Source organism: Molossus molossus, unplaced genomic scaffold, assembly GCF_014108415.1.
Source record: "Molossus molossus isolate mMolMol1 unplaced genomic scaffold, mMolMol1.p scaffold_m16_p_1, whole genome shotgun sequence".
NCBI classification, from domain to species: domain Eukaryota; kingdom Metazoa; phylum Chordata; class Mammalia; order Chiroptera; family Molossidae; genus Molossus; species Molossus molossus.
The window spans coordinates 214,946,410-215,072,657 of NW_023425344.1; the positions used below are offsets into that span (position 1 = coordinate 214,946,410).

The 126,248-nt window shown below is 40.2% G+C and overlaps 1 protein-coding gene and 1 pseudogene across 7 annotated transcripts; one reads left to right on the forward strand and one right to left on the reverse strand.

The window, feature by feature from the left end:
- Window positions 1-31,480: 31,480 nt before the first annotated feature.
- On the forward strand, window positions 31,481-71,624 carry PPM1A (protein phosphatase, Mg2+/Mn2+ dependent 1A). 7 transcript variants are annotated; one of them, XM_036247741.1, is made up of 8 exons: window positions 56,169-57,022; window positions 60,529-60,646; window positions 64,841-64,949; window positions 66,881-66,938; window positions 67,016-67,111; window positions 67,926-68,076; window positions 69,416-69,529; window positions 71,364-71,624. In XM_036247741.1, exons 1-5 carry the CDS (start codon window positions 56,189-56,191, stop codon window positions 67,052-67,054), a joined length of 1,158 nt encoding a protein of 385 aa, XP_036103634.1. In that variant the 5' UTR covers window positions 56,169-56,188; the 3' UTR covers window positions 67,055-67,111; window positions 67,926-68,076; window positions 69,416-69,529; window positions 71,364-71,624. The 7 variants fall into 7 exon arrangements, with proteins under 7 accessions (XP_036103659.1, XP_036103646.1, XP_036103651.1 ...); XM_036247744.1 differs by having other exon boundaries at window positions 69,457-69,529; window positions 71,364-71,618; XM_036247753.1 differs by lacking the exons at window positions 69,416-69,529; window positions 71,364-71,624 and adding an exon at window positions 31,739-31,788 and having other exon boundaries at window positions 67,926-69,393.
- An 11,717-nt stretch (window positions 71,625-83,341) lies between these two features.
- LOC118623475 lies at window positions 83,342-89,546 on the reverse strand (annotated as a pseudogene).
- Between the last annotated feature and the right edge of the window lie 36,702 nt (window positions 89,547-126,248).

Consider the following 126,248-nt stretch of genomic DNA (forward strand, 5'->3'; position numbering starts at 1 on the left):
GGGAATCAGGGGGCACCATTCCCTCCTGACACTATAGAACCTGCCTCCCACAGCCCCTGCATGTTCACTCTGTCCCCAACTGCAATCCCCATGTGGCACTGGATGCCATTCAGTGTCCTCTTTCCCCAGGCTGTAAGTATATATGATTAATAAACTGCTGTTGATCTCATCTGTCCAGTATCAGGTGTCGAGTGTTTGGCCGTCCCATAATCCTAAGGCAGGAACCCCTCTCTTACTGATGGGAAGGAGGCAATTTAAGCATCTATGCCCACACCATCCCTGAAGTGAATCCTGTGCCTCTACGGAATTCTGCTGGATTCCTCTCATAATCTAGAATGTAGATCTCCCTTCTACAACTTAGGTCACATGAAGATTTAGAAATCAGTTTTACTTGGATTAGCCAGAAAATGTAGGTGAATGTTTATCTAACTCCTGATCAGGGAAAGTCAAAGATTATAAGTGAAGTAAGGAACCATAATGTAAAAAGATGAAAGATTTAATTCTATAAAATTGGCAAATTTCTACAAGCTAAAATTAAAAATCCCTAAATGAAGTTAAAGGTCAAATTGGAGAAAAGGTGAGATATATATAGCTTACAAAGTGTTCATACTCTTACTGTTAAAAGAGCACTTAAAAGGGGCATATAAATGCCCTAATAGAAAGCTAACTATTTGAATAGAAATGTCGTCAAATGATATGATTAGACAGTTAACAAAAGAAAAAAATACACAAACTGGCAATAGGTCTATCTAAAAGGTCTATAATCTCTAGCAAATAAAGAAGTGAAAATTAAAATAATACTAAGGTAGCATTTTTTGCCTGTCAAACTGACAGAGAGTAGATTCTTCCACCTTGCAAGTCTTGGCAGAAGGCAGGCCTCGTCCCTCTCTCTGTGGGAGATACACACACCAGGTATTCTCATTGCCGGCCCCTAGGCTTGGGCACTCAGATGTGATGACCCGAGATTGTGTGTCTGCTGCCTGTCGTGCTGACAAGCTGGGAGAGAGCAGGACTCTTTCTGGCTGCAGTAGCATCATCAGTTTCGAGGAGCTGTGGAGCAGTGGTGCCAGCGTTGACGCCCAGTGTCCGATGTCCAGGCCCAGCACCAGCAGGCGTGGCAAAGGAAGTGCAGCTCTCATTCAGCCTCAGTGGCAATGGCAGAGGAATCCTCACTGCACTGGATCTGTGACATCGCCGTGGCTGCGTCTCTGGGGGCACAGCCGTCCTCCATTCCTATTTTTTAAGCCTGAGGCTCTAGCTTTCCTGAAAAATTTGTGGGATGCCCAACACCTTGCAGTAAACTCCTGCAATGGTTTCTGTTGCTTGACTGATATAGTAACATATAAAGAAAGCTCTCCAACCTAGTATTTTCACTTCTGAGGACATATCCATAGGTATAATTAGAAATGTGTGCATCTAAGTAAAAGGGTATCCTCAGAGTAGCAAAAACATGGAAACAATCTAAATTTTGTCCCATAGGGAACTGTTTAAATGGACTGTAATATATCTATAGCCTAGACTACTACATAGTAATTAAAAATCAAGTTCTTAAAGAATATTAAAAGACATGAAAATATCCCTGGCCGGTTTGATTTTGCAGTTAGAGCAACAGCCCACGGACCAAAGAATTGCAGGTTTGAACCCGGTCAAGGGCATGTACCTCGGTTTCAGTTTCTGTATGCCATAGACTGAATGCTTGTATGGCCCCCTCAAAAATCCTATGTTTAAATCCTAAGCTCCAAAATGATGGTATTTGGAAGTGGGGTTTTGGGGGGTGATTAGGTAATGAGAGTAAAGATCTTAGGTATGGGATTAGTTCCCTTATAAATAAGACCCCAGAGAGCCCTGGCCAGTTTGGCTCTGTGGTTAGAACGTTGGTCCACAGCCCAGAGGGTCATGGGTTCTATTTCAGTCAAGAGCATGTACCTGGGTTGCAGGTGTGATCCCCAGCCCCAGTCAGGGTCATGCAGGAGGCAACCAATCAATGTGTCTATCTCACATCAATGTTTCTCTCGCTCTCGCTCTTATTATCTCTCTCCTCCCTTTTCTCCTTTCCAATCTATCTAAAAAAAATTTTTTTAATCAGTGGAAAAATATCATTGGGTGAGGATTAACAAATACAAAAAAAAAGACCTCAGAGAGCTCTCTGACTCCTTCTGCCATGTGAGACACAATGAGAAGATGGACGTCTATAAACCAGGAGGCAGGTCCTCACCAGACATGCAATCTACAGTGCCTTGATCTTGGACTTCCCAGCCTCCACAAATCTGAGAAATAAATTGGAGTTGTTTATAAGCCACCTAGTGTGTGGTACTTTATTATAACAGCCTGAACTAGAACACTATTCTTTTTTTTCACAACTACCCAAAAAACTATTGCAATAAAAGAATGGTTTTAACTTAGAAAACTTGTTTAAAAAATAAAAAAGTAGACTAAAAATTATTTGTCCACTCATGGCAGATAGTTAACAAAACAAAATTCAGGTCTAAATTGGGGAAAAGATCAGAAGATAGGTGTATGGGTTGACAGAGAGACTCGCATAAGGAGGGTGGAGGGTCATCAAAGCAACACAGACTGGACTTCCAGTCAAGATGGCAGCATAAGTATCGCATCCTCCCACAACCACATCAAAGTTACAACTAAACTACGGAACAACCATCATTTAAAGCCACCTGAAATCAAGCTGAATGGAAGTCCTACAACTACGGAATTAAAGAAGCAGCCACATCAAGACTGGTAAGTGGGGCAGAGGCACGATGGGCTGGTGCCACACCCACGTGTGGTGGATAAAAATTAGGAGGACACCTTGGCTGGGAAGGTCCTCCCTGAGGACTGAGGGGTCCCTGTCCCACACCAGGCGCCCCGCTCAGCGTTCCAATCTCAGGAAGAGAAGTCCCCATAACTTCTGGCTGGAAAAACCAGCGGGAACTGAGGCTCAGGAAGGCTGTGGCTGCTGGAGCCCCAGGCAGCTCCTCTTAACGGGCCCGCACACAGACTTACTCAAACTTACTCCCTTTAAGCTCAGAGGGAAAGCAGCTTGAGGGGTGCCAGAGACATACAGGGAAGAACTGAGCTGTTTGGCATTGGAGAGGGGGCTTTCTCTGGGACAAACGTGCTATCAGAGGCCTTTGTTCCTTTGGTGGGCCCTTCCCTGGGACAGCAGACAGCTGCCATATCTGGGACTCCAGCAACTTGGCTCACACTGGTAGCCCCGCCCTGGTGATTCCATGAGGCCCCACCCCGCCCAACTTTCAAGCCCACCCAAGCTGTTGTCAGTTGCTTAACCATAGGATTGGCCTGTCTTGGATCCTGCTTCAGGTTTTCCTAAATTCTCTCAAACAAGCAGCATCTGGTCTCAGCTAGCCCCATACATCTCATTAAGTAATACATAGAAACAAGCACAGGGAGGCAGCCAAAATGAGAAGACAAAGAAACAGGTCCCAAATGAAAGAAGAGAACAAAACTCCAGAAGAAGAATAAGCAAAATGAACATAAGCAACCTAACAGATGCTGAGTTCAAAACACTGCTTATAAGGATGCTCAATGAACTTAGTGAGGGCCTCAAGAGCATAAAAAAGGACCAGTCAGAAATGAAGGAGGCATTAACTGAAATAAAGAATAATTTACACAGACTCAATAGTAGAGTAGGTAAAGCCAAGAAGCAAACCATCGATTTGAAATATAAGGAAGAAAAAAACACCCAATCAGAACAGCAGAAAGAAAAAAGAATCCAAAAAAAAATGAGGATAGTGTAAGGAGCCTCTGGGACAGCTTCAAGCGTGCCAACATTCGCATCTTGGGGGTGCCAGAAGGAGAAGAGAGAGAACAAGAAATTGAAAACCTGTTTGAAATAATAATGGCAGAAAACTTCTCTAACTTGGTGAAGGAAACAGACATACAAGTCCAGGAAGCACAGAGAGGCCCAAACAAGATGAATCCCAAGAGGCCCACACCAAGACACATCATCATCAAAATGCAAAAGGTTCAAGACAAAGAGACAATCTTAAAAGCAGCCAGAGAAAAGCAGTTAGTTACCTACAAGAGAGTTCCCATAAGGCTGTCAGCTGATTTCTCAAAAGAAACTTTGCAGGCCAGAAGGGAGTGACAAGAAATATTCAGAGTGATGAAAAGCAAGAACCTACAACCAAGATTACTCTATCCTGCAAAGCTGTCATTTAGAATCGATGGCCATATAAAGAGTTTCCAGACAAGGAAAAGCTAAAGGAGTTCATCACCACCAAACCATTATTATATAAAATGTTGAAGGGTCTTCTTGAAGAAAAAGATAAAAAATATGAACAAACAAAATGGCAATGAATACATATCTATCGACAATTGAATCTACAAACAAAATGAACAGGCAGAACAGAAACATTCTCATACAGAGAACATTTTGTTGGTTGCCAGATGGGAGAGGGGTTGGGGGAATGGGTGAAAAAGGTGAGGGGATTAAGAAGTACAAATTGGTTGTTAGATTGACAAACCTCAAAGGGAAGGGGGGTTGGGGGTGGGAAGAAATAAACCGAATAACTTATATGCATAACCAATGGACACAGACAACAGTGTGGGGAAAGGCAGGAGGGGGGTGGGAGTGGGGGTCAGTAGGGGAAAAATGAGGAACATCTGTAACACATTCAACAATAAAGATAAGTTTAAAAATAAAAGGCAACACAGAGTCTAAAAACCTAGGGAATAAGACAAATACCACTTTATCTCACTTACTTGTAGAATATAATGAACAAAATAAGCTGATGAACAAAATAGATCCAGAGACATGGAAGTAGGGAAAAGACTGACAAACCTCAGAGGGAAGGAGTTGGGGGAGGGGGCAGGAAGAGATAAACCAAAGAACTTATATGCATTTGTGCATAACCAATGGACACAGACAACAGCACTGTGAAGGGCAGAAGATCAGGGGTGGGAGCAGGGAGGAGGATGTCAAAGGGGAGGGGGGGAGGAGGGAAATCTGTAATAAAAAAGTTTAATAAATTAAGTATTAAAAAAAAAAACAAAACCTAGGGAACACAAATATATCATCATTCTCCACTGAGAGAACATGTTAATTGTCTTTGCCTTATGCTGATGCCACTCTTAACAACACTTATTACCGTGGCAGGATGCTTTACAGTTTATGAAGTATTTGTACTTCACCACATATTATTATTAGGCTCATTTTGCTGAAGAGAAAATTAAGCCCTAGAGAAGTTAAATGATTTATTGAATGTCTCATGCTTCTTGTGTGGCAGAACTGGGCCTACAAACCAGGTCATCAGCTCTTTTCATGATTCCTGGAGGTGGCAGAGAGAGTGGTTAAAAGTTTGGAATTTTGAGCCAGTCAAATCTGAGAATGCACCCAGCTCTGGCCCTGCATAACTGTGTTAATGCAGAGAAATTGCTCACCCCCTTTCAGCCTCAGTTTCCTCATTTTTGAGGTGGAGGTAAAAACACCTAACTGGAGCATTCCTGTGAGAATATTATCCCACCCATCTTCTTGACAAGCCTGTTTTTAATCTCCTGGGACCTACCCTGGAGATTGAAAATCCTGTTATGTGTGGAATTGTGTCAATGCAAAATTCCCCAGTACCTCAGAATGTGACTTTATTTGAACATAGGGTCTTTGCAGATGTAATGAGTTACGATGAGGTCACATTGAAGTAGGGTAGGCCCCTAATCCAATATGACTGATGTTCTAATAAAGAGGGGCAATTTGAAGACAGACCTATATAGGGAAAATGCCATGTGAAGGTTTTAGTTATGTTGTCACAAATCAAAGAACTATCAGGAGCTCAAAGAGAGGCCTGGAACAGATCTTTCCCCACTGCCTTCTGAGAGAACGTGGCCCCCCTGCTGGTACCTTGATTTTGGCCTTCTGGTGCCAAACTGTAAAACAATAAATTTTTGTTGTTTAAGCCAGCCAGTTTGTGGTGCTTTGTTATGGTAACCCTAGGAAAGGTATCCGAAAATATTAAATGGAAATTTTCAGAAATAAACAAGTCACAAGTTTTAAATTGCATGCCATTCTGAGTAGTGTGATGAAATCGTATGCAATCCCATTTGATTCCACCTTCAGCATGAATCATCGCTTTGTCCAGTGTATCCACGCTATGTATACTACTGGCCCATTAGTCACTTAATAGCCATCTGGGTTATCAGATCAGTTGTCCATCTCACAGTTTTTATGTTTAAGTAACCCTTATTTCACTTCATAATGGCTCCAAAGCACAAGAGTAGTGATTCTAGCGATTCAGATATGCCAAAGGAAGCCTTAAAGTGCTTCCTTTAAGTAAAAAGATATGTATGTGCATATAGCAAATAATACAGTACAGTCAGCCCTTGTTTATCACGGTTAATCAGTTTCAGACTCTACCATGATAAATGAATTTCCGCGAAATAGGATTCTTTATTTATAAATCGAATATTTTCGCAGTTAGAGCATAGAAAACCTGTTTATGACCTTCTAAATACTTTTTAAAACATTATTAGAGCCCTCTAGACACGAAATAACACCCCTTAGTCACCATTACACTCATATTACCCAATATATTAGAGAAAATAAGACATATTATTACAAATATTATATTATTATTGTAAACACAATAATAGTTACACACACACAGTTCTTACACACAACCACTAACCTATGAAAATAGTGTAACTTGTTCGATGATGAAGCGCTGAAGATGAAGAGATGAACTGCACAGCAAAGAAGAGCAAGGTTCCTGCTCCTCTGAAGGCATGACCTCAGTAGGAGAGTCTTCAGGTGGTGCAGTATCTTCAGCAGGTGTGTCGTCATCTTCTGCTGAAGGAGCACTAGGCAGTGGGCGTCTTGGTGCGCGGCTGAAGAACATCATGATAGGCAGTTGCTGGCACTGTCTTTTCATATGATGAGGAGGCTTTTGTAGGGTTCTATTGCTCCATCAAGTGCATTCCATAGCCGCAATGTACACATCATTTGTGGGTCCCATTCACCAGTCGTGTCCTGTACTACCTTAATAATTCTCACGACCTGCGAGAAACGCTCAAGTGTAAGGCCAACTTCCTCCTCCTGACCCCCAGGAACCTCTGGCTGCTCTTCCTCCTCCTCACTCACAGACTTAATCATCTCCACTAGATCCTTGTCAGTTAAGGGATCCGAATGTGCATCCAGCAGCTCATCCAAGTCATCGCGGTCATATCCATGAAAACTTCTCCCAGCATCCGGGCTAGCCTGCCTTATCCACTGCCAAGTTGCTTATATCCTCTGGGGTGTTGTTCACGGAGTCCTCTGCTGCAGCTGGTCAGCAGAGGCAGCTTCTCCGTGGAGAATGACACTCTTCAGATGATACCTCTTCTGGAACTTCTCAAACCAACCCTTGCTCGCCACAAAATCCGTGAACGTTGCAGAAGAGGGTCCTGGTTGAGGTTTGTCTGCTGTAAAGTGCTGATAGAGCTGCCTCGCTTTCTCCCGGATGACCCACGAATCCAAAGGAATGTTTGTCTTGTGGCTGCCGCTGATCCAAACAGCTAGAGCAGACTCCATTTTCACTGTGAACTTATTATGACTTGTCACGACACACTTTGCTTCCTTGTTGAAAGAGACAGTAGCCATTGCACGGACGTTCTTTTCATCTTTAGGGATGGAGTGAACGGTAGACTCATTCAAGTCGTAATGGTGGGCAACCTCCACGATTTTCTTACCATCTTTGATCATATCCAAGAGTTTCACCTTCTCCTGGATGGTAAGCATCTTCCTCCGGAGCTTAGTTTTATTATCAGAAGGCTTAGAAGAAGTAGCATGTTTAGGAGCTATCGTGGGGCTCAGATAAAAGTTCTCTGAAATCGCAACACTTACAAGAGCAAAGATGCTTCCGATGCATAGACATGGAGAAGCAGGTACAAGAGAAACAAAGTTGCATGAGGCTGAGCCAATCAATGGCCAGGATAGGAAGAGGCCAGGATAGCCAATCAGTGAACAGCATGCTCTGATTGGCTTGGTGTCACCACACCTGATTTTTGGGAAAAAGTTATTGCTCACAACAAGGAGTGGTAGAGTGGTTGCACCTGGTGTTGAAGGATTCCTGGGGTGCTGGAATATGTAGGCCTGCAGTCCATACATACAGCAATTTTAATTGTAATACAGGGTTGTATAATTGACTCAGACAACTGAGCACATGCTATATCATTTTCACTGTCTCAATCAACTTTTTAATGAATATATTTGAAAAAACCACGATAGAGTGAAGCCGAGAAAATCAAAGCGCAAAGTGGCGAGGAATGACTGTATACATAGGGTTTAGTAATATCCACAGTTACAGGCATCCACTGGGGATCTCGGAATGTATCCCCTGCATATAAGGGGTGACTACTGTATATACATTAGTTTCCTATTACTGCTATAAAAAAGTTACCATAAACTTAGTGGTTTAAAATACACAAATTGCCCTGGCCGGTTTGGCTCAGCGGTTAGAGCGTCGGCCTGCTGTCCGGAGAGACCCGGGTTCGGTTCCCGCTAAGGGCATGTACCTCGGTTGCAGTTTGTCCCCAGCCCTGGTTGGTCGTGTGGGTGGCAGCCACTCGATGTGTCCCTTTCACTTCGATGTTTCTCTCTCTCTCTCCCTCCTGCTCTATCTGAACAAAGAATGAAAAAGTGTCCTCGAGTGAGGATAAAAATAAATAAATAAAAAAAAATAAAATAAAATACACAAATTTATTGTCTTACAGTTCTGGAGGTCGTAAATAATAAAATGTGTCTGTAGCGCCATATTCCTTCTGGAGGCTCTATGGAATAATCAGTTTCCTTTGCCTTTTTCAACTTCCAGAGGCCACCTGCACGCCTTAGCTTGTGACCCCTTCCTCATACCACTCTGACCTCTGCTTCCATCATCACATTGCCTTCTCTGTCTCTGCCCTTCCTACCTCCCTCTTATAAGGACACTGTGATTACATTGGGCTTACTGTCCCAGCACATCATTATGTGATAATATGCAGAGTATTGCCAACTGTGAAAACTCACCCAAACTTCAGTATCCAGAGTTTCATTAGGGTTTCATTACACAGGCATGATTGATTAAATCATTGACCATGTGACACAATCTCCAACTCCCTGGTCCTCCCTGTAAGTTGATCTAATATCACTCAATTCAAAAGACAAACTCTCTAATCACATAATTGGTCTTTCTGGAGTGGTCAGCTTTTGTCCTGAGTCATCTTCTTAGTTTAAACTGTCTAAGGTCCCACTGTTAGTCACCTATCAGTGAACATAACAAATAACAAAGACACTCCTGTCATTTGGGAAATGCCAAGGTTTTAGAGGTTAGTTCCCAGGAACTAGAACAAAGATCAATTTTTTTTATTACACAGGCTGTCAACTAGAACACCTTCACATGGCCATTTCATGTTACCTGTGCTTCCTACTAACACAGTAGTGTGTTTCCAAGGGTAAATGACCTGAAAGAGAGAGAACAGGGTAGAAACTATAATGATTTTTATTTACCTAGCCTTGGAAATAATGTGGTGTCACTTTAATAACATTCTATTTGTTGAGGAAGTTCCAAAGATTTTCCCAAAATCAATGAGAGAAGATCCAAGAATGGCAAAGTTTGGAAGAGAAGAGGTGGAAAAGAAAATATCATAAAGGCATTTTTCAAAAAATAAATCTGACATAGTCACCAAGTTTAAAGCCCTCCTAGAGGCTTTCAAAATCTTTGACAGGTCTCACACTATGCACTTCTCTTTTCTGATATCTAAGTGCCTCTTTGCACCTTGCTTCCAATCCAGTTAAGGGAGTCCTTCCCATCTCAGGGATTCTGTGCATAGCTTTTCCCCACTGAAAAGTCATCTTCTAACACAAATCCAGCACCCCTCTTTTTTTCCCAACGATATCCCTGTTATGACATCTATGAACCAATAGTCAGAAATACTTAGATAAACTGGCTTTACAGAACAGAGAATATATTGCCTCAAGAAACTGAACACTCCAGAGGAGGATTTGACTACAGGCATGGATTTGACTCATTATCCTTGCTGCTAGCAATCATAGAGGAACAGGGTGTTTTTATTCTAATGAATATCAAACGATTCCTGGAATTTACTCTCATTGGTCCACTTAGGTCATGTGTCCAACCTTGCACCAGATTCTAAAGTCAGAAGAAGAAATTATACTGAGAGAGAGGAAGGGATAGTCCCCTCCAAAGACATGCATTACTGTTACCAGAATATAGGGGAAATAGGGTCCAATTTCCAGAGTCAGGGATTTTTCCTTGATAGAGTGGTGGAATGTTGAAGCCAGAAGGGACTGTAAAAATTATTTGGTTCAACACATTCATTTTACATATGTGGAAATTTGAAATTCAAAAAGATAGAATGATTTGCCAAAATTGCACACAGTGGTGTAGCATCAGAACCAAGACTAAAACCCTGTATTTTGACTCCCTTTGTATAGCCTAATGTTTTAATAGATATCAAGATTATATTTTAAACTTCAGTTTTGTTATTGCAAAAATTAGAATTACAAGGGCTTCAAATTCTATCCACTCACTTGCCCTATTAATTTGACAAGTGACTAATCCTCTCTCAGTCTCCATATCACATCTGCAAAACAGTAATAACAGCTACTTTGAAGGGATATTGTCAGGATTATATTAGATACTGTAGAAATAAAAATACTAGCAAACAAGAAGTGCTCAATAAATTGTAGCTATTATTTGCATCCCTTGCCATGTTTAATAGGCTTTGACACATATTTCATACTTGCGAGTTGACTAACAATTCTTTTCATAGGCGGGGGTTAAGATTTATATCATCTGGCGGTGGTTTTCAACCTTCCTAAAGCCACGACCCTTTAATACAGTTCCTCATGTTGTGGTGACCTGCAACCATAAAATTATTTTTGTTGCTACTTCATAACTGTTATTTTGCTACTGTTATGTCTTAGGCAACCCCTGTGAAAGGGTCATTCGACCCCCAAAGAGGTCTCAACCCATAGGTTGAGAACCGCAGGGAGTATTTTATTGATAAGTCCATGAAAGTTGTGGCCCTTAATAGACTTCAAACAAATATTTAAAAACCTAGAAGGATCTAGCTAATTCAAATTAGATGGAATTACAAGGAGAATTACATGGGATTTTGAACACCCTTTTTTAACATAGCCTTTGGGAATCCAAGCGTAGGATAGCAGAAATGTTATGTGTTGTCAGTTCCATGTGTTTCTGTATTTTAGTTTTTGCTTTCAAATTCAAGCAGGACTGACATGTACTGATGAGTTTAGTGATGACAGTCTAAATAGTCTGACTCTGCCTTTAAGCCAGTGTTTATGGGTACATAACCCAGATGTCATACACATCATTCACCAGGCCATACAAATCATTGGTATTTTATATCAAGTCAAATTTTTCTGTTAGCATCGCATGTTTCAAGTACTCACAGTGTTCCTTTTAATCTATGCTTTCGTTGTGATGGACAACACTAAAGAGTTTTGTAAGTCTTGCCTACTTTGACAAAGGTCATTACTTTTACTCACCCCCAAGGGATGTACATATGGTTCTTTAAAAGTACAGATGCACATATTTTATTAAATATTTCTTTCAAGAACTTATAGTTGCTATAAAATTTAATTTGAACATCAAATTATTCCTAACAGATATTTTGAATAGAAGTGATAGCACATATAGAAGCATCTGGTAAACAGGAGATTTGTAAAATATTACAGCAGCTATTTTGCATCCCTCTCTATGTTTAATGGTGTTTGACGCACAGTAGGTTCTTAATGAGTACTTGGTTCTGAATGATGAATTGTTCTTTCCAGTAGTAGGTGCTTATGATTTACACAATCTAGATAGGCTGAATTTGGCACCATAGGCAGAAATTTTTGTTTGGCTCATCAATGTAGAAACTATAGATTCTAGAGTTATAATACAATAGACATATAATTTTTATTATAAAATATTTCTTGGGTTATCTATAATGTACTAGTTAAAAGATTAAACATAAAATAGGTCACGATCCTTTGCCAAAGGCCTATTCTAGGTTTACTTTGAAAACCACCAATATATGACCATTAAATTGAAGAAAATCCAGTAGCAAATAAAAAGACTGAATATATATGAAGTGTATGTTTCTTTCAAATATTCATGAGCAAGACTGAACCTAAGCATGGTTGTGGGAGAAGTAGAATTCATCTTTGATGTTATTGAGGTCTTTACTAAATCCTTTCTTAAATTTCTTTGACCCTATCTAATCAATGCATGTCAAGGCAACTTGCTTACCGAATACTAAAACTTGACTCTAAAAGATCTAAAGACTTTCACATTAAGATGTAAATATCTGCCTTAGGTAAGAACATCTAAGCTATCACCCTTGACTTCCGGTCAAGATGGCGGGTAGGTAAACACGGTATCGCGTCCTCCCACAACCACATCAAAGTTACAACTAAACTATAGAACCACCGTCATTCAAAACCACCTGAAATCAAGCTGAATGGAAGTCCTACAACTACAGAATTAAAGCAGCAGCCACATCCAGACTAGTAGGAGGGGCGGCGGCAAGACGGGCTGGTCCCACACCCACGTGTGGCAGATAAAAATCAGGAGGACACCTCGACTGGGAAGGTCCTCCCTGAGGACTGAGGGGTCCCTGTCCCACACCAGGTGCCCCACTCAGGGCTCCAGTGCCAGGAAGAGAATCCCCATAACTTCTGGATGGAAAAACCAGCAGGAACTGAGGCTCAGGGGGGCTGAGGCGGCTGGAGCCCTGGGCAGCTCCTTAAAGGGCCGGCACACGGACTTATCGGACTCACTCCTTCTAAGCTTGGAGGGGAGGCAGCTCGTGGGGCACCAGAGACATACAGGGAAGAACTGAGCTGTTTGGCACTGGAGTGAGGGCTGGAGACGGGGCTTTCTCCAGGACAAACGTGCTGTCGGAGGCCTTTGTCCCTTTGGTGAGCCCAGCCCTGGGACAGCAGACAGTCACCATATCTGGAACTCCAGCAACCTGGCTCACACTGGTAGCCCCGCCCTGGTGATTCCATGAGGCCCCACCCCGCCCAACTTTCAAGCCCACCCAAGCTGTTGTCAGTTGCTTAACCATAGGATTGGCCTGTCTTGGATCCTGCTTCAGGTTTTCCTAAATTCTCTCAAACAAGCAGCATCTGGTCTCAGCGAGCCTCATACTTCTCGTTAAGTAATACATAGAAACAAACACAGGGAGGCAGCCAAAATGAGGAGACAAAGAAACAGGTCCCAAATGAAAGAACAGAACAAAACCCTAGGAAAAGAACTAAGTGCAATGGAGATAAGAAACCTAACAGATGCTGAGTTCTAAATACTGTTTATAAGGATGCTCAATGAACTTAGTGAGGGCCTCAAGAGCATAAAAAAGGACCAGTCAGAAATGATGGATGCACAGTCAGAAATGAAGGAGGCATTAACTGAAATAAAGAATAATTTACACAGATTCAATAGTAGGGTACGTAAATCCAAGAAGCAGACCATTGATTTAAAATATAAGAAAGCCCAATCAGAACAGCAAAAAGAAAAAAGAATCCAAAAAAATGAGGATAGTGTGAGGAGCCTCTGGGACAATGTCAAGCGTGCCAACATTCGCATCTTGGGGGTGCCAGAAGGAGAAGAGAGAGAACAAGAAATTGAAAACCTCTTTGAAACAATAATGGCAGAAAACTTTCCTAACTTGGTGAAGGAAACAGACATACAAGTCCAGGAAGCACAGAGAGTCCCAAACAACATGAACCCCAAGAGGCCCACACCAAGACACATCATTATCAAAATGCAAAAGGTTCAAGACAAAGAGAGAATCTTAAAAGCAGCCAGAGAAAGGCAGCTAGTTACCTACAAAGGAGTTCCCATAAGGCTGTCAGCTGATTTCTCAAAAGAAACTTTGCAGGCCAGAGGGTGGCAAGAAATATTCAGAGTGATGAAAAGCAAGAACCTACAACCAAGATTACTCTATCCTGCAAAGCTGTCATTTAGAATCGATGGCCTTATAAAGACTTTCCCAGACATGAAAAAGTTAAAGGAGTTCATCACCACCAAACCATTATTATATGAAATGATGAAGGGTCTTTTTGAAGAAAAAGATAAAAAATATGAACAAAGAAAATGGCAGTGAATACATATCTATCGACAATTGAATCTACAAACAAAATGAACAGGCAGAACAGAAACATTCTCATAGATACAGAGAACATTTTGTTGGTTGCCAGATGGGAGAGGGGTTGGGGGAATGGGTGAAAAAGGTGAGGGGATTAAGAAGTACAAATTCATTGCTAGACTGACAAACCTCAAAGGGAAAGAGGTTGGGGGGGTGGGAAGAAATAAACCAAAGAACTTATATGCATAACCAATGGACACAGACAATGGTGTGGGAAAGGGTGGGAGGGGGGTGGGAGTGAGGAGGAGGGGGTTAATGGAGGGAAAATGAGGAACATCTGTAATATATTCAATAATAAAGATTAAAAACAAGAAAAAGAAAAAAAAGAAACTATCATCCTCACTAGATACACAAGATTTTAATTTTCAGCCTTCAGGTGTGTGTTGGGAGAGTAGTGACCAGTAAAGGAGAGAGTAATGAGGATCTTAGAGCACATTTTTATGGCACTAAGTATTCACCTACAGTGAACCACTTAAATGACTACTAATAACTGGCCTTTCCCATAAAGTACTCCTTGCTAGGTTTTACTAAACTTACCAAGGAAGGTTACTTGATGAGTCATTGGCAAAATTATCTAAGTATAGTTCCCAGATAATGAAAACACAAGCCCCAGTAACAAGAGATCTCTGAAAGATCACATTCCTACTATGAAAATGTAATCACTCTGTCATTTAAAGCTGAAAACCAATTTTGCTTCCCATGTAAAGATTTATGAAACTGACATGAAAGGATTTTTCTACTTCCACTTTTGCTTTCCTATAATCTCTTCTCCATACTGCAGCAAGAGTAAAACATAAATCAGATCATGTCACTCCCCTGCATAAGAACCTCCAGAGGTTTTTCATAACACTTAAAATCAAAATCCTTACTGCAGCCAACAGGCACCCTGCCTACATAACACTCTCCTTCCTTCATTATTCCCCAGACATCCCAAAGTTCTGTCTGTTCCTTGATATGCCATTCTTACTTCCACCCCAGGGTCTTTGTTCTTACCTTCCATTCTTCCCCTACACCCAGCCTCATCTCACACTTATAGTGACTTGCCTGCTCTCTACCATAGGCTATTGTGTTTTTAGTCTGATGATAACCTGAGTTTTTCCCACTACCTGATGCTTTTCTAAAAAGAGGCCTTTGCTATATTTGTACCCATGGCAGGATAATAGGCTCTACAATGACTGTGGGATGGGGGTCAATGGGTATTAGATTTTGTCTTGCTAAGTGGGATTTTTAAGGAGTGTGTCAAAAGGAAAGGAGAGTGTGCTAAAAGGGATGAGAGAAGTTTTGCTTGAGTGGAGAGAGCAGGAGAATGAAGGAGGTGACAACTGGAAGCAAAACTCTAGGAAAAGTGATGATTTAACATGAAACTTGAGAAATACTTTTTCTGTGTAATGTGCAGTATAACTCCTCTGCCATCTCACCAACACATCTTCAGTTAAAGATACCATTGTTGGATTTTTGAAATATATCCTTTGAAGATGGCGGTGGGCAGGGCCAGAGGGGGGTGAGTGTGTGAGAGAGTGAGCTAGTGTGTGTGAGAATGTGAGTGGATGTGAAGGTGGATGACCAAACTTGTGCAGTGCAAAGAGGCGGAGCAGAAGGTTCCTGAGCTGTGGACTGAGCAGCCGGCTACCGCGGTAAGTGGCTCCTCAGGGCGCATCTCCCTGCACCATGGGGAAGTTTCACCATTTTGGAAGATCCCAGGTCTTCCCTGGGAGGAGGCTGTGGGAGCGGTTAGGGCCCAGCAACCTGAGCCCACCAGTGCACCTGGCACCATCGGACCAGTGGACACTCTGTGTCAACACAGACCAGTGCGCATTAATGGAGCTCCCAAGGTGTCGGTCCCCAAAGCCACAGACAGCCTGGAGCCCAGCATCATCCCCCATAGTAGCAGCCCAATCAGAGTCAAAATATCCCCCTAGCAACAGAGGCTGGGGAGCAGACATCCATCCCCAGGCAACAGAAGCACAGACCAGCAGCTGAGACCCATCCCCAAAAACTACAGCAAAAGCTGAGCAGGAGTTGAGTCCCACAGGGCAGCAGCACTCCCCAGCCGCCAGCGGCAGGACCTGGGGCTCCACAGAGGCCTGTGCAGTCCAGTAGCTCACAGGAACGGTGGGAAGCCCGAGCCCCAGAGAGACTGGTGTGATCCAGCTGCCCGCCGGTGGAAACTGCAGGGTGCGGGGGGCATCAGAGAGGCCTGTGCAACCCAGTAGGGACTGTGCAATCCAGTTACCCGAGGGACCTGCAAGGTGCTAAAGAACCAGAGAGGCCTGCACGACCCAGCAGGGACTATGCCATCCAATTACCCACGGGACCTGTGGAGTGCTGAAGCACCAGAGGGACCTGTGGAGTGCTGAAGCACCAGAGAGGCCTGTGAAACCCAGCAGGGACTGTGCAATCTAGTTACCCATGGGATCTACAGGGTGCGGGGGTACCAGAGAGGCCTGTGTGGCCCAGCTGCACACAAGATAGGCATAGAGGATGTGAAAATGGAGGTGAAGTGAAAAGAAACTACACAGACGATCTCCCAGAACAAAATGGGAATTATAACTAAAATAAAGACAAATCCTCAGAAAAAAGCAACAGAAAAGCAGCAGGACAGGATCATATAACCAGGGACAATGGTAGGATCTGGGGAGGTGCAAAGGGGTGGCAGGCTGGGAGCCCAGGGACAGCAGCAGTCTTAGCTGTGAGCAATGCCCTTGAGGAATAAAGACCAAGACCACTCCACAGTGCAGAGAGCCTGGACAGAGCTCTAAAATAGCCACAGCCACTCACCTGGGGTCTATGGCAGAGGGAGGGCAGACTGGGCTGGAACTCTGTGGGGACACCCAGGATTAGGAGGGCACTCAGAGTTTTTGCTGAGTTGCTGCCACAAAGAAAGGTAGCCAGTGTGCTCCTTCCTAGAGCTGTGGGTAAATGCAGCAGTCCCCTCCCCCCATCAGAGATTCAACCTTTCTCAGATGAGGCAAAGAAATGCAAATTGAGGTTCATTAACAACCAGCATCTATCCCAACCTCTGGAAATCCTCTTATGCAGAACACCAAAGCTACATTCCAAGGCACTGAGTAACTGAGACTACTAGCCACCAGGAAAAAGTTAGAGGATAACTGAACCTTTCCTGGGCTTGCAAATCTACCCAGGAAATTAAGACTTGACAGTGGTGTTTAACATGGGCCCACCCAGGCTCATCCAAATCCAGTAGAGGAAGCCACAAACAGCAGAATGCCAACACCCACAGGAAAAATTTGGCAGGCCCCAAACCCCACTGAGATAGCCAAAATGGTGAAACAATGAAACAAATCTCAAATAAAAAACAAGAGAACTCTATCGAAAATGAGATCAATGAAATGTAGTTAAGCAATATTACCAGAGGTAGAGTTCAGAGCCATGATCTTGAGGAAGCTCAACAGCATGAATAAGGACATCAGCACCATGAGTAAAGATATAAAAACACTGAACATCAACCAAGTAGAAATGAAGAATGACACAGCAGAAATTAAGAACACATTGGAAGGACTAACCAGCAGATTAGAGGAAGCTGAGGACCAGATCAGTGAATTAGAAAACAGGGTAGAAAAAAATCAGCCAATCAGAAAACCAAAAGGAAAAAACAAAACACAGGAAGACAGCTTAAGAGAACTGTGGGACAACTGGAAACGTAATATCATTCGCATCATAGGAGTCCCAGAAGAGGAAGAAAATGGGCAAGGGTTAGAGAATACATTTGAAGAAATAGTGACAGAAAACTTTCCTAACTTGGTGAAGGAAGACGGCATTCAAGTTCAAGAAGCACAGAGAGCCCCAAGTAAGAAGAACCCAAACAGGCCCACACCAAGACATATAGTAATCAAAATGCCAAAAGTTAAAGACAAAGAGAGAACCCTAAAGTCAGCAAGAGATAAGCAACAGGTTACCTAAAAAGGAAACTCCATACGGCTCTCAGCTGATTTCTCAACAGGAACACTACAGGCCAGAAGGGAGTGGCATGAAGTAATTAAGGTAATGAAAAACAAGGATCTGAATCCAAGATTGCTCTATCAAGCAAGGCTATCATTCAAAATAGAAGGTCAAATAAAGAGCTGTCCAGTCAAAAAAAAAGGCTAAGGGAATATATTAACACCAAACCAGCACTGCAAGATATGCTAAAAGGACAGCTGTAATTAGTAGAAGAAATGGGAAGAAAAATAGAACCACACTAAACAAAAATGGCAATAAATAAGTGCATATCAATTATCACCTTAAATGTGAATGGTTTGAATGCTCTGATAAAAAGACACAGAGTAGCTGACTGGATAAGAAAGCATGACACACATATATGTTGTTTACAAGAGACCCACCTCACAACAAAAGACTCACATAGGTTGAAAGTGAATGAATGGATAAAAATCTTTCAAGCAAACACAAAGAAAAAAAAAAAAAAACTGGGGTAGCAATACTCATGACTGATAAAGTAGATTTCAAAATGAAGGCCATAACTAGAGACAAAGAAGGCCAGTATATAATATTGAAAGGATCTATCCAACAGAAAGATATAACCATGGTACACATATCTGCACCCAATATAGGAGTACCAACATATATTAAAAATCTTCTGGAGGACTTCAAAGTAGAAATCAAGAGCAATACAATCATAGCAGGGGACTTCAACACCCTGCTGACATCACTGGATAGATCATCTAGACAAAAAATTAACAAGGAAACACAGACTCTAAATGAAGCGCTAGATCAAATGGATTTAATATCTATAGAGAATTACACCCCAAAACTGCAGAATTCACATTCTTCTCAAGTGCACATGGGACATTCTCAAAGATAGACCACATGTTAGGGCACAAACTAAGTCTCTACAAGTTCAAGAAGATTGAAATCATATTAAGCATCTTCTCAGATCACAATGACATGAAACTAGAAATCAATTGCAACAAGAAAATGCAAAGACATTTGAAAACATGGAGGATAAATAGCATTTTATTGAACAATGAATGGTTTACCATGGAGATCAAGGAAGAAATTAAAAACTTCCTGAGAACCAATGAAAATGAACATACAACAACACAAAATCTATGGGATGCAGCAAAAGCAGTTCTGAGAGGGAAGCTCATAGCACTACAGGCCTACCTCAAGAAGCAAGAAAAATTTCTAATAGACTATCTAACCTCACACAACTTAAAGAACTAGAAAGCAAACAAAAAGAAAACCCCAGAGCAAGTAGAAGGAGGAAATAGTAAAGATCAGAGCAGAAAAAAATTGACATGGAGACCAAAAAAAAAAAAAAAAATTCAAAGGATCAATGAAACAAAGAGCTGGTTCTTTGAAAAGATAAACAAGATTGACGGACCCTTAGCTAGACTCACCAAGAAACAAAGAGACAAAACCCAAATACACAAAATTAGAAATGAAAGAAGAGAAATAATAACTGACACCACAGAAATACAAAGGATTGTTAACAAATATTATGAACAATTATACGGCAACAATTTGACAATCTAAGTGAAATGGACACATTTCTAGAAACACATAGTCTCTCAAAACTGAACTAGGAAGAGATAGAAAACTTGAACAGACCAATAACAACAAAAGAAATTGAAGATGTATTCAAGACTCTCCCAGGAAACAAAAGCCCAGGCCCAGATGGCTTCACGGGAGAATTTTACCAAACATTCAAAGAACTAATACCTATTCTCCTCAAACTATTTCAAAAAATTCAAGAAGAAGGAAGACTTCCAAACTTGTTTTATGAGGCCAGCATAATTCTAATTCCAAAACCAGAAAAAGACACTACAAAGAAAGAAAACTACAGGGCAATATCCCTGATGAACATAGATGCCAAAATCCGGAACAAAATACTAGCAAATCAGATCCAGCAATACATCAAAAAAATTAGTTACCATGACCAAGTGGGATTCATCCCAGGGATGCAAGGCTGGTACAATATTTGCAAATCAATTAATGTGATACACCACATGAACAAAATGAAAGATAAAAATTATATGATCATATCAACAGATGCTGAAAAACCATTTGACAAAATCCAGCACCCATTTCTGATAAAAATGCTCAGCAATCTGGGAATAGAGGGATCATATCTTGACATAATAAAGGCCATATATGAAAGACCTAAAGCCAACATCATATTCAATGGGCAAAACTAAAAGCATTTCCATTAAGAACAGGAACAAGACAACGATGCCCATGTTCGCCACTCTTATTTAACATAGTACTGGAAGTCTTAGCCACAGCAATCAGACATGAAAAAAAAATAAAAGGGATCCAAATTGGAAAGGAGGAAGTGAAACTGTCATTATTCGCAGATGACATGATATATGTAGAAAACCCAAAGACTACATCAAAAATTTACTAGACTTAATAAATGAATTTGGCAAAGTAGCAGGATACAAAATTAACATCAAGTAATTGACAGCATTCTTATACACCAATGATGAAGTCACAGAAAGAGAAACTAAAAAAACAATCCCATTTACCATCGCAGCAAAAAAAATTAAGATACCTAGAAATAAACTTAACCAAAGAAATAAAGGACCTATTCGCAGAAAAGTACAGGTCATTGAAAAAAGAAATAGAGGAAGATATAAAAAAGTGGAAGCACACACCTTGTTCATGGATTGGAAGAATTCACATTATTAAAATGCCCATACTACTCAAAGCAATCTATAGATTCAATGCAATCCCCATAAAAATACCAACGACATACTTCACAGAACTAGAACAAATACGTCAAAAGTTCATATGGGTCCTGACCAATTTGGCTGAGCAGTTAGAGCATCAGCCTGTGGTCCAGAAAGACCCGGGTTTGGTTCCTGCTAAGGGCATGTACTTCGGTTGCAGTTTGTCCCCTGCCCTTGTTGGGTCATTCGGGTGGCAGCCACTCGATGTGTTCCTTTCACGTCGATGTTTCTCTCTCTTCCTCTCTCTCCCTCTTGCTCAGTCTGAATAAAAAATGGAAAAATGTCCTCGGGTGAGGATTAAAAAAAAAAAAAAAGTTCATATGGAACGAAAAAAGACCCCAAATAGCCACAGCAATCTTGAAAAAGAAGAACAAAGTTGGAGGGATCACATTACCAGATTTCAGATTATACTACAAAGCCACTATAATCAAAACAGCCTGGTACTGGCACAAAAACAGGCAGATAGATCAATGAAACCGAATAGAGAACCCAGAAATGGACTCAAGACAATATGCTCAATTAATATTTGACAAAGGTGGCAAGAGCATACAGTGGAGTAAAGACAGCCTCTTTAATAATTGGTGTTGGGCCCTGGCCAGTTTGGTTCAGCAGTGAGAGCGCTGGCCTGTGTTCGAGAGAGACCCGGGTTTGGCTCCCACTAAGGGCACGTACCTCAGTTGCAGTTTGTCCCCGGCCCTGGTTGGGTTGTGTGGGTGGCAGCCACTCAATGTGTCCCTTTCCTGTAGATGTTTCTCTCTCTCTCTCTCTCTCTCTCTCTCTCTCTCTCTTCCTCTGTCTCCCTCCCACTCTATCTGAATAAAAAATGGAAAAATGTCCTCAGGTGAGGATTAAAAATAATAATAATAATAATAAAATAAAGGGTGTTGGAAAAGTTGAACAACTACAGGCATAAAAATGAAACTAGACCATCAACTTATACCATACACAAGAATAAACTGAAAATGAATAAAAGACTTAAATGTGACTCATGCATCTATATAAATCCTAGAAGAAAATTTAGGCAACAAAATTTCAGACATCATACACAGCAGAATTTTCAGTGACACATCACCTAAGGCAACAGAAACAAAGGAGAAAATGAACACATGGAACTACATCAAACTCAAAAGCTTCTGCACAGCAAAAGAAACAACCACCAAAATGGAAAGGCAACCCACTGTATGGGAGAGCATAATTGCCAATGATACATCAGATAAGGGGTTAATTTCCAGTATATATAGAGTGCTCATACAACTCAACAAAAGGAAGACAAAGAACCCAATTAAAAAATGGGCAGAGGAACTAAATAGATACGTCTCCAAACAGGACATACAAATGGCTAAGAGACATATGAAGAAATGCTCAACATCACTAATCATCAGAGAGATGCAAAATAAAGCGCCTATGAGGTATCACATCATACCTATCAGAATGGCTGCCATCAACAAATCATCAAACAACAAGTGTTGGTGAGGGTGTGGAGAAAAGGGGACTCTAGTATACTGCTGGTGGGAATGCAGACTGGTGCAGCCACTGTGGAAAACACTATGGTGTTACCTCAAAAATTAAAAATTGAACTTCCATTTGACCCAGTGATTCCACTTCTAGGAATATACCCCAAAAAGCCTGAAACACCAATCAGAAAGAATATATGTACCCCCATGTTCATTGCAGCACTATTTACAATAGCTAAGATCTGGAAACAGCCCAAGTGTCCATCAGTAGACAAATGGCTAACAAAGTAGTGGTACATATACACAATGGAGTACTACGCAGCTGTAAGAAAGAAAGATCTCTTATTTTTTGAGACTACATGGAGGGACCTGGAAAGTATTATCCTAAGCGAAACAAGCCAAGCAAAGAAAGAAATATCACATGATCTCACTTATTTGTGGAATACAATGAACATAACAGTCTGAGGAATGGGGTAGTCCCAGACACATGGAAGTGGGGTACAGACTGACAATCCCCAGAAGAGGGGTTGGGGGGAGGGAAGAGGTAAACCACAGAACTTATATGCATGTATGCATAACCAATAGACATGAACGACAAAGCTGGTGACAGGGGGGTATCAGTGGGGGGAAAAGGAGAAACATCTGTAACAAATATAAATTAATTAATTAAAAATTTAAAAAATAAAAAAGATACAATTGTTGGAACTGTTCTTTTTCTTGGTTAGGAAAGTGTACTGAAAGGGGCCTCAAGTAGAGAGGAAGTTATCAAGAAGGCCAGTCAGCTTCCGTAACAGAAAAAGCAAGGACTTTGAAATCAGATGGCACTAGGTCTTTTTCTCGGCCTTAGTTTTCTCTTATGTAAAATGGAAAAATAGTATCTTCTTTGCAAAGTTATTGTGAGAATTAAAAAATACCTATAAGGCGCCTGGTATGGAGCTTGGCACATTCTAGGTCAAGGTCATTTCCATCTTCTTATATTAAACTAAAATGATCTTCTCTGTAATTCTCACAAATTGGTTCTACTTGTACTCTTCAGAACACAAAGGGATTTTTATCCTTTTCTGTAATGGAGCTCTAGTTTGTCTAGATCCTGCAAAAAAAGGAAATGCATATTAATATCTCATGTTTCATTGTTCTCATGCTTAAAATGGCTTTATTTTTCAGTTATCGCTTTTACTGTTCTTTCCTAAAAGTAACGATGAAGACAAAGATTAAAAGTGAATCTAAGGCCCTGGCCAGTGTGACTCCGTGGTTAGAGCATCAGCCTGTGCACCAAACAGCCTTGGGTTCAATTCCTGGTCAAGGGCGCATACCAGTCAGGGTTTGTACAGGAGAAAACCAGTCGATGCGTCTCTCTCACATCTATGTCCTCTCTCTCTCTCTCTCTCTCTCTCTCTCTCTCTCTCTCTCTGTCACTCTCTAAAAATCAGTGGAAAACTATATCCTTGGGTGACGATTAAAACAACAAAAAGTGAATCTAAGTGCTGAAAAAAATCCCTTAAATTTTACTTTTCTTTTTTTTTTTAATCCTCACCCGAGGACATTTTTCCATTTTCTGCCCAGGTAGAGTGGGAGGGAGAGAGAGGAACAGAGAGAGAGAGAGAAACATCGATGTGAAAGGGACACATCGAGTGGCTGCCACCCGCACAACCGACCAGGGCCGGGGACAAACTGCAACCGAGGTACGCGCCCTTAGTGGGAACCGAACCCGGGTCTCTCAGGACCGCAGGCCGACGCTCTAACCGCTGAGCCAAACCGGCCAGGGCTCCCTTAAATTTTAAAGGATAAGATCAGTACACATCCAACCTTGGCAACTTTTCTAAAAGCAAAGAATTGTCCTGGCCAGTGTGGCTCAGTTGGTTGGGCATCATTCTGTGCACTGAAGGATTGATGGTTCAATTTTGGTCAGGGCACATGCCTGGGTTTGGGGCTCGATCCCCTGTGTAAGAGGGAGTGGGGGAGCGTGTAAGGTTGAAGGCATGCAGGATGTGGCCTATCAATATTTATTTCTCTCCCTTCATTTCTCTCTGAAAATCACTTTTTTTTTTAGATCATGTGATATTTCTTTTTTTTATTATTATTATAAATTATTTATTTATTTTTTTGTTACAGATATTTTACCTTTTTTACCCCATTGGCACCCCCCACCCCACCCCACCTCCAGCCCATCCCTGGCTTAGTTGTCCATGTCCATTGGTCATCTCTAAAAATCACTTTAAAAATAAATAAAAATAAAGACAGAGGATGTGTTTTGATGACTAACCTTTCTGAACACTCACTGGGTATCAGGGATATACCAGCTCTTCTACTGTGTTTGAGTGCTTTTAGCTCTAAATAACCAAATGCAAAGATAAAAGTGACTTAAACAAGAACCCTCCCTAAAAATAAGTTCCCAAAGTAGACAATTCCAGGGATGGGTTCAATGTCTCAACAATGTGAAAGACCCAGGCTCTTACATCATTCCCCTTCTCCACATTACATTGGTTCTTTGCAAGATGACCCAGGGACTCCAGGCTCACATATAGATATAACAACATAAGGCTGAAGAACACATTTTCTGTCTTGTGACTCTTTTTATTAGGGAGGAAAATCTTTCCCACATCCATCTCCCTAGGACTTTCCCTCAGGTTCCATTGTCAGAATTGCATGACATTACCCAGGCCTTAAAGCTAGTGCTTCCCAACTTTTTTAACATCTTGATACAAATAGAAAGATAATGTTTTTATGACACAAAGAGGAACCTGGATGAGGTTGCTTGTGACCAGATAGGATCATCTCAGGGCTTCAAAAGCTGAATCCCTTGAATGTTCCAAGGGTTTAAGGGACCAATACCTCATCATGTCTATAACTCATTTAAGACATACCAGTGTGTGTTGGCACATAGATATAGAACATTCTGCTCTAGGCTACAAGGGAAACAGAGAGAACATGTATCCATATACAAACTGTAGTGAGAGGAGGGGTCTACCAGTGAGGAGAAAGAAGGATATATGTGGTGGTCAAGGGTACCTCATCTAATTCTCATATTACATCAAGAGAGGAAGTATTTTGTGGAGAATAAAACGGGTTTATAGTTTAAGTGACTTGCTTAAAGTCATGGAGCCAGTAAGTGGCCCAGCTGGCACAGTGGATGTAGACCCAGTGCTGTAGGGGTAAATTTTTAACAGCCAGCTCTTCAAATGTAGTTTGTCATGCCTGTTGGCTAATTATTTTCATTTAAAAGTGAATCAACAAAAATGTACTATGTGGGAACATATTTGTCTGTGATAAGAGTGACTTCTTTGCTGAACCAGGTGCTTTTGTGCTATTCACCAAGTAAGAACTATATACACAACATGCTTTTAAAGGTTAATCTGCATTATTAATATTTTCTCTGTCACTTTCTTAGGCCTAGACAATCAACAAAGCAATAAGTTAGGCCCTGATTTGTGGCATCTTCGGGCCTCCACAGCCAATTTCAAGCTACCAAAGTGAAGTGACTGAATGTGATGTTGGGAAGAGATGTGAAATAACACATTACAGAGAATTTTTATCATACACATACAATACATGTAAGTAATCTCAAGTATAGATAATAGTAAGATATGTTAAAATAATCTGAGAATGATGAATTTTAAGTATGTATTACCTTTGTTTAAAATTTACTTAATTGGAAGTTTACAGCTGGAAAAATTCCTAAAAATTTAACAGCCTCCTCTTCTGAGTTAGTACAAGCCAGCTCCACACACCATGACAGGATCTTTTCACTCTTTGACTCTCCTTGTTGCTTTCGTTACTGGCATATAAAAGCTAGGCTTGATCTACAGGCTACCGGGGAAAAGCTGGGTACCCATCATTACTTTTGGTGACTCTGGGTAGTTGCTACCCCTCCCACACTCAGTTTTCTCTTCTGTTAAGGAGAACAACAGTCCTTGCCCAGCCTGCCCACAAGAGTTGTTGTGAGGATTAAATTGGTTGGTCTGTGTAGCAGTGCAGATATAGAAAAAAGCCTTTATGATGGTGGTCATTTCATCACTGGTTTTCAACCAGGCCACCATTGTTAAGGATGCAAATGTTTTGCCACTTTCAAACGTATGGTTTATTTTGAGATCTTCTGTGATTCCCATATTAGACAGTAAACACCCAGAAAAAAAAATGCTCTTAAGAAGTCCAAATTTTTGCTAGTCTTTACTCACTAAAGAACAGCTATCTATACTGGGAGAAAAACAATTTTTTCAAAGTTTATAGTTTAGTCATTTCTAGCTGCTGTTGAATTATCTGAATTCTCCCTGGGTTTGTGGAATGCTTCTTAATTTCAAGTTACATAAAGGTCCTTTGATTTTTCAAGCTGCTTTGCTTTTTTGGCCCAAACCAATTCACTAAGTTATTTTGTATGGATTGTGGCCCTCTACAGTTTCTTAATTGTAAACTGGATTAAATATCCCAAATGTCCTAAGTTGAAATTCTAAAGTTGAGTGACTTTATAAAATATTTGCCTTGAGTTTGCCAAAATTCTCTTGGGTCTCTAGACAACTCTCCTTCTGCCAAAGCCCTTTCCCACGTTAAGCCTTTTGCCCATGCTGATCCCTCTGCCTGGAAAGCTCTCCCATGATTCTTTGCAAAGTTGACTCTCTCATCCTTCAGCTAGATACTACCATCTTAGAATAGTCTCCTTGTTTCAAGTCATCTCCCTAATATAGTTCCTTATTTATTTCCTTTATAGCACTTAATAGTCTGTAATTGTCTTGTTTATTTACTTCGTCTATATCCCTCATTACAATATCAGCTTCTTGGGAGCTGGGCATTTGCCAATTGTTGTCATTATTTACCCCTAGCACCCAGCACAGTGCCTGGCACACAATAATTATTTGTTGAACAGATGAATTTGTCTGACAAGAGCCACATCAACGTTGTAAGGCTGTGGCCATATACGGTTCTCTTGAGGCAAGTCTATTTTAAAGACTATCCAAGGCTTGTCCTGTGGTGCTCACAGTGCCCACATTTATCTCAGCGATCAGGAGGAGCCTAAGTGGCAGCAGAATACTGCTGACTTTCTGGTGCCCCACCTTATGGGGCTGCCTCAGTGATGTCACACAGGTCAGAATGCTCTAATCCTTTTAAATCTGTGACAGTCCTTGAAACAGCCACATTTTTCATGACCTGATATGTTTGGGAGGAGGAGAATAGAGAAAGGAGGACTGGGGTGGGGAGTGTACCACCCCCCAACAAAATTAGTTCAGGGGCACTATTTGCTCATATGTATTGCTTCAGTAGAAGGTGGTTAGCAGAAGCTGTAATTTGGGCTAATCTAAGGAAAAGAAAGAAAAGAAGAATGGGGAAAAGGGTAAAGGAGATTAAAAGAAAACAGAAAGGGAAGACTAATGAAAAGAGAGAAGAGGAGGACAAATGAAGAGGATGTTTGTGAGAAAAAAACATGAAACAGGTAGTAAAGGAGGAGGAGGAAGGAAGTGCTGAACCTATGTCCTGCTTGGCTTTGTAACTTTTGGGTGGTGACTGGTTTCAGTGTAAAAGGATGAATGGCTCAGGTAAGAGGGGATTCTCAGGGCCCCTGAGGAGTCATTTAAATTGCTGCAATTTATTTTGAGAGGCCCAAACAAGGCTATCTCAGGGGTGACTCTCCTGGGTAGATTTGCAATAGTAATTTCAGAACCAAGAATGTTAACCTTTTTTTAAAAATTACGATTGTGGCCCTGGCCGGTTTGGCTCAGCGGTTAGAGCGTCAGCCTGCGGTCCCGAGAGACCAGGGTTCGGTTCCCGCTAAGGGCGCGAACCTCGGTTGCAGTTTGTCCCCGGCCCTGGTCGGTTGTGTGGGTGGCAGCCACTCGATGTGTTCCTTTCACATCGATGTTTCTCTCTCTCTCTCTGTTCCTCTCTCTCCCTCCCACTCTACCTGAACAAAAAATGGAAAAATGTCCTCGGGTGAGGACAAAAAAAAAATTACGATTGTGGAAGAAAAGAGAGAGCATTACTGATCAGTCTAAGTTTTGGACTCCTCACTGCAGTCTGTCCTCACCCAAAGCCTCCCAATTACTAGACTAATAGCATACACTTAAATTCAGGACTTGAAAGCCAATCTTTCAGAAAATCTTCCTTTTCGGTAATTGAAATATAAACAGAATTCCAAAGCAGAGTAGGATAGTTTTAAAATATACCTATAAAAATTACTAAACTAGCCCTGGCCAGTTTTCTCAGTGGTTAGAGCGTCGGCCTGCGGTCCAGAGAGACCTGGGTTCGGTTCCCGCTAAGGAAACGCACCTCAGTTGCAGTTTGTCCCCGGCCCTGGTTGGGTTGTGTGGGTGGCAACCACTCAATGTGTCCCTTTCACGTCGATGTTTCTCTCTCCCTCCTACTCTATCTGAACAAAATATTGAAAAATGTCCTCGGGTGAGGATAAAAAAAAAAATTACTAAACTACAGTTATGGCAGTATATTCCCACTGTTTCATAGAAACTATTAACATCCCTAACATGTGTAGTAGGCCCAAGCAAACCCTTGTAATTCAAAAGAAAAGAAAACTTTTAACATTCTTTTTTAATGACTTTCCCTTTCTAAATAGTATAATATTTTAAAAATATTTAGTATAATTTTTATGGAAAATAATATTTAGCATAAGGGAGGGGATATTATAATGTCAGACATATTTACTCAGACAATATTAAGATAACTTTGTTCCAAATTTTAAAATGTTAACCTTATAACCCATGAGTTTCCCGAGTTCATACCAAAATGTCCCTGCAAGCTGTATGGAGAAATAAGAAATAGAGAAAAATGCTGTTTTATTGACAGTTTTTGGTACTCTATGCAGACTCCTTAAAATCTCTTTATGTTCATATTTTCTTTTTCCTCTTCTGCTGCAATTGACCCAGATTCTCCTACAAGTACAGAGCCTAGAGAAGAAAAATGTGGATGCCTAAAGGAAGAAAGTTGAAAGGCAGGCAAGACCTTCAAGTTCAGTGCCACTACTGCCATTGGCAACCCTGATTCTGCCTTATGAATAAGAAAATTTTTCTTCTAAGACACTCCAAAAAGTGGTTGCCACATGAGCTTTTCTATTTCAGAATGGTAATGAGTCCACTAGCATGCTAATCATGCTGTTACTTGTCTGAAGTATTAGGGATTCCAATAAGGCAGTTTCAAAGATCTTTGATCTAATTTTTTCTTTTCTTTTTTTTTTTTTGGCAAGTGTGTGAAGAATTAATTAGGAAATGTGTCCTCACATGATACTGGGATTAAATGCAGAAGTGAATTTTACTTTTACTTTGTATACCTGGAAATGATCCATCTTCATCTTACTCTAAGAAATTCTAACCTCAAACATATTGGTAGAGTGATTTGGGGGTTTCTTGAAGATTCGGCCAGCCAGTGACTATTTGGTGATACTGTTTGATCCTGTCCTTAGGTCCCAGGCCTAAAAGTGAAAGGAACAGAAGCTTGCCCAAAAAGTCATTGAAGAAATAGGAGATGGCTTTTACAGCTTTAAAAGCAGCTAGGTGGCCCTGGCCAGTTTGGCTCAGCGGTTGAAGTATCCGCCTGCGGACCAGAGAGTCCAGGGTTCGATTTCCGCTAGGGGCACGTACCAAAAAAATAAATAAAAGCAGCTAAATGGTTGCCGATGACAGAAAGAATAAGAGTTAGGGCAACAAAGTGGTTTTAGGAGATATGACTTCCTTTCTATAGTAAGCTCCTGAAAAAATGAAGAGGCCTCATCACAAATTTACCATTTTACTGGCCAGAACCCAATTTGGCTAATGTTCCTCAGTGTTCCTTTTAAAGTACCTGTTTCCTACAGTGAAGTATGTAAGTATGTTTGTTTTTTTTTTCCTTTATATATTTCAGAGCTTTTTCTTTTTAAACACGGATATTTCTTTTAAACTTCTGTTCCTGCAAATGTGGTGTAGGTCAAATCCACGAACAGGTTAAGCTTCTGACAAGAGAAGGAAAGGCACCCTAGCCAATGGGAATCCATGCTGGTTATATACTGCTCCTAAGTTCTGATTCATTGGAGGGCTAGGGTTTGTCATTCTATCCCGGCGTCTGCAAACAGCGTGGGTCGGGTTTTCCGTAGTCTAGCTAGCTAAACTGGATTTTGGCCTCCTGCACGTGGAGTTTCAATTTGGTTTAGCTGATCTCTAACTCCACAGAAGCAGCTGTTAGTTTCTGATTATACTCTACATTTTGAAAATCCTCCTTTCCTTTAACCTCGCTGGAGGTCGGAGGTCCTTGGTGATAGAATCCTGTGACTGTCTCATGTGCAGATATAACGTGGGATCCCATGAGCTAGACAGAAAACCTGCCAGAAACTCAAGGGCATATGCCCTGTGCGTGCATGTGGGGGGGGGGGGGGGAGGGTGGCAGGGTGTGTGTTGTTGCCCTCCGGGACGCGAGGTGTGTGGCTGGGGCACTTGCGTGGGTCTCCCGGGGTCTCTGGGGCAGCAGGGCTCCAGACGGGGAGGCCTGTGGGAGGCGGTCTGGCGGCAGCCTGGAACCCAGCGCGCACTCGAGCTAACACTGCCGCCAGGCGGCGAACAGGCCGCGACCACGCCCGAGAGGTGGGAAGGGCAGGGTCGGCCCGGCCCTCGGGGCTCGGGACGGCGTGTCGGCGGGGAGTGGGTGTTTATTTGCAGACAGGTGGAAGCGCCGGGGCTGGAGGCGCGGACGCCCTAGAGATAGCTTCCGAGTTCCGGCGCAGCCGACTGCCTGGGTTGGAGAGGCTCTCGATTCCCCACTGCTCCTAACAGTCGCACACACTGTCCAGCTCCGGTGCACAGTTCCGATCCGGGATTCGGATACTCCCTTCGACTTCGGCCTCGGGGCCCAGCCTCCGCAGCGAGAAAAGCTGGGTAGGGCAGTTGGCGTCATTTACGGCCGCCCCTCCCCCGCCGGCCTGCCTACCGGCCAGCCCTCGCCGCAGTTCCTGCCCAACGACATCCGGGTCTCTCCAGCTACTCCGCCGCGCCGCAGCGGCAGCAGCCGCTGAGCCGGCGGGGCGGGGCGGGGCAGGGCGGGGTGGGGCGGGGCGGCGGAGGAGTGGGGGAGGGGCGGCACGGCTCCTTCGTGAGCGCGCCTGCGCGGGTACGCGCTCGAGGCGGCGGCAGCGGCTCTAGGGGCGGGAGCGCGCGCGGGAGCGAGGGAGCAGTGGTCTCGGGCCGGCCCGGCCCGCAGCTTCTGGTGCTCCAGCGGCTGCAGCTCAGGAACAGGAGGTTGGGGAGGGGGGTGGGGGGCCCCAGGCAGGTGGGGCGCGAAAGCGATGAATCTTCGGCTCTTCCTCCTCCTCCTCAGGGACCCGCTCTCCGCCTCCCGCTCCAACGCCCGGATGATCTGAGCCGCGAGGGCGCCGAGAGCCGGGGGCCCGGACGCAGCCCGGCTCCTCCCCTCCTCTGCCCCCTCCCCTGCCTGACCTGGTCCGCAGCCGCCGTGGTGACCCCCATCCTGCCCCCTCCCCGGCCGCCGTCGCCGCCGCCGCCTCGGCCGACCAGGGACCTGCCTGCCCGCGGCTGCTCCGGGTAAGCGCGAAGCTCGGGCCGAGGGCGGGCGGGCGGACGGGCGGCGCGGGCCTGCGCGGCGGCGGCGGCGGCCAGGCCTGGGGCCTGTAAACAAGCCGGGCGTCTGCCGGGGTGCTCCCGGGAGGGGACGCGACAACTCCTCCCCCTGGCCCGGCCTCCTTCTCGGAGCCGGGCGGCGGGCGGCGAGGGGTTAACGCTCCGCGAGGGCGTCGGCAGGGGGCGGGGGCGGGGTGCTGGTGGCGGCCGCGCGGGGAGGGGGCGCGACCCTCGGCGGGCTTGGGTGTTGGTGGCGGCGACGCGGGTGAGGGCCCCGGGCCGGCCCGGCAGCGGCCAGCGGAACTTTTCCCGAGCGGCGAGGGGGCTCCTGCGCCCCCACCCGCCCGGCCGTCCTGGGCTCCGACCGCTGAGAGGGAGGCCCGCAGAGAGAAGTAGGGAGCTTCCTTTGGACCGGACTTGGCCTCGATACACCAAATGCTGTAGAATTTGCTTCGGACTTTATAGGGTGCAGAGCTGAGAGTGAGGCTCCTTCAGAACTCAAGTCAGCGATGCCTCCGGTTCATTCATTATTCAGGCATCGAACAGATCCGTTGAAGTAAATCTCACTGATTTCTTCTCGTCTTTTTAATCGTGTAAATCGTGTGGGTAAAAGTTCTTGATGTTAGCGTTTGGTTGAGGCATGGTTCTGTTTTGCTTGTAGATTTGTAATATTTTTGGGCCGTGGAGAGCCTTCTACCAACCGCAGTTTTAGATACGTTTTGAAAATTTCATCACCTGAGGTATTTTTCCTTTTCCTCAAGCACCACGTGGTCCTTAAAAATCTAGAGGTCACACTTCAGTTGTCCAAGCCAAGAAGTCTATGCGCCCCACCCCCCCGACTTAAGTTTTCTACTAATTGGAATAATGAGCCCAATACATTCCAAGAAGTGATTGGAAGAGTATGGGAGGTGTAAAAATCTATTGGAGATAGTTATTATTTTCCCACAGTAGATGAATTTAACGTTGAAAGAAATTAGAAATTTAAAATATTATTTTAAGGAATGAGGCTTAATCTTTTCAAATTTGCACGTTGGGATTTTAAACACAACCACTTTTAGATGCCAAGAGCTCTGGAGAGTCAGAGGATTTATTTATTTAAACAGTACTCTGCTGAGCCTTAGGGGTTCCAGAGTCTCAGAGGTCCAGCAGGGCTTGCTTTCCAGCTCCTTAACTGGAACAACCTCATTTTTATACTTTTATCTTTTTACATGTTGGGCTTTTGCCAGAGATTGTATTTCTGTAACTCTAGATTAGAAAACTGACTAGGAAGATAGTGACCCACTGCCCTGCCCATTGTCTAATCATACATCTTACCTTTATTAATTTAATAATTCCTTTGCCAATAATTTGAAGCACAGACATTCCTTGCCTAATGTTACAGTCCTGATACGTAACTCTCATTATTTCTGATTAAACTTTCAGTTATGTAGGAATGATTGCTTTTAACTTAATGAACTACACATGGAAGTTGCTTAAGACACTTTTGATACCTAAACATTTTTTCACATCAGTGAAGTCATTAGGGGGGAGGTATATTAAGACTGGTAAAGTTTAGCTAGGTACCTCATTATATATTTGAGAAATCACGTGGTTGAATGCTGTAGTCATCAAAATTTTTTTTGCATGGCATGTGTGTGTGTGTGTGTGTGTTTTTAAACAGGATTGTATCTGTTTATATTTTAGTTTGAAGGGCTGAGTGATGACCGTAATTACAGTATAAACTGTTGAAGGGAACACTACACTAGAAGACGAGAATTGTTTAGTCATGGCTGTGCTCCAAAATATGTGTCCGTGGACAAGTCCTTTAACCTTTTGAGTCTCAGTTTACAAATCAGTAAAGCCAAAGAGGTAGATTATATTATCAGATGTACTGTCTAGTTGTTAAATTTTTTTATTATCTTGTTCAAAATGCCTTGACCAAATGCCTGATATGTACTTTGATGTTTCAACATTCTAAAGCTGATTTTCTGTCTGGGGTTTTGTCTAATTTAAAAGAATTTTAAATTGATTGTTCTTTAGGGAACATAATCCAATAGGTAGCCTTCACTGACTTTTCTATTAGGATTGGGAAGTCTAGAAAAACTTGAGAGGAAGAGGGATTGAGATTCCACAGGAGACAGAGTGGTTGAGACTACAGATTTAAACAGTCACACAGCCCTTAATAGTTTGATGTGAAGGGTATTATAAGAACACATTACTAAGTTTTTGCTGTCATTTTCTGTTGGGTCTTGCTATCTCGTTAATAAAACTTTGTTTGAAAATTTGTTCCCTAATACCTGTTTCTTCTTTCAAAGAAATCTATAGCAACATCATGTTGTCACATAGTAAATACTGCTAAGCAGTTAACTAAAAAACTACAGTGATTGAATTTGTTCAAATTACACCTAGACTATTTATTTGTTATAATGGCTAATGGTGTAGCTGATTCTGGTTTAACTGAATGTTTATTTATTTAATTTAAAACTAAAGACTGACCAATGCATACAGGGAGATTGTTATCTCTGAAATCTTACCCATGAGAGCTGGATTTTCTTAAGATATTACTGTGATCATGTAGAAATAATTAATTATAAGGTTATATTTTGATGATCACACCAAATGTTAACTGTTGCATGGACACCTGACCCTAGATGTTACGTACATGCACACCCAGTATCACAATGTTTATTGATAGATACAAGTATAAAAAATCAGGGCATGAACATGACTTAATAATGAATGTTACTCTTGACTACTTTCTACCCTTAATCCAATCAGAGGAAGGAGGCAGCCATGTAAGAAAATCAGCTTAAGTGTAGTCTTGTAAGGGTTAAGCAAGAAGCTAAAACAAGGAAGGTGTGGCCCTGTAAAATATATGGACTTTGGAGGAGTGGGTGTAGGTGTTAGGCAGCTAGGTAAAAGTTTGTGTCTTCCTATTCCTTGGGTACTATGTTTATGTCAGAATATGTAGTTTTCCATCTCAAATAACGGTGGTGACAAAATTTTTAAAGTTCAGTTGCTTCACTGATTTTACTGTTAGCCTTGATATATAAATCCTCTGAATTTCTACCTCAGATTATTTTCACCTAGGTCCTTATATGAAAGATGCTTGGGTTAAATTATGTAAAAAGATTGATTATATTTTTTTCCTCTTTCTAGTATCTAATATGCTTTATATTGCTCAAGTAACAATTTTATATTTTATCATGAATCTCCAGGATGTATTCCTTGATGATTTTGACCTTTGCATGTCCTAGTTATCTCTGTACTACCTAGATAATCTCTTTACCTAGCTTTTGTTTTGCTGAGGCAGGTAGGAGGAGCTAGAGAAAACAACAGCTAAAGAGAGTGGTGAGCTTCAGTATACCTTTATCTAAAATGTAATAGACTTGAGAGTTTTTGTGAGGAACTGAGGGAAAGGTACTGGATATTAATGTATATTAATAAAGTAGACTTGATACTGTGTTTATAAAATTAAAAATGTTTTAAACATTCCTTGAGTAAAATGTGCAATAAATGAGGGAGCTTGCATTTTTTTTTTTTAATTATATTTTTTATTTTTTGTTTTCTCCCCTCTCAACCCTCCCACCTCCTTCTCCCTCCCACCCCGGGCCATGATGCCCGGCCTTTTTCAGCTCACATTTTTATAATTATTAATATGTTTATTTAGAATCCAGTTTGAAAGTCATTAGAGTTTTTGTGGCTGATAGGATTTGAATGAAAATTCTGAGACCAAACTACTTTTTAGATCAGAAGAAAGTGAATAATAAAAGCCATAATTTATTACCATTTATTTGTGTCAGGTTGTAATTTCTGCCACAGCCCTCTAAAATAGACAATGTTATCTCTGTTTTACAAATGAAATGTAGACTCAGAGAATTGAAGTTACATGCCAGGATCAGATCTGTGTAAATATAAAATTATTTTCAAGATATTTCTGAGTGGATTTTTCCCAATTAAGTGAACCTTCTTGTTCATAGGAATTGAAATTGGAAAAGCTGAATGTTAATACTTCTTATCCAGATTCCTAGAATTAAGAGTTTTTATAAATTTAGTTAAGTCTTTCAATGAAAGGATCCCTTCTAAAACATTCAGAAAAGATTTAAGAAGTTAAGTTCATTTCCTCATTCCCAAAGTTTCAGAAGTCAACAGAGCTAATTTTATGTCTTCAACTATCATTGCTCAAATTAAGGAATGGAATCAATGTTCTCAAATGGTTGATACTAAGGGAAATATTTTTGAGTATACACAGTCCGTAGAGCCACATTGAACGTTACAAAGAGAAGGTAAAACTTCCTAGTGGGGTGATCTTGGACAAGCTACTTGAATTCTCTAAGCCTCAGATTTCTTTATCTGTCCAATGGAAAAGCCTTTCTCCTTAGGTAATCTTGAAGATTAAATGAAATAATTATGTAAAGCAGTTGACATATTTTCTACCTTGAAGAAAGTACCAAAGAAATATGGTAGCTATTATTGAGTGTATGAAATCTTGAGATACCTAGGGGAATAGAGACTTAGTGGATATGAGAGGGTTGTCTTTGAGTATCATTTTAGCTGTGAGTCTGGAAGTTATAAGAACTATAAGAGTGAGAAGAGATTTTAAAAGATGTTGTAAAGGTTGTAGGTTATAGAACATATGAATAGACTAAAAGTTAAGAAGTAATAGAAGAGAAAGTTGAGTAGATTTATTTGACTTTATGAAGCTGGAGAAAAGCCGTGAGGTTTGGAGTTAATGATTAGGTGGGAGTCGATGGTTAAATAGGGGATAGAAAGTAAGAGTAATAAATAATAAAGCAAAGGTGAATATTTAGACTAGAATGTTCAGTGAGAGAGAAATAGAAAAGTTGGTATTTTGTAAAGGAGTTAACAGTTCACGATTAGAAGTGGGCAAGAATATATTGCTACAGAAAAAGATGAAAGAGTAAGAAAACTAAATTATTCTAATTAGTTTTTCCTGTAAGAAAGAAATGGGCAGTTTTCATAAAAGGCATTAAAGCTTTATATGAGGATCCTGGTTTATTTAAAGTTGAAGAATTGCATTGGAACAATTCCAGTCTTACCTCATACCCAAACCATGGTTTTATTTTATTTATTTTTAAATATGTTTTTTATCGATTTGGGGGGAGAGAGAAACATCCATTGGCTGCATGGTGTCCGGACGCACGCGTGTGCGCGCATACACCACCACCACCACCCAGGATTTCCTTGACGAATCGAACTGGGACCTCTCAGTCCATGGGTCAATACTCAATCCACTGAGCTACTTTGGCCAGGCCCAAACCATGGTTTTAGAACTCGAAGTGGTCTTTACCACTAGCATCTGGTGCTGCGTCTCTCTTCCCCCATTCTATAAACATCACAAAATTCTTTTTAAAATACTACTTTCATCATATTTATGTGTTGCATATATTTAGTTACTTTTTTGCCTCTAGAATAAAGTTTAGAATTCTTGCTGTAGCTTTTGACACTTTCTGTGATTGGACCTCAGGACTGATCTATTTTCAACCAAACTGCTGCTACACTTGCGGTCTGTGGAACACACCCCATGCTTTCTTTCCATGGATCCTTGTTTATGCTAATTGGTAGCTTAGAATTTTCAGCTTTTGTTTTCTCCTTTATTAATGCTCATTTCTAATATTTCCTCTTCCATAAAACCTTCCCTGATCACCAGATTATTTCTTCTCTCCTTTTTCCTGGACTACTGTAGCAGTATCTATTGTATTATGTGTATGGCTTTAATCATATAATTTATTGTTGGGTATTTGTGTTTTAATTATAATTGTGTGTTCAATTTAATTATAAAATTCTGAATGATAAAATACAGTAACTTTTATTATGCCCAAAGCCTAGCACAGTGCTTTGTGGATAGCAGACATTTAGATATTTTGTCAGTACTAGGCAAAATCTACCTGAGCTCTGGACCGTGTTGTTATGTGGTTAGAGCGTCAGCCCACGCACCAGGTTCAATTTCTAGTCAAGGGCATGTACCTGAGTTACAGGTTTGATGCCTGGCCCCAGTCAGGGCTCAAGTAGCCAATCGATGTATCTCTCTTACATCGATGTTTCTTTCTCTCCTTCCCCCACTTCCTCTCCATGTCCCTCCCTCCCTCCCTCCCTCCCTCCTTTCTTTCCCTCTCCTCCTTCCTCCTTCCCTCCCTTCTGTCTCTCTAAACATCAATGGAAAAAATAGTCTCCGGTGAGGATTAACAAAAATCTGAGAGTGGGATTGATTACTGTAAAAGGTGGTAGAATAGCCCTGACCAGTTTGGCTCAGCGGTTACAGCGTTGGCCTGCAGGTCCGGAGAGACGCGGGTTCGGTTCTCGCTAAGGGCATGTACCTCAGTTGCAGTTTGTCCCTGGCCCTGGTTGGGTCATGCAGGTGGCAGCCACTCAGTGTATCCCTTCACGTCGATGTTTCTCTCTCTCTCCCTCCCTCCCACTCTATCTGAACAAAAAATGGAAAAATGCCCTTGGGTGAGGATTAAAAAAAAAAAAAGGTGGTAGAATAAGTTAAAAGCTTTCTGGGAGCAGCTATGTATTATATTATTTCTATATTATTTGCCTGAACCTAGATATTTAAGAGTGAAGATTATACAAATCTGAAATGAGAGTGTTTATCTAAATATAGAAATTAAGTTGACTGATTCTGAACCTAAAGGTTTCATTTTAATTTTGTGTTTGTGCTTTGAAGCTTAACAAGACATTCATAATCATGCATCTCTGTTTCCAGAGTTACATTTGCCAATGTTATGAACTGTACATCCTTTAAAAAAGAGAGAAATTGTGGGATCACAGTATTTAAACATTGTATTAGCAGCTATCAACTAATTTAATGTGAACCAACCCAGTGTCTAATATATGAATTGTCTGCTCATTAAAACCTCTAAGCTAAACTTTAAACCTTATCAAACTGTTAAAATATTAATGGTATTTATAAAATAGATATAAAATTTCCTTTACTGAATATTTAAACAGATAATTTTATATAGGCAGTCTGTGGCTGCTTAGATTCATTTATTGGAGTTTGATACTAAGGAGAACCAGAATCATGAATTTGATTCTTTGTGTGCCTTTTCATTTTCTCTAGCTTTGACATTATCTAGTAACAAGGATAGGGCATAATTGAGTGCTTATATGCTAAGCATTATTATAAAAATTTTCAAGTACTATCTCATTAAATATTCATATCTATATGGGATACATGCTGTTATTACCTGTATGTTAATAGATGAGGCTATTGAGACAAAGGTTAAGTTACTTGTCCAAAGTTTGACAGCTAGTAAACAGAAGCCAAACAAACGTCATTGGATTTTTCAAAGTAATTGTATACGTGGCTCACTGCAGTTTTGTTGCTACTACTCTAAGAAAATCTGTTGGCAATTGTGATGGGTTAGAAAATGTTTGTATAGGAAGAATATGACTGTAGCTTCATTATACCCAAAAGGTGAATCTAGTGATTGAGTTAGGCTCTGAGGTGGAAGTGTACGCTAAATGTGAGGCTACAGTATCGTGTGTCATGTCATGTACTTTTTAGAACTTTTCACCAAGAACTATTACATTTTAATACTAAAAAAGCATGTAAGATACAGCTATAATACATATAATACTACAGACCATAACATAATTTTGTTTTATGGCTTATCATGTTCACTACTTTGCAACCCACTGACCTAAATGGTCTTGTTAGTCCTTTATTCAAATGAAATGTTTAGTGAGTTTAAGAAGATAGGTTCAAATACAAGCTACCTAATTGGGTTTATGATAGAGATTATACTGTAAATGGAATATTTTAATATTAAGATTTATGAAAAATAAATTCCTTGAAAGCAGGGACCAAGTTTCACTAATTTTAAATAGGTGCTCAATACATGCTTGTTTAATCTTATAATCAATCTCCCTGCTCATTTTCTGATGACCATGTGACAAAATTGGATGTGAGCCAGAAATATAGCAGACTAGGAGAGAGCATAGGTCATGTATAATCCAGTTTAAATTTAGGCTGGTCTTTGTATTCATCAGTGATATAACTGTCTGAGGCAGGGATGTAGATAAACGCGCGCGTGTGTGTTGTTTGTTTGTTTGTGTTATGTTGTGTGTGGCTTAATATTTATTTAAAGAATATGTTCAGGAACTGTTGTACTGTTTCAAAGAATAAGAACCATAAAGTTTGAATGAATGTTTGGCGTCTTAGCATTGTTTCTTTTCTTTACCATGAGTGGTAAAAAACATTCCATCAAATTTGGTACTTCATCTATAGGAGATGCAGTTTGCTTACTTACCTTTGTTACCAAAAGTCACAAATGAAAATATTAATGATAAGGATAAACAAAGAAAGTCTGTTTATTATTTTTTGGTTTTGTTTTGCAAACTGAATCATGAAACTTAACCAGGCTTTAGAAAAACATCTTTGAAGTATCCCAATGTGCTTCAAAATGTAAATAGGCAGTAAATAAAATTTTACTTTTTATAAAGCGGTAGAATATTATCCTTGCTGAGAGTCTGTAAGGCTGTTTCAGATGTCAAGAAGCTGATTTTAGAATTGGCAGCTTTTGTTTTGTGGTCAGCCCACAGCTTAATCCTTTGTTACTCCATATCTGTTGTCTTCGTTTTCTGCATCTGAATACATGCTTCCTGATATTCAACAACTGCTGAGCCATCTAGTGTGATCTATAATCTATAGAATAATAAAGTGCAAATGGCAGCATGCAGTTTGTTTGCAGGTCAATTTCTATGGGAATACTTGGGTAGAAAAGAATTCCTAACTCTATTGACAAGGGAGAAGTCACAGTAATGGCTGTCATTCATCTTATGTATTAATCAAGTGTCACAATGTGGTAAGTACTATGAATAAAAAGACATGATCCCTTTCCTCATGGATCTTAAAGTCTATAATGAGAGATCATTTATTCAGAGGGTCTTATTTGCCGTGATAAGGGAAATACAGGATTCTGTGAACTCATGACTAATGGTAGATTTATTTCCTGAGACACAGAACTGAGTAGAAGTGGTAGGGAGTTAAATGTTATTTTAGGCCATGTCATTTGAGGTGTGGCTAATAAGTATAGGGGGTGCTAGTGTGTGTGTTTAGAAAGATGAAATTTTTATTTAAGAAGAACCTTTTTCTGTTTTTTTTTTTTCCCAGCATCCGTTTCCATACGCACAAAGCATCTCATGGATGGATTCAGTGAATGATTCTGTTTTAAGAATGTTAGCTTGTAAGGACAGAAGTTTGTCTCTTGGAGACAAAAATTTTTTGGTCCTTTTTCCAGTGGGGACATTTCATATGTGTCAAATATTTAGACCCTCCACATATTTTGTGAGTGAATGATGAATGACCTTTTACCATTTTAAATATTTAATGTTTTATTTTTTATTCTTTCAGCTTAATTATACAAGGTTATCAGCAAACACTTCTAAATGCTCTGGCCTGGCTGGTGTGGCTCTGGCTAAGTATTGACCCATGTACCAAGAGGTCGCTGGTTCGATTCTCAGTCAGGGTACATGCCCAGGTTATGGGCCAAACCCCTAGTGGGGGGCATGCAGGAAGCGTCCAGTCGATGTTCTTTCTCATCAATGTTTCTGTCTCTCCCTCTCCCTCTCTCTCTAAAAATAAAAAAAAAAATTTTTTTAATAAATGCTCTGTGTGGGGGGGGAGGGGTATTTGTTTTTAAGCAAAAGAGGAAAGGATGGATTGGCTAAGAAAGTCAGTTGTTTTCTGGGTCAGTTTTAATGGGAAGCCTCACATTTGCAATTAAAAATCAGCAAACTGAGAATTGAATCCACTTCTTAGTTTGTACACGTTATCCAAAACTGAGAAATTTGAAATAATTAACAGATGAGGCAAATTGGGATTGTGAATACCAAAACATTCTTAGAAAACTTTAAAAACGAAATAGCTCTATGCCCTCTAAGTATTTTCAGTGATTTGCTTGTACTATAACTGTTAGTGAAAATAGGTCAGTATCTAATTTTTATAGTCACTAGAACCCTCTAAGTAAATTTAGCTTAGATATTTCTCAGGCAGTTGTGTACTTCTGAAGTTTACTTTTTAAAATTGTGCAGTAACAGCCCAGCCGGTGGTTGAGCATGGACCCATGCATCAAGAGGTCACTGGCATCAAGAGGTCACTGGTTCAATTCCCGGTCAGGGCACATACCAGGTTGTGAGCCCAATCCCCAATGAGGGACATGTAAGAGGAGGCCAGTCGATATTCTCTCCCATCAATATTTCTATCTCTCCCTCTTTCGCCCTCTCTCTCTCTAAAATCAATAAAGAAAAAAATTTTTAAATGAAATAAAATTGTACAGTAACATACTTTTGTAGAAATTTAAGACGGCCTCTTAGAGCATATAATTCAGATCACAGCACAAGTCTAGAAAATGGTGACAATAAAAATCATGAAACATGAAGGAAACATCAAAAGTGGCAGCTCTGGCCCTGGTTGGTTCGGCTCAGCTGTTAGAGCATCGGCCCACAGACCAAAGAGTTGCAAGTTTGATTTCAAGTCAAGGGCATGTACCTGGGTTGCAGGTTCAATCCCCTGAGGCCCGGTGGGGGTCTTGTGGGAGGCAGCCAATCAATGTGTTGCTCTCACATTGATCTTTATCTCCCTCCATCCTTCCTTCCCTCCCTCTCTCTTTCCTTCTCCATCTCTTCCCCCTCCCTCCCTTCCACTCTAAAAAAATCAATGGGAAAATATCCTTGGGTGAGGTGAGGATGTAAAAAAAAAAAGTGGCAGCTCTGTCTCACATTTTGTGTAATTGAAACTGCTGCTAATATCTGCAAACTGACTGTGGTTTGGGTACTTGTAAATTTTTACCTAATTCAGCAAAGACTAATTTTTGAGAAATATTTGGTAGAAAAAAAAATGATCTGTCTTGTGCTTTATTGAAATAACTGTTTGGCATAGAAGAGCTTTATATGCCTTAGGTTGGTTTGGTTGGTCAATTTGGGTTTGCCTTTTTTTTTAAATCCTCACCAGAGGACAGGGAGGGAGGGAAGGAGGGAGAGAGAGAAACATCTATCAGTTGCCTTCTGTATGTGCTCCAACTGGGGATTCAATCCATAACCCAAGTATGTACTCTGACTGGGAATTGAATTGTAACCTTTTGGTTCACAGAACTAAGCACAACCAACTAAGCTTCTCTGACTGGGTTGGTTTGCTTTCTGAAGTTTTTTTTTTTAAGTTTTAATTTAGGGCATTTAACTTAGGGTATTATTTAACTCAGTAACAGTTTTACATTAGATTTCATTTGAATGAAATTTGGTTTGTTGGAGGAGGTTAAGTAAATATTTAAATGAAAGAGTGAAGTAAATATTTAATTAAAACTATAAACTGAAAAATATTGGGCAGCTAAGGAATTTTCAGGAAACCCTTTTAATCTTTTAAAAACATTTTAATATAGTATTTTTTCATATTACTACATATAATCTATAGCCATCTTTTTTAACCTTATGTAAAAAAAAATACAGATATAGAAAACCGTATAAAGCCATAGTAATCTTTTTAAATAGCATCATTGAGATATGGCTCACATAGCATAAAATTTACCCATTTAAAATTTATAGCTCAGTGGTTTTCATTGTATTCACAGAATTGTGCAACCATTACCACAATTTACTTTTAGAACATTTTCATCACCCCCAAAAGAAAACTTGTACTCATTAGCAGTCATTCCCTATTCTGTCCCCCAGTCCTTATCAACCACTCATATACTTCTATCTCTCTCTATATATAGTATATAGGTGGAATCCAGATAACTTTTTTTTGTTATCCTCACCCAAGGACATTTTTGCATTTATCTTCAGATAGAGTGAGAGAGAGGAAGAGAGAGAGATTCATCGACGTGAGAAAGACACATCGAGTGGTTGCCACCTACATGACCCCAACTGGGGCCGGCGACAAATGGCAACCAAGGTACATGCCCTTAGCGGGAACCGGACCCGGGACTCTGGTCCATGGGCCGACACTCTAACTGCTGAGCCAAACTGGCCAGGGCCAGATATCCTTTTTAAATATGTTTTTATTGATATTTTGAGAGAGAGAGAGAGAAAAAAAACATTAATGTGAGAGAGAAACATCCATCGGCTGCCTCCTGCATGCCCCCTACTGAGGATCGAGCCTGAAACCTGGGCATGTGCCCTGAATGGGAATCGAACTGGGACCTCTCAGTCCATGGGGTGATGCTCAATCCACTGAGCTACACTTGTCAGACCAGATAACTTTTTGATCAGCAATTTTTCTATCCTTTATCAACATCTTGTATATCTCATGAGACAGCTTGCTATGGATAATTTTTTAATAAAATTTTTTTTCTTTATTGATTTTAGAGAGAGAGGAAGGAAGAGGGAGAGAGAGATAGAAACATCGATGAGATAGAACATGGATTGGCCACCTCCTGCATGCCTCCCACTGGGGTTTTGGCCCATAACCTGGGCATGTGCCCTGACTGGGAATCAAACCGGCGACTTCTTGGTGCATGGGTCGATACTCAACCACTGAGCCACACTGCTGAGCTGCTATGAATAATTTAGCCTCCTTTTATAACTTAAATAATGGTTGTTTTCCTTTTCTCTGACCAGGAAAAATTATTTAGTAATTAGAAGACTGTATCCAAATTTAAACCAAATTCAGGCTTTCCACTAGTATAACTTCATCAAATATGTACCATTCATCCTCGCCTCTAGTAGTGCTTTTCACTGTGGGTTTCGCAGCCCCCCAGCTTTCCCTAAAATGTTGGCTGTAGTAGCCATTTCTCTTCTACCTCTCAGACTCAGAATTCCATGAGTTAATTGAAATGTTTCCCTTTACAGCTGGCTTACCTAAACTCTACTTTCTCATTAATCTAAACCCAAGAATGAGGAAGAATTAAAAGCAAGAAAGGGAAAAATAGAAGAGATTACTCAGGTTGGGGAGGGACAAGGTGGTAAGAGCAGGAATAGAAATGGTATAAAATTTGCAAGGAAACTGAATTTGTGGGAAGAAGAATAAAACTTAGTTGATGCTTAAGAGAGAATAAGACCTAGAAGGAAAGACATAAAAGGCAGATGTTATATAATATAATAGAAGATAAGAAGATGGGTGAAATTTTTTTAATTTCCTGTTCTGAATTTTGAATCTTAGTGATATGTAAGTGAAGCACAAATAATTTCATTTTCTGATGAGGATTAGTACCTTTGACATTTTTTCTTTCCAGAACTTTGTGTCGACATTTTGAAGCTGAACCGTAGTCATGTGTTGTCTTTCCGGTTGTTCGAAGATCTTCAGGTTTGAACCAGTGCAGATGGGAAACCCATTTCACCTGGGGATTATTCTTCAAAGAAGTCCCACAAAGAATTTAAGGCACTGTCCCCTTGGAATGTTCTAATTAGAAGGGCAGAATCCTCTTCTAGGTGCCCCCATCTTCAGGGGCTGCTTCAAAGGTCTAGAATTAGCCAGAGTATGGCTGCTAATTGAGAGGTTGCTGCTGCCAAAGAAAACCTTATTTGATTTAATAAATCAGGGATCTTCTGGTTGGATTAGAATTAGTGAGATTTTAAGGACAGTCAATAAAAGTGCTTCAAAAGAGCCAGAATCCTACATATAATTTTACATTTGAGTCAAGTCCTATAATAAGCAAACTGGAAATTTGGAAAGAGGGAAGTACAGGCTAATAGGAACTGTTAGTGCCTATGTGTGACCACTTGGATGAAATGTTTTGATCCCTGTATTCCTGTATTCAGTTCCTTGATCAGAAGTATTGCCTACAATATTTTATATATAACTTTTTTAAGGAGCTGGTGATGTAGATAGGTTATCTTTTTTCTTTTTTTTTTTTTAGAACAACAAATTTGTTGTTTAACAGATAAAATGTATTATCTGATTTAAATGAATGTTTTTAGTATTGGAAACCAAGTTAACCAAATATCTGTATATATAATTTGTTTTAATAGCAAGTACTCCTTTCTTAAAGAACTCTATATACAGGGTTGGGCAAAAGTAGGCTTACAGTTATGAGTATGCAAACAGAATTTATTCTTATATTATTTATGAATTACTGTGTTTTCCGTACAAACAACTGTAAACCTATTTTTGCCCTACCTATACATTTGACTCTTTAACAACATGGGTTTGAACTGCATGGGTCCATTTATACACAGATTTTTTTTTTATTTTTATTTTTTTTCAGAAAATACTATAAATGTATTTTTTCTGATGATTTTCTTTTCTCTAGCTTACTTTATTTCACGATTGCAGTATATATGCCCTGGCTGGGTAGTTAAGTTGGTTGGAGTGTCATGCTGTATACCAAAAGGTTGCGGGTTTGATTTTTAGTCAAGGTATATACCTAAGGTTTTTGGGTGCAATCCCCAGTCAGGGCGTGTACGAGAGGTGACTGGCGTATTTCTCTAGAGATGTTCCCCACTCCCCCCACCTCTAAAATCGATAAAAACATATCCCTCGGTGAGGATTTAAAAAAAAAAAAATGCAGTATATAATATGGCATACAAGATAAGTGTTCATCGACTTTTTATATTATCGATGAGGCTCCTGGTCAACAGTAGGCTATTGTAATTAAGTTTGGGGGGAGTTAAAAGTTATACTCAGATTTTCAACCACTTGAGGGGACAGTGCCCTCCCTAACTCCTGTGTAGTTCAAGGGTCAACTGTAAATCTTCACAACTGTTTCATAAATTAGTTACATTGTAGAAGAAATTTAAGAATAATTATTGATTTAACTGACTATAGGATTGAGATTTATTAAAAGAATATTTAACCAGAAAAACCTGTGAAAATTTAGTTCTGAGGGAGATTGGAGAAACAGAGAGAACATGATCCTGTGAACTGCAAACTAATGGATCTAATAAGAAATTTCTACCTTTAAAGTAAGATGTGAGAATTTAAAGAATGATATGATTTAAGTATATTTAGAAAAAAAATGAAATATCGGGGAGCATTTGTTCAATGAGATTAAGCTTTACTATGTAGAATTAAGTTTCCATTATTTTGTTAGTGTTTTCTGATTCTCTTAGTGGAGTAAGTGTTGATATTAAGACTCTACAGAACTCTGCCATGGCCAGTTTGTTAAGTGTTTAGAGCGTAGGCCCATAGACCAATGAGTTGCAGGGTTGATTCCGGTCAAGGGCATGTATCTCAGCTGCGGTTCATCCTCGACCCTGGTCGAGGTAGTGTGGGAGGCAACCAGTCAATGTGGCTCTCTCATACTGATGTTTTTCTCTCTCTCTTCCTCCCTCCCTCCCATTCTATCTGAAGATAAATGGAAAAAATATCCTTGGGTGAAGATTTAAAAAAAAAGTCTACAGAACTCTACTATTATAATGCACGGTCAATTCCAGGAAGTTAACATGAACATAGCTATTAGTTAATAGTTGCTGGACTTCCAGGGGTGTCAGTATCTAAGTCTTAAATTTCTTAGCTTCTGCATCTGTAGATTATTTATGCTGTTGACCATCATTGGAGAATTTATTTTTCTTCTTCCCCCTTCTGTCATTCTTGGATGAAGTTTTTTTGAAGCGAACATAATTTTATTATTTTCAACTCAATGAGCTAATTTACTACATTTGTTTCTAACCCATTGTTTAAGTCATTCTCTGAGTTTTTAATATCTTGGGGGTTTTTTTTGTTTGTTTTTTGTTTTTAATTTCCAAAGTGGTATTTAATTCTTAAATTCAGTTTGCCTGGTAATTTTTTAAATAATTTATTCTTTCTCAATTTTTTTCAAATCTTGTTAAACATTTCATAATAGTTACTTTGTATCTTATATTCGCCAATTCCAATTATCTGAAATTTTAAAGGGATATATATGTGTGTGTGTAAAATATGTTAACTCCTACTCTTGGCAGCTTGTTTCCTTGTATACTTGATGATTTTTTTATGATCTCATACCTTCTTAATACTCACTGAAGGATATTCTTCCATTGGTTTTCAGATAGAGTGGAAGAGAAGGAGGGCAGGGGAGAGAGAGAAAAACAGCAATGTGAGAGAGACACACATTAATTGGTTGCCTCTAGCATGACCCCAACAGGGGGCCGGGGATCCAACCTGCAACACAGATACATGCCCTTGACCAGAATTAAACCCTAGACCCCCTTGGTCTGAGGGCCAAAGCTCTAACCACTGAGCAAAACCAGCCAGGGCCAAGCTCATACTTAATTAAATACTAATAAACTTTTCTCCATCATCATATAATTACCTACATTTTTATTTCCTCTTTTTTAGCATAAACGTTTTTTTTTAAAAAATAGTTAATACCTAATTTAATCAGCTAGTATATTTTACCAGTTTCTGTAGTACTTACTGTTACTTGTATCTCCCTCTTAGGTTCACTTTTCTTCTTGTTAAAGTGTATCCTTTAGTAATCTTCTTAGTAAGAGAGTATGGCTAGTTTTTGTCTGAAAGTACATTTTACACAATTTCTTTTTTAAAGGAAATAAAGAATTCTTGGTTAATTGGTTTTCCCCCCTTCCTATTAGTAGTCTCAAGATATTATTTCATTGTACATGTTACAAAATTTGGCAGAGTTGGATCTCTGAGAAGTCTGGTCTCTATATAATGGTTATGCTTTTGTATATAGTTTTTCTCTCTGGTCGTTTTTTTTTTGTTTTTTGTTTTTTTTTTAATTCCTATTTTGTATCCTGTCACTACTACATACTGTGAAACCTTGGGCAAGTCTAAACAGAGATACATAATGAAATAGTATCTGTATCATAGGGGTTGTAGTGATGGTTACATTAATATATGTGAAGTACTTAGGACAGAGCCCTACATATTTTAAGTGTGATATAAATGTTAGTATTTGTTTGTTTTACCTTTCTTGATGTTCTGAACACATTCCCATGATATGCCTAGGTGTGTGTATGTTGTATAATCTGTGGGTGCTCTTTGAAATACATTGTTGATGTGAAGACTCATATCTCATATCTTTCTTCAGTTCTAGAAAATTCCTTAGTGTTCATATCTTTGAATTTTTAGAGAAAGTGGAAGGGAGGGCGGAAGGGGGTGGGGGGAGAGAGAGAGATGAGAGAGACACACTGGTTGCCTTGCAGACACAAACCTCCACTAGGGCGGAGGATTGAACCCAAGACCCTTCGGTGCACAGGCCAATGTTCTAACCAATGAGCAATGCCGGCCAGGATTCCAGTATTTCTTCTTAATCACTGTGTTATATTTGAAGCAATTCCTAAGCCTCAGTTGTTTTTTTTCTTTCTTAGTGACTATTTTTCTCCTGTTCATGTTCTCTCTAACAGCTACCTATTCTGGTTTGATTTCTGACTTTTTAAAAAATTTCCCTTCATGTCTGCTGTTCTTTTTAACTTTGGGAGGATCCTAACCATACACACTTTAAGTTATAAATTATTATTATTATTATTATTTTAATCCTCACCCTAGGATATATTTATTGATTTGGGAAGGGGGGGGGGGAACATCTCAGAGAGAGAAACATCTCTGTGAGAGAAAAACATCAATCAGCTTCCTCCCACACACATTCCAACTGGAGACCAAACTCACAGCCTAGGTATGTGCCCTGACCTGGAATGGAACCTGCAACCTTTTGGTGTATGGAACAATGCTTCGATCAACCTAGCTACCCAGCCAGGGCTATTTTTTTGCTTCCAGATTGAATTCCTACAGTTGTTGATTTTGTTGCCTGTCCATCTTAGTTTAGTTTTCCTCGTATATGTTGGAGTTTGGTTTTGAAGTTTCATATTAAACAAAGTATTAGTTTTTTTTTCTTTTTACCCTTCTTATCTAATGCCTTGGGGTTTTTTTGTTTGTTTTTCAAATCCTCACCCGAGGATTTTTTTCCATTTATCTTCAGATAGAGTGGAAAGGAAAGAAAGAGAGAGAGAGAGAGAGAGACAGCGAAGTGAGAGAGACACATCAACTGGTTGCCTCCCACACGACCCCAACCAGGGCCAGGGACCAAGTTGCAACTGAGGTACGTGCCCTTGACCAGAATTGAACCCGCGACACTTTGGTCCACTGGCTGATGCTCTAATTGCTAAGCCAAACCGGCCTAATGTTTTTCATGCACCACCTACATCTTGGCCCTGCAGTGCTGTCTGAAACCATGTCTTATGTTGAAGGCTTGGTTTCTCTGATTTTTTTTTTTTTTTCTATCCTCACCCAAAGACATTTTTGCATTTATCTTCTGATAGAGTGGGAGGAAGGGAGGAGGAGTTGGGGGAGAGAGATGCCAATGTGAGAGAGACACATCGACTGGCTTGTCACCCACACAACCCCAACTGGGGCTGGGGACAAACTGCAACCAAGGTATGTATCCTTAGTGGAAATCGAACCCAGGACTCTCTGGTCCATGGGCTGACACTAACCGCTGAGCCAAACTGGCCAGGGCTCCCCTGAATCTTGATAACATCAAGATAGGCTTATCTCCGACAGAGAAAGACAAATACCATATGATCTCACTAAATATGTGGAATCTAATAAGAAAAATAAACTGATAAACAAAATAGAAATAGAGGCATGAATACATGGAACAGACTGACAGCTATCAGTGAGGAAGAGAGAAAGAAGGTGAAGGGATTAGCCAAAAAACATATATGCATAACACATAGATAACAGACAACTGTGTGGTGATAGCCAGAGGGAAAGGCAGGTAGGGAGCAGGTGGAGATGGGCAAAAGAGGAGGATGGGGATGAAAAGAGACTTTGCTTGGGTTAATGAGTACATGATGCAGTGTGCAAATGATGTTTTGTTGGGTTGTATGAAACCTGTATGATTTGGCCAACCAGTGTCACCCTAATAAATTAATTTTTTAAAAATGATTAGGCTTATCTCTCCAAGATACAGGCTAAAAGAGGATACATACTTCTGTTCACTGGGCACAAAATTTGAGTGACCCTCAGGTGTATCCCAGCTTTGCACAAGGACATTGTTAGTCCCTGTTATTGTTCCCTGCAGAATGTGGACTTCTCTCCATCAGTGTTACTTGAGCCTAGGAGTTTAACAGATTTAGCTTCACAGAGACTTTGTATTTTAAAAGTTTATCTTTAGTGGGTGGCTTGGTCTTTTAATGTTCTGTTTTATAGTTAATCTATTTTATTTATTTATTTATTTTTATCCTCACCTGAGGACATTTTTCCATTTTTGGTTCAGATGAGTGGGAGGGAGAGAGAGGAAGAGAAAGAGAGAAACATCGACGTGAAAGGGACACATCGAGTGGCTGCCACCCACACAACTCAACCAGGGCCGGGGACAAACCGCAACTGAGGTACATGCCCTTAGCAGGAACCGAACCCGGGTCTCTCCGGACCGCAGGCCAACGCTCTAACCGCTGAGCCAAGCTGGCCAGGGCAGTTAATCTATTTTTAAAATACATCTGAAACAGATGAGTACTTCATAGTGTGAATATATAATTAAATGGAATTCAACATTTAAAATTAATGCAGATCATATATATCCTTCAGAAAAGTACCAGTTTACCTACTCTCCTAGCTAAGAAAAGGACATATTTTTACTTATTTGCCAATAGTAGGCATTATAAATTTTAAATCTTTGATAACGTAATATGTAAAAACAAACTTGTGTTTAATGGCTAGTGAGATTGGTAGTCATTGCTCAGTGTTTATTGGCCACTTGTATTTTATTAATTGAATTGCCTGTTCATGTTCTTTGTCCATTTCTTTTCTTTTATTTATTTATTTATTTTTTTTTTTTTTTTATCCTCACCTGAGGACATTTTTCCATTTTTTGTTCAGGTAGAGTGGGAGGGAGAGAGAGGAACAGAGAGAGAGAGAGAAACATCCAGGGCTGGGGACAAACTGCAACCGAGGTACGCGCCCTTAGCGGGAACCGAACCCGGGTCTCTCAGGACCGCAGGCCGACGCTCTAACCACTGAACCAAACCGGCCAGGGCAATTTCTTTTCTTTTAAATTGTTTATTTTGTGGTCTTCTGGGAGCCTTTTGCCTGTTTTAGGAATATTAACTTTATTATATGTATTGCAAATACTTATTTAAAAATATTTGCTATTCAAGTTTATGAGCTGTATTTAATAGTGTAGAGGTTTTTTTCTCTAGAGTCAATTTTTATTCTTTGCAATCAGTCTTTTCCTTTTTGCCATCAATATCATACTTAAAGTCTTTTTCTACCATAAGATTATAGAAATATTTGCCTAGATGTGCTTGTATGGTTTTATTAGTAGTATTTCAAACTTAAATCTTTAATCACCTGGTATTTATTTTAAGATGTGCAGTGGAGATTCAACAGGAATATAATTCACCTGTTCTAACACCATTTATTGAATTTTTGTTCTCACAGCTCTTCTGACTCTCAATTCTATTCCATTGAACAATTCCCTCTTAAATTGTTTTAATATTAGGTATGGCAACTTCTCATGTTTTTTAGACTCTTTTGGCTATTCTCAAACATTTATTCTTTCATATAAATTTTGGAATCAAGGTCTGGGAACAAAAAGATCCTGTTGTAATTATATTGAACTTACTGATTAATAAAGGGAAGATAAACATCTTTACAATAATGACTCTTTCTATCCAAGAAAAAGTAGTGTCTTTTATCCTGAGGCTCTCTTCTTAAAGGTTCTGAAGATTTGTTATTAATTTTTAAATTAGATATACTTGTATTTTTCTAAGTGGTGGTGGTGGTGGTGATTATTTCTATAGTCAGGTAACTTTATTGAACTTTCTTTATTCCTAATAATGTTTTAGATTTTGAGTTTGCCATCATATAGTCATTATATGCAAATAATAGGTTGATCTCATTCCAATTTTATGCCTCTTTTTAGAAAAATCTTAACCTGCATTTATCACTATTTTTAAACATTGCTAAATAATAGGGTTAAGAGCAGAGTTATTGTTTTCTGAGAATTGTTCTAATAACTATGTTTCCTGTTTGGCTTGAAATATGTATTATATTATGGAATGAATTTTATCAGATCCCTTTTAGCATACGAAGAGATGATCATATGGTTTTTCTCCTTTGAACTTTTTAAAAGATGACGTATATTAAAGGTTGCTGAATGTTGGCTCATAGTTAAATTCCTAAAATGATTCCTAGTTGGTGACCTGTAATAAATGCTTATGTTTTACATAGGGTTTTTTGCATCTGTATTGATGAGTGTGTTTAGATTATAGGTTTATTAGTGCTATCTTTGTCCATTTTTATATCAGGATTATGGTAGATTTGTGAAAACATGTGGGAAGTTTTTTCTCTGTTGGGTAATTTAAATAATTTGGGAATTATGTTCTTTTATGGCTTGAAAGATAGTGGTTATGAAATTGTCTCGTCCAGTGCACTTTTATTTTTAATGACTTTTGAAAACAATTCAAAAACAGAGTGTAATAAACTCTTTATTTATCTAAATGACCAACTATTGCTAGCATTTTGCTGCATTTGTCTTATTAACTTTCTTTTTCCCCCCTCTATATGTGCACATGCATATTCGCTTTACTCACACAAATGTACAGGTGTCCCAAAAAGATATATACACACTTTAACAGCTGATAACTTGCTTAATTCTCACTCCTTTTCAGGTTTAACTGATTTGAAATAATGGGTGAAGCCAGACTAAGCTTTGAACGAAGAAAATTTATCCACTAGACTTTTTATGGGGGTACATAAAAGATCAAGTTTGCAATACAAAACCGGCAACAGTCAAAGAATTGAGGGCAGCTACTGAAAGAGAATGCACACAAATACTGAATGAAATGATTCTTAATATTTGCTATTCCGTTGCTTCATATTATCAGCAGTGCATGGACCAGAACGGATATGAGTTTGAAAACAGGTGTTGACAAAACAATTAAACAATGTCTGTAGATTCTATTACATTTTTAAAATGAAATATATTTTAATAAACACTGGCTTTATAATTATTCAAACTATTATATACATTTGGGGGGGATACCCTATATATATAAGCAGTGCACAATCACACATTACACTTTGTTGTAATATCATTTTGGTTTTCTTTAACCTGGGATAGTTCTTCAATCTTTTGTTTTTTTGGTTTTCATTAGCCCTGGAGTTTTTTTTGAGGGATAGTTCTTTGACAACTTCTTTTGTTCCAGAATTACAGGCCTTTATATGCTTCCAGTTCTAGAAAAAAATTTGGTAATTTGTTTTCCAAGAACATTGTCAGTTTTCTTAATAGTTTCAAATTTATTAGCAAAGAATTGTACCATGTGTTTTATAAAATGTAAAACAAGAAATAAAACACCTTTCTATCTGTGAGGTAAGTCTAGCCTGTTTAGTTTCTGGTTTAGTTTTTCTCAATTAGGCTAACTAGTGGTTTACCTATTTTACTCATTATTCTCTAATATAACATCATATTTACCTTAATTTTTCATAATACACTCCTTTAACTTTCCTAGGGTTAGGGTTAGAGTCCTGATTCCTCTGAATTGATCATTTGAGTGACTTTGGCCAAGTTCTTTAGTCTCACTAAGGTTCTTCATCTGTAAATTGGAGATAATATTATTACATATTTTTAGGGTTGTTAAGGAGAATGAGTGAGATAATGCTTGTAAAACACTGAGAGTGTTTAGAATTCTTAAACAGTGCCATTAAGGTCCATCATATTAATCTTTGTTCAGTCAAAACACTCACCCTTGCCATAATGTGTGTCAACCTGGTGTCAGAACAGTAATCTGATGAATATCGACATAAGGAATGGATGATGACTAGTTTTTTTTTTTTATTTACCTTCTATTAGTGGAATTATAATAGGGGACAGAGGAGTAGTTAGGAGATTACTTTATTGCACCAACCAGACAGACTTCTCTGCCTGTGTATTAGTTTGACCCTAGTAGGAAAAGGAACAGGGAGAGGTTGCTGGCAAACTATTTCTTTTTTCTTCTTCCCCTTTCTCTCCTAGCTGCTTCTCAGAGCTTAGCATCGCCAACATCATCAATCCCCTAGTCTCATAACTATATCCTGATTTACCTAGGTATTTTTTCCTATTCCTGCCCCCTACTACCCATCTCCACTTCACCTCCATTAAATCTCATTCTATCTTTTTTTCAGATTGTTTTGTTTAGTTGTGACTCATTTGATGACTTAGACCCCACATCTCTACATTCCTAGGCTATTATGCAAGTAAAGGACAACCTAAATCCTGACCAACTGTCTCCCTGCCTTATGTGGGCCCATTTCACATCAGGGGTTTTAGTTTTTGATTATTGTTAAAGGATTAGATTAACTAAACTTTCAGGCTTGTCCATAGGGCTGTCCATAGACCCTTTCATCTCCTTTACAATTTATACCTAATAGTCATAGAATACAATAATAATGATACATGTTATTAACACTAGATCAGTAGATTATAGTAGGTTCATTTGATGTATTTAAGCTTTGTTATATGTATGTTTAATTGCTTTGCAACTTGAAATTTAGAGCTGAACCACTTACGGTAATTTAATAACTTACTGGCTGTATCAAAGACTGAAAAATCTATGGAAAGGGTCAAATTTAAGTAGGCCTTAAAGAATGGGTATGCTTTTTTTTATAAGTAGGGAGGCGAGGCAAAGGCTCAAAGGGAAGAGCATGCAGATTTGGACCTTTGTGAATAGATCATTTTACTTTTTCAAAGGATTGATGGAGTAGGAATAAAACAAGTAATTTCAAACTTCGAAAAGTTTCAGTGTTCCACTAAGATTTTTGAATCGGTAGGCTTTTTGTATGTCCTGTGGATTTACTTGGCTTTTCTTTTTTCTTTTTTTTTATTCTAACAGAGGACATTTTTGCATTTATCTTCAGATAGAGCAGGAAGGAGAGAGGGAGGAAAAGAGACAGAGAAACATCAGTGTGAGAGAGACACATCAAGTGGTTGCCACCCACACGACCCCAACCGGGCCAGGGACAAACTGCAACTGAGGTACGCGCCCTTAGCAGGAACCGAACCCGGGACTCTCTGGTCTGTGGGCCGATGCTCTAACCACTGAAAAAACTGGCCAGGGCTCACTTGGCTTTTCTTGATGTATAGACATAAAATTTAGTTCTGAGATTCCCTAAAAGAGTCATATGTTTAGTGCATCCTTAAACGCATGGCCTAGTTTATTTAAGTTGGTGGCTGCTGCCAAGTCTTCTTTCTGTCTCAAGTGGTTATGCCTTGAAAAGTGTGTCGGATCTGCCATTTTTATCCTGATGCTTTAGTTCTCTCTGCCTGTTGTCCATTCTTAGCTGTTCCTGATCAGTCTTTCCCCCAATTCTTCCTTGTTAATCTCCAGGTTCCAAGTCAGCAATACAATGAATGTCTGCTTATCACAAGAGTTGTCCATTCCTATTGAAAGCTTTCTTTGTATCTCCTTCACTCTTAAAAAGGTTGTTGGCTATGTATTTTGTTTACAAAGTAGTTATTAACTTTCTTGTTTCTCTTCCTTTGCAGACCTAAAGGATCAAGACATAATGGGAGCATTTTTAGACAAGCCAAAGATGGAAAAACATAATGCCCAGGGGCAGGGTAATGGGTTGCGATATGGGCTAAGCAGCATGCAAGGCTGGCGAGTTGAAATGGAGGATGCACATACAGCTGTGATTGGTTTGCCAAGCGGACTTGAAACATGGTCATTCTTTGCTGTGTATGATGGGCATGCTGGTTCTCAGGTTGCCAAATACTGCTGTGAGCATTTATTAGATCACATCACCAATAACCAAGATTTTAAAGGGTCTGCAGGAGCACCTTCTGTGGAAAATGTAAAGAATGGAATCAGAACAGGTTTTCTGGAGATTGATGAACACATGAGAGTTATGTCAGAGAAGAAACATGGTGCAGATAGAAGTGGGTCAACAGCTGTGGGTGTCTTAATTTCTCCTCAACATACTTATTTCATTAACTGTGGAGACTCAAGAGGTTTACTTTGTAGGAACAGGAAAGTTCACTTCTTCACACAAGATCACAAACCAAGTAATCCTCTGGAAAAAGAACGAATTCAGAATGCCGGTGGTTCTGTAATGATTCAGCGTGTGAATGGCTCTCTGGCTGTATCGAGGGCCCTTGGAGACTTTGATTACAAATGTGTCCATGGAAAAGGTCCTACAGAGCAGCTTGTCTCACCAGAGCCTGAAGTCCATGATATTGAAAGATCTGAAGAAGATGATCAGTTCATTATCCTTGCATGTGATGGTATTTGGGATGTTATGGGAAATGAAGAGCTGTGTGATTTTGTAAGATCCAGACTTGAAGTCACTGATGACCTTGAGAAAGTTTGCAATGAGGTAGTCGACACCTGTTTGTATAAGGTACCTAAACTTTTTTTTTTTTTTGAAGATAAAATGGTTTTATGCCATCTTAATTACTATAGTATTTAGTCATCTTAGAACCTGGTAGTTATCAGAAATAAGATTTTGGCATAATTGGGATACTCTTCACCAGTTATGAAACTATAGGAGCACTTTTTAAAAACTGTTTTTTTCGCCCTGGCCAGTTTGGCTCAGCGGTTAGAGCGTCAGCCTGCGGTCCAGAGAGACCCAGGTTTGGTTCCCGGTAAGGGCATGTACTTCAGTTGCAGTTTTTCCCCAGCCCTGATTGGGTCGTGCAGGTGGCAGCCACTCGATATGTAACTTTCACATTGATGTTTCTCTCTCTCTTCCTCCCACTCTATCTGAACAAAAAAATGAAAAAAATGTCTTTGGGTAAGGATAAAAAATAAAATAAAATAAATAAAAATATTTTTTTCTTTATTGATTTCAGAGAGAGAGGAAGGGAGAGGGAAATAGATAGAAACATTGATGAAGAGAACATCGATTGGCCGCCTCCTACATGTCCCCCACTGGGCCCTGGGCCCTGGGCCCATAACCTGGGCATGTGCCCTGGCTGGGAACCAAACTGGTGACCTCTTGGTGCATGGGTCGATGCTCAACCTCTGAGCCACACCAGCTGGGCTATAGGAGCACTTTTTATAAGTAAATTATCCCCTTACCAAATATGCAAGTTATAATTAGAATGTTTAGTCTTTTAGTAACCATGACTACTTGAGTTTTTTTTAATATTGTGTAACATTGTCAACAGTAAAAAGATTATGTAAAAAAAGTGCATGCTTTTAAAAAGAATAGCAAGAAGTTAGGCCTGAGTATCTGTAAATGAAAAGTATTTTAGAGTTTTAATATTTTTTATCATGTGATATCTCAGTACATTTAGTGCTTTGAGACTATAGTGTAATGAATCTGTAGCACCAACAAAGAGAATTTAGTCCTCAGTTGGTGTGATATAATAGAAATAGTCTTGGATGTAGAGTCAGAAGAATTTGTGTGCATCTGTATGACTTCAGCTTAGCTATTTAAACTATCTGGAAAATCAGTTTCCTTAATTGTAAAAAAGTTAAGAAATATTGATACACCATCTCATGAGGTGGTTGGAATAATCAAATGGGATCGTGGATATAGATGAGCCAGCTCAGCACCTTTATTTTACAGAGGAAGATGAAGTAAGAGAAGCCTCTGTGACTTAAGAGTCATACAAACCTGGAATTAGGCTTATTACCGCTATTACTTGTGTACTCTAAAGTTTAAACAAATTGTTCAACTTCAGCTATTGAATGGAGATAATAGTATATAACTCAGGATTGTTAAGGAACTAAATTAATGAGCTAATGTACGCTTATGAAGTGCCTGGTTTATAGCAGATAGTTTATACTGGATACATGCTGTTCCCCATCCTAGAGAAGTTAAAAATGACTTCTGCAGGGTTACACAATTTACTTCTCTCAAGTTTAGTGTTCTTTCTACCACACTGTTCTCTTGTCAGTAATGCTCCTTAACTAATTCTTTTGATTGTTTTAAGCAAATGTTGATTATGTACAACTCTTCTGAGGCTATAGTATATTTGATTTTCCTTTAACATACAGAAATAGAACATCAACAAAATATTCTTTGTACTTTTTTAAGCTCATTGCCAGCTCTACTTAAAATCTTAATTAAAATCTGATCAGACCTGGCTGGTTAGGCTCAGCTGTTAGAGTGTCAGCTCACGGACCAAAGAGTCACAGGTTCGATTCCAGCCAAGGGCATGTACCTTGGTTGCGGTTCATCCCCAGTTGTGAGGGAAGCATCCAATTGATGTGTCTCTCTCTCTGTCTCTCCCCCACCCCCCTCCCTTCCACTCTGTCTGGAGATAATTGGGGAAAAAAATATCCTCGGGTGAGGATTTAAAAAAAAAAAAAAAGATAAAATCTGATTATTCTTAGAAACCAGTTTTATGTAACATCTAACACAAATCTAGTTTATGTAACATTCAACACTTAAGTTAAAAAAATCAATAGAGCCCTGGCCGGTTTTGTTCAGCGGTTAGAGCGTCAACCTGCGGTACAGAGAGACCTGGGTTCGGTTCCCGCTAAGGGCACGTACCATGGTTGCAGTTTGTCCCCGATCCCAGTTGGGGTAGTGTGGGTGGCAACCAGTCGATGTGTCTTTCTCACATTGATGTTTATCTCTCTCTTCCTCTCTCTCTCTTGCTCTATCTGAAGATAAATGCAAAAATGTCCTTGGGTGAGGATTAAAAATAATAATAATAAATGGAGCCACAACTTAATAGTGTACACTGTTAATTTTTTAATTTGGGGAGAATCAAACAGTGATGCGTATGTTCTTTGTCCCTGTTAGTATGCATAAAAATAGCATCTATTTGTGGGTTTATTCTGTAGCACTTGAGAATTAAATACTTCTTAGCTTAATTCAAAGCTGTTTTCTTAAGAGAATTGTCGGATTCAGATATTAGTAAATTATGGCTCAGATTCTATTTTTTCTCTTCAGCATTCTACCCTGTTTTAAAAAATTATTCAGCCCAGGCTCAGTTGGTTGGGCATTGTCTCATGCACCAAAACGTTGCTGATTCAAATCCTAGTCAGGGCACACTCCCCAGTTGTGGGCTTAATCCGCCTGTAAGGGGGTGTGTAGGAGGTAGTCGATGGATGTTATGCTCTCTCTCTTCTCCTTCTTTCTAAAATATTATTCAGTACCTTATCATTTGCCACATTTTATGCAATTATCCCAAGATTTTTTATTATTAAATTTGTATTGTTTGCTTAAACTAATGATAGATGGTCGATTTTCCCATATACTGAGATTAAATGTTTAAAATAAAAAAGTTAACTCTAATTACTAATAGGAAGTGGAAGTATGGGGAGTCCAACAGCAATTCAAGTATTTTAATTATAGCATTTTGAATTACCTAGGTGTCTTTAAAAATTAATGTGCTTTCTAAAAGTTGTCAATTGTTTTGGATTATGAAAGTTAAAAACTGGTTTATAAACTTTATATACATAGTTTTACTTCTAATTCCATGTCTACTTAAGCAAATTAATAAGCCCTACAATTTATTATAATTTATTTTTAATGTAAATTTGTCAAGTAAACATAAGTACAGGTCAAATTCTATTTAAGGAATACCCCTGGAATTTTCTATTTTGTTGAATTAAATGTCTGTGTATATGTGTATTTGTCTTTAGATATCACTTCAAATTAAGTAGGCCATGTAAATGTTCAGAAATATTTAATTTTATAGATTTTTAAAAAATGATTGTTGCAGTGGAATTTAACCTTAGTGTTTCAGTCCTGTCTTACTGTGTACTATATATACTATATGTGTTGGGGGGGTATTCCTTCTACAGATGCATATATTTTTTCATCTTTAGAAACTATATATTTTAGTGAAACAAGTATATTTGTAATTGGCATGGTTATAAAAGTTCACAAGGCTTTCAAGAGCAAAAAGAAAACCAAAATATTTTCTCAAATTTTTTTCTTCCCAGGGAAGTCGAGACAACATGAGTGTGATATTGATCTGTTTCCCAAATGCACCCAAAGTTTCACCGGAAGCAGTGAAGAAGGAGGCAGAGTTGGACAAGTACCTGGAAAGCAGAGTAGAAGGTGGATCATTTAACAAAAAATAAGTAGCTTTATTAAAGAAAAACCTCAGCACAATCAAACTTTAACATTAGCTTTTATATCTTGACATGCCTTTGACACCTAGTGTTTAGTGTACAAAAGTGGGAAAGGGCATTTCTGTAGCAGCTGTTTAGATGTTTGTGATTGTTTTTATCACAGTTATACTAGAAATAATAACCAGTATGGCCCTGTACATTCTGTTCAGGATACTTTTGTTTAAAAAGGCTCAAGTGTTTGTATGCTTTAAAGTTCTTGATGAATTCACTGGCATGAGTAATTTTATGCCAGGAAAGCCTGATTTGTGGTTTATTTCATTATAGATATATTATTTATGATGGTGATCATTTAATTACCATCTTTCTATGTAAAGCTGTGTATATGAATTTAAGATCTTTAGGGTTTTTTGTGCTTTTTTAAAAATAACTTGAAGATCACAGCCTGGTTATTAAAAACTTTCATGTGCCACCGCTTTTAAAATTTTATTTTAAACTGTTTTAAGGCTTTCTTGCCAAAGTCATACACTGCCACACCTGGACAAAATAACCTGACTAGAAGACATTCAAGGTCTGTACCTGGCAGAAATGAAAAGGCTGAATAAAATCAAGAAATAAGTTTGGAATATATTTGTCAGAATTCTGCAAATTACTTTGAGACAATTAGAAAGATGTTTGTAACTCTCAAATGTAATACCTTTAAATATTTGAAAAAAATTGAATTATCTTTAATGAAGTTACTATTTGATATAAATATTAAATCTTCAGAGAATTCCAGTTTACTGCATATAAGCCATAAGCATGTAAATTATGCAGTTTCTTTAAGCAGAAAAAATTGGCATGCCTATAATAGCATTAAAATGCATTTTGGGCTCCTAACATCATTAATTTGCACGTTAAAGACCTCTAATAGCATGTAAGCATTGACACACTATCCTGCTGTGCCTGCATTATTAAAATCAATATGCACTTTAATTTTGTTTTCCCCCTTTTTACTCTTTGATACCAGTTATCAATCTGATACTAGAATCATGATTGATTTTGATTTGCAGTACTATCTAGAGCTGCTATTATGTTTTTATAGTTCTCCACTTGATAGTGATATATTTAGTACTTCATGTATGTTCTTGTTTAGTGTTTCATTCATTGGATATACTATTCAATGAGTTTGTTTCTTCACCAAGGGTCTCAGAATTTTTATATTTTAAATGAATCATTTCAATGTAAGTTATTTATATAAAATACAGTAAAATAAAATATTTAGAATGGTACCAAGTCATATCACATTGATTTAAGCTGCTGGTTAGTGGAAAAATATGAAGCCGTAAGAATATGTATTGGGATAAGTTGATATTTAATATATTGGCACTTTAGAGTAACTTGGGCATATATGTTTTCTTACTGATTTAAAAAAACAGGAATAAGTACTTTAGTTTTACTTATTATGAAATGGGATCAAATTTTAGAAATAAGTTGCTGCTTTTCTTTTTAGTGTGCACTATTAAATTTTTTATGCAATTCTAAATAATTGCTTTAGATATACAATTTTATGATACACTATTAAATTTTATATTGCTTATTATTGAGCAAGAATTGTCACTTGAACAGTTTACACTATTACTCAATGTTTTTTATATGTTGTAGTGTTATTACACTTGTACCATTCAGTTGGAGATTATTATGTCAAATACATAAGATATTCTTTACTGAGGTAGATTTTATGAAACTGGGACTAGAGAATAAATATTACATTAATTAAAACCACTACTATATTTAAAATATAGAAAGAATGTAACTATTTGCATTATAAAAGTTGTCTTGTGTTAAAAAGTGGAAGATACTGAATTTAGCTTCTAAAACAGACACCGAATACCTTTTTCTTTCTTTTTTTCATTAAATACATGTCTTCAGTAAATTACTGTGGCTTATTAAACTTCATTCGATTTGTTTTGAATACTTTTGGCTACTCTGTCTACATCACAGAAAAGAACACAGGTTTTTCAGCTTTCCTGCTATTATCTGTGCCCTTCTAAAAGTTGACTCTCTCGGGTTGTGAAAAGATTCAGATCATAATTTAAACCATACTGCCTAAGGTTGTAGTCCTTCTAAGCCAATTTAAGATTATATTTGTACGTACATAAATCTCTGCTACTGACTGCCCAATCTTTAAAGTTGCTAATTTAGAGATAACTGCTAGCATCCCTCAGACTTGGTGGAGGGAAGTGGGGAAAAGCAGAATGTGTTTATATGTGAGTATGTGAAACATAGAGCTTCTATACATATATGTTCTTCCATAAAAGGCATTCCGTCTTTTTACAGTTCTAATTAAAATGTATAGCCCAAGAACAATTAAAGGACTACTTAATAAAATTCTTTTTATTTTTTAAAAGCAGAAAGAAGCAAGGCTAGTGTAGTATTAATGGTCAGATCATTTAAATGTACATTATTATCCCCCGTGGAATAGGAGATATTAACAGTTTTTAAAGTCTTACATTTTTTTAAGAATTTGTCTTCCTGTAATTTTCTTCACAATTAAAATATCCTAATTTATATTTTAACAAAGGAGATGTAAGATACATCAAACATAGATGATTCAAGGTAATGTTTTTCAGATCTAAAACCATCATTGATTGAATTTATCATCAGTGTTCATTTCTATTATGTCTAGTTATCCAATAATTGTATTGGCTTAGCAGAGACTGTATGTTAAGTGTAATACAGTTTTAGATTGTGAAATTGTGCAGTTTAGGTAAGCATCAAATTCCTTTATTTTTGTACAGCAGATTTCCAGCATTAGAACTATGTAGAATAAATATACTAGATGTTAAAGATTACACAATAAAGGAACTTGGCAAACCAAATCTGAGATCCTTGCTTTTTGTTCAGATTTAAGACTGTGCTTTTTTAAAGGCAAAATATAATAGATGGCAAAATTTGGCCTTAATTCTAAAAAAATAGTTTGAGCCATTTAAAGAAATATGGGTAGTATTGTCTGTCTTTTAGTATGTGGCTTTAAGGATGGATTAATATTTTGAGATTTGATCAAAGGATGAAAGATCTTTATATGTATTGTTATTTTCAAAGGTATTTACAAATTGAGAACTAGAATGATAATTTTCTTGCCCCAAAGGTGACAAAAACAATATCTTAGTATAAACATTACAAAACAAAAAATTGAACAAAACTTGAACATAAAACTTACACAAATACCTTTGGCATGATTTTGCAGTTAGAATAAATATGCTAAAACTTGCTAAGTAAAGACTTCTTGTATTTAAAGTGAATAGTTTGAGAGTTCTTTAAATTGCTTGTACATAATTGTTGGTATTCTGTATGAGTAACAATATGCATCTGCATGGCAACACTGTAGATCATATCACTACTCATTTAATAACTGAATGTTTTGAAATTAATGATATTAAATGCAGTTGTATGATTTATCTTTTTTTTTTTCTTTTTAAAAATTTTGTTATGAAATTTAGACTTTTTTCCATTCTGTAGACTTTGTTCAAATAATCAACTAAGGAAAAGTTATATGTCTCTTTATTGCTTAAAGATACTTTAGACAAAAATTAAACTGGGAATGGTGTTTGAGTAACCTAATCTGCATATGCTACTTACGTATCATTTTGCAAATATGAAATTATATGTAAAAATAATTTGCATTAGTATATAATCAGTAAATTCCCCTATACTTAAAGGTTACTTTTTTTCCCAAGTCTTGAAATTGGTATTTTTGTTGTTGTTGTTCTTGTTGTTGTTGTTCTTGTTTTAATCTGTGTAGTGTATTTTCAGGGTAAAGTTCAGGAAACATGTTTCCAGTGTAAAGAGAGGAGTTGATCTCAGAAGTAACTAGTTGGCATCTTAAGAAGAATATTCTCATTTGTACACACGTATTTCTGATTATGGAATATATTGATTTTAACGTAAAATTTTGTTTTTACATTTTTGTCTTGTTTATTTTCATTCTTTACAATTACTTATGGAAAATATCTTCTATGTCATTTTGTTCATCCCTTAGTCATAAATTTTCAAAGGTCAACTTCATTTTTTTTTCTTATACCAGTTTAGAAAATCTCTGATGTGGTAGATGCCATCTTTAAAAACCTAAGTTATCTTTGTTTCATTTTTTTTTTAATTAAATTTGGATAACACTTACAAAAAAAGTACTTCTGATTCCCAGAAATCATAAAGAAGCAGGGGGAAGGCGTCCCAGACTTAGTCCATGTGATGCGCACATTAGCAAGTGAGAACATCCCCAGCCTCCCACCAGGAGGTGAATTGGCAAGCAAGTAAGTTATATTCTGCATACTCTTATGATTTATCTCAGTACATGAAAATGTTAGGTGTTTGTTGATTAAATGTATATTTACCTAATTTCTAAAGTGATGCAATTATCTTTAGAATGTTTAATTTGTGGTTCAGTGTTTTTCAGTATTAATGATATATGGTGTTTGTTTAGAATAGGTATCAGAATGTTACTGTTTTTAACTAATTACACTGAAGGCTGTCCCTAGTGGAGGTTTGGATTATTATATTGATTTCCTCATATAGCATAAATGAGATAATATAGCGAAAGAATTTTTTTTAATTAAATACTATAGCACTACAAAATTCTAAGTGTCATCATTATTCCTACTATTATAATTTGATTTTATCAAGCCCTGGATAATTTACCTCAGAGATTAGCATCTTTCTCCTCCTCCATGGGGGCCATTTTTTTACATCTGAGTTTTCCCAGTGTTTTTAATTGTCGATGGCTGGCAAGTTAGGTTTTGGTGTAAGGTTGTATTTCTTGCTTTTTTCTCTGTGCACTTTATTTCATAGAGCCAGACTTATCTGTGTTAAATATTAAGTTTACATCTTTATAAACTAAAGTGGAAACTTTTATCCCTTTTATAATTTAAGGCTTAAAACATTTTTACCTTAGATATCTATATAATTTACCTACAATGATATATTGTCTAATTTCTTTGATTCTACTGTGTTCTCTAAATGCAGCTGTTTTCTTTATAATCCTTTCACTAAATAGCCATTATAAAACTTCCTGTTTGAAGCTTTTATTAATTTTTTTTTTGCAAACCCTTTCTTCCAATATAACCTTTGAAGTGATCGTTTATAAAATTATTTCAAATCGCCCTGGCTGGTTTGGTTCAGCAGTTGGAGCATTGGCCTGCAGACCAGAGAGTCCTGGGTTCGGTTCCCACTAGCGGCACGTACCAAAAAAAAGGTTAAAATTACTTCAAATCAATTTTGGAAGTAGGGAAGCTATAACTTAAATACCACTACATATGTTTTTTAAACAAAATATTATTCACAAAAATAATTCCTAAACTTATTAGGGAAATGTCATATTTCACATTTCACTTTGTTGTTGCTTTTTAATCCTCATCCAAAGATGCGTTTTTATTAATTTTTTTTTTTAATAGAGAGGAAGGGGGGGAAAACAAACATCGATGTGAGAGAGAAACATTGATCAATTGCTTTCTGTATGTACGTACCCCTCCCCTGCACCCCACACCCTCCCAAAATGGGGATCAAACCCACAAGCTAGGTATGTGCCCCGACCAGGAATCAAACCCGAGACCTTTTGGTATACCAGATGACGCTCCAACCATCTGAGCCACCCAGCCAGGGCTACATTTCCCTTTTAATAAAGCTGTTTTAAAGGGGCATTACAATAGGCACAGACTTAAATGTAAAATATATATGAATTTTATTGCAACAGAAGTTAAAGTGACTTCTTCAAAACTAACATTCAGTTTTTAACCAGAATATTATATCTTAAGAACTGCATCATTGCTAACTCATAGCTATGTACACCAGTTCAAATAGAAACAGACCATATAGGCTGATTTTTTTTTTTTTTTGTACGTGCCCCTAGCGGGAAGCGAACCTGGGACTCTCCGGTCCGCAGGCCGACGCTCCAACCACTGAGCAAAACTGGCCAGGGCTGATTTTTTTTTTAATCATGACTTTTAGTCTTCTATAAAAGTTGGGTTGGTGGAATGTTACATTTTAGAGTAAATTTACTTCTATTCTAACTTTAAGCCCCAATTATTTTAAAGTGAGGCTCACTTATTGATAGCAAGAAATAAAACTAAAATAATTTTCAAGTGTAAGATTATCTTTGACATTTTAAGGAACACCTGGCTGTGAATTATTAAACAATTTTATGCTCTGAAGAAGAATTAACTTTCTGCATTTTTTTTTTTTTATTTAGGCGGAATATCATTGAAGCCGTTTACAATAGACTGAATCCTTACAAAAATGATGACACTGTAAGTAGCATTTTAGTTCCCTCTCCCTTCCCTTCCCCTCCTCTCTAAATGCATATCCTTCCTACCTGTTTTTGCAGAGCTGTTCACTGCACCCATTCTTTTACACACACCCTTGATTGATTGCTCTGAACTCAGCCTGCACCACAGTTCTAGTGATTGAGGACATAATCATGGTGAGTGGCCACCTCTCTCAAAAAAGAAGAAAGTCCCTTTGAGTTATTGTGGGTTTTTTAAGCCTTTACAAGCAATCAACTTTAAAAGGTTTGCCTCCACTAGACATTTTTTTGAAATTGGGAGTGTAATATCTCTACTTAGAATCTCAAATTATTCTGAGTTTGTAAGCAGCTACAAAAGAACTTCAAAATGCCCATCTCCACTAAATAGTTTTTATGGTTGGATATAACCTTTGCCAGAATCTGAAGTATATAATACTTCACTTAAATATTAAAGTAGAGAATTCTGTTTATGTAAAAAGACATTAGAATGCCATTCTTCAATTAAGTTTCCTGTTACCGTTGTGTTGTAGTTTGATTTACAGAAAGTGCTAACTTCAAATCATTTGGGCAATCTTTGAAATATTTTATATATTGCATTAGGAAGCCTCCTCAAATCTCGTATTATTTGAGGTCTTAATCTCTTACTCAATAAAAGTTTATGAAAGTAGTGTTCTAATAAAATAAATTGGGTTTTATTGAGGAAAAAATAAAATTCTTGGTAATTTTATTGGTTTAGAAACACATTTGATCAACCTCATGGTAAAGTCATATTTCAAGTAGTATTTTAGTCCAAAACAAGACAAAGGGTTAACAATTTTTTTAAAGATTAAATATTGATATTTCATATACACATTACACACATACTTTAAAAAACATATTCTGAAAGTCAACTTTATAAAACCTATTTTCCAGAATTATCCAGAGAGTAATTTATTTTGGCACCTCTAAGCTTTAATTTAGTTCTTGTTTTGCTCTGTTTCCTTTTATAAAGGACTCTACATCAGCTGATGATATGTGGTAAAACTGCTCATCTAGCCATGGAGTTTACCTTTACCTTCACCTCCAAAGGAGGAGAGTACAGCTCAACTTCATTGAACCTTTTAACATCCATCCTCAACTTAAAAGAAGGGCATATGACATGGGTGAGAGTGATTACACCAGAGAACTTCAGCAGTACAACAGCTAGCCCAGAACTGATTTTTTTTGTAAATTTGAGACTTATGTAAACGTGTTTTCAAACCATAATTCATGTTGTAAATCAGACTCCAGCAATTTTTGTTGTATGATTTTGTTTTTTGTAAAGTGTAATTGTCCTTGTACAAAATGCTCATATTTAATTATGAACTGCTTTAAATCACTATCAGAGAAACCAGAAATATTTGGCTTGTTGTGTGATGCAACAGATATATAGACCTTTCGAGTCATCTTGTGTTTGGACTTGAGTTGGGACAGGGAGAGCAGCAGCCATGTCAGCTAGACGCTCCGATGTGCACACGATTATGGAGAAAAATCCAAAATCTTAAAAAGCTGAGCATCCAGGGAGTTAATTGGAAATTATCTTAATGTTCTTGGCAGTGGGATTGGCATTGTTGATAAAGCTGGTCCCTTCATTTAACTGTCTTTTAGGTTCTCTACTTGTTGCCATGAGTATTGCCGGTTATACAGTATATTCATAAGAATATCAATCTTGGGGCTAAAATGCCTTCATTCTTTGCACCTCTTTTACAAGTCCTTACATTTAATTATCGATAAGCAGCAGCTTCCTACATAATAGTAGGAGACTGCCACATTTTGCTATCATGATTGGCTGGGCCTGCTGCTGTTCCTAGTAAGATATTCTGAATTCCATTTTATCAATAAAGCTTGATTTAACAAACAAGAAATTTAATCATGTATGTGTAATTCCTCCTTTACCCTGCCCTTTTAAAACACCATGCCACTGTAAATGAGAAGTTTCTTATGGGGAAAGATGTTAGTCTCTTTTAATTGGAACATCCTGTTACTCAAGGCATAGATGGAACTGTTTCTTTTCCATTAGCAAAACTAAAAGATTTAAGTCTCTGTTGCTCGTTAATCTATTTTTTAAATGGGTTTCTTTCTGGCTGCTTATTTTTCATTAAGATATGTATCAGCTCAAATTTGCCTACTGTTTAATTAAAATAATTGTCAGTTTGACAATCTAACACTCTATGGTAGGTGTGTGTGTTTGTGAGTGTGTTTGCCTGTGATTTTTTATTGGCCCATGTCTTTAGAATCCTAGTAGTTAAGATGTATTTGTGATTTGAAATATAGCATGTTGATAATATTTAGCTGTTGGCCTTTAAAAATAACTTTCAAAGTTTAAAGAACTGTAGATATAAAAATAACCTAATTTAATTTAGGCTTAATTCCTCTGATTAAGCATGTGAAAGTAAGTTTTAAAATCTGTCACATTGAAAAGACTACTGTTCTGTGCCCTTCTGTATTTTTTTGTCTCTTTAGGTTGAATATTGTATTTATCACCATGTAATTTAATCATTCAGTAGGCAGATTCCCCACTAGAAAACTATTAAAATGCTACATTTGAATACGAAATCAAAACTTTGTGTATAAAAGGTAATATAATCAGTTTTGTTATATTTGTTTTTTCCATAATTTGGAAATATACACATTTGTATATATAGCCTTAAAACTAATGTAAAATTAGGGGAGTAGTGGGAAAAGTAATGTGAAATGTCTCAGATTTAAGTAGTTACATACCAGCAAAATCTTTTCATTATCCCTCTTATTCATGAGGTGATTAAATGTAAGTTAATTGTATTTAATTTATATCTTAATCTAGCATGAATGAAGAAAAACAAGCACTATTTATATTTAGAAATTCATAACAGTTGGAATTACAGAACCAATTTCGTACTTAACTTACAAATAAATGCTTAATGTCTAAATCTGTGGTAAAGTGCGAAGTATGATAATGTTCTAAGTTATGGCTTTGCAAGCATCTAAATGTGCATTTAATGAATAGCAGTGCTTCTAGTATAGATTGATTACCAAACATACTGGTACTGAAGACCAAATCCCTATTACAAGAAGCCTGGTCCTTAATTTTTTAAGTAGACTTGAGTTTTTAGTTCTGGAAATTTCAAAACCTTGAATTAGTTTTTGAAATGAAAAATCTTAAATCACAAGTAAGATATATGATAGATAGCTATATTTTAAACCATAACCGCATATATAGTCTTTTTAAATTTGAGAATCTTTAAATTAAAAAAAAAGGTTAAAATATTCCTCTGTTAAAGTTATTAGTACTGAAATAAGGGTTGGAAGTGAGAGAAAACTGTATTAAGTGTGATCTAAGAAGACTAAATCTTTTCCACATGAGTCAGCATTGCCATATCAGATGTAGTTTTTCATTATATAAATATAGGAAGAAAGTATACATTTTAACAGCAAACTGTTCTTCATTCCTGGGGGTAATGGTGTGGTGGTAGGGAACCAACCACACTTTTAAAAGGCACTTTTGCACCTCTGTTGTGCACTTCATTTGTGTACCACTTAAATTCTTGACCTCCCACCCCCTTTTGTGTGCTATCAGCATCTCAGGGCAATGACTCAAAATTTTTTGATGTGTTGTATGTTATTTTCTTTGGAGGGAAAAAGTTCATTGTGTGATGATAATATACTATTCAAAATGTATTTTGTTTAAAAGTTTTAATAGGATGAACCCACTTTGCTGCTTTTAATAGGAGATTCATTTTGTATAGTAGCAGACTCTTGTTACCCTAACATTAAAGAGTTTCACTGATCTCTTATTGTTTTAGCAAGGTAAACTCTTAATTTCTACTTTCTTAGAGAATATACTTTTACAGATAACAAAAGCAGTTCTCAATATTAGCATTCACTTTTAAAAATCCTAGAGATATTTTTCTTACTCAGCTTTAGAACTATTTCAAACATATTTTTAATTATAAAGTATTAACTTGCTTCTAGAATACTATGCAATTAGTGTACTGCTTTCACCACATAATTTTTTTAACTAAATAACAATAAAAAATTTGGATCAGAGAATAAGTCAATTATGTAATTCAGATAATCTGAATTATAGCAGTACTTTTAGTGATCATTTATTTGACCATATATTAATCCAACTAATAATTCAGCTTTTTCAGAAAATATATTGAGTAGTTATCTGCAACACACTGTTCTAGGCAAAGTATCTTCTACTATAAGGAAATGAATAAATAGGTCCTTGCCCTCAAGGAGTTTACACTTGAGTAGAATTTATAATCTAACATATGTTAATAATATAACTAGATCACTCATCCAAAAAACTAGTTATTGCCCACCTACTTCTGCCAGATAATTTCCTTAATAAGACAGGGCTCTGCCCTAAAGAGCTGATTTGTACTTCCTTTATTAACTTGAAAATCTGTTTATCTTCTCCACAAAGTTAAAAATCACATTAAAAAGAAAATTTTGCTCAGCATAGAAATAAAGTTGGACTGATGAAGCTCAAGTCTATTCAGTATGCTTGAATGCCTATAACAAATGGCCTTTACTCTCCTGCTGAGAGCTGCAAGTCAGAGCAAAAGGTAATGAATTTCTTAGAATTCTACAACCCTGAAAATTTTGGTGTATTTTGAGTTGAAGGCATATATATATAGTTTAAGTAAAACTCTATTCTTGAAAACATACTGTCAGTGCTAATATCTAGTTTTAACTAAATGATTACTATGTGTTTTAATTTTTAAAAATAATTTCACTGCCTATCTTTATTGGACAAATTCATATAGGAATTCAGTTTGTGATTTCTAAAAGAAATGATTAAATTGGTTAAGGGTTTTCTTTTTTGTTTTGTTTTAATTTTGAATTTCATGATGTGTATACTTTTAATTCATAAAGTTTGAATGAGAGGTTTAAGCCTCAATGTTTTGATTGCTGTTTATACAGTATTATGTTAGGATTTGGTATTAGACAATATTTCAGTATATAAATGTCACTCATGTGAGGTTTAAGGAACCTTAAAGTGTTTCATATACTTTTGCTTGCAGATCCTGCTGATGAGGTGACCATTTTAAATTGAGTCATCTAAGTCTTCTAATTAGGGTTTTTTCAGGATTTAGGAAGTCTTTAAAATTTTAGAAGCTTAATTTTACTTTATTTCTTTCAATAATGTGCCATGAGTTTTGGATTGTCTTTGTTCTAAATTAAATATTCAGAATATGCTTGAAATATTTAAGAATACATTTTCTAAAAGTTATGAATATAATACTGTATTATTTTGTTGGTCAGAATAATGTGTCAGTTAAGTGTTAGTTATTACTAATAGAATGCTATCTGCAGACATGATGAGAGACATTAGGCTCTACTTCAATGTCAAATGAGCATTTCCACTTCACCTCAAGACAGATGATTTCCCTTTTACCTGCTTTTATATATTAAATTTGTGGCTTCTGATCCTAATTATATTACCAGCAGGTAGGAGTGTGCCAATTGGAAAAACTCAAATGTATTGAAATTGTAATTGAAAACTTAGATGCAGGAAAAGGTTGTTTAAATTGATATCATAACAGAATTACATTTTTGTTTGTCCTTATCCTGCATGAAATGTTGCTTCATTTCCTGTACTAGCTTCTTGGTGTTTTCTCTCCTTTTTTTTTTTTCCCAGAGTAAAATAGGCCAATTACATTTTTTTTTTCAGCAAGAAAACTTGGGAAATGGAGTAGTGGGGATATGCCAGTGAGGATGATAGAGGAGGATTACTCTTAGTTATTTTTAAAATCAGGAAGATCTTCCTTGGACTCAGCTGTATATTGTTAAGAACTGTTCCATTACAAAAACTAACCCCTGCTTCAAATAATTTGATTTTTCCAAGGGAAATAATAAAAATCACAGCTTCTTCAACATAGAAACAACTGAGAAAAATGAATTCACTGTTTCTTCACCACAAAACCCAACTTTCAGTTCTTTTCATTACTCCAAACCCAGTTTTCTAGTAATATCTTTGTCATTGAACTAAATGTTTAGAAAAATTCATTTTTCCTTTCTTTTTACATAGTCCTCTTGACCCAGTAAAAGACATTTAATAATGTTTGCATTTGTGTGGTACTACCTGAAGTTAGATTTTTGTAGGAGATTGGGTAATGATTAGGTTTAGGCATGAATTCACTATAGCATTTGTTCTTAACCTTTTAGGCTTATAGGCCCTTTGAGACTGGTGAATCCTAGGAACTTTCTTACCCAGGAAAATGTACATAACTCCTCAAAATACACCATATTGCAGTGGTTCAGGGGGCCCTGGTTAAGATCCCATACTATAGTACAAAAGGGCATCAGCTTTTTTCCTGCAAAGCCATAAGAAATATTTAAAGGGCATTAAAATAATTTAACTCTTTTAAGGAATTGTTTTACTTTTTAAAAAATTGAGGAAGTAGATGTGAGCCTAGCTTGGAATCTGACATTAAAATATTAATTTTAAAGGTTGTGTTTTGGGGAAATGGAGAGTGATTAAAGGTGAAAAAATAGTGAGGATAGTTTTGGAGGATAACATTATTCTCTGATTTTGCCACTTTTGAAAGTAAGCAGAAAAGAGGTAAAACAAATTGAGTGTTTCTGGAATGTTTCTGACCTTAATAGTGCAGATGTATTATATTCACAAACAACCCATGTAACTGTCAGATCTCACTCAGGTTTTAAGATTCAAGCTTCCTGGTGTTAGAGTTCATTAAATGTTTAATTCACTTCAGATTCCAAAGAACTAGATATTTTCTTACTGGTGCAGAATGTTAAAATGGGATCTAACATGTAGCCACCAATATACAGGATTAATGAGATTTCTACTAAAATATACCTACCATGAAAAAATTCATTAGCTTGTTGCATTTGTTGCCAAAATTGGATGTTCGGTTACAGTTTATTTATTTCCCATTTATGGGAATTTTGAAGCAGCACTCATTTTCTTAGCTGGTTAACCCTTAACTAAGTCAACAATAAGAAAATACCTTTGCCCTGGCCGGTTTGGCTCAGCGGTTGGAGCGTCGGCCTGCGGTACGAGAGACCCGGGTTCGGTTTCCGCTAAGGGCACGTACCTCGGTTGCAGTTTGTCCCCGGCCCTGGTTGGTCTTGCGGGTGGCAGCCACTCGATGTGTCCCTTCACATCGATGTTTCTCTCTCTCTCTCTTCCTCTCTCTCCCTCCCGCTCTATCTGAACAAAAAAAAAAAAGGAAAAATGTCCTCGGGTGAGGATAAAAAAAAAAAAAAGAAAATACCTTTTTTGTAGTAATATATCCTGTTCTGCTTGGTTTCACTCTTGAAATGATTTCTCTGAATTTGTATAAATGTTATGAGTGGAAAGACCATATACATGTTGAAAGCATGTTGCATAATAATATAGATAGATTTTTTTAATCTATAAGTGTAACAAAACTAATACAACTGCAGAAACATTTTTCCAAAGTACGGTGTATAACAAAATTCTCCACAGTAACTCACCAACTCTGCAGTTTATGTAATCCAGACTTTTAAAGAAATTCCATAAATGTATATTTTGTATTATGTACCATTTCCTGGCCTAAAGAAATTAGTTCAGTTCTAACTTTAAGAGTGTACTTTTTGTTTTCAAGTCCATCAAAGAAATTTTATTCAGCCTGTGAATGGTTGCGAATTATATGTGAGATGAAAAGTAGAAATAATCTCTAGTTTTCAAAACTGGTGCATCTAAATAAACAGGCAATTGTATAACGTGTGTGTATTTATGATTGATACTGCAAGCAGCATTTTTATTCTGGCTAGAAATTAGAAATTTTGAAATTAGTTTCTAGGAAATCTTAAAAATTTTTTCAACTGAACTTAATTAATTTACTATAAAAAATGGATCTGATAGTCATAATTTGAACTAGACCTCTCTCTTCCTGACTTTAGGAAGATGACTGAAAGCCAGTAAGTTTGGATCAATGGTTATTTTCAATGAAAACGTTCCAGAAATAAAGAAAACAGAGGTAGTTCCAATTTGGCAAGAACATTCCCATTGTCTTTTTTTTATTATTATTTTATATATATATTTCTCCCTTGAAGAGTTGAAATTGGGAATTGGGAGTGGTCTGCAAAAGAACTTCTCCACATAGTACCCACTTTGTAGTAGACTGTGTGTGTGTGTGTGTGTGTGTGTGTGTGTGTTTAGGATATTTATTTCCTTTGCTAATTTTGTAAAGTAACCAGGTTTTATTACCTGTGTTTATTCTTGTCTGAAAGTGACTTATTTTAGAGGCTTGCACAATTAAATGAAATTTTAGAGTACATTGAATTGGTGATGTAAGTGAACTTCGGTGACTACAAGAGCTTCTTTTGTTTGTTGTAAAATTTGTGATGAAAACACAATAATGAGGCCTCCTAACCAATGGTAGCAAGTCTTAGTACTAAGGAAGGTTGAGACAGATAAGGATTTACTTAGCTATGTGTAGCTAGTACCTGTTCACTTGCCAAGGTGTACCCTTTTGTTTTGTCATTTTTCATTTGAAAGTTGAAGTTAGATTTTTGTGGGTTTTTTTAATTAAACTTATTTCAATTATTTTTCCCCTTAATTGATTACTTACTGAGAAACTAATATTGGGGTACTCATCTTTCTCCTTTTTCCTTGTTACCGCTTAATAGCTTAGACTGAAATTCTCATTAAATCACAGAAATTTCAATTCCAATTAAAAAGTCTATAGATTACCCAGAAAAACTTGGCTTTCATGTCCTCCGTAGGACTTTGTTTATTTGCCAAAAAACATATGTTCTGCTGCTGCTGCTGCTGCTGCTGCTGCTGCTGCTGCTTGTCTACATAGGTTTATATTTATTTGTTCTGATACCTTATTAAGGTGATTCAGAGTATCTAAAAAGCTTTTTATTAGTGTTTCATGTTAATAGCTGTATTATTACCTAAATAGTGGATTTGCTAAACAATACTACATGTGTGTCGTCTGTTCTCTGCTATAGTTTAGGTCTAGGCTTGGGTCTTCCAGACCAAAGCACTTTCCTGTATCTTTCCTGGTAACTACACAAAAGCTTTTCCAGGTGTTAATTCGAACCAATGAAATGTCCAATATTTGACCATTTCTGATCTACCAAGTGGCAGTTTTATTTGGTTCAATTTACTAGTTTCTGAAATTCTTGAATGATCAGAGTACAAGTCAGTACTTCTAATTACTTACATTTCAATTTAATGTCTCCTTAGAATTGATCCTTAGAACTAGATGACAGGTTTAAAGAAAAGCCATATATATGTGAACAAATTTGCAAATGTGTATTGATAAAATAGACAATACCAAATTTATAATTTATTTTAAATTACTAATATATTGTCCAACCTTTCATAGATGCTCAACTTCTGCTTAGACATTGGTGTGAGAGGTGTTACATCAGCAGTGACCTGGAAAGGAAATAATACTGAATTTAGTGTTCAGGCAGGATTATAATAAAACAAAGATAAGATAGGGAAATGATTTTAATGTTTTATTTTGAATTGCATAATTGAGGTGAATGGAGAGCTCCTTTCAAATATCTTATTAAAGATGTTGAGGTGTATGGATCCAACTCAGTCTGTGACTGAGACATCACTAAAGTTTGTGAACTATTCTTTTAAGTGCAGCCTTTGTTAAAGTAGATAAGGGCTCTAACTTTCATCCAGGTGACAAACTGGCTTAGGTTGTAGCCATGCTGTGCCCTTCCTGAAGATTGTTTTTGTATTACATTTTGCTATTTGTTTTGATAATCTGATTAAAATTGTCTAGTATTTAAAATCAAAAAGTTTGCTAGAAGAGTTGTGACTCTTCTAGGTCAAAGGAGTTGTATGTGTACCTTACAATAGTATACTGAAACTATTCCAGGATTGTTAGTCTTCTTAATTCTCAGTGTAACTGTCTTGAATGTGTCTTTGATTATGTTTAATGAAGAAAACAAAGATTTACTATATCATTATTAAAGCAGAATTCTTATTATGGCCATTGATATTTTAACTGCTTACCAACAAAACAAAGGTTTTTTTAAAACTAAAAGTCTCCAGAACATTCCTAACAAAACAACTAATATGTTTTAGTAATTGCATGTAGTAGAAGCACATGGGGAAGCGGTTTTTTGAAACTTGTCGATTTAGGCAAATAAAAGTCTCATGTAATCGGTGTAAATTCAGCTTTTAACTGTCTGCCTTCCTTGATGTATTTTGACAGACTCTTTGCTGCAGTGACCCTTAGCCAAATAGAAATAGAGAGGGAGGCCTTAGCATTTAACAAGGGCAGTAAAACCGCTGCTGTGCCTAGACCACAGAAGGACGCTGCTTGGTGGCCTCCTTTCTTAGCATTTACTGTATGTCTGAAATCAGAATGTTTGCCTTGTTTTTTTTCTTTGTTTCCTTTGGTTTTGTTTTAAATGTGTAAGTTCCTAGAGTACATTCTGATTTAGGACTTTTGTAAATATTTTTTAGCAAAGTCTGAGGGCATTGAATTCTGCATCCTTAGGTGTCCTAAGCATTTGCCATGTGTTCTATCCTGATTTTTTACAACTGGACTGTTTAGTGATAGTACGGCTATGAGTGTATCAATATCCTTGTCAACTCCACAGTCCCTGTCAATACTGTTACTAGTTTATAACTTGACCTTCAGAGAACTTTGCCTGCTTCATGACCAGCTAGACGTGGCATCTGACCGGGATCACTGTATCAGTACATCCTGCACCTCAGGAAAGCAGGGCTCCAAGAAGGGAACTTCCTGGGGGGAATCTCCAAAACTGGAGATGAAGAAGAAGGCAGTAGCAATTTTTGAAGATTACATAGTTGGTTCTCTAAATCTGCTTGAACTGTCTTGATATTTTAGTTTTATTGGACCGAAAGTCGAAACACTTGCTCAAAAATCGTATGTTTAGGTAGAAAAATGTGAATACATTATGTGAAAATAATTGTATTTTTTAATCTTTGAATCTGTAATTATCTTAGACTTTTACCTGAAATTTAGTGAAATTGGCATTTTTCTTTTTTGACAAGGAAAAGAGACTGGAGGAGGGAAAAAAAGGGAGATAAATAATTTCTGACATTCATATGGAATTAGTCAACCTAGGCCACATAAATTATTAGGTTTTATAGCAGTCAAGAATGCATCACTGGTTGGTAGATTAGTCAAGTCTCTTTTTGTTCTCCCTCCATTATGTCCCCCCCAAAGTATTAGGGAAAGAAGGAGGTAATCTAACTTCAGTTGTCAACTCTCACTTGTATGTTTCGATTAGGAATGCAGTTAAAATGAGGTTTAAGATAAGGATGCAGATTTCCCTTTTATATCAGTTTTATTCTCTGGTTCTCAACCTGCTACCTGCCTACAAGATAGAATGACCTGGGAATTTTAAAAAATCCTTCAGCAGTAAAAGTCAAGTTGGAAGATCACACTGTAAGTCCATGTTCCCTGCGATGGCTCCTGTTTCACTCAGTAAAAGCCAAAGTCCTTAAGGTGGCCTGCAAAGCCCCCTACATATTCTAATCCCTATGACCTGTGTGACCTACCTCAGTGTGCTTTGTACACACTGGTCTCCTTCCTGGCTATCCCCAGAACTTTCCTGTTTCACTCAAGACCTAGGGTCTTACAGGTACTTGCTCTAGCTGTTCCCTCCACCTGGATTGTATCACATCTAACTTCAAGGGACTTAAAAAGAACAGAAAGGAATGCTTGTGAACTGGCAGCCGAATATGCATTTGATGGCTAAATAAGCCTGGGGGGGGGGGGGTGCCTGCAGAAAGTGGTATTGGTGTTATGTCCACTCCAGGAGACAGTCTTACTTGAACAAGTGCCAATAGCAAAGAGTTTAGGACCAGAAGGGAATGTCTCATTGTAAGTGTTCCTGCATCTTTGGGGATGGAGTGCAACATCCAGCATTTAGAGTGAGGTTCAAGTTGCACTGGCAGAGAGCTAGGTAGGAAGAGTTTTCTAAGCAGAAGAAACAGGAGAGCTAACTAAGGAAGGCAGCTGAGGCCAGTGAGGATGTTGGTTTTAGCAGGAACTTCCCACACACTGACCTAAAGGGACTGAGAAAGAGGTACATCCTTAAGAAAGCCTGCTTTTTATGTCCTTTGCTTCTTGAAAAGAGCTTTCTCTAAGTTATGTTATATTATATTGCTTATCTCAAATCAGCTTTACTGTCAGGACAGCGGCATTTCAATAATACATGAAGTTGTTTTCCGCCCATATACCACCCAGTGCAGTGCTGCCCCAAACCTAACAGTCTTTAAATAATTTTGGCTGATGTCCAATCAGGAAAATTTGTCAAGTTCCCCACCCAAGTGGAGTGTCCTGGGGCCTCAGGAAGAGATGTGGCCTTGGCAGTCTGGCAGACCTGCGTGGGTCCACGTAGAAGACATTCTTCATAACCTTGGCTGAGCCCTGCTGGGCTGACCTGGCTAGCACCTGGCCAGGCGCTGTGGTCAAATTTGAACTGTGCACTTGGAGGCAAGTGCTTGCAAGCCGAGGCGGGGACCACATGAAATGCTGTTTGAGGTTTCCTGTTTGCTCTATCTACCTCTGCTGCTGCTGCTGCTGCTGCTGCTGCTGCTGCTGCTGCCGCCGCCGCCGCCGCCGCCCCGCCAAAACAAAGTCACATTAACATTCAGGAGGTGAGGTTAGAGCTAAAAGCAGTCAGGTATTTGATAGTTCATCATGTTCCAAGTTTTAACAATGGACAACATATTTCATCATTTTAAACAGAGACTTCAGTTTATTTAGCAACTTGTTTCTGATGTTACTATCTTAAGATTTATCATTATGTGCATATTTTTGAACTGCTTTTAAAGCTATTAATCAAGTCCATTCATTGTGAATATGATCATTTGGATATAAACATTACAAAACCCCTTTGTTTTAATGAGAGAGCTTCCCTCCCCCCACGGTGCTCTGCTTCCTTCCATTCTAAAGCAGTAACCTGTACCAGTTGTGGCTAGGACATGAGGTAAAACACCCTATTTTCTTCTCAGTACTTGTGATTCTTTTTTTTTTTTTATCCTCACCTGAGGACATTTTTCTATTTTTCAGGTAGAGTGGGAGGGGGAGAGAGGAAGAGAGAGAGAAACATCGATGTGAAGGGACACATCGAGTGGCTGCCACCCGCACGACCAACCAGGGCCGGGGACAAACTGCAACCGAGGTACATGCCCTTAGCGGGAACCGAACCCGGGTCTCTCGGGACCGCAGGCCAACGCTCTAACCGCTGAGCCAAACCGACCAGGGCAGTACTTGTGATTCTTTAGAGTAGAAATTATCTGAATTTAAGCGGGAGCAAAAATCAAAAGCAGAACTTTACAGCATGGGCTCTGCTATCTCACTGGACACTTCATCTTCCTGCTGTTCCAGCTGTCCTGCCCCACGTTGCAGGGGAGAATAATGAATCATGTTAAATAAATAAACCCACCTGTCACTGACCCTGAGCTATGCTACAGCTGCCCCTTTCAGAGTCCTCCCTGCCGTCCACACCTGTAATCAGCCTTTCTGCCTTTGAGACTCAGTAGGCAGTTCATGTGGAGACCCTTGCTGTCTCTAAGCTTTGCACACCAGTAGGAACGTGGTTAACTCTTCTCTAGATAATGAGACAGCTCTTGGAGGTGCTTCTGAGGCACTAAAGTGAATTTTGTTTGCCACAGAGCCTATATTGTAAGTTAGACTACCTTAAGACTCCAAATTTGATGTCAGTCATTTCTAATCGTTTTCTGGTGGTTCAGGGAAAAGACAAATCAAATAGAAATTCTAAAAATATGGATTTTTGTATAAATTGAAGAATATTAAAAATTAAAATCGACTGGATTTCTTTCCCAGCATGATTTAAAATAACCTGTTAAAATTCTCAAGCTAGGGGGAAAAAAGTATTTTTTTTCAAACATCTTTGATCAACATTAACCACCCAAATTAACTTCTTAGGTAAGATCTCACCAGCTTTATTACCTTTTGACGTAATTATAATTGCAAAATTTGTCATTTTAACCATAAAATTTAGTGGCATTAAGTACATTCACAATGTTGTTTAACCATCACCACTATTTCCAGAGCATTTTCATCATCCTAAACAGAAACTCCATACCTATTAGGCACAAACTCTTTATTCTCCCCTCAGCCCTTGGCAACTGCTATTTTTTCTATCTCTAACAATTTGCCTATTCTAGATACTTCATATAAGTGAAATCATTCACTCTTTGTCCTTTTGTGTCTGGCTTATTTCACTTAGCATAATGTTTTCAAGCTTCATGTTATAGCATGTGTGGGAATTTCATTCCTTTTTATGGCTGAATATTAAAACTCCCATGATGTATATACTAGTTTGTTTATCCATTTTTCTATTGATAGACATTTGGGTTTTCGCTTTTATGAATATGCTGCTATGAACATGGGTGTGTATAAGTTTGGGTCCCTGTTTTCAATTCTTTTGGATATATACCTAAGAGTGGAAATGCTGGGTGATATTTTTGTTCTATGTTCAACTTATTAAGGAACTGCCAGACTGTTTTCCATAGTGGCTGCACCATTTTGCATTCCCACCAATAATGCATGAGGGTTTCAGTTTCTCCACGTCCTTATTAATACTTATTTTCTGTTTGTTTGTTTGCTTGCTTGCTTGAATAATAGCCATTCTAATCAGTGTGCTGGGGTCTCTAACTGTGGCTTGGATTTGTATTTCCTTGATGACTAGTGATGTTGAGCATCTTTTCATGTGCTTAATGGCTATTTATGCCTCTTTGGAGAAATGTCTAAGTTCTTTGCCTTTTTGTTGTTGTTAATCCTCACCCAAGGATATTTTTCCATTGATTTTTAGAGAGAGTGGAAGGGAGGGAAAGAGAGAGAAATACCAATGTGAGAGACACATCAATTGGTTGCCTCCCGCACAACCCTGTCAGGGGCCAGGGATCAAACCTGCAATCCAGGTATGTGCCCTTGACCAGGAATCAAACCTGTGACCTTTCGGTCTGAGGGCAGGCACTCTGCTGAGGCAAACCAGCCAGGGCTCTTTGCCGGTTTTTTTAATAGGGTTGTTTGGTTTTTTTGGTGTGTTGAGTTATAGGAGTTCTTTTTTTGGTACGTGCCCCTAGCGGGAACCGAACCCCGAACTCTCTGGTCCACAGGCCAACGCTCCCACCGCTGAGCCAAACCGGCCAGGGCTATAGGAGTTCTTTATATATTCTGAATAAATAGCAATACCTTATCAGATACATGATTTGCAAATATTTTCTCCCATTCTGTGGGTTGTCTTTTTACTCTATTGATGTTTACACTGTTTACTCTAATGTCTTTTGATATATAAAAGTTTTTAATTTTGGTGAAGTCCAATTTTTTTTTTTTAATTGCCTGTGCTTTGGTGTCACACCTAAGAAATCATCACCCAATCCAAGGTCATGAAGATGTTCAGCTGTGTTTTATTGTAAGGGTTATACAGCTTTTAAATTTAGGTCTTTGATCCATTTTTATTTTTTTAACAGTGATAAGCAATACTTTTATTTACTTTGTTGAATCAGAGAGTTGTAAAAAAAATTATTGCTAAAGTAGATATCAGGCAAACAGAAGTGCTTTAGAAGTCCAGTTGCCCTGGAGTTTAAACTAAGAGGGGAAAGATCATAATCTTTTCATGCAATACATATTTGGATCTTTAAATAACAGTTGTGACAACAGATAGAATTAAGGAATGCTGCACTTGTCATCCATACAAACACCAACATTTTGGGTTGTATATAATGTAAAGAAATGTCTCCAACACTTTTCGAAATACTGTTGTCGCCAGTATACAGAGGCATGCCTTCAGTGGGCGTAGGAATGCAGTTCAGAAAAGAAAGAAAAAAATCAGCCCTGGCCAGTTTGGCTCAGCGGTTGGAGCATCGGCCTGTGGTCCGGAGAGACCCGGGTTCGGTTCCCACTAAGGGCGCGTACCTCGGTTGCAGTTTGTCTCCGGCCCTGGTTGGGTCGTGTGGGTGGCAACCAGTCGATGTGTCCCTTTCACGTCGATGTTTCTCTCTCTCTCTCTTCCCCTCCCACTCTATCTGAACAAAATATAGAAAAATGTCCTCTGGTGAGGATTAAAAAAAAAAAAAAAAATCACACTGGCTCCTGCCGGTGTGGCTTAGTTAGTTGGAGTGTTGGGTTCGATTCCTGGTTGGGGCTCCTACGGGAGGCAATCGATGTTTCTCTCTCGCTTCCTTCCTCTTTCTAAAATCAGGTTTTTAAAAGTCACACTGAAACTATTCAATTTCTTCAAAATCACTGTGCAGGGAAAATGACACTGAACTGTGATTCTGCTTCCACGCCCCTGCTATACAGCACCTCGACGCACATCCAAGGGCCACAGTAAGACTCTCGTCCTCTGTTTTTGGTAAACAACTGCATGGTAAACTTAGATGCCTTTCCCCCTGGATTTCATCTGGGAATGGCCTTTTCAATTGTTTCATTTAAAAAAGGGCAGGTTTGGCATTTTTATACTTATGCCACCAATGTTCATATTTCTTGGGGTCTCAGGAAGATCATGTTCTTGACCGCTGATACAGCACGGGGAGCTCCCGCTACGTCAGCCTCAGGTCTCTCCAGCTCATTTTGTGCATCTTTGTGTAACAGTCTCCTTCAGGTTGGTCTCCAGTACCATTGCCTCCCTCACGGTGTCTGCAAGAATATTGAAAACCTCGTCTACATGGAAAATTAAATCCAGTTCAGACATTTTCAAACACTTGTCTAATGTTTCCACAGATACTTGAATCAGATCTAAAATGCCAAGTTCACTTTCTGAAGAATCCACACAGAAGACAAAATATAAAGATGCATAATGTCTGTAAATCAGTTGTCAGCTCCTCCAATTAATAATCCTCCTCCTAGGAATCACATTTTCATCTCTCTTAGATACCAGATGGAATGTCTCCCTGTTCATTTCCTGTTGTGTATCATCACCGTGAGGCTGGTAGGACTCAGAGAGCCCGGGCTTCCCTGGGCTGTGAAGATGAGCATCGCCTCCATCGTGGCCGAGGGGCTGACCGGGTGGGCCCGGGGCCACGCAGGGGCAGGGAGGGAGCCTCGCCTGGATCTCTCTGGGATCCTTCCCCACCCCACCCCTGATCCATCTGTAGTTAATTCTTGTACGTGGTGTAAGGCAGGGCTCCAGCTTCCCTCTTTTGCAGGTGAATACAGTCTTCCCAGCACCATTTGTTGACAAGATTACCAGCTTTATGATGCTGGGTTGAGCTATTCCTTTTTTCTTCCCGCCTCACCTGTCATTGGACACTCAGGCTAGAGGCAGAAAGCTTGTAAACTGCTTCTTCCCCTTCCTATTGCCTGGCTGGTGAAGATCAACCCTGATTTCTACAGTGATAACAGCACTGATGCACCAGCAATTAGCCTTTATATATGCCTGTCTTCCTCGTGAGGCTGGTGGTGGCTGGGAGAACTGCTGAGACGATGTATACAGAACACCTACCGCTGCCTTCCACACCGTGGATGAATCAGCCAGGGCTCTTCTTTTCCAGGCAGTAGAGCCTGACGCTCGATAACTTAAGCAAAAGTAAAACGTATAGAAAGGCCATTAGAAAGCTCACAGATGCATTGGACGGCTGGAAAACCAGGCTTGGAAATGGGTAGGAACCAAGGTAATTAAAGGAAGGGTCTATCGTATTTGCTTCATAGTGAGACAGACACCAAAATTTAGTAAAGCGCCAAGACTGCACAAAACGCTGTATACGAGATTTCCCAGAGGAAATCGGCACGGTTCGGAAGAGCGAGTGAATGCAGGGCAACAGTCTACGGCGACTGTCTGCTATAATTTATCCGGCTGGTTTTCCAACGTCCAGATCCTTCTCTTTCATGTACTCCATAAATGCACAATGCACTAGCTTCTCCCCAGAGGGAGACAATACGCAGGGTTGTCAGTTTCTGCTCCACGTCCAGGATATCTCTGTGATGTGTGTATAGGTATATAAATTTTCTGAACGACCTGAGAATACACTGGACAACATTGTGCTTCTTTACCTCTGAATTCTTCAATGTATATTTCCTGAGAACAAGGATGTTTTCTTACATTATCATAGTACAATCATTACAATCAGGAAATCGAACTGATAAAATACAGTTACCTGATCTACAGACCACATTTAAATGTCAATTACCCCATAGCTGTTTCTCACTCCAAGGTTCAACCCAGGATCATGCATTGCATTCGGTTGTCATTAACAGTTCTTCAGCCTCCTATGTTTTTAATGACTTTGCCACTTTTGACAAGTAGAGGCCAGTTATTTATTTATTTATTTATATTTTTTTAATCCTCACCGGAGGATATTTTTCCATTTATCTTCAGATAGAGTTGGGGAGGGCCGGGGAGAGAAACATCAAGGTGAGAGGGATGCACCAACTGGCTGCCTCCCACACGACCCCGACCAGGGCCGGGGACGAACCACAACCAAGGTACATGCCCTTGGCTGGAATCAAACCTGCGACTCATAGGTCCTCGGGCCGATGCTCTAACCACTGAGCCAAACTGGCCAGGGCAAAGCCAGATATTCTGAGACTATGTATCAACTTGGATTTGTCCAAGGTTTTCTCATTATTAGTTTCAGATTATGCAATTTTGGCAGAACCACCACAGAACTAAAGTCACGTCCTTAGTGCACCACATCAGGAGGCACAAGTCATCTGTTTGTCCCATTGCCGGTGATAGGACCTTTGAGCTCTCACAAGGTGATACCTGCTTATTTACCTCTACTGTGAAGTCATTGTTTTTGCCTTTGTAATTTGTGGGGAGATAGTTTGAGACTGTAAATAGTCTGTTCTGCATCAAACTCTCACCCACCGGTTTTAACATCAGTTGATTTCCCAAGTCCACTCTTTCATTAGAAAGCCTTTCCCTTTTTCCCACTTTCAGCACCCCATCCCTGCCTCACCCTATTCTCCACTCATTGTCGGTCCCCACTCCAGTCCTGAGCCTTTGACTGACTGCCATCCTCTCCGACTCCTACTCCATCTCTGGGCTTCACCCCTCCCCAAGTTTTCCTGTCTCCTTCAACCCCCTGTTTTGGCCTGGAGTCTGGACAGTGTACCCTAGCAAGAAGAGTGGACACTGATAATCTGTTATCAAGAGCATTTATCTCAGAGAACATTACATCAATCGTCCCCTCCTTTTAAGTATTTTATTCCCTTTCTTACATCTTACACATTTCTATCTTCCATCAATCCTGAAAATTATAGACACACTTTCATTGCTAATTTTTGTTTCATTGGCTTTTCCAAAAGTCAAAACTAGTTTTTTTTCTTAAAACATTGAATCCTGATTAGACTTTTTAAATACCTTATTCTAAAAGGTAGTTGTCAAAAATATACAATCGTGTGTGTGTGTGTGTGTGTGTGTGTGTGTGTGTTTGAGAAAGGGATTCAGGGAAGTGCGGTGGGCTGAATGTTCATTTGTTTCATACATTTACATATAAAATTCATATGCTGAAGCCCTACTCTCTCCAATGTGATGGTATTTAGAAGTGGGGCCTTTGAGAGGTAATTAGATCATGAGGGTGGAGCCCTCTTGAAGGATTAGTGCCCTTATGAGAAGAGACCAGAGAATTGTTCAGCTCTTTTTTCCACCACGTGAAGACGCAAGAGGTTGTCAGTTTGCAACCCAGAAGAGAGCCCAAAGCAGAACCCGACCATGCTGGCACCTTGATTTCTGATCTTTAGCCTCCAGAACTAGGAGCAATAAATTGTTGTTTACAAGCCACCCGGTCTATGGCAGCAGCACATACTAAGACAGGACCAAGAACAGCAAAAGTACGACTGCGCCTGGAGTAAGGCTAGTACATAGAATGCATGTCATGTGGTTCTCGGCCTCCTTATAGTCAGTGCGAAAGGAGTTTTATCATTAACTTGTCATCCTCATTCATCACACAGAGAGTGGTACATTTTAAATTTCCCAAACTGAAGTAGCAAAGTGTGCTACTGAAAATTTGGAATATTTTTACCACGTTCCAGTGGTGGGTGGTTCGTCCTGGCTTTACCTAGTATCCTCACATGCGTCGTGCTGATTGGTACTCGGCTGCAGACTTGCACGAACCTCTGCAAATCTCTAAAGGTCCTCTCTTCAGCTTTCTCAGAGACTTTCCTGAGAATTTTAGTGGCCTTGGCTTCCCTGGACTCCCAACTCTGCCCAACACAGGGAGGTCACCAGGCCCCACGTGGTTCTACCTCCCTGTGCCATAGCCTCTCCCCAGGCAGGACGCTGGGGCATTCCCGGGGCTCAGGTTTTCTCTTTGCTTTCTCATAGGGGGGCTTCCTGTGCCTTATTGCCTGATTGTCCAATGTCTCAAAAACCTTTGTTTCATATAATTTGTCTGTATCCGTAACTGCTTTGGGTGGAAGGATAAATCTGGTCCTGGATACTCCATCTTGATTAGAATCTGAAGTGCCTTGCTTCTGAACCCCACACTCTTAAGTCCCAGCCCAGATGCACCAACCTATGATCAGAACTCTCTGGACAACATTTATATAAAAATGTCCTAATGAAAACTCAATGACCTTTTATTTGTTCTCACTGCATCCGCGTTGGAGGTCCTCAGATCTGCAGTGAGCTGGGAAAGGGGATCAAGTATTACAAGGTGATGTTATGGTATTAGCTTTTCATGTTATTAGCTGAACCCAAGACTTCTTTTATTTTCTAGAATGTAGTCATTTTTGTTGTTTATCGTGTCACAGTTGCAATGTTCATCATGTAAACATGATGGCATCTTAAATGGAGAATATGTGGATATATGTAGATTTACTAAATATTTTCAATTCCCCAATATCTGGGGACAAGTAAACTATAATGACGATAGAAAAAGACAATGAACATAAGAAAAAAATTACTTAGGTATCAACAAAAAGCACCTGCAGACTGGAAGGTATCTCTTGTTTGCACGGTGACCCCACGCTGGATCTACCCTAACCTAGGGGTGCCCCTCCCTGGCCAAACCTGCATGCAGTTTATCCAAATACAGCTTGATTTCTGAACTCACAGCCCCTCTGGAGAGCAAGGCAGTGACCTATAATATAGGAAGAGCAGTCTGCAGGGCCAGAGGTCCCCTTCCAGTCAGCCGCATGAGACCTTGGAACTGGGTTAGGAAGGGGAGGGAAAAGCAGAGCCAGCGTGATGGAAAGCGCTTGCCTGTGTCCTGGATTTCAAAACAACAGGCTCAGCTAAGAAACTGTTTAGCTGCTTTTCTTTCCAAAATCTTTTACAGCATTTATACCTTTGGATGATGGTCGTAGAGGAGTAAACATGTTCCTAAATATAGCATGTAATTTTAGCTAGGCAAAGCCTCAGCGATGCATCATTCAGAGGTGTGACAGCTCCAGCCTTCTGCATGGGCAGCCATTGCTGGTCACTTTCAAGATTCTACCAACATTTGTGACTCAACTTGTTTCTACTATTCCGGCTGCCACCAACTCATGGGTTCCCTCCACAGACCTTTAATCCAAATTCCCCCAAAGAGAGGATCCAAGTGGCTGGCCAGTCAACATCGATTCTCGTCCTGCTGGGCCGAGCCATGGCCAGACTGTGAAACAGCTGCCTTAGACTCAGAGCAAACCTTCGACCTAGGTCACATGGGATAAGGTGAGGTCACCTGTGAGTGTGGCGAGCACTCAGTCCCATCACATCCAGTATGTAGCTGGAGGGTTTTACTTAACACTTCCAACAGTGCGTGCAAGGCCCCGAGCTAATCCCTGTAGAAGATAAAGATGTGGGGAAGCCTTCATTCCTGCCGCTGAGGAGCAGTGTTAGATGCTGTACAGTTATGAGACAAGCCAGTGAATGAAGGGGGGGTGGAAGAAAGGCAGTGACCAGCTGATGCAGAATGTTGGTTCTACCCTGAGCCATGCCTGCGGTTAATTGCTTAACTCAGGGCTGCTCCCAAATTAGAGCTCAGTGATAGTTATTACTATGGAGACATCAGATAAAGCCCCACCTTGGAGCCTCCCAGACATGTTCCCATGTCCCAGCCAGTTCTGCGGGACCAAGGATTGGGGAGCAGGCACAGCCAGTCCGATGCAGCTGCTTTTTTGCAAACGGGAGCGAGCACAGCAGAGGCAGACTCCTCAGAGCTGTCGCTGTCGTTTCAAACTGCTCTAACTGTTCCCCAGGGCGGCCCCCAGCCCAGGCCCCCAGGCCGGCACTTTGGCTGGGCTACTGGGAGGTAGTCTGGGGCGTCAGGAAGCTATGAGTGCATTCAGTCCTCCAATCTCACACACACACACACACACACCGTTTTTGTCAGCAGGTCAGCTGACACCATACTTCCAGGAGTCCAGCTCCCATGTCTGTCTTGGGATGTGTGGATTCAGATGAACTTCTCTTGCTGGGTTCTTCATGGTACCTTCGACTTCGTTAAAGCCATAACCACACTGGCTAAAAGTTCCTCCTGAACAGCAAGGGGCTGTGTTTCCCTGCGTGTCCCCAGCACCCACAGAGCCAGCCTTTGGCCCCCATGGGCGGACGGATAGCTCAGGTCGGGGCTCCCACCCACTGCTTTCCCCGAACACACAGTGAGCCCTTCGCCTCGATGCACGCTTCCCAGGCCAGAGCAAGTCGAGTTGAATGAAGAGCAAGAAATATGTTTTATAGTTCTGCAAATGCTGCTTGTAAATTCCATTTGGGTCTTGAGTTTAAATTGGCCAAAATTAATCTTTTCACCACAAAAGTCAAGATGACCATGTAGCAAACATGACTTTGGAAAAATCACCTTTGAAGTACTTTTGGGCAGGCTCTCAGCCACTGGGAAGCACAGAAGCCAGCCCTGCGGCCACCCCTCCGAAAGAACTAGGAGCAAGGACGGAGGGGCCACCCCCAGGGACCACCCCCACTTCCTGGGGCTATGAGCATGAATTGTATCCCTATGACTACATTTGGCCTAACTTCTTATACTTCTTATTTGTGAACCATAATTGCTTGTTTTGTTTTATCCTCCCCCGAGGACTTTTTTGTGTGCATTTGTCTTCAGATAGAGTGGGAGGGAGAGAGGGAGGAAGAGAGAGAGAAATAGAGATGTGAGACAGACACATCGAGTGGTTGCCACCCACACAACCCCATCCGGGGCCGGGGACAAACTGCAACCAAGGTACGTGACCTTAGTGGGAACCGAACCTGGGACTCCAGTCTGCAGGCCTACGCTCTAACCGCTGAGCCAAATTGGCCAGGGCCATAATTGTTTGTTTTTTAAATAGAGGGTAGACAGCAAGCTGCTCCCAGGGGTTAATGCGAAGTCTCGCAGGTTGGTTAAGGAAGGGGAGTTGCTGACCCATCATCATGCTTTTCACCCAAGAGTGTCTGACCCTCTCTCATGTCCCTACTCCTCCCCAGGTGCCCACAACACCGCTTCACTTTATTCCAAAATCCTTGACTTGCTAAGTCCTTCCTAAATGTCTCCCAGAGACAGGAACATGGCAAGGGAATGGGCATTTTCACAAACTCCTCCAAGGCAACGTAGGCCACAGAAGGGGGTGGGGAAACCTGATTTCTAAAACAGGACTGTCGATCCCAACTGGCAATGTTAAGTGAATGAGCCACAGCCTTTGCTTCCTTACCTGAATCTCAATTTAGCACTAGAGCAAATGCCATACTCGGGTCTGCTAAGCACCGACCCCAGGAGCTTCTGCAACAAGCCCCTTCCTTCCCGGCCTGGGCACAGCCTCCGTTCCCCCAGCCCTGCAGTGGACCCCACACCAGCATCTAAGGCAGCGGTTCTCAACCTGTGGGTCGCGACCTGTTTGGGGGTCGAATGACCCTTTCATAGGGGTCGCCTAAGACATAACAGTAGCAAAATTACAGTTATGAAGTAGCAACAAAAATAATTTTATGGTTGGGGGGTCACCACAACATGAACTGTATTCAAGGGTCGCGGCATTAGGAGTGTTGAGAACCTTCCTAGGCTAACGAGAAGCGAGCTGTTACACTAGCAGGTTTGGCTCAACAGTGCGCGTCTGCCCGCAGACCAAACGGTGTGGGTTTGCTTGCAGCTTGGGGTTGTGCAGGGGGCAACCAGTCGATGTTTCTCTCTCCCTCCCTTCCTCTCTCTAAAAACCAATGGAAAAATACCCTCGGGTGAGGATTAACCAAAAAGAAAAACAGAGAAGTGGGCCCAGACTCCTTTGTTCCCTGGTGAATTCTATTTCCTTTGCCATTGTCTGAGGAGCCTCGGCGATGTAACATTACACCCAGCCTACCTGGCTTTTACAAAGAAACCGCGTGGAGGCTGGCAAATTACCACTCACAGCTCGGAGAAGGATCAAGTCACAGGAGGTGAGTGCAAACAGCGCACCTGGGGGCAGTAACTGCAGGCTGGGACCAGGAAAGAAGGGGTGCGGGCAGGCCAGACACAGCTGGGCGTGGGCGGCCGGGGAGGGCGCAGGGTGCGCGGAGGAGGATGGGAACCCAGGCAGCTGCGGAGGTGCACACCTCCCACCCCGGCCCTGCGCCTCCACCTTTTACTCCTCACCTTGGGTTTCCTTTTTGATCTGCTTTTTTTTTTTTTTTTTTCTCTTATCTCCGATCTTTTTGTCCATCTTCCCATACTAGCACCAGATGGCCTGTGAGGATCCAAATAAAAGCTCCTGAGGCCTCCTCATGTCAAACAATCTGTGTTTTGCTTCTTCATTTGGGTTCCCTGATCTGTATTATGTGTGAGAACCTGCCAGGAACACTCCAGGAATTCACTCCAGAGACAAGACTGAAGAGACTGGAAAACAGAGATCACAAGGTCCACCACCCCTCAAACTGGACATTTTCAGTGACTCCTTTGAATTTTAAAGTGGTTTTAGTACATTTTGTACCTGGAAAATAACCTAACCTCTTAGATCTATACTGTGGCTATTTAAATTATAACTTAAATTAATAAAGATCAAATAGAATTAAGAATTTGATTCTTGCCCTGGCCGGTTTGGCTCAGCGGTTAGAGCGTCGGCCTGCGGTCCAGAGAGACCCGGGTTCGGTTCCCGCTAAGGGCATGTACCTCGGTTGCAGTTTGTCCCCGGCCCCGATTGGTCGTGCAGGTGGCAGCCACTCGATGTGTCCCTTTCACGTCAATGTTGCTCTCGCTCTCGCTCTCGCTCTCTCTCCCTCCTACTCTATCTGTGCAAAAAAAAAAAAGGAAAAATGTCCTTGGTCATGTGGCTACCTGTGGTCAGTGGCTACCACGCTGGGCAGAGCAGATACAGAACATTCTGTTGCAGCAGAACATCCTGTTAGACAGTGCTGTCTCAGACACCGGTGTTGGGTCCTAGTGTTGATGACACGACATCGGGGCAGAACTTCTGAAAGATAAGCTAGAAATTACTGGTAACAGTGAGGTACAGGCTCCAAGCAGCCCATTCAGCACTTTTTGAAAACCACTTAGACAACAATCCCATCCTCTTCCTCCTTCTCTCCAAGGGTAATCTGAGTTCTGGGGGTGAAACTGGGGCTCCAAGAGTCATTAAGGGTGGAGCATCCAGGACGTGTGACATCCTCAACCCTTGACAGCATTTGGATATTGGCTCTGTCCCTGCTGATGCTTTTGTCCTGTTGGCGTCTCACATGTATGTCCCAGCCCATTCGGTGATGGTATTCCTGTGTCATTGCTGTGAACTCATCCAGGCTGCCAGCCCTCTCAATCACCTCCAGCCTTTTTGGGGGACACAGGAAACTTCTGGATACTCCTGAAGACCGCTCTGCATTGAGGCTGCTGCCTGGCCCTTCACCTGCAGGCAAAGATTCCTCTGCTCTCCCTGTCCCTCCCAGTGATCTCTGGTTGTATTTCCCACTTCCTCTTTTGGACTTAGTTCAGGGTGGTGGGTTTTGTACTCAGAAAGTTCTCCAGGGCCCAGAAACGTCTAAGTCCTTAAATTCCTCCCCTCTTCTTGTAGGTCAAACCCTTATGTCCTTTGTGGGGGAGAAAATACCACCTCTTCTTGTGTTCTTCCTCCTATGTTTTTTTTTAATCCTCACCCAAGGATACTTCTCCATTTATCTTCAGATAGAGTGGGAGGGAGAGAAAGAGAGGGAAACATCGATGTGAGAGGGACACATCGAATGGCTGCCTCCCAACCAGGACTGGGGACAAACCGCACCCAAGGTACTTGCCCTTGACCAGAATCAAACCCACGACTCATTGGTTCGTGGGCTGACGCTCTAACTGCTGAGCCAAACCGGCCAGGGCCCTCCTGTCTATTTTATGCAGAGGTTCTCTGATCTGTGTTATGTGTGAGAATCTGCCAGGAACACTCCAGAATTTACTCCAGAGACAAGATTGAAGAGACTGGAAAACAGAGGTTATGATGTCCACTGTCCCCCAAACTTTCCAAACAGGGTCAGGTAATGAATATTTTAGATTTTGAGGTCCATACATTCTCTGTTGCAACCACTCACCTCTGTTGTCCTAGTGCAAAAGTAGTTACAGACGATACATAAATGAATGAGTGGGAGTAGGTTTCAGTAAAATTTTATTTATAAAACTTGACCCCTGTAGGCCATAGCCTGCTGACCCCGGTTTATAGAATACAGTCTAGACTCCAGGTCCTCTTATCTTTAGCCCTGAATATTCAGAGACAGGCTTTTAGAACTAAAAAAAGAAAGAAAATTATTCAAGGGTATAGCTCTTAAATTTAAAAGTCAGATTAATCTGCTATCAATCTTTAATATCTACCTTTGAACTCAAACACCATGAATTTCCTTCCTTCTCAGCCCTACGCTAAGGGGAGGGCATATAGGAAGTCCCCATGGATGTTTGAATGGTAAGAGAAAGGATATGGGTGAAGGGATTAGAAAATAGTTAAAAATCATAATATCTCTTAGCTACACTACAAAATGGGCTAGCAATTCTCATCTAACTGTGACCGGGAGGATTAATTTGAAAAGAGCATTCTGTATAATGTACCTCACGCATTGTCAGGCAGGTTCCATGAAGCCCATGTCTTCCATTCCGAATCTTCTAGGGTCCACACTGTGATGTTCTGTGGGCAATGGCGGGAAGACCCACTGTCCCCTCCAGTACCTGCACTCACCACCTTATTGACTTAAAAAAAAAATGCAAATGTTCCCCAAAAGAGAAATTTTAGAACTCGTAGCTTTTTCTTAAGACCACATGGCAGAAGACTGAGGGCCAAATCCCTTGGGAATAGGGCCGTGGGCCGCTGGTGTGAAATAGGAGGAAACTGTGTTCCCACTGGAAGGAACTGCTTGTCCCCTTTGGAGGAAAGGACACTGGAAACCAAGTGGAGAGCCGCAGTCGGAAACTTAGCCAAACTAGATAAGGCAAAGGGGGAGTTGGTTAGTTCAGAGTCTCTAGACTGAACAACTCAATCCGAAGCTGGGCCTCAGGAACAACTGGGCCCTGGCACCTGATTAGTCTCCCTGGCTTTTTCGTTGTCTGTGCTGGGCAGACGTCCTTCCTCCTGGGGGCGGGGGGGATGGCTGCAGAGCCTCCGCCCCTCCTCCGGCCATGGGGAGAGTAGATTCCTTTCCACTTCCAGTTGGTTAGGTGTTGTCCTGTGAACCAAAAGGTTGCCAGTTCGATTCCGGGTCAGGGCACATGCCCGGGTTGCGGGCAGGGGGTGTGCAGGAGACAGCCCATCAGTGTTTCACGCTCACATCAATATTTCTCTCTCTCTCAAAATCCCAGGGAAGGGCTGCCAGGCCAAGCTGGGCTGTGCCTCCGCCCGGCCAAAGGTGGTCACAGCCGCTCCAGCTGCGTGGGTGAGGGAGGCAGCCGGCCCCGGTGGGTCAGGGTGCCCCATCTCTCCCAGGCACAGGCCAAGACAGCAATGCTTTATGCCTGTCATGTACGAAGTTGTTTGTTCTCACGTTGATTCAAAGCTGATGGATCTTTGTTCTTCTCAAGCAAATTCTGCATTTTGGGTTGAAATCTTGGAAACCCTGATTGTCCTTCGGAAAGTGTTACATGAACCGCGGGCCTTTGCTGTCTCGTGTGGCTGGTTAGTTCCGTTGGCCAGTGAGCTGAGTGAGCCTGCCCTTTCTGGAGAAGTAACTCGGCCTGTCACGCTCTGTTTATCACGGTCACTGAGTGGGCCCACGCAGCCCCTCGGCAGCCAGCCTGGTGTGCCCACGGGCGGAGGATCTAATGTCAGTAGGACATGATTCTATTCACACTGAAGATGGATATTAAGTTTTTTTACTCAGCCTCTTGTCAAGAGAAACATCTCTGCCTGCTATCAAAGGCACAGAAAATGCCCCTTCCTATAACAGCAGTTGTCTGTGTTCACTGATATCCAGGGCCTATCTGTCCCCAAGCCTCCCAGGCGGTTTTGTCAAGGTCAATTCGGCTGATCTTTTTCAATGATAACCCAAAGAGGATTAAGTTAACATCAGAACTTTAAAGAGTTTTATCTTTGGGGAACCAGGCTAATTAAAATATTAAAAGGTTGCTTTTAAAAAATATTTAGACCTCAGCCAAGGGAAAACATGAACACACGGTTTATAGCAGCAGAATCATCCACAGAAAATTCCAAACAGCAAGCTAGGTTTATCCTCACATGGGTGAACTTCCTGTGTGGTTTCTGGCATCAAACAGAAGTGGGTTAGTTTGAGGCCTCAGGCAAGTGTCTCACTTTCTCTAAGCCCTGTTGTCTTTTTGTAAAATAGGGATAATAATAGTAACTACCCCATAAGGTTGTTGAGAAGATTAAATGACATAGTACAGGCAAAGCTCTGTCATTTAGGTTAGCTATTAATATCACTGTGGATGTGTTTAATTTTTAAAATTAAAAATTTTGGCCCAGCCGGTGTGGCTCAGTGGTTGAGTGTCGAGCCATGCACCAAGAGGTCCCTGGTTCGATGGTTCTATTCCCAGTCAGGGCACATGCCCAGGTTGTGGGCTCGATCCCTGGTGGGGGGTGTGCAGGAGGCGGCCAATCGATGTTCTCTCTTATCGATGCTTCCATCTCTCTCTCCCTTTCTTTTTCTCTCTCTAAAAATCAAGTTAAAACATTTTTTAAAATTTTTGCTTTACTTACTTGCTCCATTATGTTGACTGTTAAATGGATCCTCTTGACAAAGTGGCTGGTTCTCACTATGCCCAGAACTCAGAGAAACCTCAGGTTCTGAGATGGCTCTGCTTTGGACCAGATGTTAGGAGCACAGATGCAGCTGGCACACCCCAGCTGCTCTCGGACTTGACCAGATACCATCATGGTGACTCTACTATTACTAAAGCCATCTTGAGGAAAGAGTAACAGAATCAGAATGGTGAGATTGTCCAGAAAAGTCAGGAACATTTCTGTTCTTCAAATTCTGTAAATACTTTTCCATTCAAGGGTATATTGATCATTGTTGAATATTTTCATTCAAAGTCATGTTCTTGAGGTTGGTTTTCTTTTCACTGGTTTATAATGGTCAAAGTTATCTCCTTTGCATGTTGACAAATGTCATAAAGCCATAGAGACTGTGAGATGGTATGAAATAAGACCATGGAGTCTTACTGGGAGAGAACTTATTCTAGTTTCAAAATCCTCTAGTCCCTTGTTACTCAAAGCCTGGTGCATGGACCGAAGCTTAGACATCACCTGAGCACTTGTTAGAATTTCAGAAGCTCTGGTCCAACCCAGACCTACTGAATCAGCACCTGCATTTTAACAAAATTCCTGCATGGCGCTAATGCATAGTCCAGTCACAGACACACTGCTCTCTTCTCAGCCCAGAATCACCTGGGGAGCTTTATGAAGTCCTGATGCCCTCAAAGATCCCAACTTAATTGGCACTGGGAGCTTTAAAACCTTCCCAGGTGATTGCAATGTGCCACTAAGGTGGAGAACTTGTGCCCCAGAGACATTCTTTTCTCTTCCTCTACTTAGTCACACAATATTTATTTCTGTAAAAGTGAAAATCTCTCTGTTGCTTGTATCAGTGGATGGATGACTATTTACTAGATAATGCTACACAATTTGATGATTCATTTTTAATTAAAAAAATAACCTTTAGCCCTGGCCAGTTTGACTCAGCAGTTGGAGCGTCAGCCCACGGACAAATGAATTGCGAGCTCTATTCCTGCCAAGGGCAAGTACCTCGGTTGCAGTTCGTCCTGGGCCCTCGTCTGGGTCACCCAGGAGGCAACCAGTCGATGTGTCTCTCTCACATGGATGATGTTTTTTTTTTTCTCTCTCTCTCTCCCCGCATCCTTCCCACCCACTCTTTCTGAAGATAAATAGAAAAATATCCTCGGTTGAGGATTAAAAAATAATAATAAATAACCTTTAGGAATTTTTTCTGAACCTTTGCTAAAGTCTCCACATCCCTCTTTTATTGTGAAGTCCAGCATTAGACACAGTCCTCCAGGACAGCCCTAAGCAGTGCTGACCATCAGCATAAAGGACTTTGTCCTTCTGAATGAAAGGTACTGTGATAAAGTCTGATCATCTGAATGGGTGGCTTTAATGGTGGAGCAAAGTCTGAGAGTGAATGAGCCAATTATACAAGAAGAAAATCTACCTTCCCAGTTTTGAGTTTTTTACCGGAACAATCAATGTGTTGTTATTTAACCAAATAATTCATCAGCTTCTGTAATTCATGGACGACCAAACAGATGAACTCACTTGTACCAAACTTTAAGACAGTTATGCTGATTTAAAAAATTTGGCTGATGTCATGAGCATAGAAGTCACTTGAACCTTAGACCTTAGAGACCAGTGACCTCCCAACCTTGCCACTCAACTTATAAGTCACCTGGGCTGCTTACATAGATGTTTGGGCAAAGGTATCTGTGGTTTTAAAAAGCTAGATCTTCTCAACTTTAATGCAGAAGTGTTAACATTTAGATTTCCATTCCACAGGTCTGGGTGGGACCTACGATTCTGCGTTTCTAACCATCTTGAATGTGATGCCATGCTGCTGGGTCATGGACCACATTTTGAGTGGCAATGCCCTTGAAAATTCTAGCAATCATACAGTTGAGGAATCAGAACCTTTGGCATCAAAAATATTGCCTGGAATATGAAAAATCTCATTTTCAGTGTTTATCAACAGCTCAGGCTGTGTCAAAGAGAATGGGACACGGGCTGATGTAAAGTGTTAGCCGGCAAATTCACTTTCAATTGGTGGAAGAAGCCTGGTTGAGAATGTTAATTACATTCATGCTTTGCCAGTACAAGAAGAGAGTGAGTGGAATCTTAGTTCCTTTATTCTCCGGTGATCTATTCTTTAGAGTTCACCAGCAAGCACAAAGGCAGGAAGAACCATTACTTCAAATTCCTATTATTTTAGCTGATGTATCTGGAGCACAGTGATAAATTAATCATGACGTTTGGTCTGATTCACGATCATTTTCTAGCCCAATTTACACTTCGCATTTGCAGAACTGAAACGCGGTGCACTGAACGGTGCACGCATCGCCGACCGTCCTCCCCACGGAGCCGGGAGCGGCGCGCTCCCCGCCCTTCCGCTGCGGCACCTGCCCGCGGGCCCGGCCAGCGGGGGGTCGGCCTTCGGCACCCGCCCCAGCCTGGGGGCAAGAGGAAGGAGGAGTCGGCGCTGAAGACCCAGCCTCTGCCTAATGGGCCAAGCCTGCCTTCGAGAAGGAGTGGGAGTCGTTAAAAAATAACTTCCTGGCTTAATGACCAAGACAGGCTTCTTCTCGGCGAAGGGGGAGCGGCTGGGGCTGTTACTAAACATGACAGATGGCAGCTGTCTGCGGCTATATGGGGCGCACCGACAAATCCCCGGGATGGCCCGGGGCGCTCGGGGCTGCGCCAGGGGGGCGGCGGGCTGCGGGGGCAGCTGGGGCCGGGCGTGCGGGGCTCCCCGCCTGGCGGCGCTCCCTGCCCCGCACCCAGCAGGGCTCCCGCCGCCCGGGCAGGGCACGGCTGGTCTGACTCCCGGGCGGGGCTGCGAGGGGCAGGAGAGGCCTCCTGGTGGCTTGATCTGTCCTCCCATGCCCCCCCCCCCCTCCAGCCCGCGCCCAGCTCCCGGCGGCGCTCAGGAGGCTCCCGCTTGGGGACACGGACCCCGCAACCCCGGGGCGATGTGACGGAGCCGGGCAAGCGTCCAGCCCGGCAGGTGTGCCGGTGAGGCCGAGCTGCGGTCTTCCTGCAGCCTCACCAGGCCCCAGGGCGGCTGGAAAAGGAGCAGACACCGTCGCACTACGGATGGTACCCAACCACGTGCGAGGCCTAATTTTATATGGCATGGGTCTTAGCCACGATTTCCAGGTGGTGAACCTATTTTCCGAACCCCCAATCAATCATCCATTTACTACCTTTTGATATCTGTCAGATGACATTTTTCTCTGATTGGGAGATTCATTCGGATGGGGAAAGTCCTACAAAACTAGAAAGATTGTGGCTTTTAGAGATATATATTTTTTAAATACTTTTATTGAATAATACAATTAAGTGACACTGGACAGGACCAGCAGTCAGGGAAACTTCTGAAGACAGGGAAGGGCGGTGAGGCTTCTGAGCAGTGGCTGGGGGCACGGGGGAGGGTTCTGGAGATCTCTGAGGACCCAATAGCCATAGTTACTATAATTTTAAAACTGCAAGACCATTAAAGAGTGAAGGGCAGACAAACCATACATCAGACAGTTTCTCTCTCAATCCATGGGGACTGTCAGGAGAGGAAGCAGAGGCACTGCGTCCAGACTTTCGCTCTAAGGTTCTAAGTCTGAAATCGGCAGCAAAAAGGATCACTGGGCCTCAAAGTGCATTTCATGGGTTCCACTCTGTTTTGTGAGGCAGAGTCCATGGAAAAGCCTCCTCTTCCCTACCCCTCATAGACTCCTTGTCCCCTCCATCAACACATGGCAGGGACCCAGGCTTCCTTATTTTCTCCTCAGTCACTTTGCAGTGCTTTTCACTGAAGCTAAGTAAGGCCAGGGTTCATGCATGCATGCATTCATTCATTTATTCAACAAATGTTTATTGAGAGCATTTTATGTACTAAGTCCAGATGCTCACACTCGAAACAAAATAGGCAGAATCCTTGTCCATGTGGAGCTTGCAAGAAACAAGATAAACCAACGAAACCTGTGGCCAGTGTCCATCGGCACTGGGGTTGGTGACAGTTTCCTGTAAACAGAATCCTTCCTTTTGACTTGATGAGAATCTGATACACAAAGGGTTCTCCACACATGTGAAGCTATTATTGTGATTACCCAGTAATTTCCAAGAAAAAGGCAGAGCTGGTGGAGGAACCCATGCTTGAAAGAATAAAAGAAAGTTCTAATTCCTTCTTATGAATTTAAGAAGTTCTTCTGGTGGAGGGGTCTTTGGCTATGGGCAAACTTCTCCCAGTAATGTGGGTCTGTACAGAGAGCATGAGGCATTAAGAAACATGAGCTTCCTGTCTCCATCCTTGGGAACTCTTAAGTCAGACAGAAAATGCAGGGCCTCTGGTACCCAAGTTCACTGGGACCACAATCTATTAACCCTTTTTTTTTTTTTTTTTTTTTTTAATCCTCACCCGAGGACACTTTTCCATTTTTTGTACAGATAGAGTGGGAGGGAGAGAGAGGAAGAGAGAGAGGGAAACATCGATGTGAAAGGGACACATCAAGTGGCTGCCACCCGCACGACCAACCAGGGCCGGGGACAAACTGCAACCGAGGTACATGCCCTTAGCAGGAACCGAACCCGGGTCTCTCCGGACCGCAGGTGGACGCTCCAACCGCTGAGCCAAACCGGCCAGGGCTATTAACCCTTTTTAACTCCCTTTCACCCCCCTCATATTTTCACGTCCCTCCTTCCCAATTCCATGGCCAAGCATAATTATTCCCTTATCTCTGCCACAGGATTCATTTCAGTGGTTTCCAAAACCTAAAAGAAATTGTATATCTGCCCTAGATAAGCCAGAACAGACTAATCTACCTGTCAAATGTTTGTGCTTTTGACAGCAGTAGTAATTCATTGGAGTAACAGTGGCTGAGCAGTTTACCAGTTACTTATTAAGGAGCATCTGGAAGTTAATACCAGGATGCTACATAAGGCCACAATGAATATTAGATATAACTGATTGCATGCACACACACACACACACACACACACACACACACAGCCTCACACATTCACACTAAGGCTTAAATCAACTCTATCATGAAACTTGTATGTACCCATTTTACAAACTTGGGTTTATGTATTATTTTTGTTGTTGTTAATTCTCATCCGAGGATATTTTTTCCATTGATTTTCAGAGAGAGTGTAAGGGAGAGAGGGAGAGAGAAGAGAAACATTAACTGATTGCCTCCAGCACATGCCCTTGACAGGGGCCTGGAATTGAATCTGCAACTCAGGTACATCCTGCCCTTGACTGGTAATTGAACCCAAGACGCTTTGGTGCTTAGGCTGACGCTCTAACCACTGAGCAAACCAGCCAGGGCTATGCATTCTCTTTTAATCCCTGTTTTCTATAGACCCTGGATTTTTAAAAATCCTTTATCATTATAGATTACAGTGATGGTTACAAATACTCAAGACGATTTAGGGTAATATATGGATGAACTTTAAAGTCTTATAATAGTTACACATATTTTTAAAACATATTTAAAATATATAAATGGCTTATGAAACTATCATTTCACAGAAATCACTTAAGATGCAAACAAGTTTTTAAAAAAATCAAGTTACTTATAAGGCACTTGGTTCTCAGATACGACAAAAATAACATAGACAGTAAGGAATGCCTAAAATTTGTCATAGGTTCATGTATGACCCAGGAGGACCAAAAAAGGCAACTGCAGTTGGCCCTACAAAACAGGCCCTTAATAAAGTATGCTCCAGTCTGACTTTGCCAAACATTCCATTAGCCCTCACTAGCAGACAAATTAAACCAGGTACCCATGGCTTAAGTAAAGTATTTATTTATTTTTCTGCAACTCAAGAAAATTCTGCCATACAGTTTTATCAGCAGAACACTTTCCAGCTCACAGGACATCTGTGTTTAATGTGATCATGGCTTTAGATCTTTAGAGCTCACAGGCATTAGAAACACGCCAAAAATCTAGTCACAGCAAAGCTGTTTCCTTTAGAAAATTACCTAGTATTTAAAAGCCTGTTTGGAAAGCTCCCTCTAAATCATGCGCTTTCATTTTTTTCCTCCTCTTCAATATTTTAACATTCAACTTCAAGAAGACCATTTAACAGAACTTCAAAACTTAAAATAGATGTATTTATATTTTTACAAGAAGAAATAACCATATAGACTCTGAATCATTCAGTGTCTCTCAGCAGGAGTGCTAATGGCCTGGGCCATTATTTAGCATTGCTGGCTCCAGGGGTGCTGCCAGTAGCACCCGCCCCCCAAGTCTTTGTGACAACCCAGTGCCCCCTCCCACCCTCCCACATTCCCAGTGCCCTCAGTGGGGCAGTATCTCCCTTGCTTGAGAACACAGCTGCCTTCTTACTGAAAAGACACCTGAGATCCAGAAAGGAGAAGGGATTTACCCCAACTCACACTGAATTGGTATAGGTTTCCAGGCCGAAAAGAAGAGGCGTCAGACCACCTCAGATGCTGTGGAATGACAAAGTTCATGCGGCAGGTGAGGAGGCCCCAGAAACGACCCAGGGGTCCCCAGGCTATGGAGGCAGGGCAGTTTCTCACTGCTGCAGACTCCGCAGCAGCAGACGTGAGCTCTCAACGGCAGCTCTAGGGCCTTATCTAGCCCAGTGCTGGGGGGCACCGGACTCAGCTTTCTTCCGACGGCATCATCTTCTGCCTCTTCTCTCCTGCCTTGCTTCCTTCAGCCTGCTTCATTGGATAGCGCCAATTTAAAGCATGCCCTTGGGGCAGAGTTTTCCTGCCAGACTCCCCCCCCCCCCCCAGACCACTAGTCCATCCCAAAGCTGATTTTGGCTTAGGACCAACAGCCTCTCTACCCAGCAGGGGGCAGTACAGCTGGATTTTGAAGCCACACTGCCATCCCATAGCTCCTGTGTAACTTAAGCGGTCTTGTTCCTCAGTTTCACATCAGTAAAATGACAGATTAGTAGTATATAGACCTCAAAAGATGCATGCGTGGAGATGGAGTTAAGGCATTAAAAGTACTTAGCACTTAACATTTGACGAGTATTAGCTGATTTTTTGTTGTTGCTATTGTTATTATTAATAAGTAGAAAATAGAGTAATAGCATTATTAAGAAGAAAGTTAACTTATATCTCTGACCTGCCCCCCCAACACACACACACACACACACACACACACAGTGCTTTCAGACTTTCCTACTTAAGCATCTTCATTGGCTAGAGGCAGTGAGATGCAGACCCCAGGCTGAGGATGGAGGTGAGGTGAGGTGCTAAGTGTCCTTGTGCAAGCCTGACATTTATTTGAAGTCAACTGTTTTATCTTCTGTTTCATATACTGCTTACAGAGTATGCAAGATTCAATATAAAAATAATACTATTCTGCTTGGCCGATCCCATGCACCAAGAGGTCACAGGTTTGATTCCCGGTCAGGGCACATGCGGGTTTTCCAGCTCGATCCCCAGTGTGAGGCGTGCAGGAGACAGCTGCTCAATATTCTCGCTCATTGATGTTTCTCTTTCTCTCTCTAAAAAATAAATAAAGCCCTGGCCTGTTTGGCTCAGCGGTTAGAACGTTGGCCTACAGACTGGAGAGTCCCGGGTTCAGTTCCCCCTAAGGGCACGTACCTCGGTTGCAATTTGGCCCGAATTGGGGTTGTGTGGGTGGCAACCAGTCGATGTGTCTCGCTCACATTGATGTTTCTCTCTCTCTCTCTCTCTCTCTCTCTCTCTCTCTCTCTCTTCCTCCCTCTCTCCCTCCTGCTCTATCTGAAGATAAATGCAAAAATGTCCTCGGATGAGGATAAATAAATAAATAAATAAGGTTGATATAGCCATGTCCATTCTAATACAAAATGTTTCAAATTACTTAGTTTTTGTCCAACAAAATCTTTTGAGAAATTGATGTCCCAGGGAGGGGAGTTTCACCCCATTTCTCTGCAAGCACACACACCTCATTCTATGTCACAATTCTCATGCCCCCATGGTTGAAGTTTTCCCTCCAGAAAAATCAAATAGCAAGACATGAAGTTAGTCTTTAAATTGTCAAATATTTATAAAATTTTATTTTGTGGAAGACATGTAGTAAGTACTAGAGTGGACTCATCCATACATCTCGGTGCTCCAGGGGTTTATCGTGTTCAGCCACGCTAGTGATGTCTTCGGGATGTGACCCGCACCTCTCCGCCTTCCCCAGCTGGTGAGAGGGCTGTTAAACCCATTCATGCCCAAATTTCAGTGGCCCCAAGTCCCTTTCTCCCTACTTGGCCATAGAAAACACCTTTTACACAGTTTCCGTTTCCTAAAGTATTTCTAGGAACCTTGAAGTCTTTATAGGAATCCACAAATTAGTCCCAGCTGTCCTTTGCTGCTGCTGGTGGCCAAGTCATAACTCCTCAATCTCGGGATCCAACAAATCCACCGAGGTTTTGGCATCTGCCATGGCTGCACTGCCTTTGTTACTCGGTTCGCTGCTTTGAGGGTTCTGTTCAAGAGCGGGATGTGGTCGTCCTTGTGTGGTTTTATTTACTTGCAGCAAGTAAAGGAAACTGGATTCACATCCAAAGCTCTATCTCCCTGAAGGGAGGCTTGGCTATTGCTCATATACTCAATTTGGTCAGTTACACATTGATTTCTTCTTTGCAGTTGACTATTTTCAGGTTGAGTTCCTGTCAGCTCATCCTGTTTACAGCTGGTCTGGGAAATACTGTTCTACAATGTAACATTTAGCAAGAGTAACATTCAGTGCCCTGGCTGGCTTGGCTCTGCAGCTAGAGTGTCACCTCATGAACTGAAGGATTGAATGTTTGATTCCCGGTCAAGGGTGTATACCTCCGTGGCAGGTTTGATCCTCAGCCCTGGTCTGGGTCATGTGGGAGGCAACCGATCGATATGTCTCTCTCACACCAACGTTTCTCTCTCCCTCCTTTCCACTAGCACTGCCCTATCTCATTCCTGCCACTACTGCCAAGATGTGGATGTGGACAGAGCAGAAAACCCTGCTCCATGCGAGTGGGACAGGACTGTGGGTGTCCTGAGACTGACAGAACTTGAATGTGGGGGCTGCACTGTAAGGCCGGAGGTCCAAGTTACCATTCAGGACAAGTGAGAAGAAGAAAATGTCTTCTGAGTTGTACTCAGCTTAAGGGTAGAGGGGAAAGTGTTCCACGGTAAGGACGTTTGAGCCCTAACGTGTCACAATCTTTCCTGTGCATGCACAGAACCCCACATCTTACGACACATGACGTAAACAGAGCTGACTCTCACCACATTTCCTGCAAGCATTTCCTGCCATTTGTTTTGATTATAGTTCTATATCTCCAAACCCCAGTTGGACAAGGACAGAATCTTTCCTATGAGGTCCACAGCCCTTACGTAAACCAGTGAATACCAGTAGGTCTGGGGACCCCTCCCAGTTCCATGAACGTGTCATCTTTCTCACCACCAAGCCTTTGCCGAGTTCTTTCCTCTGCCGGTCTTACCTTTTCCTCTCTCCGTCCTCGGGCTGTCGCTCTGAGTACCTCCCATCCTTCCTTCAGGCCTCAGGTGTTTCCTCTGAGAAGACTTCGTCGACTCCTGGCCTCCAGTCTGAATGGGGTGCCCTCCTCTGCACTCACACAAACCCTCCACGTCCCCTTCTCATTATTACACTCTATTTCACATGCTCGTCTGATCATCTCCCCCGGAGACTGAATCCTGGGGGGCTGGGGATTGTACCCACGGAAAGGCCATTCTTTGCATGATGTTCGGCAGAGGCCATGGTTTTTAGTGACTGGATGCAGGGATGGAGGGGGGTGTGGCCTAGCTCCACGCTCCAGAAACCTTCTGTGTCATAAGGTCAAGGAGGAGAGAAATAGCTATGTGGGCAGGATATTTTCTTTTGGTTTAAGTCAAGTTCAGGTGAGCAAAACGACCAAGTTGCGGCACAGCCCGTGTGAGCAAACAATTCGACTCATCTTGTGTCCAGTAAGGTAAGTGACAGGGAAACTGGCCTGTGGCCAATCTTGTTCTCCCACACAGAAGGTCTGTCAGCTAGTCAGTCACCGTGTGATGGTCCTACCTGTGATAACAACTGCTTGACACAGGGGGACTTGCACGTAGAAAGCCCTTAGTTTGCAATTAAATAGTAAAGCTCCCCTCCCAGCCACTTTGCCAATAGTAAAGGTGTCAGAGTAGCTACCAATAAAATCAGCACATTTGTAAAAAGCAGAGAAGTGTGGTACGGAGAGCAGAGACTGGAGGGGGAAGCCGGAGATGGAATCCCAGCTCCATCACTTCACCTTCTGTCTCATGCGCCCAGAAAGGGGCAGGATGCAATGGGATCTCGATCTGCCGGCGCTGACCTCCAGTTCCCACTCTGGGCAAAGGTCCATGCCAGGCCAGCATTTGGCAGTAACAGAGGTCATGCACCTGGGCTTTCTGTGAACCAGTTATGAGTTTGGGTCTCAGAGAAGTAAACCTCTGAGTGAGCCTCTTAGTCACCCTGTGACATGGAACGATGCTCTTGCATAAGCCTCAATTTTCTCATCTGTACAATGGAGGTGATAATCCATCATCAGGTTGTTGTAACTGAGAGAAGTTCTTACACATAAAATAGGACAGTGCCAAGCACACTCTCAATGAATGTTCCCTATTATTGTCAAGTGACTGTACACGGTGCATAGTACTTCTGTATTCTTGTAATGTATGTGTGTGTTTTTTTAAGTTACAGCGACTGAGAGGAAAGAGCCGTTCTCACAGAGCAGCATGTTTTGGTCCCTATTTTGTCTGTTGTCCTGTGAGGCCCCCACTTCTCAAACGCACTTGCCAGTTGCTGTCCCCGGCACTGGGAATCCTGTCTCGGCAGGAAATGCGATCAACTCCCATTATTCCCATTTCAAGGGAGCATTTGTGGAAATGAGCTCTGGCAGTTGATGGTGAAAACTGAAAAGCCTATAAATTATTCTTTTAAAGAAAAGAAACCATGGGTATTGTTTATTTGTTTTTGTAGTATCACAGTGAAATGCAAAAGTAAGAACTCTTTTTGAAATTCCCTTTTAAGAAGGGATATTTTTCTTTGTCAGGGAAGCCATAAGCCTCTGACTACAGACTTTCTGGCCTGCTTTCTGCACTTACTATTGGGTTACAATTATTCCTTTGTACATTCTCTGGGTAACACCCAGGAAATAGAAATAAACCAGATCTGTACTTAGCAAAATTCAGTGTTTCAGTGTTTCAGATTTTCAGAACACATGTGTAGTTAGGTAAAATATGCAGTGTTCTCTTAAGTTGCCTACAGTAGTAGAATGCAAGAAAAATGTTGGCTTTCTTTGGGAGAGATGTACTCTTTTTTTTTTTTTAAATCCTCACCCAAGGATATTTTTCTTCAGATAGAGTGGGAGAGAGAGAGAGAGAAACATCAATGTGAGAGGGACACATCGACTGGTTGCCTCCCGCACAACCCCGACCAGGGCCAGGATGAATGCAACTGAGGTACATGCCCTTGGCCAGAATCGAACCCGCAACTCTTCAATCTGCAGGCCGACACTCTAATTGCTGAGCCAAACCGGCCAGGGCAAGAGATGTACTCTCTTATGGTTCATTTATAAGTGGGTTATGTCACAATGAATAATTCACTTTCTAAATTTATTGACTTGTAAATTCAGTGAGTATGACCCATAGTCTTGAGAATGGTTTGGAGGAAAAGTCAGGTACGAGAGAAGGGGAGGAAGGGCTTGTACTTCTTACTTATGAAGAGACTAACCCTCTGTCCTCACTACCTGTGTTCAATGGCATAAAGACCCCACTGCCCATCATGTCTACAATCCAGGGGGCTCCAAGTCACTCGCCAGAAAATCACAAAAGGGAACATACTTCATGACACTTCTTCCTTATTAATGTATCTTTATTTTTGGCAGCATCACAAAGGGACTAAAAGGACCAGAATCAAGTACTCGTGATGGGAGAAGATCCTTCTTCTACTTCTTTGGCTGATAAGGTGAAGAGGATCTTTCAGGATTTTCTAGTCGGGTATGGACACAAAAATGGGTTGGATGTTAGTGTTTCCAAAGATATTGCAAAGACTAGGAAGCATTTAGCTTACCCTTTCAGTCAGTTTGCCTATGTTTTTGTTAGATGATAACTATACTTTCTTACATGATAACTATTTGCCATGATCATTTAAAAATGAAACCAAGAAAGCGTTTTAAAGTCAAAGTATCATATCATGTCCTTATTATAAACACCCCCCAACACCCTGCCCACACCCAGGAGAGAGATGGGAGTCGGTGGAATGCTGACCAGGTCGGTCCGGGACAGCACCGGGTCCCTCTCACAGCTTCTGTGGCAACAACATTCTTTCTTATTTTTATATTGTGGTTTTAGCAATATAAATGATTATCAATATTATTAAAAATTTCGACTACTAATGGAATTGTAATTTAAACTAAGATTATAAGTCTATGTCAATTTTATGTACTATTTTTATGTTTCCATGAAAATAAAATATAAACTTACTATTATTATAATTTTCAACTATTAATGGCATTGTTATTGTTGTACTATAGCAAAAACAGTAAAATTATGCAGAGGTTTTAATCTGTTTCCTTGCTTCCACTCTCTTCACAGGGCCTTCTAGGGGATGGGCACAGTCCCTTGGTCCCCTTGCCCAGTACACGAAGCACACACTCGAGCAGATGCAGTGTCTTTTTCTACAGCAGATCTGACCCACTCCTCTGCCCTGGACTTGTCCTGCCTCAGCTCTGCGCTCCCGCGAACTGGAGATGCGCAGACTGCGACCGCCCTGCTCACACGGTCTCCACCCCCTGACATCAGCCTCCACTGCGAAGTCACCGTTTCCCCGGCGCCCACAGTGCCTGCCGACCCAGGGCGTGCGGGTGCCCCTCTAGCTTCTACAGGTGGGACCGAAAGCACAGACAGCAAGTAACTTCCTTCAGGTCCCTGCACTGGGCCTGGGACGGGCCAGGCTACAAGTCAGGTGAGTGAACCCCAAACCACTTCACTCCCTGGTGCTGCGCACCTTTCTCAACAGCAGCGTCCAAGCTTTGCCCAGTGTCCTGCCCAGTTCTGATAGCTCACACTCCTCAGAACCGGAGAGGGGCACTATTTCATTTCTTGGTGCCCCTCGCAGGCCCTCCGCAGGCTCCCTCACATAATGGGAGCTCGCTATGTACCTGGTCAATTTACTTGAGGAACAATGCATCACAAAATGCCGTGTCCGTCCGGATAGGAAATTCAGTGAAGTTCAGAGGAGAGACACTGAGCGGTCACACATGGTTTGGGGGGGGGGGGGGCTCAGGGGCGCTGGCTGGTGAGTCAGAAGCAGAGGAGTCTACCCCAGGAGTGGTGATCATGTAAGTCCCGGCCAGAGGAAAGGTCACGGCAGGCAGGAAGAACTATGGAAAAAGCAGTGCCCAGGAGATCCCATGACTTAATGTGCTTTGGGGAAGGATGTGGGACTAGCTAGATTAAATGAGCTTTATGGATTAAGGAATGATTTGAGTGCCAGGCAGATGAACGTGTATAAAGCTCCCTGCTGCTTTTATCTTCTATGACATTGTGTTCCTGATATTCATCAACATTGTTGGTGTAGTTTTAGTTCATTTTCAGTACTGTATAATATTCTACTGCATGACTAATGCCACTATTTATCTACTCTAACATGGATGAACATTTGGCTATTTCAAGGGTTTTTACTATTAAGAATTTTATACAAGTTTCCTGGTGCATATGTACGATTTTCCTCGTGCTTATATCTAATGGCCAGGTCATACGGCATGCATAGCTTCAGTTTTTTAAGTTAAGGCCAGATTGTTTCCCCAGAGGATGTAACAACCTGCGCTTCTACCAGCAATGTGTAAGAGTTTCTTCCACTTCACATTCTTGCCAACACTTGATTTGGTCATACTTTAAAATTTTTACCAATTTAGGGAGTGTTAAATGTTATCTCAACATTTCTCTTTATGGTATTATGACTTTTTTTATAGTCAGTCTTCCCCTGCATTTTGTGCTTTAAGTATCTTGTGTAAGAAAAGTTCCCCATCATCGGGTCATAAAGATACTCATCTTCTAAAAGCTTTGTAATTTTACCTTTCACGGTTAAGTCTCTAATCCATCTTAAATTCCCATTTAGATGTGTGTTTGGGAATGTTCTCTATTTTTTTTATACTGCTTTTATGTTTAGTAAACTGTTAAAAGTGAAGGAGTCTGGTATTTAATCTCTTTGGAATTTTTAAACTACTAAATTAAATTTCTTTAATATTATAGAACCATTCAGATTTTGTCTTTTTTTTCTTGAGTTAGTTTTTACGATTTATATATAATTTTTAGAATTTGTCCATTTCTCCTAAGTTTTCAAGTGCCTTTGCAACAGTTTATAGTACCCTCATAACTTTAAAAAAAATCTCTGCAACATCTGTACTTGTGCTTCCTTTTCATTCCTGATTTTGCTTGTGTGTGTCCTTTACTTTTCACTTGATCAATCTTTATGGAAATGTGTGATTTATATCTTTTCTTGTCTTTTTAAATTTTTTAAAATGTTTTTATTTGATTTTTAGGGAGAGATAGAAACATCAGTGAGAGAGAAACATTGATTGGCTGCACACCCCCTACTGGGGATTGAGCTTGCAACCCTGGCATGTGCCCTGACTAGGAATCGAACCTCTCAGTACATGGGTCAACGCTCATCCACTGAGCCACACCAGCCAGGCAATTTATATCTTTTCAAATAGCCAATTTGGGACGTGGTTGATTCTCTTCATTTTCGATTTCACTAATTTATGCTCTTATCTTTATAATTTTCTTCCTCTTCTTTCTCAGTGCATCCTGTTGTTCTTTTCTAACTTCTAATGTTTAGCCTTTCTTCCTCGCTAACATAAATATTAAAAACTATAACTTTTCTACAACTATCTCTTTAGCTTTATCCCACAAATGATGATATGTAGTATTTTGTTGTCATACCATTCTCAATATTTTCTCATTTTTATTATAGTTTCTTGTCTGATCTATGAATTATTTAAGACTCTTTCTTTCTCTGTCCTATTCTTTGATTAATAGTCAATTAATTTAAATTTAAAAGATTGCATTCCCCTACATTTTTATACCACTTACATAGTTATTCAAATTCCCTTAAACATTTTAAACTACATTATAAATTCAACATATCTGATTAAAGCACTTCAAACATCTAAAATGCAGACTTATACATCAAAATCAACAAGAACTTCCCAAGCATGTAAGTTACATATCAACTTTGTGATTCAGATTCCCTTAACTAGTTCAAATATCTGAAAAACATAAGCCAAACCACACGATGATAGCAGAATTCATTGGTACACAAAAGTGCAACTATTATTTAAAAAAATACCTTACCTACGACTAAATACATTTATTAAAAATTGAATAGAACCCTGGCCAGTGTGGCTAAGTGATTAGAGTGTCAGCCTGCACCGTCAAAGTCACATACCTGGGTTGCAGGTTCCATCCCCAGCCCAGGTAGGGGCACATTTGGGAGGCAACCAATCGATGTATCCCTCTCATATCCATGTTTCTCTCACATCCATGTTTCTCTCTCTCTTTCTCTCTCTCTCTCTCCCCTCACTTCCACTGTCTCTAAAAATCAACTGAAAAAATATCCTTGGATGAGGATTAAAAAAAAAAAAATTGAACAGAATTGCCTTCTTTTTTTTAATCCTCACTGGAGGACATTTTTCCATTTTTTGTTCCGGTAGAGTGGGAGGGAGAGAGAAGAACAGAGAGAGAGAGAAACATCAATGTGAAAGGAACACATCGAGTGGCTGCCACTCGCACAACCGACCAGGGCCGGGGACAAAGTGGCTGCCACCCGCACAACCGACCAGGGCCGGGGACAAACTGCAACCGAGGCACGCGCCCTTAGCGGGAACCGAACCCGGGTCTCTCAGGACCGCAGGCCGGCACTCTAACCGCTGAGCCAAACTGGCCAGGGCCAGAATTGGCTTCTTAATTGAGCTGACTTTTCGCTCTCACCTTGCTATTCAAAGTATGGTCAATCAAATGCAGATTGTCAGGCTCATCTGAAGCATCTACAGCAGACTCTAACAAGATCCCCAGGTGGCTTGCATGCACCTCTGAAGTCTGAGAAGCACTGCTCTCCAGTACTCAGTACTCTAATGCAAGTGTGGGGAAGGTAAATTAGATGACAGCTCTGCAGGCATACCTCACAGATTTTGCGGACTCGGTCCCCGACCACCACAATAAAGCAAGTATTACAATAATGTGAGTTGTAATCTTTTTGCTGGTGGAGGGTTTTGCCTTCAAATTGGGGGCGGGGCGGGGGAGGGATGCAATACCTGTGAGGCGCAATAAAACAAAATGCAATGAAACAAGGTATACCTGTACTGTGATAAGGCCTGTTAGTCTAAGAAATTCTAAATAATAGGACTAACCCATGAACTGTTAGAATGAGCTCTTTCTGTGTTCAAATTTTACCTGATGCACCAACCTTCCCCTGAGATACAGCAAATCACACAAGTTTCCTTTGCTCGCAACATAGGGCTTTCTCTGAAATTTTCCATTTAATCTGTATTTTAGCCTACATTAAGACCTAGCATGGCCCTGGCCGGTTTGGCTCAGCAGTTAGAGCGTTGGCCCGCGGACCAGAGAGTTCTGGGTTCAGTTCCCGCTAAGGGCACGTTCCTTGGTTGCAGTTTGTCTCCAGCCCCAGTTGGGGTCATATGGGTGGCAGCCAGTCGATGTGTCTCTCTCACATTGATGTTTCTCTCTCTCTCTTCACCCCTCTCTCCCTTCTACTCCATCTGAAGATAAATGCAAAAATGTCCTCGGGTGAGGATTTAAAAAATAATAATAATAAAAGACCTAGTGTGTCCTAGTGGAATCTTGGACACGTTACTCTTGCTGCAATGGTGCACCCCTTCCCTTTCATTGTTCGAATATATCTCATTGACTTCCATCCTAAGATGACATAAAAGAGGTTGGGAACGGCTGTGAGAAGGGAAATGGAGGAAGAGCGGCCTTAAGGGAAGGCTGCGTCTGGGACCCAGCAGGAAGCCGAGGGAAGTTCTAGCCTGTTGCCAGTGGGGAATCCCCCTCTTTCCTAGTCCTCCACACCCTGAAAAGGCAGAGGTGAAAATGGGCAGGCAGAAAGGAAATCAGAAGCAAGAACTAAGGCTCCCTTGTCTGAAGCTAGAATGTTTACTTGCCAGTCAGCCAGTGTTGACACCCGACTTCCCATGTCAAGTGTGAGCATGTGTTAGCTGCTGCCCAATGAGAACCATTAAGTCAGTAACAAATTGTATTTCCATTTTTGTGTCTTTGCACCAATACATAAGTAGTAAGTCACATGGCAAAGTCATTAAGTGTTGGTCTAATTGATTGCTCTAATTATCCTCACCTAAGGATGAGAAATTGTTTACTGGGAAGAGAAAGGCACTGTGAGCAGAATTTCTGTTACATTCTTGCGCGGGACTCTGGTCCTATTGTGAAAGCTTGACCAAATCTCCCTTAATTTCTCTGGACCACAGATGACTTAATCAGCAGGGGGATTAGTTCCAAAATAATCTTCAGGCCTGGTATATCCTGGAGTCTTGTGCTCTTTCTAGAATATTCCCCTATCATTTATTAACTACTGTGTGTGACTCAGGGCTGTTCTCATGATTCGGGACTAGGTAACGGAACTCGGAGTTCTTTGCTCAGCACCAGTTTTAATCCCCATGTTGCCTCTACCACCATCAGGAATCAAGGAGAAAAGTTTCTGGGGACACTTCAGTGCAGCGAGACTTAAGAGCTACTGAGTTCTAACAAATGAATGATATGAATGGGAGTCACACTCTGGATCTAGCTGCCTGAGTTGGAATCCCTACTCAACCACTTACTATCTGGCTTTGGATTAATTAATTAAACTCTTTATGCCTCAGGAAATATCTCACAGGGTTGGTGTGAGGATTAAATGAGACAACATATAAAAAAGGGTGTCTGGCAAGTGGTAAACACTCAACTATGTAAGCTATGTTTATGAAAACATTTAAGCTGAATGTAAAATACCACATTAAATACTCACGTTGGTACACAGGTTATTTCAATATCTTTTAAAAGCAGATTTTCCCATGTGCTCTAGTGGAAAAAAAAAAATCTCTTTGGCCCTTAATTGTGGCAGATATGTTACACAACATGGAGAATTCCAGAGTCATTGATCTGGGTTTTCTTGACCTGAACTCATCACTGTAAGAGGAGAACCACTAGAATACGGCTGACTCTTGACTGCCTTTTTCTTTTAACAACAGTAGAGCTTCTAATCCTTGCATTCAGAGTAATACCTGTCAGTCACCTTTTTCCTAATTAAATTTACCTGGAATTCACTTTAAGGGAAATAATTTGTTCAGCCGAAAGTGGTTGCATATTTATGCTACAATTAGTTAAGAACTCCACAAAGGGGCTCCTCCCCCCGAGCCTCTGTACAGAAAGAAGAATGCAGTTGAGAGCCTACAAGATTTCAGAGCAATTAAGCCTAGAAATGCAGGTGTTTGAAACACCTGTTTCCCCCTCCCTCCCACGAAGACTGCACCCGCCACCCCTCATCAGTAGGTTAAAATAATTAACTTACCCGATTGGGAGAAAAGCCCAAGAACTGCTAAGGGCAACAAGTCTCCTTTTCTCCCTTTACTCAGATTAAAAGAGAAAAATGAAAAGGTTCATGGGTGGTCTGCAAACAGGAGGGGGCAAAAACTTTCCTCTGCTGGGAAAAAAAAAAAAAAGACAAAATCAGTGACAAGGAAGACATTGTCTCCCTCAAGCAGACTAAGTGGCTTGCTTAGGCTCAGAATTCTATGTTTGTTTTGTGAGAGTGATTGCAGTGCTGTTCAGGAGCATGAAAAAGCCTATTTTAAGGGATATTTACGTGAAGAAATAAAGCAATTTGGGAGGATGTGGTTTTGTCTGACCTGCCTTTTGTGAATACCTGCAAATTTATATTAAATCTCAACAACAGAGTCCCTCACAAGGATAAATTGTGGAAATTTTATTGGGGCTTTTAAAAACAGAATAGTCCATAGCTAGGAAATCAAGAAATTGTTAAGAAAAGAAAAAAAGAGGAAGTTCAGTGTGGTAATTTGAATCAATTCAATTTTGGCCTTTATGCTTTGTGTATCTCGGTTTTGTTTCCCTGACTTCCATTAAGGCTACCTTTGAATACTATTTGGCATAACTAGAAAAAATTGTGAAGGTAATTTTTGTTTTTATGATTACTGGTACTTTCTCTGTTCGAAGCACAAATTTTGGAAACTTTCAGCATTTTAATTGGAATTGGTGTTTTCGGAAGATGGAATGAGAATACAGGTCGGGGATCTGCTGATGCTGGACGCTGGTTGGATATGCATGCAAGCTGGCACATGCTGTTACACTTTTCCATTTTTCTTAAGATGATTTAACGTGACTCCAGTTAGAATTTGGACTTTGAAAGCTTTGTGACAGTGCCCACATAAAACACAGATTGCAAGAAGCCAACCCCTAATTCTGACCAAGATGTTTGTTTACATAATGCCTTGGGTTTAAAAGCATTTTCCCATTTGATCTCTGTAAGACAGATCTCAAAACACCTATCCTAGAGGGGAGGAAGTGGAGGTCCAGGGAGAGGCACGCTCTGGCTGTGGAGGGAGCCTTGGGCAGCTGGGCCTCCTGCACCGCCACCGTCCCCTCCGCCCACGCTTTCTGCTGCTAGATCCAGGGCTATTTCCGTCACAACCCAGGCCAGATGAATTCCTCCCTCTCAGCAGGGCATTTTCACAACCCCAGACTGAGGCCAGTGTACCTGTGGCAATGTCCTGAGAGCAGCAGTATTTTCAAATGACCAGCAGGTGGCGGAGTCAACCCTGTTCCCAAATCTATTAAATTATTTGAAAAGTAACAGGCTGAAAAAATTCTCTATCAGCTCAAGTAATGTCAGCATTCACGGTTTCATTAAAATATCAGCAATAATAATATTACATATAAAGACTTAAGTCCACTGTCAAGCTAAATGCTCATGCTAGGTTTTTTTTCTTTTTAGATTGCTTCACAGTGGCAACGTTGCTTTTTTTAAATTCCAATTCTCTCTTTTGGTCTCACTGTGCTACTGAGTCAGAAATGCTGGCTTATTAATCGCTTGAGTTTATTTTCTCTGTAAGGAAATCTTTGTAATGAATAGCTAGGTGTGACATACATCCACCAAGCATCACAGCGCTGTCCAGCTCCAGGAATGTCTTTATTACGCTCGCTGTTGAGCACCCCTTTCCCACTCCTCCTGGCCTGGCGCTCTGGGAGGCCAGCCTGCAGGAACGGCGCAGTCACACTGCCTCCCGGCTGCATGCCCAGCTGCTGCACAGCGAGGTGAATGGAAGACGCCCCGGCCTCACCAGGACCTTCCTCTCCTTCATGGTGTCTTACTTCACACAGCTATGACTTAAAGGATTTGAGGTCCCCAAACTGTTTTGTCAAGGACTTTCTTCTGCTCTTCTCGGGCACCCTTGGCAAGCACCGATAGTGATTAAAAGGGGTTTCCATCCAAACATATTCAGCAACTTTTACTTAAAACACAATCACATATAAGTATTGTACCCATTCACGTCCTCATTTCCCTACATACATGCATTTGCCTTTGCATACAGGTGTAGACATTTGCATGCATTTTTTTTAACTATCAGATCTCATTAAGAATTTCACTGGATTATTCAGCTCCACATATTGTTTTGAAATTTTGATGCCTCAAATATATTTCAACTAAATAGAAGAAACTAGGTTATAAGTTGTCATAACTAAGTGACACCACCTACTTCCTATCACTTGGAACTTAGGAACTTAAAGATATTTGATCTGTAGTTTAATTTTTATATATGAGAATTGGTTTTAAAAATTGCACATTGAGCCCTGGCCAGTTTGGCTCAGCGATTAGAGAGTCGGCCTGTGATCCAGAGAGACCCGGGTTCGGTTCCCACCAAGGGCACGTACCTTGGTTGCAGTTTGTCCCTGGCCCTGGTTGGGTTGTGCGGGTGGCAGCCACTTGATGTGTCCCTTTCACGTCGATGTTTCTCTCTCTCTCTCCCTCCCACTCTATCTGAACAAAATATGGGAAAAAAATTACACATTGAGAATATACATATTAATAACTTTTTTGTTGTTGTTGTTCTTGGTCTTTTATCGGAAACGGATTTCAAAAGGACTTATAGAGATACAAGAGAGTTCATATACAATCACTAGGGACTTGAGAAATTTTGTTTTAAGGATGAAAAGATTGAGGCCCAGAATGGTTAAGGGCTTTACTCAAAGTCATAGAGCTAACTAGAAATTGAAGAGAAATTGGAATAGGAGGTGTTCATTAAATGTTTGTGAATTAAATAAGATGGAGAATAATTCAGTGAGACTTTAAAAGATGTGTTAGTGAATAGGTGAGCAGCTGTTACAGGAATCCAGAAAGTAGAAAGGCTTATAGGGAAAGGTGGAAGGTGTATGTTTGTGTGGAGCGGTGTCCTACAGCTGGTAGAGGGCATGCACATTACGGACGGTGGTGGTTTAAAGCAAAGCATTCTCTTTGGAACCTGGAGAGCAATGCCTTCCTCCCAATTTCAGAACATTTTGAAGAGTGGAATAGAGTTCAATGAGAGCTGGGAAAAGAACCCAGAAATTCTTGCTTTACATCCCCTTTATGTAACAAGGAGATAATTCTAGCTGAGGACTAAAATCCAATAATCATTTCATTTATATTATAAATAGTTTAACACATTTAACTGCTAATATTTAATAAAAACATATGAATAATTGACCCTTATAGAATCACATAATACCTTTTGTGAGTATTTCAGCTGACCAAATAAAGGTAAAAGTTAATAATGAGCATTAGCTGTCTACTTGCTATCTCTCTAAGTCACTCTAGTCACTAACTGAAGAACGGGGCTTATTGAGCATATCTCAGATCCTGTCATAATACTGTTCCTCTTTAAATGAATTCAAGGAAATTAAACATTGCAAACGAATCCACCAGGACTGGAACAAGTATTGATGGTGATTTTAGAAATCATTTTGCCTCTCCCTGAAGTTGAAAATTCCATTTCATAACCATGTTAAATGCCTTCTGTGCCCAATTCCTCCACTGACAAGTACATACATACACACACACACACACACACACACACACACACACATTTACAAGGAGCCTGAACTGTCCTCTCTAGTGTTGTTATGTTTTATTTTGGAACAAAGCTAAGCCTACATAAAATTTGCTTTTAAAATGTACACTTTTTGTTTGCTTTTCCAACATTATGTGTTTATTTTATAGATTGGGTTGGCAGCTGAAAGGTTTTTTTTTGTTTTTTTTTTTCCTGTTTCATCCTAAAAGCCTAAGGATCAATGCCAATTGCATACTTAGATATTAAGGCAACTTTTCCAACTGTGCTCCGACTGTGTTCTATTGTGCTCGCTACCATGTCCTTGGTGTCATTTTTCTGATTTCAGTGGAACCTATGCAAGACATTAATTGTGTCTCATTACTGGTCCTTGCTCTTCTTTTCAATCCTGGTACGTATGACTGCTCCAAGAGAAATATAACCAATAAACAAAACAGCAGTGTACCCTCTGTACATTGTTTAGGAGGCAAAGAGTATGTGAAAAATTCATATTTGCCCGAATATTTCAGGTATTTTGTGGGGCCCTTTCAAAAGTCTATTGCTCTACTGCTACCACAATACCACTTCAGATCCAAATACTGAGGTGTTTTAACCAGAGGGGTAATGATTATCAACTCTTTCCAGTACAATATTGCAGGATCTTGAGCAGTGTCGTGCGCTAACAGAATGCGAAGCGCAGCTAGCTAGAGCAGAACGGGGGGGGGGAAGAAAATAGAAAAATAACGATGTTGCTAGGATAGTTTCTGAATAATTTATTAATAAGACAACATTTTTAGCCTGAGTTATCTACTATCTGAAAGAAGTTAATTAGGAGACCCCACGGTCAAGTCATACTCTCTAAACCGAGGGCACAAAAATATTCATTTTGATTTTAAATTTGATAAATGCTGCTTTAATGTGGAGGTCAGAAGTAATTACTAAATGATGTGAAAATCATCTATTAAGAGAACTCTTATCATCTCCAGAGGCGAATAGTATCAGGACTAAACCCTTCAACAGCACTAGGTTTCTCTTCTGTTCAGCTAAAGGGTACCAGAGATGATAAGAAATGTGAAGTCCAAAGGCTGTTAACCTCAGGCCTGACTAAATAAGGGCTAATATCATTGAAGCACTTTCATCATAGAGTGAGCCATCTCTGGAATAAAATATATATTGTATAGCAGAGCAAAGTTTTAAGAATTACAGAAACCCTTAATTCAAAGGGACGATATTTTTGGATTCCAACATAATCTTTTAAAATTTACATATATTTCCATTTGTTTGCATGATTATAATCTCACATTGTTGAGTATGCAGTGACAATGTCCAATACTTATTTGACATTTTTGTGCATCAACTTATTTTAACATTACATTTTTTTGGTAAGATTTGTGTTTTCTGCAGTTTTATTCATTGAGAAAACAATATTTTAAGTGGAAATAAAAATTAATTCTTAGAGATAACATCATTAAGGGCAAAAAAATCTTTTGATAATTACTCATTGATTTTGGTAACACAATTATTGTACAAGAAAAAGTGAGTATTTTAGGGGGGCCAATGGCCCGAAATTATACGTTTTTGTATTGAAAAAGATTAATTAGGAATTGAGCGCAAAGTTAATTTTTTGAAGGTCAGCCCCTATGCTGTCGGGCCTTGTGACCCTGTCTCAAGTAATCATGGCATTAACATACAAGTTATAACTTTCCTTTCACTTGATGACATAATCTCTTTAATTGGTGTCGGAAAGCCTACATGTGAAAGGACTGTGGAAAACACCTAGAGACTATAATTTTACTCTCTCCATTCACGGGCGAAAGAAACAAGCCTTAAGAATGTACTAGAGACTCATTACGACCCCTAGGCTGTCAACACAAAGCCCTTGCATTTCAACCAAGAGTTTTAGGAATGATCAATTCTGTTTAGTTCTAACATTGGCTGGTGAACTATTAACCTTTTCAGAGAAACTGGTGAATGCTAAATGTCAGATCATCTTCTATGAGAAAGCTAAGAGGGTGGATAACGCTGTTTAACTGATTAGACGTAACTGTGAGAAGGCAATATTAGCAAAGTTACTGAGTACACTCTCTGAAAGAAACTGCTGGAGTGAGACTCCCTGACTTTCATTTCCACAACCTTGGGCACAATGTTTCCATAAATTCCCCGTAGCTCCTCATGCAGACTTGATGTGGCCCATTTTCATGTGAGAGTTTAAATTCACCTTATATAGGGAACTGATCAGCATTGTTGTGACCCTGTTTTCCCGAGGACTCTGCCCAGGACAGAAGAAAGCTACTGTGGGGCAGCTCTTGAAATACCCTCTATGGGCTCTTCTGCAAGTGCGCTTCCGAAAGGAAGCAAGCGGGGAACTTGCTCAGCCCGTCAGCACCAGCTTAGCAACTTCTCACTGCAAAGGGGAAGGGCCCGGGTCTGCTACTCATGTGGCTCCTGTCCTTCCAGCACCGAGTGTTTCCATTTTGTCACCTTTCATGATCTTTTTACCTCTTGACTTCTGACATGCCTTTTTAAAAATTAGGTAACCTAGCAGTGCTATGCCTGGACTGCTTTGTGCTGGGCCTTGTCTTGGGTGCCATGTGGCAAATACAGGGATGTACCACCGAGCAGAGGTATAAAATCATCATTTAAAATGGGTTCATCTTTGGCCCTGATATGGATACTGGACACTCCCTCTGTGCCGTGTCCAGACACGCTGTGTTCTGCGTGTGGGAAGGGGGTGGGAGTAGAAAGGGCAAGCAGGTGCTCATTACTGCAGACAGCACAGTACCGCCTGCGTATGACAACTACTAGACAATAGCTATACTGTGTATCGACATGCCTTTAATCATGTCTCTGTATAGATAATAAGATAGTCTTTTGGGATCTGTTTTGTGTTTTATATAATCTTCCATTTTTCTGCCCAGATGCATAGCATACACAATCCATTAATTTAGTTCATTAACCGAAACAGTAGAAAAAAATACCCATGTGTTCACTTTTGAGGCTAGAAAGCCAGAAAATAACCTATTTTGCCTGTTATTCTGATTTAGTCACTGCCACATTTTTATTAACCAGCAAGAAAAGAACACACAGATGCCTTCACTATATTCGGCTGTTTCGCTCCATGCCAACCTGGTGCGGCCTCAGTCACGTCAAGGACTCACTAAATGAAGTATTATTTTTCACCTTCAACCACTCAATAAAACCAGCAAGCCTCTTTCCCTGTCAGAGTTTTCAGCAAAATCTGAACTCTATCATCTAATTTAAATGATACCTTAGAATGGGGAATTTGCATTCCTTTATTACTAGGGAGCTTTCCTCAGGAAGAGGACATAAAAATCACCTGTTAATGTCACTGCAAATCTGATCACCCCTAAGATCTATCATTATTTCCTCATTCCCTTCAAGAAACATCCTTAGCCCAGCACACGAGGCTACGTATGCTCTGGTTCTTGAATACCTCTACACCTAAGCCTCCTGCCGTATTGAACTCCTCTCAGTCATTCAAAGCACCATGTTTCTCTCTTAGAACCTTTATACAGGGTTTTCTCTGCCAAGAACTTGGACAGTCTCTAAGTATACATCCTTAAGGGATTGGCTCTGGTGTCATCTCCCCCCAAAAAATGTTATGTGGACAACCACTTCCCCTGCGTTTTGGGCCTTTTATCACTCTAGATGTTCTCTTACAACCCTGTGCCAAGCTCCACCCCAACAGCCTTCACACCATGCTTTAATTGTACGATACTCCTCAGTTGTTCTTGAGGGCCAGAACTCTTTTCTTCTTCTTCTTCTTCTTTTAAATCTCTGAAACCCTGGCCTTTAGAACAGGGCATGGCACAGGTAGGTACCTGCCTTGGAAATGTTTACTGAGTCATGTTCCAGTAAGAGTATTTTGTTAATGTGTGGGAAATCACTTATTTTTTTTGTAAAATCCTTGAAATATAGAAACCCAGACATGTATATTAATGTTTGCTATTCTATTTTAAAATAATTTCAGTACTATTTCAAAGTTAATACATTTAGTGATCTGGTTTTAAAGCAACTGTGACTCTGCTGGCTTAGTCTTCACAAAGATCCCATGTAATCTTTTTATAGGAAATCAATGTAAGGCCTGCACAGGTCACTTTAATGATGTCTTCTAGATTAAGAAGATGAGCTATTCTGCCCTGCCTTGTCTCCTCCAAGCCAGGTTAAAATTTCAGTGAGTGTTTTTACCCACATATTTGAAATGGTAACTGTGTTTTGACCAGCAATCTATGGTCTCTTCACAGAGGGTACAATCAAGAAATCAAAATTCTCTAGTTGTGCAAATGAATGAGCATGCATCCTTGTATGCCGTTTGCAAAGCAAGTATTTGTGACAGCAACTCTGAATAGAAGTTTTCCTGTTTACCTTCTTATCACTTGTTTAAGTTCTGAGGAGAGAGACCTGGCCATTTTGTTATAGAATGGGTGTTTTCAATGCAAAGAAAAAAAATCACAGTTTTGAGTTTTTACAATGTTTGCCCCTCTTCCCAGCAGGGATGTGTTTTGAGTGCCAGGAGACAAAAAGTGTGGCCTCAACAAGCAGAATTTTAAAAAGAACATCATTTTCATTATGTAGTCAATCTCAATTACAAGCAAATGTTTTCTCTGTGGAGACTCTTCTCCTTTCAGGGCATTATGTGAGCCTCTTTTGTGGATTGAGAGAAAGGATCAGTGGTCAATAGGGAGCAGAGTGCTGTATACAGTGGATTTTTGTATCCCTCAGTCTCCTACATAATGCGTTTTGTCAGGAGAACAGCCTGCCATCCTGAGCAGATTTGCTGAATTAAAGAGCACAGCGGGGATAGGAAACTTGTTGCTAGGTGACTGACCGCTCCTGCTTGGCGGGTCTGGGCGAAGGTGACTCTCTGCTTTTCTTCCACTACTTAATCTTGCCTTTTAATCTGCATCTATAATTAACTCTGTTAATGCCACACATCCATTTGTTTCGTTTTTATTGCACTTCAAGCAACCAATTTATCATTATTTAGTCTTTACACTCCAACAACAAACTGTTTTTTTCTCCATTAGCGTCATATGAGGTGAAACATTCTACAGTGCAAAGAAAGATGTAGACTCCGTAGATATTGCCTGTGATTGATTACTCACTTCCTCTGAGGATTTTTGGAGATACGTTTTGCTAATCTGAATGGAAAACGTATTTTTGAGGAAACACTCCTGTTTTCCATTATCTCTACAGCTTGATTGTGCCTAATTAATGGAAATGTTCTTGGTGACTTTAAATTCCTCTCAGTGGTGACACATATCAACAATTTAAAACTGCTTTCTCAAAGGTTTACGTAATTGTTTCACCTGAAACAGATGCATTGCCTCCCAGGTCTTTGAAGGACATTTTCTCTGTGGTCATTAGCCACAGAGGCTGGACTTGGATGCAGGACCTATGGAAGCAAAGTAGAGACTTGGCAGAATCAATTCTGTCACATCCAACAATGTGACAGTGTTGGATGCTGTAGTAGATTCTAGCAGCAGCATATCCAGAATTGAGCTTAGCTGATGGCAGTGGTTCAAGTGTGATGTTGTCCCCACAGAGAAAATTAAGGTGGTTTTAAGGAACCAGGTCTGTGGCATGATTTTCAACACCGTCTCTGAACGGATGGCCCCACACCTGGCTCTCGGATCCTCCTGCATATTCTGTGAGCTCAGATACAGTCTAAGAACCTTAATGATACAACAGGCCTTGACTTTGATTTCTGCACCCATATAGATAGTCTGGTATAGTAGTTAAAAGATATGACCTTGAGACAGACTGACTTCCTGGGTTCAAATTCCAGTTCTACCCTTTACCTACTGTGTGGTTTGAGATAACTAACTTCTCTTATGCTTTGGTTTCTTCATCTCTAAAATAGTGATAATGATAGTACTTTCTGATTAGGGTTGCTATAGGATTAAATTAATCAATCTATGTAAAGCAGTTAGTGCTTATTAGCTATTATTAATGTATTGATAATATAATGAAACAATTATCTGACTAATTTTTCCATGTCTTATAAGATAAAACTGCATGCCCAAAGTGAATAAAAAAGTAAGATATGGAGATGAAATGATACCCTTTCCTTAGAGTTTTCACAGCACTTTAATTATATGACCTCATTAATCATCAAACTCCTTTAGTTTCATAAATTCTCAATCTATGTACAGAGACAGGTTACCATACCAAAGATAGCTTAAACGCACACTTTCCTTAACACTGTATATTTTGTGTGTACTATAAGGTTATACACTATAGTTCAGATTTTAAAACATGCTCAATCTGACCCATCTAAATTAAGAAAAGGAGGTTATGCAGGCTTTTATGCCAGACATATTTGGAGAGCATTAGGCTGTAATTAAACTAACTGGGGCTACTTGGAGGTTGTGATGGTTCTACTCTGGTGGTGCATAAAAGCATCTTGTGCACAGAGAATTAGGAAGCCAGAATAAGGACCATTAGGATGCCATTTACTACATTTTCATTTTATCAATTTATACTCTTTAATGTAATGGCCTAGTTTGCATCTTTTATGCAGGTGTTAATTCTTTGCCTTTGACTCTCTTTAACATATGTCTGTGAAATGTGGCTACCTGCAAGTCTGTGCATGTGTAATGATAGAGATGAGATCACATTGTTGGGGAAAGTGGGCCCAGACCAGTGCTCCTTATTACCACCAAACACAAGGGGGCAGGTAGAACTTTTAATTCTGATAGTCTGAGAGTGAGCTAAAAGCCCCAGTCTCTTATGAAGAGTACCTGATACTACACAACACAATGAACTTGATGTTATAGCAAGATATTGCTTCCTTATCTTTCCTATTGATCATCAATGATAAATTAATGTACAATAATATTTTGAAGTAGGTGGCTCATCTGAGCATTCACATATGGTCTCACCAATTTAAAAGTAATGTAACTGGTGACTTAGCTGCTCAGAATGATTCAGTGAGTCTATAGCAGGAATGCAAAAAAGCACAGATATGTTTTCCTTTAGGGGCCATGCTCCATGTTGCCTCTCTGCTAGTTCCTGCTGAGTCAAATATGGTGTAGATAGACAGTAAGTTGTTTCTTTTCTTGGTTTTCAAAAAGACTAAGTGATCATTTTAATGGAACTTATATAATTATTTTATATTTTGAAACTTTTATTAGATATTTTCTCCAAAACTAAATAATAAAACATTCTTTAAAACTACAATCAATTTGTGAGGCTCCATAGCATGTTTCTTTGTTTGCCAGAGAAAAGCATCCCTGAAGGATTAAGCTCCATTAGGGTAGGAACCATCTCTTTAGGTTTATCATATCCCCAGAATTTTGCACAGTGCTCAGTACATTGTAGGTGTTCAGTCATATCTGTTGAACGATAAGTTGGTGAGTGAATGAATTAATAAATTAATATACTAAAAATAAGCTTATGTCTACCATTAGTTCCCTAGAATGTATTCCTTTTCTTTAGTTTTCTTGAAGTGATTAAAATCTAACTCTTTAAAATGAATTTATTTATTTATTTATTTTAATCCTCATTCAAGGACATTTTTCCATTTTTTGTACAGACAGAGAGGGAGGGAGAGAGAGGAAGAGAGAGAGAGGGAAACATCGATGTGAAAGGGACACATCGAGTGGCTGCCACCCGCACGACCAACCAGGGCCAGGGACAAACTGCAACGGAGGTACGCGCCCTTAGCGGGAACCAAACCCGGGTCTCTCCGGACCGCAGGTGGACGCTCTAACCGCTGAGCCAAACCGGCCAGGGCTTTAAAATGAATTTAAAGGGTTACTTAACTTTTGACTTTTAAGTTTCTCATTTTAATTCCTATTCTCCTCCTTTTAATAAATCTTCAGCTTTTCAGTGGATTGTAGAGATCTGATTGGTCATTGGTTTAAAATCATGAAATAAAGTGAGTTCAGCAATGATAACCTATCAGTTTAATTTCTCTGCGTCCATAATAGGATGGAACAAAATTTTAAAGGTAATTTTAGAGCCCTTCTACCCTTTGCCTTTTCCTGAGAAGTAACTAAAGTTTTGAAATGTTTAAAACAAAAATGTTTAGTCTTACTTTCTAATATTTAGGTGGTTGTGATAATTTAAAAAATAGATAAAATGCTCAAATTTTAAACTTGAAAGTATGAAAATTGTATCTTTTTTCTTTTCTACCCAATGAATTTTTTAAGAAATGTAACAAATAGTTATATTAATGTACAAAGAGCCATTAAGTTTCTCATACTAAT

What these genes read in the sequence shown, in the direction of transcription:
- PPM1A (XM_036247753.1), top strand. Translation starts at nt 56,189, where the DNA reads ATGGGAGCATTTTTAGACAAGCCAAAGATGGAAAAACATAATGCCCAG. An exon ending in GGAGGTGAATTGGCAAGCAA is followed by an intron (nt 64,950 to 66,880) that starts GTAAGTTATATT and finishes TTTTTTATTTAG; the next exon opens with GCGGAATATCATTGAAGCCG. An exon ending in CTTACAAAAATGATGACACT is followed by an intron (nt 66,939 to 67,015) that starts GTAAGTAGCATT and finishes CTGTTTTTGCAG; the next exon opens with AGCTGTTCACTGCACCCATT.